Consider the following 144,179-nt stretch of genomic DNA (forward strand, 5'->3'; position numbering starts at 1 on the left):
GCTGTGTGTGCATCTTTGGAGGGGTCCCAGCTCTGCCCTTAAATCATCTCCTGGATATGAGTGTTGTGTTGGGAATGGGCCATCAGCTGGTGATGGATCCCCACCGTCCATCATGCCCCCGCAGCACTCTGACACGCAGCGCTGGAGTGTAATCAGAGTGATGGTGTCCTGATCTATGGGGGGCGTTCATCATCCCAGGGCTGGTACCTTGACATAGTACCTTAGCTTGCTGTCAGCGGGACGGCTCCTTAATGTATTTCTGTAATATATCACCCACTGAAGGTGACTAAGGAGGAGCACTGATGCCAGTCGGCTGGATCCCTTTCTATGAGTGTCCCTGAGATCCTGGTCTCTTAAAAATTCATGTGTACTTGGTACTTGTGAGTTTGAGTGAGCATAGGGAGAGAGAGAGAGAGCATACAAGAGAAAGGCAGAGACAGAGAGATGGAGAAAGGGTGAGAAAAGAGAAGCAGAAAGAGATGAAACGGAAAAGAAGCAGGAGAGAGTTGGAAAGCAACCTGGGCACGCCAGCTTTGGGGTTAGCACAGATAGCATGGGGAACCTCTTTATCTAGCCTTAGTGAGGGACTTGTTCCCCGGGGAGGGGGGGATAGAGGGGTTGGGTGAGGAGGTGTGGTTGCTGGAAGGACATGTGTCCAGGACTAGCAAATGGGGAATCTGTGGTCTGCCAGGAGTTTTGGCCGTCTGCTCCAGACATCACCTTGCTTGGTAGGAAAGATTTTTAAGGCTGCTACTTCCCCCAGCACCCCATGTCCATCTTCCCACTGGACAGATTTACTCAGGCAACCCAATAGCATCACAGCTCAGAGGACACCAAATTGTGGTCACCTGTCCACTCTGATCACCCCCTGGCTTCTTTATTACAATGAAAAGTCTCGCCAGCCTCCAGTGCCCCAAATCTCATGGTCATCTTGTCCCATCATTCTTTTCAAGGGTCCCAAGCTCTGCCAATTCTTCTGTTTTTGTTGCTTTAATTCTAACCCCCATCAGTAATGTGATTAATTAGGTCAGAAAGTGAAACTGTTAGTCACGCAATCATGTCTGATTCTTTGTGACCTCATGGACTATAGCCCATCAGGCTTCTCTGTCCATGGAATTCTCAGGCAAGAATACTGGAGTGGATTGCTATTTCCTTCTCCAGGGGATCTTCCCCACCCAGAGGTCAAACCTGGGTCTCCCACGTTGGAGGCAGACTCTTTACCAACTGAGCCACCAGGGAAGTCATCAGTCAAATATTTACTGGAATTACACTCTGCACCAGACACTGTGCTAAGTGACAATTTGTACCCAGTGGTAGATCTCTCTAGTCAGCACATCACTATCCAGAATTGGCCTTCCTGAGACACCCTTTTGTCATCTTACTTTTCAGTCCCTAAAATCTGTGCCACCTTGTGGACTGTAGAGGTCTAAATGGGAGCGTGATTTGCAGGTAGATGGTTCTGAGGGTCTAGGCCAATTCTGGAGGGGTGTTGTCCACGCTGTTGATGGCTCCTTGACTCAGCTGTAGCACAGAGCAGTAGGAGGAGGTGTCAAGGATGTGTAGCCCTTTTTTTAAGGTGGGGTCCCACAGTGCCCAGTATCACCATGGTATTAATTCAAAGAAAATAGTCCAGAAAAACAAAAATAAAAGCAATTCCAATCCAGAGTGCGTTTCTCATAGGGCATTCAAGGATATCTACATGATGACCCTTCTTAAAATCTCATTGCCACTCTTCCAGTCTTCTGAGCCCTGTAATATTCCCAGCTCCTCAATATCCCACCAACACTCTTTTCAATACCTAGCTTTTCTGTTTCTCTTCTTCCTCCTCTCAATCCCTTTAATTCTGTAGAGCAATTTATACACTTGGGCTTCTTATCATGTTCTGTTTATTTCACCCATTATCTAGATTCTCTAAAAACACAGGAAAGTCTGGAAGCTGACCCAGCAAGCCTGCTGATGCTGCTAAGTCGCTTCAATCATGTCCGACTCTGTGCGACCCCATAGATGGCAGCCTACCAGGCTCCCCCGTCCCTGGGATTCTCCAGGCAAGAACACTGGAGTGGGTTGCCATTGCCTTCTCCCTCAGTAAGCCTCAGTTCAGTTCAGGTCAGTCGCTCAGTCGTGTCCGACTCTCTGCGACCACATGGATCACAGCACGCCAGGCCTCCCTATCCATCACTAACTCCTGGAGTTCACTCAAACTCATGTCCACAGAGTCGGTGATGCCATCCAGCCATCTCATTCTCTGTCGTCCCCTTCTCCTCCCCCCCCCAACCTTTCCCAGCATCAGAGTCTTTTCCAGTGAGTCAACTCATCGCATGAGGTGGCCAAAGTATTGCAGTTTCAGCTTTAGCATCAGTCCTTCCAATGAACACCCAGGATCGATCTCCCTTAGAATGGACTGGTTGGATCTCCTTGCCGTACAAGGGACTCTCAAGAGTCTTCTCCAACACCACAGTTCAAAAGCATCAATTCTTCGGCGATCAGCTTTCTTCACAGTCCAACTCTCACATCCATACATGACCACGGGAAAAACCATAGCCTTGACTAGACGGACCTTTGTTGGCAAAGTAATGTCTCTGCTTTTTAATATATTATCAAGGTTGGTCATAACTTTCCTTCCAAGGAGTAAGCGTCTTTTAATTTCATGGCTGCAATCAGCATCCGCAGTGATTTTGGAGCCCCCAAAAATAAAGTCTGACACTGTTTCCACTGTTTTTCCATCTATTTCCCATGAAGTGATGGGACCAGATGCCATGATCTTTGTTTTCTGAATGTTGAGCTTCAAGCCAACCTTTTCACTCTCCTCTTTCACTTTCATCAAGAGGCTTTTGAGTTCCTCTTCACTTTCTGCCATAAGGGTAGTGTCATCTGCATATCTGAGGTTATTGATATTTCTCCCAGCAATCTTGATTCCAGCTTGTGCTTCTTGCAGCCCAGCGTTCCTCATGATGCACTCTGCATATAAGTTAAATAAGCAAGGTGACAATATACAGCCTTGACGCACTCCTTTTCCTATTTGGAACCAGTCTGTTGTTCCATGTACAGTTCTGACTGTTGCTTCCTGACCTGCATACAGGTTTCTCAAGAGGCAGGTCAGGTGGTCTGGTATTCCCATCTCTTTCAGAATTTTCCACAGTTTACGGATATCCAATTGCTCCAGCACCATTTGTTGAAAAGGCGGTCTTTATTTAATCAAATTTGCTTTTTCATCTTTGTCAAAATCACTTTGGCATATTTGCGTGGATCTGTTTCTTGGTTCTCTGTTTTGTTCTATTGATACAAGATGCCTATCCTTCTGCCCTTATTATATAGCCTTGATTACAGTGACTATATAAGTCTGAAATCTGGTAGATCGATTACTCCCACTTTATTCTTCTTTCTCAAAACTGTTTTAGCTATATTAGTTCCTTGCCTTTCCATATAAATTTTAGACTAATCTTGTCTACAAAAAAATCTTTCTGAGATTTTTTTTCACTAAGTCATGTCTGACTCTTGCGACCCCATGGACTGTAGCCTACCAAGCTCCTCTGTCCATGGGATTCTCCAGGCAAGAATTCTGGAGTGCCATTTCCTTCTCCAGAGATTTTGATAGGAAGTGCACTAAATGTATATACCAGTTTGGAAGAATTGAAAGTTTGTTGAATCTTCCTCTTTCTGGAAGAGATTGTGTAGAATTGGTGTTAATTCTTCTTTAACCATTTGGTAGAATTCTCTTGTGAATCCATTTGAGTCTGGAGATTTTTTTCCTTGGGAATTAAAAATAAATTATGTATTCATTTTCCTTGAATAGTTTTAGGTTCACTATTCAAATGATTTATTTAATATTAGGTGGATTTTGGTTGTTTGTATTTTTTAAGGAGTTGGTCCATTTCATCTAAGTTATCAAATTTATTTATGTAGATTCATTGTAGTTTTCTCTCTATGCTTTTGATATCTGTAGGTCTGTAGTGATACCTCTTTGTTTCATTTCTGATTTTGTAATTGGTGTTTTCTCTTTTTTTCTTTGTGAGTTTTTCTAGAAATAGTAAATTCTATTGATCTTTTCACAGAACCAGCTCTTTGTTCGTTCATTTTCTCAATTTTTTTCTGTTGTCAGTTTCATCAAATTTACTCTTACATTTATGATTTCCTTCCTTCTACTTGCTTTGGGTTTACTTTACTCTTCTTTTTTGAGGTTCTTGAGGTGGGAGCTTAGATTATTGATTTGAGACTTTTCCTCATTTTGAATGAAAGCACTTAGTGCTACAGATTGACATTTTGGTATGGCTTTAGCTGTGTCCCCCCAATTTTGATATGTTATATTTTCATTGAGTCCCATGTATCTTTAAATCTCCTTTGAGACTTCCTCTTTGACTTATGGGCTATTTAAAAGGGGCTTCCTTAGTTTCTAGATGTTTGGAGATTTTCTGGTTATTTTTCTGTTACTGATATCTAGTTTGGTTTCATAATAGTTGGGGAAGACACTGTGTATGGTCTCAGTTGTTTTACTTTTGAGGTTTATTTTTTTAGCCCAGGATATAGTCTATCTTGGTATATGTTCTGTGGGCAACATGAAAATAATACATAGTCTGCTGTTGTTGAGTGGAGTGTTCTATAAAGGTTGCTGAGAACCTGTTGGCTGACAGTGTTGAGTTCTCTATTCTTGCTTGTTTTCTGTATATAATTAATATATATTATTGAGAGGAGGTATTTAAGTCTTTTATTACAATTGTGGGTTTGACTATTTTACCTTTCAGTTCTATCAGCTTTTGTTTCACATAGTTTGCATCACTGGTTTTTGGTGAATTCTGTTTTGGTTTATCTATAGTATCTTGATCAGATCTCTTATAGCATTTTAGTGGTTGCTTTCAGTATTACATTATATATACATAACATATCACAATCTATTGGTGTCATCATTTTTCTCATCCAGTGAAGTGGAAAGTTTACCTCCTTTTACGTCTTTTTACTCTCCCCTATTTTAAATTGTTTTGTTTCCTCTCCTGTCATTTAAAACCACATCAAATAGTGTTATGATTGTTTCTCTGACAAATGTTATTTAGAAGATTTGGTAACAGAAGGAAAGCCATTTTTTTGTTTTTTTTACCCACACTTATGCTCAGTGTTCTTTATTCCTTCCCAATGATCCAAGTTTCCTTCTTTTATTGTCTCCTTTGGACTTAGAGAAATTTCTTCCTTCCTTCCTTCTTTTCTTCCTTTCTTTTGAGTAGGTGTGTTGCAAAGAAATTCCCTTTATTTTCCTTGATCACTATACATCTTCATTTTCTAAGGATATTTCTGCTGAATATAGGATTCTGCGTTGGTCTTTTTTTTTTTTTTCCTTCAGCACTTGAAGAACATTGTGCCACTTTTTCTGGCTCCTGTGATTTCTGATGAGAAATATGTTGTTTAAATAGTTTTTCCTATGTAGCTGAAGTGTCATTTTTCTCTAACTGCTTTCGAGATTTTGTTTTTACTTTCCAGAGTCTTGGCATAGGCTTCTTTGACTTTGTCCCATTTAAGGCTCACTAAGATTTGGGAAGTTTTCAGGCGTCATTTCTTCTAAGCTTTTCAATCCTGCCCTCTATCTCTTCCTTCCGAGACTCCAGGGCCATGAAATTAGATATTCTGTTATAGTCCCACAAATCTGCAAGGCTGTGTTTATTCATTTAGTCTTTATTCTCGTTCCTTTTCAGGTTGTGTGTATTATTCTATCTTCCAGTTCACCAATTCTTTTGCTCCATTCCCTCTACCCTGCTGTAGAACCCATTCACTGAATTTTAAATTTTGGTTATTGTATTTTTTAGTTCTGAAATGTACTTTTATTTCTCCTTTATATCTTCTATTTCTTTACTGAGGCTATTTTTAAAAAATAATTTTATTTATTTTTGTCTCCGCTAGGTCTTCGTTGCTGCACAGGCTTTTTTCTAGTTGCAATGAGTAGGGGTACTCTCCAGTCACCAAACTTCTCATTGTAGCTTCTCCTGTTGCAGAGTACTGGCTCTAGGGTGCATAGGATTCAGTAGTCATGGCACGTGGGCTTAGCTGCTCTGCAGCACGTGGGATCTTTCCAGATCGTGGGTCAAACCTGTGTTTCCTGCATTGGCAGGCTGACTCGTTAGTGCTGAGCCTCAGGGGAAGCCCAAGGACATTTTTTCATGTGTCTCAGGCATGTTCATAACCTCTCACTGAAGCGTTTATCATAACTGCCTTCAAATCTTTGTCTCAGAGAACGCTCACATCTCTGTCGTCTTGATGTTGGCATCTATTGATTGTTTTTTCCATGAAACTTGAGCTCTTTTTCGGGATGATGAGTACGTTTTTATTAAAATCTGGACATTTGTGTACTATGTTATGAGACTCTGGATCCTACTTTAAGTCCTCTGGTTTGGCTGAATGTTTTGGACACCACTTCAGCCAGGGCGGAGCTTCCCTGGTGGCTTAGAGGTTAAAGCGTCTGCCTGGGTCGGGAAGATCCCCTGGAAAAGGAAATGCAACCCACTCCAGTATTCTTGCCTGGAGAATCCCATGGACGGGGGAGCCTGGTGGGCTACAGTCCACGGGGTCGCAAAGAAGCAGACAGGACTGAGCGACTTCACTTTCACTTTCCAGCCAGGGCAGGGTGGGAAGACACCTGTCCTGAATAGTGGGGTAGAAGTCCTGATTCTGCACTCAGCTTCCATTGATATGTGAGGGGGATCCCCATCACCCATGGGTGGGGTTGGGATTTCTGGCAGCCTTCACTGCTCCTGAGTTGTGGGTGGCCGTGTTATCCGAACTCTGGCTTTCCACTAGACCGTCTCTAAAACCACATCCCAGTGGGGAGATAGAGGGAATGCCTTGTTACTATCAAGTAGGGTGGAAGTCTAAGTTCCCAACTGGACCTTTGCTGGCATGGGTAGGGAGGGGGCCACAGTTTTTTTATTCTGTGGTATTTGGCTAGAGTAGAATAGCTATTGTTTAACTATTTTCTGTCTTTCTAGGCTGCGTCTTTGGGGCTTCCCTGGTGGCTCAGAAGATAAAGAATCCACCTATAATGCGGGAGACCTGGGTTCGATCCCTGGGTTGGAAAGATCCCCTGGAGAAGGGAATGACAACCCACTCCAGTATTCTTGCTTAGAAAATCCCATGGACAGAGGAGGCTGTCAGACTGCAGTCTAAGGGGTCTCAGAGTTGGACACAACTAAAGGACTAGCACTTTTAGGCTGCCCTTTTACTTGTCCTTTGACAAGAGAACAAGATTTTGTAGAACTTTTTTTAATCTGTGGTCATTGGAGTTTCTGGGTTGTTGGTTTCTTCAGCTCCAAGTCTCGGATGTACGAAACACAACAAAAATCCGAGGAAATCATCCGTGCGTAGTTCCTGGGGTCATGATATCCCTAGTTGGTCTGCTTTGGTCTGTCCACCTCTCAGAGTCTGCCTGTGATTGTTCCACGTGTAACATCCCGGGATGCAGCTCAACTTAGCACGAGGAATAGGGGAAAGCACATCTGGTTCATCCTCTGGAGCTAGAAGTAGACCTGATCTTTCCTTTTAAGCTGCTGAATCCTTCCAAAACTATTGTAAGTGGAAGCCTAATACTTCAAGGAGAAAAATGGAGGTGTTTCAGTTGAAGTGAGGGTGGAGATTGCTGCCTGGCCACTCGTTCCTGGGCCTTAGTAGCCATTGAAGTATCTCCTAGAGTCCTGGATGTCCACGGGAATGCAGCTTGAAAACCAGAATCCTAAATGACCCTTCCTTTTCCTACATTCTGGGACATCCATGGGGAGAAATTCCACACAGGAGGGAAAGCTTGAGGACTTCGGGGTATAGGTAGATTTTGGACAAGTAGGAGTTGACTAACTACCTCCCAAATGAGCCACTGCCTACTCACAGCAGCCACTTGCCCATAGCACAGCTTGCACTGGTCACCTTCCCTTCCCCACCCACTTCCTACACCACCTTCTTGGTGCTTCCTGCGGTTATATCACTCAGTCGTGTCTGACTCTTTGTGACCCCTTGGACTGTAGCCCACCAGGCTCCTCTGTTCATGGAATTTTCCAGGCAAGAATACTGGAGCGGATTGCCATGAACTTCTCCAGGGGAGCTTCCTGACCCAGGGATTGAACCCGAGTTGCTCACATTGCAGACAGATTCTTTACTGTCTGAGCCACCAGGGAAGCCCCCTCAAATGAACTACTTTTCCTCAAATCCTTGTCTCAGGGTCTTCTTCTGGGAGGAGTCACACTAAGACAGAACACACACACACACACACTTTTGATTAATGTAATCAGTACTGTGTGTGTGAGTGATGGACTGACCCAGAAATGACAAGTAAGAGTGATCTGTCCCTCTTGCATCATCCTCTTCAAAGGGAAAATTGATCAGAGGATGTTTTACCCTGAAGCCAGCCTGTTCTTTAGAGGGGCTGTTAAAGAGGGGTTGTTCTCCAGCTCAGGCTGAAGGTGGCTTCAAGTACAGGAGCCTGGATGAAGGAGAGAAACTTAACTCATTTGGTTAACAAGCATCTTGTTCCATTTGATTAGTGGGGACAAAACAGTTCACCTATCTTTATAAGAAAGGGATTGGAATTTGGAGAGTCTGTGTCTGCTCTGTAATGAATAAACCGGAGGACAATATAAGTCCTATCTGAGTCACACGGGGAAGGATGGTGATGAACTATCTTTTCCAAAACACAAAGAGATTGGGGGAGGGGGCAGATTTCTTTTACCTTGCTGTTTTCCAGGATCACGGGTTTAGGACAAGTACAACGTTTTCAGTCCTGTCCTAAAAATTGAGTTGAGCCTTGCAGGAAATGTAAAATAGACCCAGCATTTCTCTATGAGGACAATTAGGGATCTTAGCAAAGTGGATTCCCCACGTGAGCTACTCTCAGCTAAGCAGGAGCTCCCTCCAAGCTCCGTGGGGGTGGGCCGGGGTGGGGTGCTTCCCTTCCCAGGCGGCTGCTCCTAGCTCAGAGCTTAACTTCCCTCCTCCCATTCCCCCACCCTCCCAGCTCCCCGCCACCCCCTTCCCTGTCTGCCACACAGCTGTTTTGCCAACATCACTGCCTGATTATCTTTCAAGTGGCTTCTTGGAGCAGATGTTCCTGGCTCCTTGCTGCATCAAAAACAAACAGGCGCTGTGTTGTCATTCGCTCTCCTGGGGAAAATCCCTCTGTTGCCACAGATTCTTCTGGAGAGGTTCGGGGAGGGCTGTGAAGTCTCTCCATGCTGCTCCTTGCCAGGAATTTGCCTCCAGATGGATGGCAGGGGCTTTTTGGGTGTGTGTGGCCCCTCAGGGGCGTAAGCTGGGGAGGCATACTTGTAACAGAAAGAAATTCCCATGTGGGGGAAGCAAGGGTGGGCTTTGCTCCTGCCACTACCTCCTAATATTATTTAACCTTTTGAAAAACATAAACGCCCCCTTCCCAAATTTGGATTTGAAGGATCCCCCAGGGGTTGATCCTCAGTTGAAAATCTCTTTTGTTTCTGGTAGCTCCATCAACAAGAAAATGCTGTTGACTTGCTTTTTTTTTTCTTTTTGAGGTTTGTGTTATAAAAGCAATGGGTTTTTGGTTTCTGTTTTGTGAACATGAAACTCTAATATGCAGTTGAACGTATCTTTTAAAAGGTGCCTGTTTCATCATTTATTGAGCATCAGGGTTCTAGGTGGACTGGGCAGCTGCTTAGGGGGTGGTCAAGAAGATCTGTGTGATGCCAGGAAGGCTCTCTTGCCAAACAGTGGCTGCCTGGCCAACCTGCTGTGTGCAGCCTCAGCCGTTCACTCGTCGGAGGTGGGGCCCAAGAAAACAGATCACAGTGGGCCCTTAGCATCTATACAATTGGCTGCAGCCTGTCGAGGGCTCTAAAGAGGAGGGGAGAGGCACCTGAGGGAGCATGCTTAGGGAGAGAGATGGGCCCTAAGGGAAGTTCTCCACTGTGTGGTCTCTCAGGAGGAGAGGGGCATCCGGGAATGCTGAGCCCAGTGGGAGAGAGGTGGGAAAGAAGCCCTCCTGGTATGTGTTAGCGTATCTACTCCCCTAAGCCAGAGGACTCCAGAAGCTGTGACCAGAGAGGACAAAATCACGTGTGTGAAACGAACTTCAGGGTCTGTCCTCAAATGTCCCATTGACTTGGATAATAGATCTTGCTTGGTATCCATTCCATGCTCCCACTTTTTTACTGGAGTGTCCTCTTTGTGTCCAGCCCACTCTGGTGTGGCCCAGTACCCCTCCCAGCACCGGAGATGTGTGCATTACCGTGTCCCAGGGTCACTCCCCTGGGCTCATCCTACTCAGCAGTGCCTGCTCAGGCTCGGTTGATCACCAGGTCCTGACACCCCCTCCTCTCTTGGCCTCTGAGACGCCACCCTCTCCTGACTTTTCTCCTGTTTCTCTGGCTATCCTCTGTCTCCTTTGCTGGCTTCTCCTTCTTGATGTGCAAATATACTCCTTTCTCAGTAATGGGGCTCTGCTCTCCACTCCTCTCCCAGATCAGTGTTCCACCTGTGTTAGATGCAGTCCAAACACTCTGGGGTGATTGCTAACCATGCAGACTCCTGAGCCCCATCCTTGGAGATCCATTTTAGTGGCCTGGAGGCCTAGAAATATGCATGTTCAACTGGTACCGCAAGGGATTACGATGCAAGTAGTCCATGGAACACGCTTTGCTGAAGTTCTGCATTGCACGACTGCATATATGATTCATCCAGTCCCAAAGCACGCACAGTATTTTTATGCTGACAACGCCTCAATTTAGACCTCCAGCTCAGAGCTCCAGGCTTCTATCTCCGAATCTGCTTAACATCTCTATTTGGACCCAACCTAAGCATCTGAGCCTTAGGATTTAAAAGAGAACTTGGTTTTCCTCCGTAAACCACCTCTCCTTAGCATCCTCTCAGGTGATAGAACCACCGCCCCCCGGAAGCACCTTCAGAGTGTCCTTTCTGCCAGTCCCTCATCCAAAGCATTGGCCAATCCCTTGGCTGTGTTTACAAATATTTCTCCAGCTGGCTGCATCACTTCCGGCATCTCTTCCCTTCTGGTGCCACTGCCACTCTCCTAGCCACTGACATCACCACCTGTCCAACTGCAGTAGATGGCTAAATGGCCTCCCTGCCCTAATTCATTCCTTTACCACAGCCGAGGAGGCCTTACTGTGCTTCAGTTGCTTCTCATCGCACTTAGATGGAACTCCAAACTCGCACCAGGCCCTCTGACGTGGGGCCCCTGCCTGCCTCTCTTGTTCCTCCCCTGTCACTCTAGGACTTGCTCCAGGAGCTTTGTTCACACTGCTATTCTTTAAGCTTTCCGAACAGGCAAAACACTTTCTCACCTCAGGGCTTTTGTACATGCTGTTCCCTTTGCCTGGAATGCCCTTCCCTGCTCCTTCAGTTGTCTTCTGACTCCTCCTCACATTTTAGGTCTTAGCTTTCCTGACCTCCTTATTACGAATATTATGACGCCCATCCTGTTATTCTTTTTCTTCGATCCTATTCTTCTTTTTTTTTTAATTAAAAAATTAATTTATTTTTGGCTGTGCTCGGTCTTCATTGTAGTGGGCAGGCTTCTCATTGCAGTGGCTTCTCTTGTTGCAGAGCACAGGCTCTCCAGTGCACAAGCTTAGTTGACCCATGGCATATAGAATCTTTCTGGACAAGGGATTGAACCCATGACCCATGACAGGCAGATTCTTAACCACTGGACCACCAGGGAAGTCCTATCCTGTTACTGTTAATCATGGCCACCTGTCCATTCTTTCATGGTAGTTCACAGACACTTGTATTTTGTAATTGTGTATTTATTAGTGCTTACTTATATCTTTTTTGGGGTCTCTTTCACCAGACACTATATTCTATGAGGGATGGGACTATGTCTGTTTTCTTCTCACCTAGCAAGGATTCAGTTCAGTTCAGTCGCTTAGTCATGACCAACTCTTTGCGATCCCATGAATCACAGCACGCCAGGCCTCCCTGATTAGCACCCCATAAATATTTATTGAGTGAATAGAGTGAATTTTATTTTATCCAGTTATATAACATTTAGTTAGCCACAGTCCAGTTATTCTGTGGTACTCTTCTCTGTTCAGACTTGTTCCAGTGTCTTTCATACTATTGTTGAATTCTATTCTATATTATTCTCTGCTATCCTGGACTGGCCTGGTCTAATCTGTTCCATCTGCTTCTATTCTGTTCCCTTCTGGTCTGTTCCGTTCCATCTGCTTCTATTCTGTTCCATGCTGGCCTGTTCTGTTCCAGCCTGTCATAATCTAGTTCCACCTCCTTCCATTCTCTCCCATACTGTTCTCGTCCATAGTTTTGTTTCTTCTCCTTGTTTTCACCTGTGCCATCCTATTCTTTTTGGTTGTATTCCATTACGTTCTGTTCCAATTCATTCTGTTTGCTCTAGTCTGAGAGTTTCAACCTCATTTTGACCTATTCCATTTCATTTTACCCCAGTGCCCCCTCGAGATTTTTGGAATACCTGCTTTGTGCTCAGTATTTTGATAGGGATCTATGAGATTATAAGAGAAAAAAATATCATCCCAGGCATGAACCAGTCCCTCTCAGGGGTGAGTGAATGGAAAAGAGGGGAGAGATGGCCATAGGGATATAAGCTGACCCATGATGGAGAGGGTTCGGAGGATGCTAACACAAGAGAAAGCAGGGAACGGTCCTGGGGGGCAGTGACACACCAAGGACACTGGCCTGGGAAACTTAAGAGGGAGCCTAGGGTTAGGGCAAGCGGAGGGTGCTGAGTAATGTGAGACAAAGGGGCTAACCCAAAGGCCGGTTAGTCTCCTCCCGTGACTTGATCTGATACTTAGATACTTAGATGTTTTCCAACAAGAGAACTCCCATAGTTTGGCAATGGTTACTGGGACACCATCTATCCCACGGACACCAGGAGAGGCAGTGTGGGTCCTGTGGGTAAATTGACTAGCCTTTCTGATTCTCAGTTCCCATTTCTGTGACATCGGGGTAATCACCCTCACCTTGAGTTTTGTGAGGGTGAATAGCCTCCACTCCTGTGCAGAGGGATGGGCAAGCATTCAGCACGGCACCTGACCCATCGTAGACACTCAGTAAATGCTTGCTCTCTTCCACCAGTCCATCCCAACTCTACTAGGTTAGTGCTGAGCCTCAGTTTCCCCAGCAGTGAAATGAGGACCATGTGAAATAAACAGGGGGTATCAGGCACTGTAGAGTTACTATTACTTGGAGTTTGACGGGACTAGATACATAACCAGTGTTTGTTGATCAAAGGATTGATTGTGTTGATATCAAAAGCCTTACACCCACCATGATGACATTTAGCATAGGGCTGGGAAGACGTAGGTGCTTAATAAACACCTTTGACTTGAAGCCAATGCTGAAAGAACCTGGAAGAGTGGCAGATGGGTAATACCCTTTCCAATGCAGCCCAGACAGGGGATGCTGGGGATGAGCTGATGAAATTCACACCAGACCTCCAAATATATTCAGAATCAGGGAATTAGGAGACAACAGAGGAGGCTGCCAAAAAGAATTTATCTCTGAAGTGGAGCTTGGGGAATAGCACTAATATTTTCGGAAATTGAAACTCCAACCATGAAATTGCCTATCATTTATCATACATGGTCTCTCAAAGGGGAAACGGAAACGTGTTTAGTCTTATTGCTTTTTAAACACATGATTGCTGAGCACAGTCATCCGGGCTGTGGTTTTAAGAGATGATGTGTCTGAAAACGTCCAGCAAGGAAGCCCGTCCAACCTACCGCGGGGCTCCTCTCTGCAGACTCTCCTGTGTCAAGAGGCCTGAGCCATGCACACCGAGGATCCCACTCACATGGGCTTGAGCAGCTGGGTGTGCTCAAATTCTGACATGCGTGGAGGCCCCCAGTCTTCTCAGCTCTTCCCCAGCTCCTTTCTAATGCCCAGTCATCACATCGCTGTTAAAGTTATTAGTGCTTGAATACCTTGAAAGGGACCCGTGTTTGTTGCCTCCTCTACCTATCTGCTGAATTTGATGACCAAATTGCTCTCTTTGCCCTAGACCCATCACAGGTTTTGGACCCCTACGTGTAGCTGACCCCTGGGCCTCTCCGTCCGAAGCATCCACACTCTCATCAGATGCAGCATGCTTGACTGTCAATACCATCTTCCCAGGTAAGCTGTCCAAGGCCATAAGGCTGGAAGTGAGAGCCTGAGCTTCTTACCCAGGGCCTCTGGTGACCAGCACCAGGTTCTGTCTTCCGAACAGAGAAGGGGCCTGGGACGATGGCGTCCACTGGCCGAGAGTCAGAGGACGTGATCTCTTGCTCTTGTTCTGCACCACACTGCTGCCTTCTGCTCTGGGGAAATGGGGGCGCTTGTGAGGTGATGTTTCCTGGGACTCTGCCCCCATCCTGCCCACTGCAGTCTTGCCCAGGACTTTGAACACCATCTCTGTGTTAGTGACATGTAGACTCCCACCACTCACCAGACCTCTCCCTGGAGCTTGGGAGCAAATTGCCAGCTGCCTCCTGGATGCCTCTGGAAATTCTAGGGGCACTGAGTGAACATGCTTTTTGGGGAATTCTAAATCCCACACTGGAGATCATCTAGACCTTATTAACTTCACTCCCTCCAGAAAGGCTTTCCGGAGTTAGGTTTTATTGATTTTTCTCTTAGATTTCTTCAAGAATCACTGCCGCAAGTGGTTATGTAATGAACATGTCCGTGTACAGTGTTAGTCTTCTACCTCTGTAGAATAAATTGTCCTTTATTCTGTGACTGCCTCTGGTAAGAATTTTCAAGGCACATGTCTTTTATAACCAGCCCTGGCCAGAGATGGGAGTGGGTGGACTTGATATCTCCTGAAATATTTTTCAGTAAAAAATCTGTAATATTTTTTCATTCATTAAACATCAAGATGTAAACGTTTCCCTTTAAGTCTTGGTTACTAGGAAGCTCAGAACTTAAAGAAATATTCAGTTCTAGTAATTTTATTAGCCCACACTGTAATACCTATTTTCTGTCTTTCTGTACATTTAAAAAATTATGGTAAAATAGACACAACATAAAATTTACCATTTAAACCATTTTAAAGCACACAGTTCAGTAGCATTAAGTACATTTATACTCGGTACGACCATCACCACCATCCATCTCCTGAATTCTGTTCATGTTCTTAAACTGAAACCCATACTCATTAAACCATAACTCCCCATTCCCCATTCTCCCCTGACCTTGGCCACCAGGACTCCTCTTCCTGTCTCTATGAATTTGACTACTCTAGGTACCCCGTATCAATGGAATCATACAATATTTGCCCTTTGGGGACCAACTGATTTCACTTAGTATAATATCTATGCGGTCAAGGGTCAGAATTTCCTTCCGTATTAATGCTGAGTAATATTCCATTGTGTGGATATATCACATTTCCTTTATTCATCCATCCATCCACTGATGGACACTTCCATCTTTTGGCTACTTTGAGTAATGATACTATGGACCTGGGTGTACGAGTATCTGTTCAAGTTCTTGCTTTTATTTCTTTTTTGTCTGCATCTCACATGATTCTCCATTTTCTATTTCAATAGCTGCATTGACTCTACTCCTACTGAGAGAAGAAACAAATGCACCTAACCTGTATTGAGCAGCACAGCACACTTGGCACAGTTCTGAATTCTTTATGTTTTATCTTCTGATCCATTGTCATCTCTGTTTTACAGTTGAGACGTTGCCTCTTTTAGGAAGAAGGCAGAGTGACAATGATAGCAAAGCCATTGACTAATTAATCAAGCTGCTTCTACATCCTTATTCCTGACTCACGCCTCAGCCCAGAGTTGTGTAACTCCCTCCACACCATCACTCGATAGAAAGTGCTTCGGCAAAGGTCATCAGAAAAGGCAGAGGAACCAGAGATCAAATTGCCAACATCCGCTGGATCATGAAAAAAGCAAGAGAGTTCCAGAAAAGCATCTATTTCTGCTTCATTGACTATGGCAAAGCCTTTGACTATGTGGATCATAATAAACTGTGGAAAATTCTGAAAGAGATGGGGATACCAGACCACCTGACCTGCCTCTTGAGAAACCTGTATGCAGGTCAGGAAGCAACAGTTAGAACTGGACATGGAACAACAGACTGGTTCCAAATAGGAAAAGGATTACGTCAAGCTTGTATATTGTCACCCTGTTTATTTAATTTATATGCAGAGTGCATCATGAGGAATGCTGGGCTGGAGGAAGCACAAGCTGGAATCAAGATTGCCGGGAGAACTATCAATAACCTCAGATATGCAGATGACACCAACCTTATGGCAGAAAGTGAAGAGGAACTCAAAAGCCTCTTGATGAAAGTGAAAGAGGAGAGTGAAAAGGTTGGCTTGAAGCTCAACATTCAGAAAACTAAGATCATGGCATCCGGTCCCGTCACTTCATGGGAAACAGATGGGGAAACAGTGGAAACCGTGTCAGACTTTATTTTTTTGGGCTCCAAAATCACTGTGGATGCTGATTGCAGCCATGAAATTAAAAGACGCTTACTCCTTGGAAGGAAAGTTATGACCAACCTAGATAGTATATTAAAAAGCAGAGACATTACTTTGCCAACCTAGGTCTGTCTAGTCAAGGCTATGGTTTTTCCAGTGGTCACGTATGGATGTGAGAGTTGGACTGTGGAGAAAGTTGATTGCCAAAGAATTGATGCTTTTGAACTGTGGTGCTGGAGAAGACTCTTGAGAGTGGGACTGCAAGGAGATCCCACCAGTCCATTCTAAAGGAGATCAGTCCTGGGTGTTCACTGGAAGGACTGATGCTAAAGCTGAAGCTCCAATACTTTGGCCACCTCATGTGACGAGTTGACTCACTGGAAAAGGCTCTGATGCTGGGAGGGATTGGGGGCAGGAAGAGAAGGGGAAGACAGAGAATGAGATGGCTGGATGGCATCTCCGACTCGATGGACATGAGTTTGAGTGAACTCCGGGAGTTGGTGATGGACAGGGAGGCCTGGCGTGCTGTGATTCATGGGGTCGCAAAGAGTCGGACACGACTGAGCGACTGAACTGAACTGAACCGCCATACTGCCAAATCCAGTGGAGGCTTCTGGTCCTTCTTTATTTAACATTGATATATATAAAAATTCATTTATTTTTTGTTGGGTCTTTGTTGCTGTGCATGGGCTTTCTCTAGTTGAGATGGGCAGGGGCTACTGTTTATTGCAGAGTGCAAACTTCGCATTGCAATGGCTTCTTTGTTGCAGAGCGTGGGCTGTAGATCACGTGGACTCAGAGTTGTGGTGCATGGGCTTAGTTGCTACGCAATATGTGGAATCTTTCCAGACCAGGGATCAAACCTGTGTCCCTGGGATTGGCAGGCAAATTCTTAACCACTGGACCACCAGGGAAGTCCTTGCCATTGATGTTGACCCCACTGACCACCCACTGTTCCTTCCTGAACCCTCTTTCTGGTACCTGGGATACCACTCTGTCCCCATTTCCTCCCTGGTTTCCTTTTCTCCTCTGCTTCTTTGTAGGCTCCTTTCCCCCTGCCAGTCCTCAAAGATGGGCACTCCCCATGGCTCTGTCCTGGAGCTGCTGCTCCTTTCACTGGACGGGACCTACCTAGGTGATTCCCTGATTATCCTGTCATTGTGGTCACCATCCTTCCTTGCTCATGGCTCCCAAACCTCTCTCTCTTTAGTCCTGGGTCCCACCCTGGGTGTCTTACTCATGTCTCCACCCTCCAGTCTAGTTTATTTCTCCCCAAATGGTCCACAGTTAACCTTCAACTCAACATGTCCAAAGTGAGGTTCATTACAGCACCCCCTGCCATTGCCCCATCCTAGCAAGTGACACCATCTACCCAGCTGCTTAAGCCACCAACCAATGAACCATATTCCAGTTTATCCCTCTGCCTTACCAATCTGACATCCTTGGTATTTATAAAGCCAAGCCTTCTTCTCTATTCTGTCTCCTTTCCCAAGATCAGGCCTCATCCTCCCTTGCCTGGGATGACAGCACTGACTTCAGCCTCTAGTCTCCCTCTTTCTCTGGTCTTGACAATGAATTTGGATTCATTGACCACAGCTGTCAGATGGGTTTATCTCCCACACAGCGCTGGCCCTGTCACTTCTGTACTGAAAACCCTCTGTGTCTCCCTGGTACCTATTTGGGATGGAATTCTGGCTCTGAGGCAGGCATTTACGCCTCCACCACCCTCTGTTCCTCCCCAGCCCATTCTTTCTTCCGTGTCATCCGCTGTTTCCCTGACTGTGTGTTGAGTGCCCACCTCATGCTCGCTGTGAAGGGCACGGTGGAGGAGCTTGAAGGGCAACGGTGAGAAGCCACTGGCAGTGCGGTGATCACAGCTAGTGCAGGAGAAAGAAGGAGTTAGTGCTAAGTTGCGTCCGACTCTTGTGATCCCACAAACTGCAGCCCGCCAGGCTCCTCTGTCCATGGGATCCTCCAGGCAAGAGCACTGCAGTGGGTTGCCATTTCCTTCTCCAGGGCATCTTCCCGGCCAAGGAGTTGAACCCAGGTCTCCCGCACTGCGGGCAGACGCTTTACTGATTTCTCACCTGGATCACTTCAATGTCTTCCTAATTGTCACCTCTCTTGATCTCCAGCCCACCCCACCCAGCGCAACCAGAGTATCCTTTCTACAACACAAATCTGAAGACTGCTGCAGGAAACAGCTCACTTCTTTCTGTGACCTCTGGGGCCCTTCTCTCTTAGGGTCTTTTCCTCTCCGTCAGAGTTGCCCTCCCCTCTTCCTATTAAGCACTGGCCACGCTCCACTGCCCACCAGCTCCAAGCTGGGGTTGTGTGTGCACATCTCTAGCTGTAGGGACAGGATACCCGGTGAGAAAGAGGAGACAGGGACTGCAGACCATCCTTTCCACACGTTCCGCAGTGAAGGGGAGCAGGAAAATGGGCTGGGAGCTGGGGACAGGCATGGAGATGGATGGAGTTGGATGTTTGTTACAGGAGACCCTGGAGCAGGTACACCTTCTGCCATGGATGACATGTGGGGAGGGGGAAGACGGTGAGGCAGAAAGAGGGGGCCCCTGGATACTTGAACAGGTGAGAGATCCAGGCCCTGCTTGGGGGGGGCAGTGGGGAGCCCTGGGCAGAGCAGTGACCTTCCTCCATGCATTGAGCGGGAGGGAGGCGGAGTGTGGGTGCAGATACGGGAGGTTTGCCAAGCATCCTCATGGGAAGATGAGGGAGTGCTTTCTGATGGGGATCTTGTTCTGAACAAAGCATGAGGCCAGTGTGGGTGAGGATGGTGTGGGGTGTGTGGAGAGGAGAAAGGATGAGACACTTGTTTGGGAGAACAGAGAACACGCACAAGGGCAGTTAGACAGCTAGCATAGTGCTGCTGAGTGGTGACAGGGCTCTTTTGAGATTTGAGGTTAGGCATTTAGAGGAAAGTCAGCTCTCTTTCTCCAGCCGTGTTTTGCTGTGTGGGTGAGTGCAGGCACTGAGAAGGGTGTGTGGATTTACCAAGTTTGGGCGTGGCTTCTAAGAATAAAGAAGGGAGAGAGAGGAAAGAAAGTGACAGCAGAGGGGCAGTGATCCTGAGCCAGTGGTGCTCAGTGTCTGGAGGGCTCAGCAAGACTGTGGGAGTGCAGCCTGGAAGGATAACAGGTGATGGGTGATCAGCTGGCAGGATGCTTGAGGTGGAGATGGTCTAAACGGTGCCATTTCCATGATGGTAAGGTCAAGGCTGGGACACCCATGGGAGTAGGTGGACGGGGGCTTCCAAGTGGAGAACAGAGAGGCCCTGATGTTGATGGATGCTCAAAGTGGATGTTGAGTCACCCCAAATGATGCCATTATGGGGGTGGAGAAGAAGACAGAGAGTGAGGGTGTTGCTTAAGTCTGTAATGAATGAGGGGTGCGATGCGGGGTGGGGGTTTTTCACCTTTCAATGGGATGAAACAGGGACAGTGATGAGAGGTAAAGTCTCTTGTCCAGGATTCAGAGCTGCTGGAGTTTTGAATTGGGAGGGAGGATCAATGTTTTGGGACGGCAGTGGGGAGGTAGGACACCCACCTCACCTCCCGGTCCCAGGTGCTGTGGGATATGGAAGAGAGAACAGTACCCGTTCTCTGGGAGGCGGCAGGAAGTGGCATGTCAGCGGGCAGCCAGGTGTCAAAGTTCAGGAAAGATATTGGGGAAGTGGGGTGTTTGGGGTGATAGACCCTGAGTCCAGGAGCTGGATGTCTCAGGGTCTGTGGGAGGCTTAGCTTCTGCTCTGTGAAGAAGGCACCAGCCTTCTGGTCCTCAGTAGTCGTGGCTAGCTATGGTCACTTGCTGATGAAATGATAAGGATGCTATGAGACAAGGGTCTGGGCCTGGCTTCACGCTGGCCAGTCAGGAGCTCTCTGATCTTGTTTGGAACTGATGGGTGTGGAGTGTCCAGCCAAGCAAGCCCACCAGTTGGTGGCGGGAGGTTGACGGTCCTACTTGCAGTGGAAGGCCCCACCCTCCACGCTGTCTGAGTTTTGCAGGTAAGAGCTGAAATGCATTTCAAGGGCGACTGAGCACTGGATGTGCTGTGGCTTGGCAGGCGCTGGCGACACAGGTGTCTGCGTAATTGTGATCCATGAGTTGTACAGAGATGCAGTCATGGGCTGGCCTGGGGCAGGGGCGGTATGGGACCACCAGGGTGGGTGGTTTCACCCTGTAGTGGGAAGAAGCCTCAGGGCACAAGCCCAGGCAGGTGAAAACGTTTGCATTTCTTTAAATTAATTTGGCCTCCAAGTCTCTATCCTATTAGAATGGGGGAAATTTAACCTAGTGGCACTAGTTTCCATGGAGACGCCCACTGCCTAACCTTTTAGTCCCTCTAGACCCCAAATTTTCCTAACAGCTTTGACTAGGAATGTGATGCCTGGGGCCCCGAGAGCATGGCATGCCTCCCCTGCCTGCCCATTTTACTGATGAGCTGGTAGAGACCCAGAGAGGCCACAGGCTGCTTAGCTCTTAGACAGTGGCTTCTCTACCCAGTGCTTCTAACCTGGGGCCAGATCACTAGTGGGCAGAGAGGGAACCCACGTGCAGTCAGGGAGCGTGTGGGACTGCGGGCAGGGGAAGGCATTTCTGATGCTGACGGGGAAGAAGGGCTTTTTGGAAGCAGCAGCAGCTAACTCGGACCTGGGAGGATGGGCTGGACCTGGAGAGGTGAGAAGAGAAGGGCATTCCTGGGGGAGGGAACAGCAGGGACAAAGGTGTGGTGGGAGGATGGGCTGCCAGGTCAGAGAATTAATTAGTTAAATCGGCTCTTTGTGTGTAGCCGGACTGAGGTGGAGGCTGGTGTCCTCCCAGCCACCTCTCTTTAGACTCTAAACTTAACTGGAGGGAAAAGGACTGTCCATTTGTTCTTCCCTGGTGCCCTGAGCTTCACACACGGGTGGGTTCACTTAATCTTCTCCTCGGCACTGAGGGGCAGATGTTTTTGGCTCTGTGGTGCAAATAAGGGAAGTGAGGATGGCCAAGGGCCTCAGGATGCAACCTCATGCCTCCCACCACTCACGTGGCCATGACAAAACTGAGAACACGTGGTGTGTACCCCTGACAAAGCGCCAGGAAGAGGGGAGAGCGTGCCTGGTAATCCCAAGGGAAGCCCCCCGGAGACTGATGGGCATTGGTCTCTCCCTGAGGCTGTCCTGTGGGGAACTGTGAGGGGAACTGTGAAGACAGAAGCCGGGGGACCTCAGCTCCTTCTCTCACTGCAGGCCATCTTGGGCCAGGGGTTCCCTCTCCCTATCTCTAGCAGAAAGGGTTTGGCTGAACCAACTCCGAATCCTCTCACCGCAATCAACTCAGCTACTTGTGCTTCATCTGTTGCCTCCCACCTGCTTGAGGCTGAGAACTTGCTTCATCCTTGCCTCCCTGGCCCTCCCCAGCCATCCGTTCCATCGCTCAGTCGTGTCCGACTCTTTGCGACACCGTGGACTGTAGCCTACCAGGCTTCTCTGTCCATGGGATTTTCCAGGCAAGAATACTGGAGTGGGTTACCGTTTCCTTCTCCAGGGGATCTTCCCGACCCAGGGATCGAACCCGGGTCTCCAGCATTGGAGGCAGATGCTTTAACCTCTGAGCCACCAGGGAAGCCAATGGATTAGCTTAAATATCTCAGAAACTGAGATCTGTCCCAACACAGCCCCAACTGAGTGTTGTTGGTCTTAAAATGGGCTCACAGGGACAACTCTCGTGGTCCAGTGGTTAAGAATCTACCTTCCATTGCAGGGAGCTTGGGTTCAATCCCTGACTGGGGAACTAAGATCCCATATGCCTTGGGGCAACTGAGCCCACGAGCCGCCAACTACAGAGCCCATGCATTCTGGAGCCCTCTGGCCACAGCTGGAGAGAAGCCTGCACGCCACAATGAAGATCCTACGAGCTGCATCTAAGACTTGACTCAGACAAAAAAAAAAAAAAAGAACTAAAATAAAGGAAATAAACATTTAAAAAAAAAAGCCTATTAAAAAAAATGGGCTCACCTATGGGTTCCTGCCCCTTAGGAGCCTTCTGGTTCTGAATTCCCCACTGAAAGCAGACTTTCACCCAAAATACATGTGATGGACCCACTGGGGCTCTGATAACAGGACTGCCTTTGATGGACTGCCTCCAGGGTGCACACACAGGGAACTGTATCCATATATCAGTTCCCATCCTGACACTCTCCCTGCCTTGTTTATCCACTTTATAGGTAAAGAATCTGCAGCGCAGAGAGAGGTTAAGTGACCTAACAAAGCTCTCACAGCTTGCAAGAGGCAGAGCTGGGATCAGAACCCAGAACTCTGTGACTTCAGGCTGTATAACGTATCACTAAGATGCCCATCTCTGGCTGGGCTCAAGGATGCAGAGACATTACATGAGTGCCCCTGCCCGAGGGATGCACCCAACAGCTTCTCCTCCAGGCTAGGGGCTCTGAGCCACACATCACCAGGGGCCACTGCCCAGAAAGGACAATCAGCCCTCCCTCCTACGCCCCCACCCCACGGTGGTCTCGCCATGGTGCTGGTGGGCGGGGCCCCCTCTCTGGCTGGAGTCTCCAGGCAGCAGTAGGATGCATAACTGATGGTGATTAGCTAAATCATAACATGCATAAGTGATGAACCAACTGGTGCCAGGCCGCGCTGAGAGGCAGCGGGCACCCCCGCCCCCGCTACGCCCGGCCCAGAGAAGCCACCACAGGCTGCCTCCCTGTGTTATCTGGCACATCAAGTGCCGCGACAATGAATATAGATTGACCTTATTATAGCAGCCGGCTGCTGGTGCCAGGCGCAGCCAGGCATCCTTTGCACAAATTAAAGGTGTCAGCATGTAATTTACGCTTCATGGCGAGAAGGGGTGCAGGGGGTGGGGGGAGGCACCGAGGCAGGTAGAAAGCAAGGTGGGCCCCCGTCAGGCTTGCAACCGGAGCCCACGCGCCCTGACGGGAGGTGCAGCCCACGTGCCATTTCCTCTGTCTCTGCACCATTTTTTTTTTTTTTTTAGCTATTCCTTACTCAAGGGGAGCAGCCCCCTCTCCTAAGCTCCCCCTTCCCACGCTCTGTGTGCGTGTGTGTGTATTTTTCAGCTAAATTACCGGTTTTACCTGAAGAGCGTGAAGTAGGTTGCTAATTTACGGCTTGGCAGCGCGAAGCTGCGGTGCGGGGCGCTGTCTGGGAGGGCTGTAATACCGACATCATTTTACTAGCGCACCCCAGAGCAGCTTGACATCTCGAGTTGGGCCTGTGATTAAAGTTGTAGTCTTCTTCCCCCCTCCCTCTCCCTTCTCCAACACGGAGAACAGATTAAACTCTAAGTAATAGATCTCGGTTTTCTTGCCATCCCACTGATATTCACAGTACACAGTTTGACACAAAGAGTAAGTTATACATCACAAACAACAGCCTCTGCTCTTTACCGCCCAGAATTAATTTTCCATTTGCTAAGCTCCCTTCTTCTCCCAGCCCGTTTTCCTGTCGAGAGGGCCTCTCTCTCCCTCCTAGAAAAGGCAGAAGAGGAAAAATCTTAGGTCGGAATTGGGAGAGGTAGTCCAGGACAGCTGGTTTAGCCGCGACGGCTTAGAGAGGAGGAGACTGAGGCCTGGAGAGGGAAGGTGACTTGCTGATGTCGCCCTGTGGCTTTGTGGCAGGGAGGGGGCTGTGTTGGGCACCATCCCACACCTCTGCCCACCACCCCCTCGCCTGTAGAGTGGAGCAAGTACGTGACTGCCAGGCTGCCCTTTGATTGTCCCCCTGCGCTCCCCCTTGCCTGCAAGGCTCTCTCTGCCCTCTCTGCCCTGCTATGTGTCCCAGGAGGGGACTGCTAGGGGCTGCTGCCGCTGCCTGGGCTTGGCCTATAGAAGGTACTAGAATGAGAAGGCAGGGTGGGAGGCTACTTCTTTTCTGCTTCTCCCTACCAGGATTCTGTGTCTGGGGAACGGCTGCCTCCCGCTGGCCTGCTGCTCTTGAGGGGTGGACCCTCTTCCACGGCTCCAGCTCCTGGCAGGCTCTGGTGATACCACCGGCTCCTAGCTCTTTAGGTTTGGGATGCTAACAGCCATCTGTCATCGCTGGTCTCTAGGAGCCTCACCACGCTTTCAGATTCCCTTCACCCTGCCCTCCCCTGTCAGTGGTCCCTCCATTGGTGTCTCTTTAGTGGAACCACCTGGGGGATTCTGTTTTCTGTGGGAACTCTGAGTGACCCTGTTCTTCTCTGAGCACCTAGTGCAGTCCTGCAGGCGCACAGGGTGGCTGGTTTCCTCGGGAGTCAGGCCACTCTGGGAGCATTCTGCCATTAACCCAGCTGTCCTGCCCCCTCCCCTGCCCACCAGGACCCACGGTGAATGCCGGCACATCTCCCCTCAGGGCAGCTCAGGGCGGCCCAGTGAGGTAATGTCTCTTTAGGCCCATCTCAGAGCTGTGGACCTTGAGGCTTGGAGAGGTTAAGTCTTTTCTCCAGGGTGTCCCAACCTTTGGCAACAGAGTACAGCTGGGAACCTGGGGCTAGCCAGCTCCAGGGCTGAGCGCCTTCCTCTGTGCTGTCGGGAAGCTAAATTTGCTGAACTCACATAGGAAACACAGGCACACACCTTCACACACATGCATGGGGGACAAAATTCCTTTGGGGAGCAGTGGATGAACATGAGTAAAGAGCCAGGCCAGGAGTGATGAGGACTGGAGATGACAGATGGGGTGTGTAAATCCGGGAGGGCTTTCTGGAGGAGGTGAGCAGGTACTGAAGAGGAATTAGAATCTGAATAAAACTGCGTAGCTGAGCACCCCTCAGTAGACTGGGTTAAAGGGGGTGCTGGGGAGATGCTTTAAAAATGCAGATTCCCAGTCTCATGTCTGTCTTTATGAATCAGAATCTCTAGGGGAGTCACCTAAGAATCTGGTTTGTTTTGTTTTAAGGTGATCCTGAGATGCAGCCAGGCTTGGGAACTACGGGCCCTCCCCATCTTAAGAGGAATGTACAGTCAGCTTCAGGACCCACAGCCACCAGTCCAGAGCCAGGGCTAGAACCCAGGTCTCCTGGCTCCCAGGACAGTGCTCACCCCACCACTGATTCGAGGGGCAGGGCAGAAATGCAGCCCTGAACCACGGTCTCACAGCCCTCCCCCCACCAGCCGCTCTGCAGCCGGTCCTCAAGATGGCAAGCGGGGGGTGGATGAAGGTGGTGGCAAAGCGAGAACGCGCCTGGAATAACATGACATTTAGAAATCTGAATCAGCTGGCACTTTCCATTTTCCCTCCTCCCCTCTGCACTACACTGCCCGCCTCTCCCAGCCCTCTCTCTAAGCTGTAGGAGCAACAGGCCTGGACATCCAGTGGGGAATGGAATCTGCAGAGGGGCACCCGCTTGGAAGGGTGGATGGCGTCTGAGATGAGAGCAGAGACCTGGGCTGCAAACCAAGGGCTGCCCCTTCTTGCTGTGTGACTTTGGGCAAAGTGCTGTGCCTCTCCGGGCCTCGCCATGCTATGCTCACTCTAGTTCTGTAAGCACCCTTGGACATCGTGCGAGGGATGACCCTGGCAGACTCACTCTATCCAGAACACTTCCTTCTGCCGTGCTGTCCTGGAATTCCATTGTACCGTTCCACTCCTTTGGTCCTGAATAACTGGAGCCTGGGATGGCGGAGATGTGAGGGTGTTGAGGGCTGGGGAGGAGGCTAGAGGTGGGAGGGAGCCAGGTGGGGGCAGAGGGTAGACAGGTGAAAGGCTGGCAGCTTAGACAAGTCTCAGCCCGCTCCTCTTTCACTCTCAACTCCGGAGCAGAAGTGGAGGCATCCCCCACACCATCAGCTCTGGGATCCACGGCAACAAGCAGGTGGGATGGTGGAGGTGAACAAATGGCACCCCGGTCCTCAGGTGGCTTGTGCCCTCCGCAGTGTGAAAGATGGCTGGGCATTCCTCAAGTCTGGCTGGGGCGGCCCCTTGGACAAGGGTGTCTGGCTTCTGTCTCCACGCCCTCCCCAGCTCCCTGCACCAGGCAGCAGAGTCAATCAGCTGCATGTGTGTGTGTTGCATCCCCCACCCCCAGATGGAGCCTGACTCACCACACGGCCCCGCAGTCTGACACAGTGCCCGATGCCCAGCAGGCATCCTGGGGACATCCACTGGATGGAGTCCATGTGCCCCGCCAGGGCCCTCTTAGCCCTTCAAGGCTGGATGCATGGTCCTAAGAAGGGCACCCTCGAGCAAGGCTCTTTCCTGGGTGGGAAGTGATCACATCTGGGAAATGGGAGCAGGGGTGGTCACGCTCATAGGTGGAGGAGGCCTTTCTGCCCTTGCCCTCCATAGATCCCACCACCTCTCCTGCCAGCAAGAGAGCAGGCGGAGTGTGGAGTTAGAGCACGAGGTAGCCGTGCCTGTTTCCTTTACGGCCGTGTATGCAGTGACTCAGTGGAGAAGGAAAGGGCAACCCATTCCGGTCTTCCTGCCTGGGAAATCCCATGGATGGTGGAGCCTGACGGGCTGCAGTCCATGGGGTTGCAAAAGAGTCAGACACGACTTAATGACTAAACAACAACAACAGCACCGTGACTCAGGCAGGCTGACATGTAGTCGGTGCTCTTTTGATGTCTGTGGGGAGAGACTAGGAAAGAAGGAAGGAAGAGGAGGGAGCGAGGCGGTCGGGTCAGGCTGGGATGTGCAGCCCCACTATCTGGCTCTGCCCCTGGAGTCTGTCCTCCTGACCCAGTTGGCTCCTGCCCAGCCTCGACCCTCACTTTCCTTCTCTGGCCATGGCCCTGCCTCCTGATGGAGGTCCTCCTGGAAGGGATGGTGGGGAGGAGTGCTGGAGGAAACTCCCGGCAAAACAGAGCTGCGTTCTGGAGACTAGGGAAATTTTGCCTCGATTCTCCAGACCTCCTCCTCCAGGGAGCCCTCCAGGTAGCAGGAGGTATCCCAAGCCCCGAACCTTGGCAAACCACCCCATCCCAAAACCCCGCTGAAGGTGTGTGAGCTGCAGACCGCTGTCTAGGAAGGATGGGATTTAACTGGTGCCTGACTGAGGGTGTGGGTGTGGGAGGGTTGTAGAGAGTAACGCACTCCAGAAAGTAAGAAAACAAGAGTGAGGAGGCTCTCCATGCCCAGGGCTCATCTGTGGCTCCCTACCTGGTTTTTGCCCTTATATCATCTGCTTCTAACCACAGGTCAGAAATCGACCTCTGCTCACCCTGACGTGTGACCAGCTGAGTGGTCAGAGCACCCTGTCTGGACTGGGGCTGGTCTCCACCAACATCCTGGCCTGCCCCGCCCCCAGCCCAGGCAGGAAGTGTGCTGAGCTGCCTCTGTAGGGGACAGGGCTGCCCTGCCATCAGCCAGCTGGGAGACCTTGATTTCTGTCTTAGGTTTTTTTTTCAAGGCAAATTCCTCTTTGTTCTCTGTCCCTCTTGTTTCTCACAAAGGCCATCTGGGAAGGGGACATGGCCCAAAGCATTCGCTGCCCATCCTGGACATGAACACTGTTCCCTGTGTGGGCGGAGTCTTGGCTGGCATGTAGTGTGGGGAGGACATTGGGACAGGCTGGGCCCAAGCTTAGGACCCAAGCATCAGGGGACTTTAGACTCAAGAGGAAACTTTGGAGAGCTGTAACCAGGCCATTTAAGTCTGGAGGAATTAGGGATCCCACAGAGGCTGTGTGACTTACCCAGTGACTTTCACCCAGTCCCATTTCAAAAGCAAAATCTTAGAGATGGAGCATGCTCTGCTCAGGGTCACACCACAACAGCAGAGCTCTGCCTGGAGCCCAAATCTCTGGGCTTTTAGCTCCTAATTCTCTTCCATGACAGTGACAGTCTGCTGGTCACCTTTAGGTGCATCAGTTCAGTTCAGTTCAGTCGCTCAGTCGTAGGTGCATGGTTATTTATATAAAGCAGTTATGATTATTCCTATTTTACACATGAGGAAACTGAAGCTTAGAGCAATTATACCTTCACCTCAGCTGAGATCAGATGCCACAGGTCCAGTGGAGGCCCAGGTCCCGGCCCCCCCAGGAAGCCTACCTGGCGTGCTTTCTTCTCCAAAGTCTTAATACACCTATTTTGAGGGCTGGAAAAATAAGGAGGAAGCAAGGAAACCTTCATGACCAAGGAAACCTTCATGAAGTGAAGTGAAGTGAAAGTCGCTCAGTTGTGTTCGGGTCTTTGCGACCCCATGGATTATACAGTCCATGGAATTCTCCAGGCCAGAATACTGGAGTGGGTAGCCGTTTCCTTCTCCAGGGGATCTTCCCAACCCAGGCATTGAACCCAGGTCCCGTGCGTTATAGGTGGATTCTTTACCAGATGAGCTGTCCTTGCCAAATACTGTGCAGGTGCTCTCAGGATCCTAATGGACCACCTTGTGAAGGGCTCATTTTACAGATGAGGAGACTGAGATTCAGAGAGCTCAGGTCCAAACCATGTTTGTCTGATTCCCAAGATCAGTGCACTGTTCTCCCTTATTCAACCCCATAAAGACCCTGATGCTGGGAAAGATTGAGGACAGGAGAAGGGGGCGACAGAGGATGAGATAGTTGGATGGCACCATTGGCTCAAATGGTTTAGCAAACTCCAAGAAACAGTGAAGGACAGGGAAGACTGGCTGCTGCAGCCCGTGGGGTCAGAAAGAGTTGGGCGTGACTGAGCGAGTGAGCAGCAACAGACTCTTTTATTCTAGAATGTCTCCTGGCGCCGTCTTGTCTCTGTGATTCAGCACTAAGCTCACCGACTCTGAAGAGCCTGCCCTTGTCTACGCCCTGCAGGTGACCCAGGCCTTGGTCCCAAAGGACGGTCCGCAAACCCTTGAGGCCTTGAGAAGGCAGCACTGTGACGGGGGCAGCATGGGCCATGGAGCAGGCGTGGCTTCCAAATCCCCTGTCTGCCACTTCCTGGACCTTGGACTCTTGAGTCACCTCTTTGGGCCGTGGCGTCCACATCTGTAAAGTGGGGGTGGTCATAACCCCGAACCTCAGACTCACTGAGTGAAGTTTGGGGCAGGGGCTGAGTTCTGAGCATCAAGCACCCGGCAGGAGACCTGGCCCGTGGGTGTGCGCAGATGAGGCTGTGGCTGCTCTCATCAGCTCGCTCCTGTCAGGGGTGTCTCCGGGGGGCCTCCACCCCCACCCCAGCTACCAGCTGGCCCTCCCCTCCTGGAGGACGCCTGCCTCCCCTGGGTCCCATATGTGCGGGGGCCTGGCTCTAGCGGATGGCACACGAGGGCCTGTTTGCCTTTGTGTCGCTAGCCGTGGGTGGTAGCTGTGAAAACTCCACTCCCAGTGTGCCCCCGCCCCGCCTCCAGGCTGTTCATCCTGAGTGCTGAGCCAGGTTCCTTGGCGCTTCCAGAAGCAGGAACTCAGAGAATGCACTGGCCTCCCCCTGCCCGCCCGTTCTGAGCAGCAAGGGGCACTGCGAGGTGAACTCTGGGCTTCATGGCCGAGGGGGTGGGGACGGTGGAGCAGAGTACTGGCCAGACACTTGCTGCAGACACACTGCTTGCTGGTCAGGTCTCAGTCACCAAGAGTACTGCAAGACCTTGGTTCTGATGGAGGAGGAAGCTGCTCAAGTCACCATCAGGAGGTGGGATGGGGAGGCCCTGTTGCAATCTAAGCTTCTAGCTAGCTCCCCAATCCTCAGTCTTCAGTGGCAACATCTTCCTTGGGTTCTCAAACCAAGCAGACCTCTCAAAGGGGAGTGTGGGCCTGTCGGAGGCTGGAGTGCTCATAGCTCCAAATTTTCTTCTTGGCACCACATTATCACCTGGGGGAGGTTAGGAGAGGGTCAGAGATTCCTCCCTGTAGCAGCACAGCTAGATCCATGGCTCTATTTGCTCCTACCCACTTACCTGGCCTCTCCTGCCAGCAGCTGAGTTCTTCCCTTTGCTTCAACTACTCCAGCCTTTTTTCCGTCCCATTGAATAAGTCAAGCCTGTCTTCTCCCCTGGAGATGCTCAGAACCTGATCTTTACACAGGGGACTCTTTCTTATCAAGACCACCCAGCTCTTGTGGACCCCGTGCACTCGGGCAGGTGGCCCCCTTTTATAATCTTCAGAGCACATAGGTACAGCAGGAGTTATGTGGGTTTTCTAAATTTTAATTAAGTATAGTTGATAAAGAAGGCTGAGTGCCAAAGAATTGATGCTTTTGAACTGTGGTGTTGGAGAGTCCTTGGACTGCAAGGAGATCAAACCAGTCAATCCTAAAGGAAATCAATCCTGAATATTCATTGGAAGGATTGGGGCTGAAGTCCCAATACTTTGGCTACCTGATGTGAAGAGCCAACTCATTGGAAAGGACCCTGATGGTGGGAAAGATTGAAGGCAGGAGGAGAAGGGGACGACAGAGGACAAGATGGTTGGATGGCATCACTGACATGAGTTTGAGCAAATCTGGGAAGATGGTGAAGGACAGGGAAAACTGGTGTGCTGCAGTCCATGGGGTTGGAAAGAGTCGGACACAACTGAGCGACTGAACAATAGTTGATTTACAATGTTGTGTTAATTTCTGCTGTATAGCAGAGTGACTCAGTTATACATATATATGTGTATATATATATTCTTTTTCATATTCTTTTCCATTATGACTTATCTCAGGATGTTGAATATAGTTCCCTGTGCTATACAGTAGGACCTTGTTGGTTAGCCATCCTATATATAGTAGTTTGCGTCTGCTAATCCCAAACTCCCGGGGGTTATTTTTATCAGATTATTTATTGCTGCTTTTCTGTCTCCTCCATGACAGTGGAAACTTTCCCACTTAGACTGTGGATGTTTGATCTGTGCTGTGACTGCAGTGCCTCGCACTGAAGGTGCTCAGGACATACCTTCTAAATGAATGCGAGCCCTCATCATCCTGTCATGCTGTGTAAATGATGACAGGACTATAAGGAGGAACAGGAGGCTCATTTAGAAAGCTCTTCTGACTTTCCTAGGGTGTTCTGTCATCTAGCTCATTAGGTCCCCTGCAGAGTCAATAGTGGGATCATGGCCTCTGCCTGCACAGCCTGTCTTCTCCCCTGGAGATGCTCAGAACCTGATCTTTACACAGGCGACTCTTTCTTATCAAGACCACCCAGCTCTTGTGGGCCCTGTGCCCTGGGACAGGTGGCCCTCTTTTATAACCTTCAGAGCACAAATGTACTGGTATGAGACCTAGGGAAGGGAAGCGTCACAGTCAAGATGACACAGGACAGCAGCGCAGGCGTGTCTGTCTGTCCTGTAGTTGGGCCAGCTTCAGGAAACCCCACACAAGGAGGCACATTTCCACCTGGGAATGGAGCCTTAGGCTTCCAACTCAGGACTGCCCCTCCTGAGGGTGCTAGATCCCTCGAAAAAGCCCCTCGTGCCCACAGAAGAGGGGCTGCAACACAGTCAGGTGCTGTGGCCAGAGGTCAAAATGCAAATAACAAGTGGTCTTCAATTTTAAGTCCATCTGTTTCTTCACTCCTGCCTGGGAGGGCAGGCTGGAGACGTTATGTTTGCAGCTAAAGGGGTCTCAGGTGAGGGTCTCCATTTTGGATCGCCTGGGCAGGGAGGGGTCAGGACAGGAAGGAGCCAAGAGCAGCGGTCTCTAAACTTGTCAACTTCTGCCTCAGTATCAAGAAAAAGACAGATCCCACCTCTACCAATATACGTCCGTGTATTGTTTATTCGTTATGCACATTCAAATATATTATGTATACAATGAACATGTACAGATATGGATGATTTGAAATGCAATTTTAAAATATAAATAACATTCCTATACTTTTCTTCCCATCCTACTCTTTCTTCCCATTTGCCAATGTCCGACCTGGGGATTATGCACCCCATTTGGTGACCACTGACTGAAAACATGGGCTTTGGAGCCCAACAGACCTCTGTTTGAATCCAGGCTTTTTTTGAATATCTATATAGCATTAGACCAGCCTCTGAGCCACAATTTCTTCTTCTGTAAAGTAAGATGATAATTTCTACTTTGCTGTGTGGCTCAGATGAGGTGGTGGGTCCAGGGTCTTGCAGGCTGGAAGATCCCAAATATGGTAACTATGGTGCTGATGGCCATGGTTGGGTTTCCCTTTCTTGTTTAAATTATTTAAACTCAACCGCAGATGCCACGGGCTGCAGGCTTGTTTTCTGAGCTGCCACATAGTCATCAGAGATGGTGAGTCATGCCCAGCGTGGGGTGGTCCTAAGTCTTCTGTCCCCCTAATCTGATGACCCCAGATTCCATGCAGATGGATGGACCTGGGACCTGGATGAAGCAAGGTGAACTTGGTGACCCTGCAGGTTGGATGGAACTGAGAGATGGGTCAAGTTTCAGTTTCCTCTGTGTTCCTCTTAAAATAATGGAAGTGTCAGCTTGGGTTCATGGGCCGGTCACAGTTTCAATCCCTCCCTAACTTCATAAGGCAAGTCCATGAATTATACAGTGCCGGAGCAGACGGCACAAAGTACGGATGCATCACAAGCCGGGCTTAATAAGGACACTCCAGCTATTCTTGGAGGCATTTGCAAGTCAAAAATATGGCGCATGAGGATTTGATGCAGACTTCAAATTCTGCAGATTTCAGCTGGGTCAGCAGTATTTTATGTTAAATTCCATCAATGAATAATACAGAAATGGCAATGAGGTGGTCACCATATTTTGTCTTTTTTAAAGTTTAATTCTTTGGTGATAGCACATATGGTCAAATGGGCCTACCATCCTCTCCTACCAAATAATGTCAACATACATCTGTCCACCTTCCCAAGGACTCATGGTGAGCATGGGACACTCCCTTGCTGAGGAATTAGAAAGTGTTCCACCCATTATAGTTTTGTGCTAAAAAGAGAGAAGATGAAAGCTTTTCTATTTTCTTTCTTCTTTTTCACCAAGATTTTGTATGACTGATTCCTGCTATTCTCTATAGTATGTGTACCAGCTGTTAGAGACTCAGGGAAGAAGGAAGAGAAGAGAAACCAGTATTTTACCATTTATTGAAAAATGGGGACTGTTTAAAAGATGATTAAATTGCCCTGGAGGAGAAGAACCATAGTGAAAGGGGGAAGTTGGTCTCCTCTGATCCAGGAAGGTGGTGCTTCACAGAAACAGAGCTCCAGCCATGATGGGTTCGTGCATAGGTTTCTTTACAAACACAATATTTAAGGGGCAAGGCAAGCAGGCATCATGTACCAGAGATGATAGAGGAATGAAAGTTATACCAGCCAAGGGGCCTTTGTGAACCTCCTTCTCTAAGTATTGATGACATCAGAGGACCAGGACTTCCCTAACTCGCCTTCTTGGACACTGAAGTGCCAATAGCATCTTCAGGTACACGAGGGCCAGCTGCATTTTAGGAAATCCCAAGTGTAAACTCACTAGGGCAGCAATGAAGGTATTTAAGGCAGCAGCAAAGTATAGGAACGGCTTGTAGATTAGAAGATTTTGAGGCTGAAAAAAGTTCCAGTACTTGAAAGGTAGATAGACCAGCTCTTCTCAAACTTAAATATGCACAAGAATCCCCTGGCAGTCTCGTCAAATTAAAAACCCTGATTCTGGGAGGTACCTGAGTTGTTGCATTTCTTAAAGGGCCCAGGTGTTGCTAAGGCTGCTGGTCCATGACCACACTTTGGGTACTGAGGGTAGAGACCAGGGTCATTTCTCCAAGAAGATGTGCACTCAGACCTCTGTGTGTGGGCCCTTGAGCTCAGGTGCTGGGATGGGGACATAGAAATGCTGACACTCGGCTCATGGCTTCAAGTCTGCTTCCAGCCAGGACCCTAGTTGGTTGGTCCACTTAGGATGCAAAGCCAGGAGTGCTGGACAAACGCAGGCAGAGCACAGAGCACAGAGCAAGGGACTAAGAGTCAGGGGAAGCTCTGGGTTCTCCGAAGACCTCCCCACTTAGCTGAGTGACATGGGCAGCCTGCATAGCTTCCTTTTGCTCATCTGCATGTGCCTGCTATGCAGTAAGGGGGCACCTCTACCATGTTCCATAAAATTGAGAGTGGGATTGAGAGTCGGGGTCTGGACGACACTCCTAGCAATAGCAGCCATGGAAAGAGCACTGCTTAAGTATGGGTGCAAATCCTGGCTGTGGTACCAGTGGTTGGTCCTTGGGCAATTTTGCTCACCTGCTTAAGGCTCAGTGATTAGGACACTGGCATGAACCCAGACCATCTCGACAGAGGGATGTGGAGTCTGCTCTTTGGCTTCCTGGGGCCACAGAGCTGGCTTCCTAAAGATCAGATCATGGCATCATCAGCACTGATCAAAGCAGGCCTCAAGCATAGGACTCCCAACCAAAGCCTTCCAGCATGAAGGCCAGATGAAAGCGAAAGTGGTTCAGTCATGTCCAGCTCTTTGCAACCCCATGGATTGGACCCTGCCAGGTTCTTCTGTCCATGGACTTCTCCAGGCAAGAATACTGGAGTGGGTAGTGGTTCCCTTCTCCAAAGGATCGTCCAACCCAGGGACTGAACCCAGGTCTCCTGCGTTACAGGCACATTCTTCACTGTCTGAGCCACCAGGGAAGCCCAAGAATACTGGAGTGGGTAGCCTATCCCTTCTCCAGGAGATCTTTATGACCCAGGAATTGAACCAGGGTCTCCTGCATTTCAGGAGACCAGCTGAGCTACTAGGGAAGCCCAAAGACCAGGTAGGTTGTCATCAAATTCCACGTCCACAGGAGATGAATCCTATGGCTGGCTCGTCCTACAGTTTTACATAGAAGGTAACTTCTCATCTGGGCAAACCTGACAGACATTTTTCTCCACTCTGTCTCTCAGAGTTAAAGTGGGGTATGGAGTGAAGCTGTTGCTTCCATTCTGGTCAGGGATCATGTGAGCCTAAAAATGAGGATGCAGACTTGTTAAGCAAACATAGTATTTGCATTCCCTCTGAGACTTCTTCAAATACCTTCTTTCATGGACATTTGTCCATCTCCCTATGAATTTATTTCTTCTTCTAACAAAAGCCCCAATTTTATGTAGGGTTCTATCCTTCCTCACTTTGGTTCACAAAGCCTGGTTGAAACAGCCTCAGCTCTGGGAGTGGACCCTACAACTCAAGCCCCATCCAATCAGAATGAGCACTCTTCTGGCCGCAGTGATTGGTTCAATGGGGTTGGGCATGTAACATGGGCTGGTCCAATCAGAACGAGTCCCTGGATATTTGCTGGACATGTTATTTTCTACCCCCACTGTCATCCATCAGTCCTTACTTCAGGGAGGCACATTTGTCAGCCTCCATTCCCACTGGTGTCTGCTGAGATTTGCCATCCAGTCTGGTCTTTGGACAGTTGTCTCCCACATGAGCTGGGACATGACTGTGTCCTCATCTGATGCCACGGGGCATCCATTCCTGTTGGTGAGAGTTCCCTAGGAGGAAACACCTGTCTGTTTTCTGCACCAGGCTGGGCAGAGTGGGACTTTTGGGTCCATATGCTTGTGTTCCTCCACTGGACAGGTGTCCTTCTCCAAGGTTTGCTGCATCTCAAGGCCCTTCCCTTCTCATCTCTCAAACATTTTAGAGACTGATTTTGTTACTTCTTCTCCCACCAAGATTTGAAACTCAAGAGACTCAGGAATGTGGCTCCTTCTCCCAGCCTGGAACATTAGCAGTGCCCTTTTGGGTTTGATCCCTGGGTTGGGACGATCCCCTGGAGAAGGGAAAGGCTACTCACTCCAGCATTCTGGCCTGGAGAATTCCAGGGACTGTATAATCCATGGGGTCGCAAAGAGTCGGACATGACTGAGCAACTTTTACTTTCATTTTTCCTCCTCTCATAGCTGCCTCCCAGCCATCCCCACCCACTTTGCTGATTCATAGTTAATCTCTGGCAGCTGGGAGTTTAGCTTCCACCTATCCTTTTCCCAGTCTACACTCTATGGCTGAATTCCTTCAGAGCTTTGCTGCTAAGCTAAAAATTAGGTATTTAGAACTTAAAAAACAGTTCTGAAAATCAAAAGCATTAACTTTCAAGAACTCATTTCTGCTATGAGCATTAAAAATCTACTTGAATCTATCTTTTCTCTTTGCATTTTGCCTTCTTGATCTCTCTTGAAGCAAAGCTTCCTTTGATGAACTGTACAGACTGTGAGGGGCTTCCTAGGTAATGCTGCTGCTGCTGCTAAGTCGCTTCAGTCGTGTCCAACTCTGTGCGACCCCATAGACAGCAGCCCACCAGGCTCCCCCATCCCTGGGATTCTCCAGGCAAGAACACTGGAGTGGGTTGCCATTTTCTTCTCCACCTAGGTAGTGCTAGTGGTAAAGAAATTGGCTGCCAATGCAGGAGACATATGATATGTGGGTTCTATCCCTGGGTAAGAAAGATCCCCTGGAGCGGGGCAGGCTAACCCACTCCAGCCTTTTACCTGGAGAATCCCATGGACAGAGGAGCCTGGTGGGCTATAGTCCATGGGTCACAAAGAATCAGACATAACTGAAATGGCTTGGCATGCACGCATAGGTTGTGGGGGCTTCCCAGGTGATGCTAGTGGTAAAGAACCCACCTGCCAATTCAGGAGACATAAGAGATGCCAGTTCGATCTCTGTAGACGTGCATACACAGGCTGGCAGTCATGCTCATCCTGCTGTCACGTCAGTGATATTCTGAGCTCTCTGGAGCTAAGGTTCTTGCAGCAGACCAGGAAGAAACACTTTTGGAGTCAAGGTACCCAACTTCCAGTTCCAGTTAGGTCACTGAATTGTTGTGCAGTTTAGAGAAATCACAATCTTTGTTCTCACTTTCCTCATTTATAAAATGATATTTGCCCCTCACCACAGCCTTTGCTCCTGACTAATAGACTGCATTTGGACTAACTTAGAAAGTACTCTTGCATAACTGGGGATATACGAGACCTCAACATGTCTTCTTTACCCCTTTAAACTGGTTTTCAGAGGGCTCTCTGGGATGTCATGGCTGCAGAGAGACACATGTAGACAGTACTCAATACTGGATTTGTCCATCTGGGTTCTCTGAGTTCAAGGAGTCAGGAGTCATGGTAGGAAGGACCGTGGGAAATTAAGGATCCAAGAGTTCCCTTCTCACTGCTGGTTAAGGTGAATACAACTTTACAGAAAGATATCAGATGATTATATTTATTTAATTACTACAAATGTCACTATTATCCCAGATGACATTAATTTTTAAGAGAAAAGGAGGAAAACATGTCACATTTCTGGTTTGTGCATATGCTGATTGAAAAGTTTATACCAGATGCCAACTTAAAATAAGGACATATAAATATTTAATTGTTTGCATGTGTATATACATTTCTGTATACACAATATGTGTCTATGTAGACACAGATTCTCAACCCGGGCCAATTTTGCTTTCCAAAGGACGTTTGATAATGTCTGGAGACATTTCTGGTTGTCCCAAATTGGGGGTGAAGGTGCTGTTGGTATCAAGTGTTTAGAGGTTAGGGATGCCTCTAAATATCACCTAATAGAGAGAACAGCCCAAATTATCTGGCCCAGGTGTCCGTGTTGCTGAGGTTTGGAGATCCTGGCATATATGTTCATCTGAGGCCAGGAGTGTTGGAGAGGTGTGTATGAGGGCATGGAATGCTGGCATTTTTCTTTAGAGCAGTGTTGACACACATCTGCTTGATTCATTTCACATCCCCTTCCTCACTGACTCCTCTAGCAGAAACCGCAGGTCATACTTAGCCAGGGGGAGGCTGGCCCCCATGGCCCAAATGAGATACAGGCTCTGTGTGTCCTGAGAACATGCGCAGAGTCAGGCACAGCTGTCCTGCTAGCTTCACACAGTGACAGCTGCTGATTGACACCTCATGTGCTGTGTGGTACCCCCTGGACTGGGAGTTGCAACTGTGGAAAGAAACGGGGTGAGGGAGATGGGAAACTGGAGAGGGGCAGGCAAGGCATTTAACAGTTTTATGAAGATATTAGCACATCATTTAAACCACTGCCTCCAAAAGAACCACTTAAGTCTGTTTTGTCTGTGTATAAAGGCACAAAGATAGACATGATTTTATACCTGTATGTAAAATATTTATATATACATATAAATTTGTATACAGGCTTCCCTGGTGGCTCAGTGATAAAGAATCAGCCTACCAGTGCAGAAGACTCAGGTTCAATCCCTGGGTTGGGAAGATCCCCTGGAGAAGGAAATGGCAACCCACTCCAGTATTCTTGCCTGGGAAATCCCATGGACAGAGGGGTCTTACAGGCTACTGTCCATGGGGTCACAAGAGTCAGACATGATTTAGCTGCCAAATAACAACATAAATTTATACACACACGTGTAATGAGGTGAAATATTTCTTGTCCTAATGCTGACACCAAAATATCACACTTGGTGGGCACTGTCTGGGAAATTTCCTTGATAAGTCACTGGACTGGAGAAAGAGGCTCTGAAAGCAAAGCTGTCGGCTGAACTCCCAAATAATAAGCTAGCCTGCAGGTGAAAATGAAAAAAATTTAACTCTTGCTCCTGAGATGGGGGAGTATGGAAAAAAAAAAAACAAAACACATAGGAAAACCAAAAAAAAAAAAAAATTGGTGAAAGACCAAAACTAGTGAAAAGGGAGGAAGATAGAGTTAATGGTAAGATGGTGCTTTGTGCAGTGGCAGAACCCAAAAGGACTGTGTGCAGTGGGGCTGAAGTTGAAGTGTCTTTGAGGACTCAAAGTGGGGCTCTATACTACTTTATATCATTTTTCTAAGTTAAAAAAAAAAAGAACAACAGTGTGACTCTGGAATGTTTGTGACTCTGGGATATTAGGACATCTGTCTGCTGCTTTGGTGAGCTGGTTTGTGCAGCTGGGGAGGAAGCTGGGCTTCATGGTGGCATCTATAACTGTGTGGATCAAAGGGACAGTGGGGAGGGAGGGTTGGAGGCCTTGGAGATCCATTAGACAAGGATCCATGGTTGCAGCCACACTGATCAGGATTTCAAAGGGGCTAGGGGAGCTCCAGGAGACAGCCAGGACACCATAACCTCTCTACTGAATGATGAGACCAGATGCCAACTTCTTTCTTGATCTTGGTGCCAGAGATTCTAAGCACTTAGAGAAAATGAAGCAAAGAATCTGAGACAGACACAAATTCACCAAGTGGAGATTCCAAACACAGTTGTAAGGGTAAAAATTCAAGGGAGACAAATTCCTGAGCTGGATCACATATTTACAGTTTCAGTCTCTTGAGATTTCAGAGTCTGGGGGTCTGGGAAGGGAAGTGAGACTTAGTCGCACTCTGCCCTGGGCTGCCTAATTCTCTTGAGGGTGTTAAATGGATTGGCAACAAGTGTCACCCCAGCCTCACTTGGCCCTGTGGGCAACCTGGTGAAGGCAGAGCTCTGTGGTGTGGGGCCCTGCCCAGGTCAGCCCAGGCTGAACCCCAGACTCTTCACTCTAACAATTAGGTCTTGTGCCCCTCATTTCTCTTGGCCTGTCTCCGCAGGGCCTTTTATTAATATACTGGGACATCATTCACTGGCCCTCAGCATCCATTCTCACCTCCTTCAAAGATACCTTCCTGTGCTCCAAAGTGCAGAAAGATAAAAACAACAGCCCTCAGACTCTCTTGCAGCTAGAATCCTGCTAGTGAATTTAGTTCTGCTAATTAGATGCCACAAAGCTGAGATCTGGAAGCAGAAGCGAGACAAAAGCCACCATCCTGTTGCTTTTAGCTGGTTTCTGTGGGTAAACAAGATCAGGCGGTCTTGGACTGGCTCACTTGCCACACTGTTTCAGCATTCAAGCTCCAGCCCTGTCAGAGTTGAGAAAAGCAGTGGTGATGGCTTTGTGGCTTTTGGCTCCTTATCCTTGAACTGTGCATTAAGACTGTGTTCCTGAACACACTGAGTCCCCGACTCTCCACTTTCCTAGCTGGGTCAGAGGCAGCAGCTCCCTGGAGGATCAGTTTTGTGGTATCAGGATGGCATTCCTGGGGGGCTCTGACAGGAGCCTGTTGCTCCTCCAGCCCTTTCTAATTTTTTTTTTTTTAATTCCAGTATCAATCCCTTTCTGTTTAAAATAGCTACACCAGTTTCTGTTTCCTGCAGACTGACGTAGGACTTTACAGAGACATGAAGGGGCTTGTTGAGAATGACTGGACTGACACACTGGACAGAAAGCCCTAAAGGAGGGAGAGTGGGCTCCAGTCTCAGGTAGCACTTCCTCCTCGCCCAGATTCTTCTAGACAACAGGATGGTCGTTTCTGCTTGGGACCCGACCCTGTGCCTGTCTTTCAGGCTGGCCTGGGGCTACATGAGGCGGATAAAGTTGCCTAGGGCAGAATTTCAGGAGGCGCTGTCCCCCAGTGCAAGTGCAAGGTGGCCCTGGAAGGCAAGTGCCTCCTTAAACCTTGCATCCTGTGTGCCTCACTTGCCTCTCCCTTGTCCTGGCTCTGCCCATGGGTCTGACCTGGGTGGACCTGGTTGATCTCAATGCAGGGTGCAGAGAATCCTTAGCCTATGTGTGTGTTCTGGCTCAGAGCACAGTCTGTGAACACCTTCTCCGAGGGTCCTCAAGTCTGTACTGCATGGTGCGCTGTGCGTGTGCCCCCGCTCAAAGGTCCTCTGCATTCCCTCTGCAGAGTCATCTGACCAAGAGGCGGGATGAAGAGAAACATGGAGTGCAAAATGATGGAAGGAGAATTCTCTTCTACTCCAGCTGGATAGGTACGCCCAGAGGGGCTGCACTTCCACAGGGAAACTAAGAGGCTGGGTCCTGGGAAAGCAACTGGCAAATGGCTGATCAACAGACATTCATGGAAAGGATGCTGAACTGGGATAGAGAACCGGAAAGTGAAAATCAAGTAGCAGGGCAGGCAGGTACTTTTTCTACGTATCAGATGGCCAGAAACTAAAATGACGGATAATTTCACTAACCGGGACTCGAGTGAGTGTTCTCTCTTCTCCCAGAACCATTGGTACCACTGACTGATACCTGGGAAAGCGGGGAGGGCGACATCAGGAGCATCACATCAGGACTGTGTTTTAGGAGGAAAAAGAAAGTGAGTTCCCGTCTCTCTGGTTCATGATGGCCACGGACCTAGTTGGAGGCAGACACAGAGCCAGTGACTTCCCGTCTGTCCTGCTTACAGTCATCTCTCATCTGCCTCTGAGGTTCCCTGGAGGAGCTCAAGGGAGCAGTTGCCGAGGCTGGCCTTTCAGAGCGGCAGAGATGGGGCTACCAGCCTTTGAACCTATTCAAATGAGCACTCTGTTCTCCTTGATCCTCTGTAAGGGATCCCAAACCGGGTTTCGAGGAAGCCCTGGGAACCTCTGGAAACACATCTGGGGTGGAGATGGAGGAAGTCAGCCTGAAACAGCCTGCTGCTGGCTTAACCTATTATTAACTGATAGAGACGTAGCCCTGGGTGCTACATGGGGCTTCACTTCACTCCATTATCTGACAGCCTGCAGTGTTTCCGTCCCCGCTCCTTATCCCCTATTCCCAAAATCCAAACACTCTTAGAACCAAAAGATTTTTATAATTCACTTGGTGGCAAGTCCTGGACTAAGGTGATGTGAAGTTATTTATGATCTTGATTATCCCATTTACTGGGCTTTCCAGGTGGCTCAGTGGTAAAGAATCAGCCTGCCAATGCAGGAGATGCAGGAGACCCAGGTTGATTCTCTGGGTTGGGAAGATACCACGGAGGAGGACATGGAGCCTTCTCTAGGATTCTTGCCTGGAGAATCCCATGGACAGAGAAGCCTGGCAGGCTATAGTCCATGGGGTTGCAAAAAATCAGACATGACTGAGTGACTGAGCATGCATCCCATTTACAGTAGATGTTTATACGTTTCCCTATAGGTACATTCAAGTGTTTGATTAGGGGGTGTTCCCCAGAACCCATTGGATATTATATAATATATTGTTATGGACCCCATAACTTTTCTAAAGTCTAAACATTTTTGAATATTGAAACATCTGGCCCTAAGATAAACTATAGTGAGCCTGTTGGTTTTTTCCCCCCATTTTACGCATAATGAAAACTGAGGTTCTGGGAAGACTAAGTTATCTTGCCTGATGCCACGAAACCACTAAGGGATGGGTCAACTTGAACCCAGGGCTCTCTGACAGCCCATCCTTCATACTCCACCAGTAGGAACAGGCCTTGAACTTCTTAAATGTATGTGAATGCAGAGGTTGGAATGACTGTGTTTACTAATTGCAGTGTGGACAGCCTTTTGAATCCTTGTTCTGAGGGGAATTAGGGTGCAGTACTGGGCTTCTGAGCCCTGCACCAGCCCAGTCCTTTATTGGATTTGGCGCTTGAAATCTTTGTAGAGCCCTCTCAGTTATTTTTATAATAAACTTCAAAAAGCTTTCTGTGCTTTGGATATTTATTGTTTCTGGACAGAGTGGCAAGTGGAGATTTATCCCCAGAAAGCCTGGAGTTTAATAAAGCCTTTTGTACTGCAAATGTGTCTATGTGACTGAAATAGAATAAACTCTTGGGGGTTTCTCCACATTGTCCCCCTTCACGTCATTCCTTCCTCCCTCCAAATCCTTGCTTTATTCTGAGCCCTTGCCAGCACCCCCTCTGATCCCATTCACAGCCAGTATTTAATTCATTCAACAAACATTTATTGAGTCCCTGTTGCTGCTGACAGTGTGGTCGAAGAGGTTTTATGGCTTATTAGAAGCACACTGTTCTGACAAACAAAGACTGAGGTCCTGGTGCTATAAGAGTTTGGAGGAAGCCCTTGCCTGCTCTGGATCTCAACTTAACTGTGTGTGAAGTAAGGAAGCAGAAGAGAGGATGCGAAAACCAACCAACCAACCAAACAAAAAGTCATCCATCACAAGGCATCAAAACATCATATGAATAGGATTAAACAATAAAGGACTATGGATCTTGGCATGGTCTGACCAAGTGCTCTTAATTCAGCCCTCCTCTGAGTATTCTTCCAATCTTCAGGGTGTCTTGCCTCGTGATCACAAAAGGGTTGCCAGCAGCAGCTGCAACCACACACTTCACAGCCAGGGAGAAAGAGGTGGGGATATTGAAGACATTAAGCATGACTAACAGACTGATTGCTTAAATCCAGGTTTGTTAGGATTGAGCCTCCACTGGTTCCAGTGGGTCAGAGCCTTACCTAGAGAAGTTATCCAAAATGTTGAGCATCACATCTGCAAAGAGGGCGCCACTTCCAAAAGTCTAGGATTTCCAGTTGATTGGCTCAAGTCTAAGTTCCCCAAACCAATCCCCATGGCGAGGGGCTTAGAATTACCTCGGAAGTCAGACCCTCACTAGAGCTGGGGTTGAGGTCAGCTGTGCTCCACAACACGGTTCCAACATGAGGAGAAGAAATGACGAGGCTTCCCGTTTGCGTGCAGGGGCACAACTGCAGTGTCTTCTGCTGGGTTCCTTCCTATTTGAACTCTTTGCTTCTAGGTTTCTGCCCATGCACACGGCATTGCAAAGGATAACTCCCATTTTTACCGATCCCTTGCATGACTCTTTCAGCGTAATCTGAGGGCTGCTACCACTATTGAGGATTTTACCCTCAGCTTCTAATCTTATGAGAAGGTCCCTCTGAATCTGTAGACGAGGGGAAGGGAGATCTAGATATGGGGATTGTCGGTTTATGGTGTCAACCTGGGCTGAGCTGGGAGACCATGGCTGAGGACAAAAACATCTGTGCATCTGAAGATATCCCCTCTGCCTGGCACGCAGACAGCACTGAAGGCATGCGTGTTAATCAGTTTTTTTCAAAATATAAGGGTAATAAGTGGCTTGCTTTTAAAAACCTCAGAAAGTTATGTACAAAATACTCCTTCCCATCTAACACCTTGAATTCCCAACTCCCAGGGTGAATTGCAGTCATCTACTTTTTCTGTGTATTCTCCCAGTCATGTTCTATACATATCCCCAAAGGTATAAACAGTGTGCCTCTATCATTTCAGGTCTGTTCAGTTCATCGCTCAGTTGTGACCGACTCTTGGCGACCCCATGAATCACAGGCCAGGCCTCCCTGTCCATCACCAACTCCCAGAGTTCACTCAAATTCACCTCCATCGAGTCATGATGCCATCCAGCCATCTCATTCTCTGTCGTCCCTTTCTCCTCCTGCCCCCAATCCCTCCCAACATCAGAGTCTTTTCCAGTGAGTCAACTCTTCGCATGAGGTGGCCAAAGTATTGGAGTTTCAGCTTTAGCATCAGTCCTTCCAATGAACACCCAGGACCGATCTCCTTTAGAATGGACTGGTTGGATCTCCTTGCAGTCCAATAAATATATAAAATAAAATTCTTCATCCTATATGCACAAGAGGGAGATGATAGTCCAAAAACATCTTTGTTGAATGAATAAGAGAATGCTTAAAACCAAAAGGGGAGCTCTGACTGTGAGAATCTCAAAAGGGATGGCGTTTACTTTTGCCTACACCATGCACAATGATCAGGCAGAAAATAGAGCCCACACCAGTTATTTTTAACAGAGTTGTTTCTTTCAATGTTGGTGTCTAGTTGATTTACAGATTTGTATCACTTTCAGGCGTACAGCAAAGTTATCCCATTATACGTATATCTCTCCTTTTCCAGATTCTTTCCCCATGTATGTTATTACAGCGTATTGGGCAGAGTCCCCAGTGTTCTACAGTAGGTGCTTGTCGATTATCTATTTTATGTATGTAGTGTGCATTTGTTAATCCCAACCTCCTAATTTATTCCTCCTCTTCCATCTTTCCCCTTTGGTAGCCACAGATCTGTTCTCTGAGTTCCTGAGTCTGTTTTGTAAATAAGCTCATTTGTATCATTTTTTAGATATCACATATGTGGTATTTGTCTTTCTCTGATTTACTTCTCTTAATACGATAATCTCTAGGTTCATCTGTATTGCTGCAAATGGCACTATTTCATTCCTTTTTACAGCTAAGAAACATTCCATTGTGTATATGTACCACATCTTCTTTACTCATCAGTCAACAGACATTTCGGTTATTTCCATAGGAATAGTGCTGCTATGAAAATTTGGGTGCATGTATCTTCTTGAACCATAGTTTTCTCCCAAATATACATCCAGGAGTGGGATTGCAGCATCATATCGTAGTTCTATTTTTAGTTTAAGGAACCTCCATACTGTTTCCATAGTGGCTGTACCAATTTACAGAGTTACACAGTAGGTTCTTGTTGATTATCTATTTTATATGTACTTTGTAGTGTGCATAACCTCATAATTTATCTGTCCCCCCTCCCCACCTTTCCCTTTTGGTAACCATAAAATCACTGCGGTTGCTGATTGCAGCCATGAAATTAAAAGACGCTTGCTCCTTGGAAGGAAAGTTATGACCAGCCTAGATAGCATATTAAAAAGCAGAGACATTACTTTGCCAACCAAGGTCCGTCTAGTCAAGGCTATGGTTTTTCCCGTGGTCATGTATGGATGTGAGAGTTGGACTGTGAAGAAAGCTGATCACTGAAGAATTGATGCTTTTGAACTGTGGTGCTGGAGAAGACTCTTGAGAGTCCCTTGGACTGCAAGGAGATCCAACCAGTCCATTCTAGAGGAGATCAATCCTGGGTGTTCATTGGAAGGACTTATGCTAAAGCTGAAACTCCAATACTTTGGCCACCTCATGCGACGAGTTGACTCACTGGAAAAGACTCTGATGCTGGGAGTGATTGGGGGTAGGAGGAGACGGGGACGACAGAGAATGAGATGGCTGGATGGCATCACCGACTCGATGGACATGAGTTTGAGTGAACTCCGGGAGTTGGTGATGGACAGGGAGGCCTGGCGTGCTGTGGTTCATGGGGTCGCTAAGAGTCGGACACAACTGAGCGACTGAACTGAACTGAACTGAAGTTTGTTTTCAAAGTCTAACAGAGATATTTTAGTGTCAGTTTAGTTCAGTTCAGTCGCTCAGTCGTGACTGGCTCTTTGCGACCCCATGAACCACAGCACGCCAGGCCTCCCTGTCCATCACCAACTCCCGAAGTTCACTCAAACTCATGTCCTATTTTAGCGTAGGGAACTGATCAAAAAGAGCTGGAGGTCCTGAAAGGCAGAAAGCGGTCACTGGGAATGTCCACAGATAACTGCGGAAGAGATGCCGCTTCCCTTGGGTGTGTGGGGGGGAATAAAGAAAGAGATTGGGTTGTTAGCACCTAGAAGCTTGGAGAAGAAACTCTGCAGAGCTGGGACCTCACTCTCAAAGGATGGGGTGCTGGTTGACTGGTCTAATGTGTCTGAGGGGGTCATGCAGTGGCTGGTTCTGAGAAAGACAAAATGAGATGAGAAGAAATCAATGGTGGCTGCTGGTTTAAAATGAATGGCAACCAGGAATAGGAGAGGTCCAGCCCCTCTTCCCTCCTCCTACCTCCCACTGTCCTCCCAGTAACAATGAGAGGAAGCCCATCAAGGAGCAAAGGTGAGCTGTGGTTTGCAGAGTTCCTTCTGCTGCTTCCTAAGGGAGAGACGGCTGGATGTGGAGCTGAGAGACAAGAGTGTAATGACCAGGGTGCCTCGCTTGTGTTCACTGGGAGCCTGTAAACAAATTAGAGAAAAGGACCTGCTCTGGGTGGAATTGGCCCTGTGTCAGGGCGCATGGTTTGGTGAGCAAAATTAGAATGAAACCTCTAAGCAGATGCAGGGCCCAAAAATATGGGCTGGGTTTTGGCCCCAGTTGTCCTCTGGGCCAGGTACACCTGTATAGGACTCAGCCTGTGCAGTCGTGTCCAGTGGCCGCACAGCCATCGCGTTATACACACGATGCGCTGTGTCACCCATAGGCAGCACACACATGTACATAGGTGCAGGCGCAGATGAGAGCACATTTTTCACAAACAGTCACACGTGTGGCTCCAGCAGTACACGTGGAGACAATCTGCTCTCACCACAGAAGATGCTGTCAGCGCTGCTTTCTTCATATTCCCCACCCTCCTCGGGGTCCAGGGGTTTTGGATGGTTAATCATGAGGCCTCAGTGATCCCTGATGTGTCTTATAGCTCACTGGGTACCTGTCCCTTCTCAACATAGGAACCATTGACTCAATTATTACAAGAGTGCTTCTCTAGATGCTGCTGCTACTGCTAAGTCACTTCAGTCGTGTCCGACTCTGTGTGGCCCCATAGACGGAAGCCCACCAGGCTCCCCCGTCCCTGGGATTCTCCAGGCAAGAACACTGGAGTGGCTTGCCATTTCCTTCTCCAATGTGTGAAAGTGAAAAGTGAAAGTGCTGTCGCTCAGTCGTGTCCGACCCTTAGCGACCCCACGGACTGCAGCCAACCAGGCTCCTCCATCCATGGGATTTTCTAGGCAAGAGTACTGGAGTGGCTTGCCATTGCCTTCTCCGGCTTCTCTAGATAAAGTCATAGAAAATAGGACCATTTTCACAGCAAACCTGGACAGGAAGCTGCTTCTGAGGGCCTGTGTTTTGGGAGTGGACCAAGCCAAGAGAGCTGGGAGTCTTCAGCTAGTAGGAATTAGACAAGGTTGAGAGGCTATTCCAGAATTCTTCACAGCAGAGTTTTCAAGTGCATAGAATCCTAGAAATAGGAGTGATAATGATGATAACGATAGCAGTCCTAGATGAGATTTCCTGGAACCAGACTCTGGGGCAGGTTGTAGAGCCTGGAAGGTTATTCATGGGAGACACATAAAGAGATGGGGAGGTCGATAGGGCAGCAGGGGAAGCTGACAGCAATGCAGCTGCTGTGCCGGAGGCCCCTGTTGATCATCCAGGAGGCTCCAGTCGAGGTAAGAAAGCTGGGCCTTGTATCCAGACATCAGCCAGTCACTGGCCGTGGGCTCCCTCCGGAGGCTATGTAACCTTGGGAGGGCAGTTTGCTGTGGTCTAAGGCAGGAAGCACAAGTTGGAATCGAGATTGCAGGGAGAAATATCAATAACCTCAGATATGCAGATGACACCACCTTTATGGCAGAAAGTGAAGAGGAGCTCAAAGGCCTCTTGATGAAAGTGAAAGAGGAGAGTGAAAAGTTTGGCTTGAAGCTCAACATTCAGAAAACGAAGATCATGGCATCTGGTCCCATCACTTCATGGGAAATAGATGGGGAAACAGCGGAAACAGTGTCAGACTTAATTTTTTTTGGGCTCCAAAATCACTGCGGATGCTGATTGCAGCCAGGAAATTAAAAGATGCTTGCTCCTTGGAAGGAAAGTTATGACCAGCCTAGATAGCATATTAAAAAGCAGAGACATTACTTTGCCAATCAAGGTCCGTCTAGTCAAGGCTATGGTTTTTCCCGTGGTCATGTATGGATGTGAGAGTTGGACTGTGAAGAAAGCTGATCACTGAAGAATTGACGCTTTTGAACTGTGGTGCTGGAGAAGACTCTTGAGAGTCCCTTGTACTGCAAGGAGATCCAACCAGTCCATTCTAAAGGAGATCAGTCCTGGGTGTTTATTGGAAGGACTGATACTAAAGCTGAAACTCCAATACTTTGGCCACCTCATGCGACGAGTTGACTCACTGGAAAAGAGTCTGATGCTAGGAGGGATTGGGGGTGGGAGGAGAAGGGGACGACAGAGAATGAGATGGCTGGATGGCATCACCGACTCGATGGACATGAGTTTGAGTGAACTCCAGGAGTTGGTGATGGACAGGGAGGCCTGGCGTGCTGTGATTCATGGGGTCGCGGAGAGTCAGACACGACTGAGCGACTGAACTGAACTGAACTGAAGGCAGGTTCTAATGAGGGATGAGCTATGTGCTTCTGGTCGGCTGGAGGACTGGTGCACTGGCTCTGAAGAGGGGATCTGTGCAGAGCTCCACGGCGACCATCACAACAGGGATGAGCTGACAATAGCCAGCCTGTTGATCACCTACAGCAAGTCTCTAAACCTCCCTGCATCTTTCCATCCCAGTACGGAGCACTGACTTCCAGCCTCATTGTTCAAGACAGAATCATAGGAGTCCTTGATCTTCTGCCTCCCCCCTCACAGCCTCCCCATCGGCAGAAAGATTTATTGGCTACGCTCCCAACACACATCCTGAATCGAGTGCCTTCCCTTCTCTCCCATCACAATGCCTTAAGCCATCACATCTTCCCTGGTCAACTGTCGTCACTTCCCATCAGACCTTTCTGTTCCCACCCTGGTAGCCCTGCCATCCGTTCTCCACATCACAGCCAGAATGATCTCAAAATACCACTCTGCTAAGTAAAGCTCTTCAATTGCTTCTTATTGAACTTAAGTCTAAACTCTTTTCCGTGGGATGCAAGAGTCCACACAGTTGGTCCCTGTCTCCTTCCCAACCTCTGTTTTTCCCTCTGATGTATTACTATTAATACAACCTCCATGCTCCAGCTGCACTGGCCTTCTCTTGGTTTCTTGAATATGTCAAGCTTGTTCTTGCCCCAGAGCCTTTGCAATAGCTGTACCATCTGCCTTGAATGATCCTCCCCAGAACCTGCCATGGCATGGTCTTATCATTCAAGCCTCAGGTCATATGTCACCTCCTCATTAGGCCTCCCCTGGCCATTGTAGTGAAGTTCTTCCTGGAGACATCAGACCAGCTGAGTTTGAAGGGCAAGCTCTAAGGGCTATCTGCACCGATCAACGCTCCCTTTGTACCACACGACCTGGCGACCTGGTGGTGGGGTGTCTCCTCTGAAGGGACATTCTCATATGGTCTGTCTTCAGGATCCCACAGCTGAGCTGTCTGGTTGCAACCCAGCTAAACTGAGTGTTGAGTAGGAGGAACTCATGTAGGTATGTGACTTAGCCCTACTCTTCCAAGAGAGGCAGCTAGGAAGTGGAAAAGAGAAACCTCTTCACCACTGAATGTTTAATTGCACCGGAAGCTGCCCAGTTTTTTGGTCCAATGCTGAAGGGAAATTTGGTTACTTGGTTTACAGGCAAAGGGCATGTAGGAACAGAGATGAGGTTGGAAACATTCTTAACATGTGTGTTTTCTTCTGTCATTAAAGGAAACAAAACAAGCTCTTGCGATGTCTGAAGGAAACCATCATCCAATTTACAAGTAGTTATTGGGTTCTGACTGTGCTTAAGGCGTCAGGCTTGGGTGAGGTGCTGGGGCCTCTGGGGCCTGATACGGTCCCTTTCATTGTGGCGTTTACCTCTCGGAGCAGGGACGGGGCAAGACTCACTGGGACGCATGCTCCATCCCAGCTAGGGTGGGGTTCTCACACGTGCAGAACTCCTCTCAAGTAGACAGCAGGTTGGTGACCTGAAGCCAAGAGGCTGGGAAGGCAGTGAAACTAAAGTCCAGGGAGGGGAGTTGGTGGGCTCCATGGGGCAAAGACCATGAGAAAAGACTTCCCCTAAGAGGTAGACTTGGAACCAGCTCCAGAAGGACCTTGGGCTCTACACGAAATTCGCTGAAATAATGGGCCACTGAATCCATCTTCCCAGCACAATTCTGCTTCTCTGCCTCCTCTCCTCTCTCATCACTTCTCTTCTGGGGAGCACTCAGGAATAACTTGCTGTGCCCCGGAGGCCACCCTACCTGGCTAGCATGTTACAGTCTCCAGCAACCACACACCAAGGGTGTTGGAAGCACGCTGGCACCTTGGAACCTCTTCTTAGAAAAAGCAAACGCTTGGGGTCTGAGTCTCCGCGTGGATTGCTTTGGAAGGGGGCGGAACCACCGCCCAGAGGGATGAAGGGGAAAAGCAAGGGCTGGCTTCAAAGCAGAGCAGAGGGAGGCTGGGAACAGCTCTGTTTTGTGAACAAAGTCAGGCTAAAAGCACAGAGAGAGAAGGAGAGAGTGAAGGAGCTTGAGAGCAAGGCGGGGAGGGAGTCAGCTCTTGGTAAACTGAAGTTAATTTGGAATTGCCTTGAAAGTCACCACGCAGCATCCAGTTCTGCCTTTGATGGTCGAACGAAACCAGCTGCTTTTATTCCTCTTCAGGACTTGTTTTCCCCCCAGCAGTGAAGCAAATTAGGCAAAGCAGCAGTAGAAGTTGCAGTTGGTGTAATTTCAGAGGAAAAGGTCAGGCTAATTGTTGGTTAGGCGCTAAGAGGGATGAGGCGTGTTTCTCCTGCTTGCTCTGCCCTGCTCCCGACAATGTCTCATTGGCATCTTCAAAGACAGGCTCCCGTGGAGGCCTTCATGACTCGCTGAGGCCCCTTGTCCTAACGCTGGTATGCTTGCACTCTGCTAGGCATCTGGGGGGCCAGGAGGCGGATGGGATGTGGTCTGTTGGCCCGAGCAGGGTCTCCAGGAGCAGCAGAGCTTAATGCCCGCACCAGACTGCCCTGTAATACTGTTCTCAGTTCACAACGTCATCAGTGTGGGGATCGCCGGGGAACGGAGCCTGGTTTTCTCCTGTTGCCTCAAGTCTCATCATCAGCTCAGCAGTAAAAATTAATATCACGGAGGCTCCCTTGAAGGATGCACAATGCATGCTTGTCTCTGGGCAGTCGAAAATGTACTTCTGTACCACATTTAAGCAGCCATCTGGGAAGCTCACCTGTGCTGTTTGGGGCCCTTGTAGGGCTGTTTCCTATGAGCCGCAGGCTGGCGGGCTGCCAGCTGCCCGTGAGAAGGACTGGGGAGGGGCTTGACCCAGTGATGGATAGAAGATGGAAAAACTGTCATCGCAAAACAGCAAGTGGTTTCTCTCTTGACAGAGGTGCAGACGTGAATCTTTAGGGCTGACTTTTCCTTTGTGCTGATGAAATGAGCAGAACAGACCTTTGGGTCCATAAAGTGCTTTTTCTCCTGCTCTTTGTGGGGAAAACTGAGAAGCACTCTGAACATAGGTGTTGTCAATGGGATTATGGGAGATGAATTTGTTGCCTAGGTCTATGCCAGAGCTAGGGCTCTCCTTTTTTCTCTCTCCCCTTTCCTCCTTCCTTTCCTTGCTGTCCCCCCTCCCTCTCCCCTCCTCCTGGGCCACACACTGTAGTCCAGCAGTTTGACCACTGAATGCTGCTGACCCAGAAAGCAATTGTGTCCCCTTGGCTGCTTCCTGAGTAACCATTAGGGGGTAAAGGGTGGGTGTTCTTCAGATCTCTTTGGGAAATTCAGGATCCCATCCCTGACCAATTCCTGGGCACGGTGTGTCTTTCTTTCCCAACAGCAGCCCCAGGGCAGCCAGAAGGGGACTTAATGTCTGTTCAAACTTAATGTCTGTTCGGCCACCTGGATTCTCTTGTTGGATTGCCATGATCTCAGAGCATTAGGATAGTGACCTACACTGCGCCACAGGGGCCAAAGTGAGAACCATAGTGGGTCTCTGTATGCTTTCTGAAAATGCTCTTGTCACTCTTGCCTCTGAACCTTCTACACTAAAGGTATGAGTGTGAGCAGGAGATTATTGGGGAAGGGTGGTGGTCTCCAGGGATGGCATTGGAGGATGGCTAGCAACCCAACCCCTGGGAAGGGAAGGTTTAGATTTGTACTCAGAGGTATGGGGGAGGGAGGGACCAACGAGATTAGCCTTTCAGAGCCACCCTGGAGATTCCCTCCCAAGAGAATGTCCACATGCAGCCCTCCCACCTGTCACCCGTTCTGCCTTTCCCGACCAGCCACCTCTGACCATGATTCGGCCCCCACTCCCCTCAGGCTCACTGAAGAGTCTACAGGTACAGCAGGTAAGACCCCCACCCCTCCCCTACAGCACCCGTCTGCTCCTCTGACATCTTCTCTCCCCCCATTCTCATGGCTGCTGCACGGTCATTCCGTGGGGCAGGTGACTGGCACCCAGCTAGGGTGTACACAATCAGAACAGGCTTCATGGGCTGTCCTCAGGCAGTCTCCCGCAGATCGAGGATGAGACTAGACTCACTCACTCCAGCTGAACTGGGAATGCTCCGGCTTACCACCCACTGAGGGGCTGGTGGAGGCACCATCAATCTGTACCCCCAATAGATGCGGGCTTCACTTGGGGCACCTCAACACTTGCAAAGAAGACCTTCTTTCTAGGGCCTCCATATGCACCATGGGGTTGTACTCGTATGTGGAAACCAGAAATTAAATAGTCTCCCTGCTGACCTGCCCTGCAGGAGTCACCACAGGAGACTGTCTAATGTCTCAGTAAACAGCGCTAGTAGATCCCTCACCCCTAGATGACTGCAGTGACCTGGGGTAGCTTCCCGGACAAACAACTGACTCAGCACTGTGTGTACCCTGTGGCTAGTTATCCCTGTAATGAAGGTCCTCCACTTAGAAAAGGGGGCACAAAATTTGTCCCTGATTTCAGCTGACCTCACCTCGCCCTGGAAGCATGCATGTCAGCCTCAGCTCACCAACGTGTATTGTTCTAGATCATAGCTTTGCCCTGCACTGTTTCCTGGCAGGCCCAGGTGGAGCCTATGCAGTCCCTAAGACATCCTGCACTTGGATCCTGGCTTTGAATCAAGGATAAAGGTCAGTACAGAAACACAGGGAGACATCTATGGCTTTCCCTGATTTCTTATGCCTCTGCTCATATGACTGGTCCGGGGCCCTGGAGGGGCAGTGCAGGATTGAAGTTAATACTGTAGGTTTCTCTCATCTCACTGCTTGAGGTTCTGTTGGTAGTGGCCTTAATTAAATGCTGCATGAGACTCTCTGAACAGATTTGGTCCTATTCTGTCAGTCAAATTAATCAGAGTAGCTGGTGGAGTGGTATACTCCAGGGGGAATTTGCCAGAAACTGAGACTTCAAAGAAGGGGTGCCTATTGTTGGGAGACAATTCTCCATGGGTTTTTAGCGTTTCTGCATGTTTGGTGAGCAGAGGTACCACCTGCCTTTATTCCAGATCATCTTTCCAAGAGTGCTCTTTCACAGGGGTCCCCAACCTCCGAGATCTAATGCCTGATGATCTGAGGTGGAGCTGATGCAAAAATAACAGAAATAAAGAGCCCGATAAATGTAAAGTTCTTGAATCATCCCCAAACCACCCCCCACCCCTGCCAGTCTGTGGAAGAACTGTCTTCCATGAAACTGGTCCCTGGTGCCAAAAAAGTTGGGGACTGCTGCTATAGCAGTCTTGGAGGACAATGTTCCCTTCCGGAGCAGATAGCAGACAGCCTCACTGTTCCTGATAAAAGATTCTCCTTCCTTAAGATGGGGGTTTCTCTCTTGTAATGCCACCCACTGTGGGTGGGTGCAGGCATCCTCTGGTCCCTTTCATGTTGCCTTATGGGATTTGGGACTTGGAGAAAACCGAGGCAAGAGAATGCTGCCATTTTGACTCTAGCTATTTCTCTGAGGAATGAAGTCCTCTGTCTCTGACCCAGGAGCCTCTGCTTCTCTGCCAACTGCCTTGATAGGAGGGCGAGGTGACCCATTAGCTTGTAAGCATGGACAGTCTTGGACACCTCCCAGTTCTCAACTGCTATGTTTGGCCCGGACCACTTTTGAGCATCACGGGAGGATGAGAGTTGGAGAGGGTTGCTGTTCTAGTCCGTGGCAGGCTGTGCTGCCTGCTGTGTGTATGAGTCACGTCCAGCGTTCTCCTTTGTCCAGCCCACGGAGGCGGCTCTCCACCCAGACCAGGAAAGCTGCCTGGAGAAGTCTGGGAGGGGCTTCTGCAGCCAAACCACGTGGGTCTCTCCCATGATGCTCCACACAGCACCGCCTCTGCTTCCCGTCTGCCCAGCAGGGATAATGGCGGCACCTCCTTCAGAGGCATGGTGGGGACTCACCAGGCAGGCTCAGCCCCCGGAAGCCCTAATGAAGGTACCGCTCATTTCTGCTGTTACTGTTGCTCTCACAGATAAGGTTTATTGCATCGACCTCCACTCATTCTTTGTAAAGCTTGCCTCTCACTTAACAGCCCGTCTGTCATCTGAGTTTCTCGTTTCTACACCGAAATTGGCCAATTTACATGGCGCCCCTCACCACAGTCACTGGATGTGCCTCTGATCTAATTAGACTAATTTCAACTTCCTGGACTTAATTACTTTTAATTTAATTAATGTAGAATGCAGTACACAGGGTGATTAATTAGGAAATGCTACTGAGGGACTGGGAAGGTGTATTGCAGCATGGAAGTGCTTAAATATTATTGTGCTCATGTCCACCCTTTGCGGCTTCACACCAGAGGCTGCTGTGGCCCTGGGAGGGTTGGAGCCGAGAGAGCCCAGGGAGGGGGCAAGCGGAGCTGGGATTCAAATGGAAGTCAGTTGGCACCAAGCAGTGCCCTGTCATTTCATGGCTTTCAGCGACAACTTGTGACTTTTACAAAATTTCTTTATCTTTGGCTGCCCTGGGTTCTCATGGCTGTGTGCAGGCTTCCTCTAGTTTTGGGGAGTGGTGGCTTCTGTAGTTGTGGCGCGTGGCCTCCAGAGCGCAGGCTCAGTAGTTGTGGCACCCAGCCTCAGCTGCCCTGCAGCATGTGGAATCTTCCCAGACCAGGGATCGAACCTGTGTCCCCTGCATTGGCAGGTGGATTTTTAACCACTGGACCACCAGGGAAGTCCCAAACTAGAGACTCTTAGGGGAAGCAAAGGAAAGACAGTTGATTCCAGTGAATGAAGTTTGAGCTGAGGTAGGAATCCTATGAGGTGAGGACAAACTTTGTTCCTCCATAGAACACAGTTCACTGTTTTTCATGTACTCAATAAATAAACAAATCATAGGCTCCCTCTGAGCTGTCACACACTGCAAAATTTTTCCGCACTTGTGTATTGAATATCTGGAATAATATTAATGTTAACAAACGCTACATGCCAGGAACTCTTTTAAGCGTGTTTATATTGATTAGCTCATCATGGTCCTGGGAATTAAGTACCAAGCATGTGTGCACGCTCAGTCGCTGAGTTGTCAGATTCTGCGACCCCACCAGGCTCCTCTGTCCATGGAATTTTCCAGGAAAGGATACTGGAGTTGGTTGCCACTTTCTCCTCCAGGGGATCTTCCCCACCCAGAGATCAAACCCGAATCTCCTGCATGAGCAAGTGGATTCTTTGCATGGCAGGGCCCTGAGATATACCAAATATGGACTCAGAACCAGGCAAGGCAAAATGAGTTGTCAAAGGAAACCCAGAAGAATGCCTCATAAAGGTTGATTCAAACTACCATGAAATGCAACTCTCTCTCTGCGGCTACCGGTGTGTTTATCCAGCCATACTCTTTTCATCCTAAATACTTTACTTGTTTCCCTACGTTCCATCTCTATGTGGAAATTTACTTCTACAGAGCTGAGGGGCCAGGGCCTTGTCGCTGACCCCTGGCTTAGTGGCTCGGATTTAGGGTACTCACTGCTGTTGTCCAACCTCAATCTCTTGCCCGGAATTGAAGTCCGCACTTCAAGCTGATGCAGACCAAGTCCACCTGAGATTAATGAGACTCTGTTGCTCTCCTAGCCGGGTCCCAGCTTCTGTGGTCCAGGAGGGCGTGGGCTTGTGTGCCAGCTGTGTAACCAAGGTGGCGGGGCAATGCCTCCCAGAGGCGGCACCTGGGCCATCTGTGGAGCTACATCAGCATGCCGATGTTTGTGTGTAGGTAAATAAGCACACCACCCCACCACATCTGCACACACCCCTGCTCTGAGCCCTTCAGAGGTCACAGAAAGCTCAGGAAGAAATGCGAACCAGGGCAGCCAGAGACCAGGTCTCTCTTGGACTTGGAGGGCTTGTTTGAGACTGAGCCAAAGCCCCCCTTAGCGCCCTCCTTCCTTGACTTAACAAAGGTGAGGAGAGTCCTGCCCTGCGGTTTTGAGGGGGGATTCCATTTCTATTAAGATCACTGCTGGCCCCATAATATTAACTCGCAGTCATCTCCGTGAAAGCTGATCTGAGTGGAAAATCAAGTTAGAAAATTCCGCCTTCCCTTTCACTCACACCTCAGCAGATTAAGGGAAGGCCTGATGCTGAGTTATGGGGATTTATGGGAATGTGCAGTTGCTGGCTGTTAAGCGCTCACTCTTCGGGATGTTGGCACCCTTGCTTCCTATAAATCGTTGCTGGTATTTCTTAGCCTTTCTTTGCCAGCAACGCGGAGGCCTGCAACACCTTTTCCGTGCAGTAGCCTGTGAAAATATTGAAGTCGGGCCCAGAAAAACACCAGCCTAGAAAGGGGAAACTTTGATGTTTGCTAGTTATTTTCAGACAACCCTTGCCAAATCTTAATTTTTCTAGTTTACAAGTAAGGGATTCTGACCATCTGTCTGCTGTCAACCGATGTTTGTTTGGAAGAAGATTTTATTTTTTTTCCTCCCAATGTAGCACTCCTGTTCTTACAAGTAGTTTATTGGACTTCATAAATGTCAGCTTTTTGCAGGCATTTTGTAAGCAGCTTATGAGTTAGTGTTTAATCAAAATTGAGCAGTCAGTGTCTGTAATCAATCGGAAGCGAAAGTAACAATGAGATTGAAGCTTAAAATCCACCAACACCGTGACTGATGCCTCTCAGACTATCTCTGGGATATCTAGGCTTTCATCTGAAGGTATGGGGTGAGTAGGGTGATTGATGGAGGAAATACACACATTTTGGGTACCTATCGTGTGTTATTTTTTGACTGTGTCAGTTACTGGTTGCCAAAATAAGACTGCTGCTGCTGCTGCTGTTAAGTCACTTCAGTCGTGTCCGACTCGGTGCGACCCCACAGACGGCAGCCCACCAGGTTCCCCCGTCCCTGGGATTCTCCAGGCAAGAACACTGGAGTGGGTTGCCATTCCTTTCTCCACAAAATAAGACAAACCACCCTGAACTCAGAGTCTTAAAACAAAAATTTTTTAGCTCCTTAACTTAAGTTAGCTGGGAGCTCCTTCCAACCTTGGCTGAACTCTCTAAAGGTCTAGGAATGGGTCCTGTTGGTTGATCTTGACCCCATCTGGGATGACTGGGCCAACTCCGGCAATAACTGGCCCGTGTTTCTCATCCTCCACCGGGTTGGCTCAGGCATATTCTCGTGGTGGTAGCAGAGTGCAGAATCATGCAAACGCTTGATTTCAAGTGCGTTCCCAAACTTCTGCTTGCTTGCCATTGCAAACACCCCATTAGCCAAAGCAAGTGACATGGCCTAACTCCGTCAAAGAGGGGAATAGACTCCACCTCTTAATGGTGAAGGAATTATAAACTCACAGGCATAGACCATGGGCACAGGGACAGGTAAAGAATTAGAGCCCATGATGGTAATCAACCTACCGCAGTGATGCTGGGAATCCCACAAGGAGGTAATTGTGATAACGCCCACATCCAGCTGGAGAAAGAGAAATTCAGAGATGAAGTCGTTTGCCTAAGGTGTCTCTGCAGTTAGCAGTTAAGTTGGGAGTCTTTATTAGCTTAGCTTCTGATTTACTTTTGGCTCCCTGACTCTGTTTTTTTCCCTGGGAATAGGTAAAGCAAGCATAGTGGGAGATTCTTAGAAATTATTGATCCACCTCCTCATTTTGCAGATGGCATAATTGAAACCCAGTTTGGGGAGAGGTCTCAAGCAGAGCAGTGAGACATGAAAAGGCTGGGGCTCTCAGGAAGTGCTCTTTCAGTAACCCAGCGACACCCATGCCTCTCCAGTCCCTTGTGGGACCTTATTCTGCAGGAAGCCTGCTGAGAATTTCAGGCCCTCTCCACCAGCCATGAAAACAGTACCTTCCCAGCAGGCTCTGCAGCATGGCTTTGTCATGGATGGCAGCCTCAAGAGAATACTACCACTCTTTAAGGGATTCCCAGGTGCAGCAAGAAAGCTGAAACTTTTGCTAGGTTTGCTAGAGAGGACTGTTAAATGCTGAAGGCCTTTGATGACATCATTACTAAATGCCTTCCTTGATCAGCGGTATGGACTGAATTGTATCCCTTCGAATGTGTATTTTAAAACTCTAACCCCTAGTTGACTCCATCTGGAAACAGGGTCTTTAGGAGGTAATTTAAGTTTACATGAGGTCTTAAGGCTGGGGCCCTAATCCAACAGGACTGTGGCCCCATAGAAAGATAAAGCTCTGTCCCTTCCCATATACACACCGAGGAAAGGCCATATGACATACAGTGAGAAGGCAGTCATCTGCAAACATGACCATACCAGCACCTCCAGGACTGTGAGAAGATACTTTTTTGTTGTCTGAAAAATTTGGTCTATGATATTTTGCTATGGCAGCCTGACCTGCTTATTCAGTTGGGGAGTCAGATTATTAGATGGTTATTCATGTTGTTCATGCATTGGCTTAGATGTTTAACCAGTATTTATTGAACTCATACTATGGGTAACCTTTCCATATTCCACTGGGTAGGAGCCTGGGACTCCTCCTGGAGGGGTGTTCTGGAGTCAGGGACAGCCTTTCATGCTGCCCACATTGGTTCCCTGTCCATTATGTAGGCAGCCAGCCTTCCATGTGTAGGTTTTCCCTCCAGGGTAACAGGATGAAGGCCCCAGAGGAGGAGGAGGCAGAATTGCCTGGTTGATTGTCCCAGCAGCTCTCCATCTGGCTCCCAGAGTGGTCAGGGGCTGTTGGAGGGTGTTTGCTCTGCTACTTGTAACTGCCCTGCAAAGTGTCCCAAGAAGTCACATGGACAGTGAAATTTTTGGATGAATTAAATCTGAGACATCCTGAAGACTTCAGAATCCTGAAATCCAATGTCTGGTTAAACGATCCTAACATCTTAGCTCTATTTTCCCTTGTTCTTCTATTCCCACAAGAGCATCATGAAAATGTTCTCCAGCATCTGGAAGGGCATTTTTGGCCAAGATCTGTGAGCACTGATTGGCTGGACCAGGTGGGAAGGGTGGCAACGGGAACAGATACAGGAAAGGGAGAGGTTGTTCTGTTTCTCCTCTGCTACCAACTTCCCTGCCTCTAACAGACCAGCGTCATGTTACGAGGGTTGGTAAAAACTGTCAGGAGGAGGTACATCCCTGGTGGTCCAGTGATCAAGAATCTGCCTGCTGATGCAGAGGCCATGGGTTCGATCCCTGGTCTGGCAAGATTCCATATGCCACCGGGCAACTAAGTACACACACTGTAACTACTGAGCCTGCCTGTTGTAACTACTGAAGCCCATGTGTCCAGAGTCTGTGCTCTGCAACAAGAGAAGCCATCACAATGAGAAGCCTCTGCACTGCAACGAGGGAGAAGACCCTGCTCGCAGCAACGGGGACGCAACACAGCCATAAATAAATCAATACAAACTATTCTTAGGAAACCATCAGGAGGAAAGCGAAGGTCAAGAGAGAGACTGAGGTACTCCTAAGAATTGATTTCCTGGCTTCTCCCCTCCCTCTTCCCTCTTGCTGATCCCCCTTAGCTCCCCTGAGTTGCCCTCCATCCCCTCGTCTCCTCTATCCTGACTTCTCTGGGCAGCATCGTGCCAAGGAAAGAGCCAGCCTACCTTCAGTTAAACTCTACTCAATGTCTGTTTATCCTTGACAGTCAATAAACACCCCCCTGAACCTCAGTTTCCTAAGCTGTAACAGGAAAGACCTGGATTTTTTTGAGGTTGCTATAAAACCCATACAGTCACACCCAAGAGAGTGTCTTACTCACGGACATTCAATTAATATCCTTTCATCATCCTCCTGCTCCCTACTCCTGTTGACCTGAACCTTCATGGTACTTTCCTCTCCCTTCAATAATTTAACGTTCATGGTTTATTAAACAGAGGCTTCCTAATGGGCTGTTATTGACCTGGCCAAGAACAGATCTTCCCCTGTGGGGTTTTCAGGCCCCCGAAGGAAGAGTAGCTGATGGGGGGGAGGTGCTGATGGTGATGGCATCCTCTTTCCAGGAGGGAGAGTTGGATCCTTCATGCCTGGGAAAACTCCTAGCATCCTGAAATCTCAGTTTTTGCAAAATAAGGCTCATATTTCCTTTCCTATAAGGTTTATACGGAAATTGAAACAAATTATGTGAAACTTTCAGCTCCTCACCCCTTCCTGCTCTGCACCTAGGACTCAGGCCAGCTTCTAATTTGGGGGAGGGGGTGAGTTACCCACCTGGTCTCTTTGTAGAACCTAGGGGTTCCCCCAGAATTGGTTGTATTGCTTGAAGCATCACCATCAAAAAATTCATTCCTTTGGATCCTTATGGGCAATTTCACCTCCGAGAAATCTTGTGCTAAAAAGGCAGACCCTTGGGATTCCAGCTGCTGTTTCCTGGCTCTGATACTGCCAAGTGTCACTATGTGACTTCGGATAAGTCACTTCCCATCTCTGGGCTTCTGTGTTCTCCAATGTAAAATTAAGGGCTTGGGTTGTATGGAATCTAGGATTTTGATTAGCTCAAAAATTTAACTGTGAGTTTTCTAGCAGAGTTCCAGGAGATGGAACTCCAGATAGGTAGGTTTGGTGAGGATATGTTGAGAGGGCAGGAGCAAGGGATATGGGGTGGATCAGGCAGAGGTGGTTTGCTTGGTATGGAGCCTGTACCCACTCAAGTCTATTAAAGCTGATGGTTCAAATTGAGGCCCACTCGTGGACTGACTGATTATTCATTCATTCATTCCCTTCGTAGGATCCTCTTTGAGCCTCCTAGCCCAAATGCCCTCTCCCTCCCGTGATCTTCAGCAGCCCTTACAGCCTGACTGCTGCCTCTTTTTGACATCTCCTCCACTATCCCCTACTGGCCCTGGGTGTCCCCAGATGGCCTTATATGTACTGTTCCATGCCCTCTGTGCCCTCACATTGGAAGGCCTTCCTTTCCATCTCTACCTCCCAAAGTCCTGGCCATCACTTAAGGGCCTGCTCAGAAGCCACCTCCTCCAGGAAGTCTTCCCAGGCATCTAATTAAAAACTTTCCCTGTGCTTGCTCTATACTCATTTAATGTCCTTCAGTGTCTACCCATTGACATAAGACAAGGCCAAGCCCTTGTCTTATCTCCCCAGCCTCAACTCTCACCGTTGCCCTCTCCACCCACCAGCCAGCTGTAGGTCGGCCCAGGGTCTCTTACTCCCATGCATGTCTGAAGCTGCTTCTCTCCTAGGAAACCTGATCCCCACCCTGTGCCCACAGTGAGGGCACTTAGGGACTCTAAAACTCTGCTCATATCCCCTGTACTGATGAAAATTTCTTGAACTCATTTTTTGGTCTGCATTCTCTGCTTTGTGAAGTAAGTGAAATGAAAGTCGCTCAGTCATATCCAACTCTTTGTGACCCCATGGACTATAGCCCACCAGGCTCCTCTGTCCGTGGAATTCTCCAGGCAAGAATACTGGAGTGGGTGGCCATTCCCTTCTCCAGGGGATCTTCCCTACCCAGGGATCAAACCCAGGTCTCCTGCATTGCCATGAGCCAGACTTGTGCATGAGTCTGATGACCCTGGGTTGTTTGTCTCTGAGTGTACAGTGCCTTACATAGAGCCTGGCACTTAGCAGGTGCTCAATAAATGTGACATTGAAGAGAATTTTCCCATGTGTCCTTCACAGAATCTGGCAGCAGCTGGGGCCCCAGGTAGGTGTGTTGATAGGATCCTTGATTCAAAGCTCTGTTTGCAGCAGCTCTGGGGTTTGGATGGGGCCTTGGAGCTGGCAGAACTGACAATATGACTCCAGTGGTGAGGGTATGCATATGTGTGAGACGGGGGTGGATGTGAGCATGCCTGCTGGGGTCTTGGTGTCCTGCCACACATGAGGGAAGCTTTAGCTCCCAGGATCTCAAGCCTCTCCCCTGACATCCTTTCCTCCTGGGCACCTGGCTGTCAGCCTACCACTCTAGTCAAGGCCAGAGCTGCTCGCGGGGGGCTCTCTCAAGTCATGTAGGGAGACGGTGTTCTGTAGGAGACTGGGCACAACCTTGGGGCTGCACAGACCTGAGCTGGGTAGCCTTGAGAAGGCCCCTGATGTGAGCATCCTCTGGGGTAATTACTCACGCAGGGCTGCCCCTGAAGACCCCATGTGAAGATCTGATTTAATCTTTGCAACCACCTTTGTTTGCAGAGGGGAAGCTGAGGAATGGGGAGGTTAAGTTACTTATCTTAGATCAAAATGTAGCTGCCTGAAGAGTAGGGGTGATAAAGCTGGACAACCTTAGTTCACAGCCCACGCCTGGGGCACGGCGCCTTCTCCCTGGGACACCGTGATGTCTCCTTGAGGGTATTGAATTTGTGTAAATAAATGACATTTCTGACCTGCCTGGAACAGAGCAGGCTGCAACCAGTGGAAGCTGATGCTATTGACATCTAATTTGACCCTCTCACTTTAAAGGTGAGGAAACTGGGTTACAGTGTGTATGAGTGACTTGATAGCCAGGCTGTGAACTGGGGGGACTCAAAATCAGGTCTCCTGATGGCCAATGGCACTTTTCATTACGCTGTGCCCTTAGAAGGTAGGGTAAAAATTAGAAGGAAAGAGAATCTAACGTTTTGGAGAAATAAGGCAGAGAGGGAGGTGGGCCAGGAGGGTGGTTGAAGATATAGGAAGATCTGTGTGTGTGTGCCTGCTCAGTCACTTCAGTTGTGTCTGACTCTTTGTGACCCTGTGGACTGTAGCCGGCCAGGCTCCTCTGTCCATGGGATTCTCCAGGCAAGATACTGGAGTGGGTATTCATCCCCTTCTCTAAGAGATCTTCCTGATCCAGGGATCAAACCCATCTCTTACATCTCCTGCATGGGCAGCTGGATTCTTTACCACTAGTGCCACCTGGGAAGCTCTGGAGGCTCTTATGCTAGTGATAGGAAATATCTCAGAGATCTTAGATATCATTTCAAGAACTCATGCAGACTTTGCCTTCTTTCCCACAGTGTATCCACTTGTGGAAGTGGAATGAATGAATACAGCTACATCATGAATACCTGGCTGACCAGCCTAGATGGGACTGTGTCAAAGGGCTCCATCTTTGATCACATCTTGTTCAACACTTTTACCAGTGACTATGCTGGAATTACAGCTGTAGGGAGAGCGTGAACATTTATTGAGAATCTTTTAAGTATCAACAACCTCTGTAAGTATTTTACATAAATTATTTACTCCCCATAACATTCCTGTAAGAAAGGTTGAATTCCTGCTTTACAGACCAGGAGAGGGTGAGTCCTGTATCCACTGATGTACTAAGACCTTGGTCCCAGATAGGTCTGACTCCAAAGGCTGGGGCACTGAGTCACCCACAGGGCTGAACTACCTTGTGACTAGGGGCTTGTGAGAAGGTGGAAGGGATGGACAATACAGGGAAGGTGAGAGGCAGGACCCAAAACAGCCTCAATAGGGCTGAAATTAACATTGGGCTACAGTGAGTGCCTACCAAGCTGAACGGCCTCAGAGACCTCTGTTCACACTGGGGTTCAGAATACCCACTGGACACATACAGGATGTGGGATACCTGGGCCAACAGCACAAGTGAAAGATGTTGGGTTTTTAGTTGACAGGAAGTCTTTCTGAGTCAATAGTGGAAGGTGGCAGCCAGCAAAGCTAGTGTCACTGCAGCTGTGGCAAGTGGAGGGCAATGAACAGGGGAGGGAGGAGAGACTCTTAAATCAGGGTGCAAGCAGGAAATGCAGTCCTGGAAACCTCAGTGGGAAAGGGGCACCGACTATTGGCTGGGATCTCAGATGTGGGGGTTGGGGTGGGAGGGGGCTTTTGGCTATTGCTGCATCTCCATCATCCTTTGTCCAAAGCATGGTAATAATGTATTTCTGAGCAAGTATAACCCCTTCTGCATTTTTCTGCATTTGCCTTACCTGCCTTGGGAATATGCTACTTCCTATGTTTTTATTCTTAAATTAATGTAACCTGAGTAAATGTAGGGATTCCTTGTGACCCAGTCTCTACACCGTTACATTCAAAGAAGCACAGTCCAGCAAGGAAATGAAAGGAAGAGGTTTCAGCCTTAACACACATCTCTCAAAGACATGAAAAAAGGATGAGGCCTCCTTTTGCTTCTCTGTCTAATTACCTTGGGCTTCAAATCTCTAGAACCTTTCACTTTACCAAAGCATCCCAAATCCTCCTGACATCAATCCACCCAACAGGCCACCTTTCCTTTGTCCTTCCACATCTCCCTTATATATACTAGATGGACTTAACCTCTGTGTCTCTGTTTGCTAGTCCCTCCGTCTCCCTTCCTCTTCATTCTTTCCATTCTGTTGCTGACCCCAATTTCTCAGCACAGACAAGGGCTCCAGAACTGATTCAAAAATTTCTCTAAGTCTCAGAGGTGGCTTCATCTGGAAAGATGACAAGAACCAAAGGTGCATTCAGACTTAAGGTGAGATCTCAGATGAATCAGACTGAATCTCTGGGATCCTCCTTCTGTACTTTCCAGTAATATTGTCACTGGATCTCTGTAGCAGGTAGCGCCCAACCTGAGCACTTTTGACATGTGCTTCAGATCAGTGAAAGGGCTTACATGATTTAGACTTGTCTGAGAGGATTGGAGTAGGGTCTCAAAGTAAAACGCCTCCACAGTACCCAAAGACAGCATCAGAATGACTAAACCTCGTAAGAGTCTAAAAACAAGCAAATCATAACACGAATCAAGCTACCCCCCCATCCCCAGCATAGTCTCTCCATGCTGTCTGTCCATCCCTATTCTCCCAGGATCTGGGATGGCCAAGTTTGAACTCTTCTTAGGGAGCTGGATGAGAAGCAGCACAGGCAAGAACTACATTCTTAATGGGGGAAGTAGCAATGGGGGATGGTGGTGGAGAGGCTGGGTACACTCTACGTCTGAAACTTGTCCTCATTGCGTTAGCATATGGTCACCGTGGGTGGAAAAGCCTGGCCACCCATGCACACGAACCCACCGCAGATTGCCATGTGATAGCTAGTTGCCTGAACAACAGTCAGCAGAGGCCCTTCTTCACCCATCACCTTGTGTATTTCATTCCCATTACGCCTCATTGGGCTCCTTTTTTTTTTTTTAGAGCTGACTCTCGTTACTTTGATGGCATAGCCTTCGATGTGCTGGCCGAGACAGCATTCACCCACACTACAGGGTTCTGCTGCCCTCCCCAGCCCTCTCTGCAGCCAGGTGGGGGCCCTGTGGCTCCTGTTGACTGAGAGCCTGAGACCCAGGCAGTTAAGAGCTGGTATGCCTTCTCCTTGTTCCCCCTTGGCTGTGCTGACTTTGGAAGCCCTGTGTTCCAGATGGCATGCAAAATGGGGACAATTCTCCCAACTCACGTTGCACTTTACAAAAGCAAGAAATAAACTTGCATTGTATTAAGCCCCTGAGAACTCAATGCTGTTACTGCAGCATGGTCCAGCCTAGCCCCGTGAATGCCCAGAACATCAGAATGAACAGAGTGATTGCCATTCTTGAGGTCTGTCATGTAGCTGAAACAAGAAGCTGTCTCTGAAGCCCCCCAGGGCAGCTGATTGACGCTTTTTCTTACTGTCATCACCCAGCACAGATGGCGCTTCCTGTTTGGTAACACCTCACGTGGGCTCCTCGTCCCCCACCAACTCTGCCAGTCACCATCCCACATAGTCAAGCATGCACAGGATTACAGGTTTGCCAAGAACACATCCTCGTGTCTGCCAAGGAGTGCCTGTTGGAGGAGGAATTCAAACAGAGGATGTTCGGAGGTGAAATGGACTGCCTTGGGGGTGGTAAACTTGTATCTGATGTGAGCAAGTGGAAGTTCTGTGTCCATTGGGTTTGCTGAGGGGGGAGCAGGAAGGGGGGTGTCAGCCCTGAATGGGGAGGGGTTGGGTTTGGAGACACAGGATAGACCAGATGACTTTCAAGTCCCATCCAACTCTGAGAGTCCCCAACATAGAGTCTAATACTTTTTAAATTTTTTCTAAAGGGGATGCATAGATATGTTTTGGACACTAAGAAAGTAAAAACTTATGAAATCAAACAGAAATAGCCTGGCTTAACAAGCAAGTAAGTATCAGAACTCTGACATTATCCATTCTTAAAGATGGAGCCTCATGAGATCAGCATTCTCAGCCCTCCTAAGAGTGGTCCCGAAGGCCGGTGAAGCATATCTGTAATCTACACGTCAGCTGCGAGGAAGGCCAAGCTGTGGGTGGAGTGGGAGCCTTGAGACAGACCAAAGCCATCGTGATAACAGCCCCATAATGGGGACACTGGTGTCTTATCATGCGCAAAGCATTTTCCCTGACATCCTGAGTGCTCACAGATGACTATCTCCGAGCTGATTATCCTATACCATACGTGATCATATATCTCCGAATGTATTAGTATACCCTCAGGAGAAGAAGTTCTGCCATTTTAATTGTACAGATGGTCAGGGAGATTTTCAGAGATTTATCCCCCCAAGATCATGAAGCAAGTGAGGATGAGATGTCAGACTTGAAGTCAGATCCTTTGACTCCAAGTGATGGATTTTAAAGCAAAAGAGCACATCTATTCTGGGCACTAGAAGCTAGGGCTGAAATCAGTTCACACGCTCCTTGGTCCCTAAGGAACTTTCACTTTCAGCCTGCACGCTTGTGGAGGGGGAGGTGTTACAGGGAGGGAAAGCTCTGAACGGCTTCTAGGTGAGAGGGGTTTTCTTGGGAAAAGTCATGGACTGGAGGATAGAATGCTGGAGTGCAGGCCTCAACTCTTTGACCCACTTTATGTCTGTGAAACTTCAGGTTCCTCATCTGAGAATGGGAGGAAAGACATTGATATCCACCTTAAAAAGGACGTCTGTGAGGACCCAGTAGAGGATGGGATCAAAGTGTTTGGAAAACCCTATGAAAATTGAGGCTCTCATTTCAAGTAACAGTGCTTCAGCTGCAAGTAACAGAACGACAGCTCCAGGGGTTTTACCAGCCAAAGCTTTCTTTTTCTCATGAAATAAGAAGTCCTTGGTGAGTTGTATAGGGCAGGGCACAAGGATAATAATGCCATGGAGGGCCTGGCTTTTTTCTGTTCTTCTGCTCTAACTTCATCCTCACACAGTTACCTCACAAACACAAGGTGGCTGCTGTACCTCCAGGCCTCATGTTCAAGTTCCAAGCAGGAAAAAGAAGAGAGAAGGAGAAAGAGTTGGTGCCTATAGTAGGAGTGCAAACATTTTCTTAGAAATGCCATAACTCACTGGCCAGAACTGTAATCAGAAGGCCAGCTTCTATACACAGGAGCCTGGGGATGTGAGGATTTGTGGCAAGGTACACCATCACTCTGATCAAATCCAGGGTTTGAATGGAAAAGGAGAAGCCAGAATCCATGATGGATGAAGCTGGCGGTAGTGCCTGTTATAGCTCTGCTACTGCCATGGGTGCTGAATTCATGGGGATCCTTCACATTCAGTCGCTGGGTTGGGGTGAAGGCAAGTCAGTAAATCCTTTGAGGAAATAATGAAATGCAGTATCCTATTGTTGGAATGGGAAACAGAGTCAGGCTGGATGAATGCTGAACAAGCAGAAGGGTGAATGCTGCTGCAGGTCCGGGAGGCCGAGAGATAGAGGTTCAGGGCCCCCTCCCTCCACCCCGTCCTCTTTCTCATTTGTTCAGTTTCATGAGTCCTGTTGACTGGGGCTGGGAGAATTGAATCCGGGGAGCTCATTTCTAGCCACTGTGTTTGTATATGTCTCCACCCGAAGATGTCTAACCACAGACTTCCTCTTGACTCCTGGCAACAGAGAGAAAACAAAACCACAGCAGCTTTCATTGCTGAAAACACAAAACTGACTCGTTTGCCTAATAAGCCCAGATGGAAGGGCTTTATTTCTGGGAGGAAATGCTGAAGTCTCCAGTCCAAGGAGCCTCTGGTGGGCAGTCAGATCGCCACAGACTGAAATGTGATGTCCAGGCGGAAGGCAGCCACTAGCCCAGGGGTCAGGAGCCCAGGGGCAGGGGCCACATCACTGACCAGTGGGGCCTGGCCTGACAGACATGCTTGCAGAACGGGCCCTTTACCCAGCCCTGCAATCCTATTAGTCTCTTCAGCCAATTTTGATTTTATGGAATCTGTGTATTTTCTTTTCTCTTATTTTCCATGCTATTAATTTCAGCTATTGATTAACTCCCATTTCATCCTTGCTTTTTCTGTTTGCTTTTCTCATTTCTTATGATATGTCTTCAGGTCTGTACATATTCCCCTGGAGCTGAGCTTTTTTTTTTTTATAGATCTCATAGGTTTTGGAAATAAAATGTTCCACTTTTCATCGCTTTTTAGATGATTTTTAATTTCAGTTTTAATGTTTCTTGATCCATGGGTTATCTAGAAGGATGTTTATTAATTTCCAAGTAGTTAAGAATATTTTCAGCCACATTATGTTTTGTATTTAAAATTTTTAGATTATAGTAATTGACTGTGGCCTGTTAAAACCTCCAATTTTAAATTTAAAAAAATTCTTTTTCTTGTGTCCAAGTATGTGATCACAGTTTTTAAATGTTCCATGGAGAAGAGAAAGCTGAGCTGGTCAGAGAAAAAAGTTGAGTTTCAAAATGTCCTGTTTCTGCAGACACATGGCCCAGTTTGAAATCTCTGTCCCTTATCAGCTGTGTGTCTGTCCATGAAGACGGAATTTTTCTGCACTTACTTTCCATCTTTAAAATGGGGACATTCCACCTCCTCACCTTGCTGTGACGGTTGTATGAGATTGTGTTTGTAAACATGCCTGGCACAGAGTAGGCTCTCACTAAGTAGAAACATTGCTGTTTTTGTTGTTTTGTTATTTTTGTAGAAAGGGAGGAACATTTTATGTCTGTGCCCTGAGCTTTATTCCTAACCCAGGTCTGTGGTTCATGCTTATTGTGGGGACGAAGGAAAGAGGAAACGGATGACTCAAGGCAGCCATCACCCTCCCTGTGAGGGGAGGCACCTGCAGCCCAGAAGAATGGGGCCACTTGATCCAGGAAGCACAGCCCTTTGTGGGCAAAGCCAGACTTCAAACCCAGGCCTCAGCGGTCCCTCCCCCTCTGCTGGCAGCTGCTCTGGTTTCTCTCTCGAAAGAAGAGACAGTTGACCGAAGGTTGGCCTCTAAAATGCAGGGAGGACTGGAGGCAGTGGTGGGGTGACAACTTCTGGGCTGGTCATTTTACACCGTCATCGTCTGGAAGAGTAACTCCGAGGTCAGGAAGTTCCAAGGGAAGACGCAGAAAAAGTCTACATGGTTGGGTGCTTTGGTCATCACTGTTTCTTTGCTCAGTGAGGGTGGGGGGAAAGCTAGGCTTGAGCTACGGGAGGGCACCCCAGGAGGTGTTTGCACTCCTCTGGGTCTCAGTCCTTCATGCCAGTCTGCCCTGCTGTCCTAGCCCAGATACTGACCCCAACAAAGGCTGGTCCTCCCCGGGACCCAATCTTCTCTGCAGGAGCTACTAGGGGCAGGAGTCTGATGTTATTGACCAGGGTGGTTCGGCTGCATGGATATGCTTATGGAAAGTGCAGGGACTGGGGTAGAGCTTGAGCTGCACTGTGGAGGCTTAATTAAGAAGTAAGGCAAAATGGGATATGGGGCTGGCTATGCCCGCCTGCTGACATCTGAGACAGGCTGGCACTGTGCCCTGGGGCACACAGAAGGCATGGGACCTTCTTTATGGTGGGAGGTTGGGGAGGGGAGGAAATTGCAGGACAGGATTACAAGGTAGAGGGTGGCTGGGTTTTCTTACTGGGGCCAGGGCATTGAGCTTACAAGAAAAGGACCACTTCTTGGTCAAGGATTCCCTGTATCTGGAAGCATCATGTAACTATGCTGTGCATGGACCATGAACAGACAAGGATACAGACACAGCAGCGCATGGCTAAAGCACCTGTGTGGACATATCTGGGCAGCCAGTCTCTGACCTTAGACATGGTACATATTGTGGGTAAGGCTTGGGATTACAGGCTGATTCTAGTGGCTCTTCCATATGCAAATTAAAATATATGGCTCCCTCATGATGATTATAAAAATTAAGTCAGTATGTGCAAAAGTACTTTCAAAATATCACAAATACAGAAGAAATTTATGGTGTATAGAATTTGGTTAGAAATGCATGCTGATTCTCTAATCTGCCCACAGCCCTTTGTCAGAAGCTGTAGAGGAGTCAAGTGCAGTTAGGTCTTAGGCTTTCTCAATTGAAATGCTTTACAAACTTCATCTTCCCTCCTTCTTCCTTCAACACACTTGAATTATGCACCTAGTACATACCAGGTTTTGACGAGCAGCTGAATAATCTAGCGATCACTGTCTACTAGGGAGAGACATGAGCAAGTGGGTGGGTCTGAGGCCCAGTGTGGTAGCCAGGGACTGTCATAGACAGACAGGCGTCTGTGGGCACGAGGTAGGAGGCCACAGGCAACAAGCCCAGGAAGGCCTGGAAAGCTTCAGGTGAAGGGGGACATGGAGGTGGATCTTGATGAAGCAGCCAGAATGGGGGACTGAGTCCTCACGGGGAACCAGGGCAGAAGACACAGCATGCACGGAGGCACAGGGTGTGAGACTCAGTGCACCAGGGCCTCAGTGAACGTCGCCCCTCTGAGCCTCGGGCTATCGTCTCTAAAATAGGGATAGGTGACGAGCATTCTCTTGGGAATCTATGTCCTTGGTCAGAAGGAATAGCCAGAAGGTGGCATGGGTGTGTGGACAGAGGCCAGTTTACACTGAATCTGGCACTGGAGAGACCCAGAGAATAAGTTGTGACCCTAGCCACTGCAGAGCCCACAGTATCTTTTCTTAGAAGTCAAGGAAGGAAAATCTGGTCCGAGTTTTGATAAATTAAGCAAGGCCAGGAAATATGGGAGCGCAGGGGAGGAGCCCTCAGCCCAGCCTGTGAAGTTAGAGTTTTCCTGGAAGCAGTGTGTGCAGAACTAGTGTCCTTCCTGAAAGTCAGGAGGAAATGAGCACAGCAAAGAAGGAAGCACAGGAAAGTCCAGGCAGAGGGAACAGAATAGGCAAAGGTGTGGAGGTGAAAACCAAGACATGACATAGGAAATGGGGGGTGGGTGATGGGGCTGCAGGAAGTGGAACTTGGACTTTATCCCATATGCAGCAGGGAGCATTTGAGAATGAGCGGCACAAGGGAAAGGATTTCTTAGACTCTGCCACCAGTACGGCAGTTGTGAGTGGGCCAAGGGGAGACAGGTTGCAGAAGCCCTAGACGCCAGCATGTCTAGATGGGGCCTAGCATGAGCACTGTGCAGGTTCTGCTCTTCCCCACATAACTCTCCCTTAGTCCACAGAGGGTGGGGCCCAGGGCCCTGAGAACTCCCTTGCAGGGCGGGGTCTTCAGAGCAGCCCTCTGAGAGGATTCTTGTTGTTGTTCAGTCACTAAATTATGTCTTTTTGTGACCCCTATGGACTGCAGCATGCCAGGCTTCCCTGTCCTTCACTGTCTCCCAGAGTTTGCTCAAACTCATGTCCGTTGAGTCAGTGATGCCATCCAACCATCTCATCCACTCTGAGGAAACCCTCCTCGAATCCTGATGGTCTAGCCGGGGCCCCTTGGCTGCAAAGGACTACTGGTTGCTCAAGCAAAATGATGACCTCGTGGGAAGGATATGGCCGTATTTAAAAAACAACCCAAGGGTGAAACATTCATCCCTGCCACCGAGGAACTAGAACCAGGAACTGCAAAGTCGTGCCTGTGTCTTTCCCGCCTCACGCCCCCAAGCGTCTCTTCCTCTTTTCTTTCCATTTCCAGCCAGCTTCCTCTGTTAGCAGCACATAGCTGCCCAGCTCCTGTGTCCCACTGCCCAGTGTCCCATGGAGGTGGAGGGGAGGGTCTGGGTTCTAAACTCCCAGGGGAGTGTCTGATTGGCTGAGATCAGGCAGCAGTCTGGGGACCTCGGGGTAATACCCCCAGAGGGGAGATCTCCTGGCAGCATGGCCCCAGAGCCCTGCCCCCGATGGGGGTGTTGGGGGTGGTTCTTAGGAGAGGGGTACTGGCCCTGGATTAGCTCCTAAAGGTTGTCTATTCTCTGTAGACCCTTACCTGGGGGACTGGTGGTGGTTTGTAGCTAAGTCATTCTTGTGACCCAATGGACTGTGGCCCGCCAAGTTCCTCTGTTCATGGGATTGATTTCCCAGGCAAGGATACTGGAGTGGGTTGCCATTTCCTTCTCCAGGGAATCTTCCTGACCCAGAAATCAAACCCAGGTCTCCTGCATTTCAGGCAGACTCCTACACTGCAGGTGGATTCTTTATCAACTGAGGTACGGGGGAAGCCCCACATTCCGTAATGTCAGTCAGAGGGCATTTGGGGGAGGTGCCCTCAAGATACACAGTGTCTGGAATCCACAGAGACTTCAATTTACCTCTTCAGAAAGAGACAGACACAGGGAAAGTAAAACTCAGAAATATCGTCATGTTTGCTAGGGGATCAACTTAGAAAGATTCTGGGGGCAGCTGGTCTTTGGGGTGGGGGCTGAACTCCTCTGCTGCAGGCCTGGAGAGCACGTTCAGAGCCCAGGGATGCCATGGGAAGGGCAGCTCTTAGAGGAAACTGAGTAGCTTGGACTGGAGGCTAACCAGTGAGTGGCCAGCAGCCTGGGGCTGAGGAGGGCCCGGGACTTCTGCGGGAGTGGGGACTAGAGAGTTCCTTTGCTTCAGATGCCTCTAGGCTTCACCACACACTTGAGGGACCAGAAACCATTTGATTGTTTTCCCCAAATATGAGGATGCTTTCCCCTTTCCCCTTCTTACCTGTTGCCAGAAGCTGGCTTCCTGTGAGTTCTCATAAATCGAGAGGATCTACAATCATTTTTGTAGAGAAGGGTTTACTCTGAAAAGCCAGGGAGGGCAGCTGTAGCCGATGGAACAGAAAACAGCAGTGGCTGCCGGGGGGTGAACTTGGGTTCCCATTCCGGCACTGGCCACTCACCTCCCAGGAGAGGATGTCGCAAAGCAGTTACGCCAGTGGCCTCTGGCCTCTGCATCACCAGGTTCTGCTCCAGTCACTGTTACCTACCATTTAAGATCTCAGGCAATTTACTTAAGCTTGCCAAGTCTCTGTTTTCTCATCTGTGAAATGGGAACAATGAAAGCCCAAAGAGAGGTTGTAGCTTGAGGATTTAATGGGCTTCTAGAGGAAAGCTCTCAGCATGGTGTCTGGATGGACTCAAGGCTGTTCATCATTTCAGTGACTATTGACTCTGCTTTGACACCCAGAATAGGACCTCAGCCCACTCGCTTGTAGTTTCTTTGTTGATTTTCAGTGGACAATTACAATGCATTTGATGTGCTAGCCATCCCTGCCTCCCCAGGATTTTCTCAACTGCCCCCAAGTCTTGCCACCTCAGGGATTTCACTCATTCCCTTTGAGGGCAGCCTGGCCAAGAGGTCATCATTTCCCAGGCAGCTCCCATCTGCCTTCTTCATGATAGTTTGCTGTGGACCTGGGAAAGAATATACCTCTCCCTCTCCTACTCCCTGGACTTCCCAGGTGGCCCTAGTGGTTAAGAACCTGCCTGCCAATGCAGGAGACCTGAGAGATATGGGTTCGATCCCTGGGTCGGGAAGATCCCCTGGAGGAAGACATGGCAACCCACTCCAGTATTCTTGCCTGGAGAATCCCAAGGACAGAGAGGCCTGGGGGGGGGGGGTGCTACAGCCCATAGGGTCGCAAACAGTTGGACAAGACTGAAGCGATTTAGCACGCACACACATCTCCTCCTCCCCAGGTTCAGAATCTCAATGAACCTCTGCCAGAGAGAGGCAGCATCCTGCCATGTGTGAGTGACCGTGCATCTCAGAGGCGCCAGTTCAGTGCCATCTCTACCTGTGTGACCTGGGCTTGTCTGTGCCTCAGTTTCCTTGGGCATCAAATGGGGGAAATTACAAAGATTGCTTTTGGCATAGGGCTGTGAGAAGTTGAAACATACAATACCCTTTGGTATTGGGTACACACCTAGGAAGGGCTTGCTAAAGGTTGGCTGTTTCTATAACACAATCTTCAAAAATGAATTTTAATGGCTGTGGCACCTTCCATTGTGTAGGTAGATCATGATTTATCTAACGACCCCCTTGTTGCTGGGCATTTAGACTGTTTCCAATCTTTCACTCTTATAAATAATGCTGCAGTGAACATCTTGCATATAAATCTTTCTGTTTATCTCTGATTGCTTCCTTAGAAGAACTTCCCAAGTCTTGCTTGTCTTAGAACAAAGTCCTGTCCCCCCTTGACTTTTCAATGATGCCCTTTGAAATAAAAGTAAGCCTATTTTCCTTCAGAGAAAGAAACATATGGAACACATTAACCAAGAGGTGGTTCAGGAGGAAGGTAAAAATCGGTTCAAGATGGGTTTGGATCCATTCAGAATGTCTGACACACAGTCAGTTTTAAAGCGCCCCTCGAGCCCCCTTCCCAGAGGAGAGGCAGCGTCTTGATCCTCAGGGACCACTGCTTTCTTTCTTTGAGGTGATTCCAAGGGGCTTTGATGTTTTCGGCATTGGAAAAGCAGCAATGACAGATCAATAAATGAAGCCAGAGTTTGTGGGCAGTACAGGACTCCTCCAGCCAGTAGGGGGCGATTATCATCTATCTGCCAGCCAGTTGGGCTTTAGTGGATTGCTTGCTAAGGAAAACTTGCTTTGTTGTTCTCAAAACTTTGGCGTACATTTTATGTTTTGCCTGCTTTTCTTCCCTTCTTCCCTGCTTTGCACTTTTCAGATTCACTTTGGGTTCCCATCTATTTCTATTCGCCCACTCATTTGGGAGAAATCCCTTGCATGCTTCCCCTTGGCCAGACATCAAGATGGTTTTCAGACACTTAAGCCCTAAGCACATGTTTTGGAAGTATGTTTGATAAGTTCCTGCACATATCAAACTTACTGAAGTTCCCATATTCTGCATTAAGTATATTTTTTTCTGTTAAAAAAATTATTTTTCTAATGTTGCTTTTGAAATTATTTGGCCACAGTAATTCATTCAGTTTATACTTGGCTTTGATTTCTCAGCAATGATCGGGGTACTCAAGAATTCTTGCAAAGTGAGAAAATCTAACCTATACATCATTGTCAAATATAACAAAATTTTTATGAATACTCAATGAAACCTTTAATGAGGTTGATGTAATGTTTTGTTTGGTAGATGTTTTGTTAAATTTTTATTCATTTCTATTGCAAAGTTTTCCCTTCAAGTCTTGGAGCCAATCATTTTGTTTTGGGTATCAAATTCTTTCAGAGATCTCTCAGAAGTTCTCAGGCCCTATGGTGCCTGGTGGCTAGCAGAGCCCTGTCAGGTTTGGAGATGGGACAAAGAAAGAAAGACTCAGTGCAATTTTCACAGAGTTCCCAGGCCTTTGAGTGACAGATAAACAATTGTCACAAAAGAGTTAAATATTTATGTATAGAAAGTATCATCTCCCCTGAGTCTACTTGAAGCAGGAGGGGGAGGTCACTGAAGATTTTAGGGGTCAGACATGGCCCAAGCCAGAATGTCAATAGCAAACAGGAGTTTTCTAAGCAGAAAGGAGGAATTGTAGGCAGAAGAAACAGCACATTCAAAGAGACTGGCCTGGGAAAGGACCAAGCAGTGAACACTTGGTGGTCAGGACTTAGCTGACCATCCAGCTCAGCCCATGCTCATCTCTAGGCCCTTCTTGTTCAAACCAGCAGCATCGGTATCATCTGGGAGCTTGTCAGGAAGTTCATAGTTTCAGCTTCCCTAGGACCCTCAAATCAGAGCCTTCATCTTGATGGTATTCCCCGTGATCCACGGCCATACCAAGATATGAGAAACTGGCTCTGGTATCAGCTGGATCAGAGACAGAACTCCTGCAGGGACTGGAGGTGTGGGAGATGGGAGGTCCTAGAGAGGTGGCTGGCCTGGGGAACTGCAGCCTGAATAGAGCTGCAGTGGTGCTTCAAGTTGTTTTCAAGTTTGGCCTGAAAGTTCATCTCTGAGAACCCAATTTCCTTGTTGGAGGGTTTTCCACTTAAGAGATTTCTACCCACTGGATCTGCACTGTCCCTTCCATTGGCTGTCACTCCAGACAGCCTGTCTTGCCTTCTGGCTGCTGGGCTAGCGTCCCACTGATTACCTAATAGACTGTACATTGTGTGCATAATTTATTTCTGGGAATAACTGATTACGTTAGGATGAGCAAGGGGAGGTATTAGCAAGAGAAGGGAGAATGGACATCGATCACCAGGGGAAGAAAACCTGCCACGAACAGTTAATTAGTTGTTTCTCTGATGTAGTTCTTTCAGCATAACTGTCTCTCTGGCTGTTGTTGGTTGACAGCCTCCCTCCTTGCCCCCATGCATGTCTGGGATTTCAGATAAGTGAGGGGTAGTGGAAAGGGCTCTAGACAGAGCTAGAAAACTCAACTTCTAGACCAGGTGGTCTTAGGCCAATCACTTCTCTTGGGGGACTGGATTTGAATTGACCATAAAATGAGAGGGACTGGATCCATGGTTTCCAAACATGGCTAATATCAGAATCACCAAAGATACTTACAAATATAGTTTCCAATGTTGCGTTTCCCCAGTGCTGATATAGTAGGTACAGGGGGAGGCCAGGAACCCGTGTTGTAACAAGCATCTCATATAACACTGACACGGCTGGTCCAATGGGCAACTGGGAACCACTGGGTTGGAAAGATAAGCTCAAAGCTCCTGTGCAGCTCTGACATTTTTAGGTCATTGGTAAGGATGGATTTCCCCATAGTTGTTCACAAAGCATCAGTATAGTCTTGTGGAGAAAGAGGTGAGAAAGGCAAGAGGCCCGTCTTCTCTCGACTCTGACACTAACTCACCACCTGATAACACTTCCTTCTTGAGCCTCACTTAGCCTACCCACACACCCACGGGCAATGTCACAGCGCTTTTATCTGAGCACCCGGGGTGATTTTAAAAGCACAGCTGCCAGGTCCTCATCCACCCAAAGGTTCAACATATCTGGGGTGTCTCAGGATGGTGTATGTTTAAAGGCTGCCAGGTGATTCTAAAGATCAGTCAGCTTGGTAAGTCAATGACTTGTCCAAAGGCATTTCTTAGTAGGGCAACCGGTACATCATGAGAGAGGGTTGCATCCAGTTCAAGGAGGCCACCGCCATGCTGGCAGGAAGCATGGGACTTACGAGACCCAGGCAGATCCTCACTCATCATTTGGCCTCCAAGTGAGCCTGGACAAATCCTGCTAGTGGAGCACTCCGCGGTGGTGCTCCAGAATGAACAGGGGACTTGTGTTCAACCCTGGGGCGGTCACTAACAGGGTAGCCCTCAGGCAAGTCACAGAAGCAACCTGTACAATGGAGTCAATGGTAACTCCATCCTCCCAGACCAATTGGAAAGATTAAACTGAACAACTTGGAGGCTGTGCCCTAGGAGTGGCCATGCTCTGTGCAGACTCTCACCCGCCTCCCAGCCGCCCTCTGGCCACTTGCACTGGGACCAGCCTAATGGAGTGTTAATCTCTCTCCCTGCCACTGAAAGCATGACCTGGAGAGGGTCTGCTGGTGCACTGGGCCAGGAGGCCAAGGTCCAGTGAGGAAGCAGACTCCAAGCTATTGGTCCAGGTGGTCATTTCTGGAATTAACCCTCACAGCCAGCTGCCTTGCCCAGTGCTTTTGCATTTTCTCCAACCTTTGGAGCCTTGTTCGGTGCCTCCAGTTGGTCAGCAGGGGCCTGAATGCTGGTTAGCCAGTGACACTGAAACCAGGTCCAATGGGAATGAAATTTCCATATCGGCCACTTTCTCTCCATCCTCTTCCCCATCAGCCGAATCCAGGACACCTCCAAGGACCATCTCCTCAGAGCAGCTGATATATCCTCTTAAGATATAATCAAATCAGATCAGATCATTAATGTCGACTGGCTTCCCCTTCTCACTCCATAAAATCCAAACTGGTGTGGATGGAATATCCTGGAACATCTGGTCCGTCATAGGTCAGGGCAGCACCCAATTCCCACTTCCTCCCCTGGCTTACGTGGCCCTGCGCAGCCTGGCCGTCTGCTTCTCAGCTCATGTCTCACTACCTACCCTTACTCACTTTGTGAGGCAAAGAAAGGTGTGTTCTAACCTTTATTATCTTCCTTGTCATGTAGCTGGACTCTATCCTCAGCCCCTCTGCAGTCGGGTAGCACCATGCATTTCAGTTCTGGCAAATGGAATATGAGTGGAGGTGACATGCACCACCTCCAGGCTTGGCCTCCAGAGTGTACCAGGAGCTTTTCCTCTCTGCTCTTTGCTGCAACTGGAAGATACGGTGGACAATTCCAAGGAGACCCGAGGGCAAGGATCTAATGCCTCTGGGATCTAATGCCTGATGATCTCAGGTGCATCTGATGTTAATAAAAATAGAAATAAAGTTCACAATAAATAAAGTGTGCTTGAATCATCGCCAAACCATCCACCTAACCCTCAGTTCATTGGGAAAATTTATCTTCCACAAAACTGGTCCGTGGTGCCCCAAAGTTTGGGGACTGCTGTCCTAGGGTATGGCAGAACAGCTAACTAGTTTAGGTTTTGAAAAACTAGAAGACTACCCACATGAAGGGCTCTGACAAGAAGGAGGAATAAACTTTTTCTGGCTGAAATCACTAAGATTTGGGCTCACTAGAGCTACTCTAGCAACTAGCATCACTCACCCTGACTAATGACCTGTGCTCGGTGCCTGGAATGTGTTCAGATTCATTCTGCTTCTCCCATACTGTTCCCCTTGCTCAGAATGCTTTTCTCTATTCCTCCTCACGTGATTTCTGGTTAGCCTCTCAGTTCAGTTCAGTCGCTCAGTCATGTCCAACTCTTTGCGACCCCATGAATCATAGCACGCCAGGCCTCCCTGTCCATCACCAACTCCCGGAGTTCACTCAAACTCTTGTCCATCGAGTCGGTGATGCCATCCAGCCATCTCATTCTCTGTCGTCCCCTTCTCCTCCCGCCCCCAATCCCTCCCAGCATCAGAGTCTTTTCCAGTGAGTCAAATTGTCGCATGAGGTGGCCAAAGTATTGGAGTTTCAGCTTTAGCATCAGTCCTTCCAATAAACACCCAGGATTGATCTCCTTTAGAATGGACTGGTTGGATCTCCTTGCATTCCACGGGACTCTCAAGAGTCTTCTCCAGCACCACAGTTCAAAAGCATCAATTCTTCGACGATCAGCTTTCTTCACAGTCCAACTCTCACATCCATACATGACCACTGGAAAAACCATAGCCTTGACTAGACGGACCTTTGTTGACAAAGTAATGTCTCTGCTTTTTAATATACTATCTAGGTTGGCCATAACTTTCCTTCCAAGGAGTAAACGTCTTTTAATTTCATGGCTGCAATCTGCAGTGATTTTGGAGTCCCCCAAAATAAAGTCTGACACTGCTTCCACTGTTTCCCCATAGATTTTCATTTAAAAGTCACCATCCAACTCTTTATCCTGAATCTGAGTTCTTGTCTATTTTTTTTAAGTAGAAATTTTACAACCTGTGTTTTGTTAAAAATTTTGTCTATCTTGAGTGTATTCCCCCCTAGAATGTAAGCCCCCAAGGGCATGAATCAAGTCTGTCTCATTCCCCTTTGTATACCCTATGCCAAATAATGTGTCTGACAGAAAACAGTCACTTAACAACTATTAGCTGATGGATTAAATGAATGAATGAACCAATTATGCACGATTCACTGCAGTTCAATTCAAATATTTACTGGATACTAACTTTGTGCAAGGAACATATAATGCAGTCTCTACTCAACTGTCATTAAATCCTAGTGGGTAGGTAAGATTATTATCCCAACTTCATATAGAAGGATCAAGAGGCGGTGCTAGCAACCATACACAGATCCTCCAGTCACCATCACATTCTGGAAAGGTAGGCACCATTAGATGCATTTTATAAAAGGAAAAACTCATGCTCAGACAGACCAAGTCTCTTCCCCAGGGTCATGCATCTAATGAGATCATGGAGCTGGGCTTGAAACCCTGGCCCAGGGGGAGGGGATGGAGGAGAATGGGGACGCTCCTTCTTTTATATTCTTCCTGAAGTCTGACAGCCTCATTAGAAATCCCCAGAGAGTATCCCAAGAGTGGGAAGAAACAGAGACATGGAATATCTCTAGAGTCCTATGAGTTTAGTTTGCAATGGGGTTTCATTTTAAAGGCAGGACCATTTCTCCCGCTGAGATGCCTTGGATTAGGGGGGGTGCCATTTTGCATCCGGGGAATGCAGTTTCTGTGCCACGTCCGAGCCTGGCTGGGCTGACCACCACGGAGAAGCTGGAGCCAGGAGCGCCCAGGTTCATGTGGGGAGAGCAGCCGGAGAAGCTGATAGGCAGAGAAAAATCTGTGATTAATTATGGCAGATGAAAGTATGAAGCAATGGATCCTTTCTGAGGGCTGTATGAGCTGAAGCGTCTCACCCTCTGAAACCATTTGGAGACGGCACAACCCCTTCTGAAACCAGCAGTAAACTTGAAGGACCACAAGTTCTGTGACTTGGCAGGCTGGGGATTGGATGGCACCTAGAACTCATGAATTTTCTGGGGTGGGAGCTAATTAGGGTACAATTTTTCAATTACGGAACACTGAGTGAGCATCTCCCTGGTCCCCCCACACCATCCCTCAGTGGCTACACTCTATTTGTCCATTTTCCTTTATTTCTTAATCATTTGATAATATGACAGCAATTATTTGTCATTTGGAAGAGAAAAATGCCACGGAATTATCGTTTGCCTCTTGAAACCCCAGCTCTTCTGCTGAGACGGTGGCGTTTGATAAATGTTGGGCATGCCTGCCGCCCCTCCCCCACCCCCCACCCAGGGTTGGTGTGGCAACAGGAGAACATTAGCCTGTGACGCGGGCCTGCTCTGATTCAAATGCCATTTGCACAAAAGCTTGGACAAGAGCAGGATCGAATTTAAAAGCTCCGCAGCCTGGAGCGCTGGGCCCACCCACGTCACCTAGGTTGAGATTACGGCACTTTTGCTTTGAGAAATTGGGTGATTTCTCTGAGCTAACAAACCAGCCTCAGGGTCAGAAATGCGAAACAGGAATGGAGAGAAAAGGAAAAAAAGGCAAAGAAAAGAGCAGCACCGCCCCCCCCACCGGAAATAGGCAAACTCAAATGACTTTGTTTAAATGTCATGGTACTATCAACACCCTGTTCTCATATGTATGCAAGTTAATTAAATGGAAAAATGTCAAATTAGTTGCTTAAAATACTAATAGCAGGAATCATCCCAGATTTGAGAGTAGGCAGAATCAAGGAATGGAAGCTTTCCGGCCTTAACCCTTTTCTTGGTCATCCTCTCATGAAATAAGGCTGTTGATCATTCACGAAGAGATTGGTGACTCTAAAAGGTTTGGTGGGCTTCCAGACTGGAACGTTCCAGTGGGTTTGTAACCTACCATTGCCTCTGTTCCTCAGGACTCCCCAGGGGGCTTTTATTTATCTGCTTTGCATAGGGGATTTGAGGTCCCTGGAAACCCAATGATTATGAATATGTCCTAATGATCCGGTCTGGAGTTTGGGTAATTTGCCATTTTTTCTTTAGGTTTCTGAAGGTATTTTGGTTTGCTGCTGCTGCTGCTAAGTCACTTCAGTCGTGTCCGACTCTGTGTGACCCCATAGACGGAAGCCCACCAGGCTCCCCCGTCCCTGGGATTCTCCAGGCAAGAACACTGGAGTCGGTTGCCATTTCTTTAAGGAGCCCATTAAAATGCAAAATAGGAACTGATTGCACAAAAAGGGGTGCCAATGTTCTCCTTGCCAAATGTTGTTTCAGTTCCAATGGGGTCCAGAGTCTGGGCTGAGCAAAATGGTGGGATAGGGAGAGTCACAGATGTGAGGGTTTTGTATGTGGTAAGGAGAGGCCACGGGGCCCTTGATCCAGTCTTGTTTTAGCACACAGGGAAGACAAAACCCCAGGAAAACAAGGACTACTCCTAAAGCCACACAGCTACTGAGTGGTGAGTCAGGCTCGTTCACTCCTGCTCACCTCCCCCTGGGTCTTCCATACGTTTAGGAGAGGACAGGACACAGAGACCCAGGACAGTGCATGCTGCGTCCCTAACACTGCAGAAAGAAGAGCAGAGGGTACAAAGCGGGTGTCAGGGAGCTTTTACCCCCATCAGCCGAAGAGCATTTTCTGTCCACCATGGCAGCCTGCTGCCAGTTTCCCTCTGCTTCAGCCAAGGCAGGCAAGGAAGGCAAATGCCATTCATTAAGAAGTCATGGCTAGTCCTTATATAACACACTCAAAATTATTTTCTATAATTTGGTCAGTTCAGCTCTGATGGATGATATCATTGCTATTTTACAGACTAGGAGAGTAGACTACCAAGCAAAGAAAGCAGCTGAACTGAACCTGTAGGAATTTGTAATCCTACAGTAGGTACTGGGGTATCCATTTACCAATAACTACAGATCAGCAACAGAACTGGTAAATAATAGGGGAAGGCCCAATTTCCAAAAGTGGCATCCTCAGGAGAAGGGAGGAGATATTCTGAGATGTGGAAAAAAATTCAATTAATTTAGGGAAAACTTACATATTCTTATGTAGGGTCTGCCCCAGTGGCTCAGACAGTAAAGAATCTGCCTACAATGAAGGAAACCCAGGTTTGATCCCTGGGTCGGGAAGATTACCTGAGGAAGGAAATGGCAACCCACTCCTGTATTCTTGCCTGGAGAATCCCATGGACAGAGGAGCCTGGCAGGCTACAGTCTGTGGGATTGCAAAGAGCTGGACGTAACTGAGGGACTAACACTTCACTTTCATATATTCTTAGCCTTTTTTGTATCATTCAGGGTGATGAACTGAATAACATCCCCAAATGATCCACATCCTACTCTTCAGAATTTGCAAAAAGGACTTTGCAGATGTGATTAAGAATCTTGAGATGGGAAGGTGATTCTGAATTATTCAGGTGGCCCCAATGAGTAGCAAGGGTCCCTATAAGAGGGAGGAAAGAAGATCAACATGAGGAGATGTCATGACAGAAGCAGAAACTGGAGTGATGGACTTTGAAGGTGGAAGGAGGGGCCATGAGCCAAGGAATATAGGTGACCGCTAGCAAGGAGATCCAACCAGTCCATTCTAAAGGAGATCAGTCCTGGGTGTTCATTGGAAGGACTGATGCTGAAGCTGAAACTCCAATACTTTGGCCACCTCATGCGACGAGTTGACTCACTAGAAAAGAGTCTGATGCTGGGAGGGATTGAGGGTGGGAGGAGACGGGGACGACAGAGAATGAAATGGCTGGATGGCATCACCGACTCGATGGATATGAGTTTGAGTGAACTTTGGGAGTTGGTGATGGAACGGAGGCCTGGTGTGCTGTGATTCATGGGGTCGCAAAGAGTCGGACACGACTGAGTGACTGAACTGAACTGAACTGAACTGAGAAGCTGAAAAAGGCAAGCAAAATGTTCTCTTCTGGGGGTCTCCAGAAGCAACCAGTCCAGATAACACCTTGACTTGACCAGTAAGACTGATGGATTTCTGACCTCCAGAGCTATAAGAGAGTAAATGTGTGCTGCTTTTAGCTACACAGTTTGTGATGATTTGTTACAGTAACAGTAGGAAACTCATACAGTCAGTTACAGATAAGTAACCAACCGTCTCAATTCTGCTTTCTTGTCCCTAGGCCTAAGGGCTGCCTGGAGCTGTTCTGGTTCTGATCAGAGCTGGTTTTTATTTTTTTGTTTTTTAATTAAAGTATAGTTGATTTACAGCGTTGTGTTAGTTTCTGGTGTATAGCAAAGTTTTATCTCTCTATATTCTTTTTCATATTCTCTTCCATTATGGTTTATTATAGAATATTGAGGAGCTTCCTTGGTAGCTCAGATGGTAAAGAATCTGCCTGCAATGTGGGAGACCCAGGTTTGATCCCTGGATTGGGAAGATCTCATAGAATATTGAATACAGTTCCATGCACTATACAGTGGGACCCTGTTACTTACCTGTTTTATACATAGTAGCTTGCATCTGTTAATACATACTCCTAATTTATCCTTCTCCACTCTCCTTCCTTTCTGGTAAACGTAAGTTTGTTTTCTACGTCTGTGAGTCTGTTTCTGTTTTGTATGTAAGCTCGTTTGTGTCATATTTTAGATTCCACATGTAAGGGAAACTATTAATACATGGTATTTGTCCTTCTGACTTGCTTTACTTTGTATGATAATCTCTACGTCCATCAGTGTTGCTGTGAATGGCATTATTTCATTCTTTTTTATGGCTGAGTAGCGTTTGATTGTATATATGTACCATAGCTTCTCTTATCTGTTGATGGACATTTAGGTTGCTTCCATGTCTGGCTGTTGTAATTAGTGCTGCACAGCTTGGTTTTAAGTCTCTCCACCAGCTACCTTCTGGGATAGCAGGTGCCAGGGCTGTGCTCTTTTCATGGCCGTGGTGAAAACTGGAGAGAAAGCTAGCAGACACTTGCCGTGCCTGTTTCCATTTCAGGTCTGAGACACCCCACTTCCACCACCCTCTGGCCAAAGTCACTCATGTGACCAAGCTGAACATCAATGAGAACTAGAAATATATATGGCCTAGTCTAGTGGGAGGTGCCTCAAGGTCATAGGACAAAGGGCATAGCCATATGATTCCAAGACTGGGGAGGTATAGTAAAAAGTTGGGACCTGCCACGCTTGGAAACTCTACATGAACCTGGTACGAGCTCTGAGAAGCTCCAAGTAAACCAGCCTGTCCAGCTTTGTTAATACAGTGTCCCACAAACTTCTTCGAGCACAGACCCCTCCTCCTCCATCTTACAGGAGTAATGCTTTGTCACAGACTCATGGAGACAGTTCATCTTCGGAAGTTCAAGGGAGGGTAAGGCAATGGACTTCACTGGGTCCAGAAGAACAGATTGAGCAGTCAATGAGGTGTTCCCCACGGCAGAGCAAAATTAAAAAGTTTTCATATGAGTTAAAGTCCTTTTCCTTAAGGAATTCTTTCTCATGAGAATCTCATCAAATCCTCCATTTCCCCATGGACCAGAAGAACCCAGCATGATATCTATGTGTCTGATGGAAAGAACACAAGTGTCTTGGGGTCTGTTCTTCACTAGCCCAAGGGTTTACCGGAAGTGCCTCAAAAGCATTTCCAGGCAGCCTCCAAGGCCTGGGGCATCTCCTGCCAGCTTGGCTTCCTGCAAACATGCATGGATTGAAAACAGACAGATAGAGGTGAGTGGGACAGGTTTCCTACCGGAGTCTGATCATCTCAGGCCTGCCACCAGAGGTTCTCCTGGAATGGAGATGTGCACTCGGCCCCCCTCCCTGTGAGGGGTGTAGGCATCTGAGCTAGGCACAAGCTGAGGAGCGGACGTGTGGCCCCCAGCGTGGATGATTCAACTCCGACTCGTGCGGTTGAACAGAGGCACTCAGCGGGGCATCTCACCCCTACTCCGGGAGGCACCCATAGCAATAGAGTGAGGCCTCAGACACAAGTGGGGGCAGGGGGACTCCCTTACTCTGAGAAACAAGGGTGAGGAGGACACGCTCTCCCTGCGCCCTGCCTGTCTCTGCGGAGAGGTACCGTGGCCCTGCCCAGGCAGGGCTGGGCCCCCTGTGGGATGGTGACTTATTTGACACACTTAATTAGCCTATTTCCATGTAACATGTTTTAATGGAGGCCATTACAGCCTAATAAAAGGAAACAATAGTACCATAAATCCCAAGATCAATAGAAGGGAAAGTAGCGAGGCTGGAAGCGGCTTCCTCTGAAAGACCCAGAGGGACTTCAAAAATGAAATTCCCCTTCAAATTGAAGGACAAGCAGACCGAATGTTTGCTGGCTCACTCACTGACTTGGCAAATATTTAGAGGGCCCAGACCATGGGCTGGGACACCGACAAAAGGCTTGGGCTGAAGGGTAAAAAGACAGAAGAACGGAAATGTCACAATTCGGCATGGCCAACGTTATGAACAGGAGCTAGAGGGACAGACTTCCCAGAGGCAGAATATTTCAATGGATTTTGAAGGATGAACAGGAGTTTTCTGGCTGGAGGTGGCAGTGGGGCTGGACAATGCGAAGGAGAAAGGCTCAGGGGCAGGAGAGGGGTGAGGTGAATTTGGGGACCAAGAAACGAGAGAGGAGCAGAGAGTGTAGATGGGGGGAAGGGAAGGAGGTGTGGCTGGAGAGGTGTATGGAGGCTAGGTAGGGATGGGGAGGAGCTAAGTACCAAGCTCAGTATTGGATTCTTTTCAAATCCAGAGAAGCTGCAGGGGATTGGAAGGCACAGTAGTCAGACACAAGTTCTGCAGAGAAGACTCTTTGTCCTGGTTCATTTGGGACCCCAGGGGACTGTCCTGGTACCCTGTAGCTTTGCAGGAGTCATGTGTCCTGCTCTCCCAGGCAAACTTGGTAGGGGCACCGTAGCTGCTTCTGCTTGTAGCTGAGCAGAAGTTTGTCTCAGCACAGTGGTGAGCACAGCAGAGCTCACAGGACTGAAGGCAGGACTAGAGCCAGGACTGGAGGAAGACAGCGGAGGAGGGACCGATCCATTCACCTAGAACGAAGGCACTTGATTGGGAGATGTTTGCAAAGGTGTTTTGAGGGACACGTGAGATGTTAGCACTGCAGGTAGCTCCAGGAGACACCGCCACTCTCTGTGGGATACCATGCCAGTGTGGAGTGCACGCCTGTCCTGGTTAGCCTAGGGGTGGAAACCTCATATTGCAAGGTCAAGGCCACCAGTTCAGGCCACTTCCCTGTGAAAGGGGATCAGAAATCTCACAAGTCCATGAATTGTGTGTAAGAAGAGAGCTGGATTCTTAGCTTGATTTTGCCATCAGCCAGTGACTTCACCGCAGATGACTCACTCCATCTGAATCAGAATTTTTTTTTATGGTAAATGGATTTTCCTCAGAAATTCTTATACCCAAGATTCTGATCTGTTGCCAAGTGCAGCTGATTTGACCACCACAAATGTGTTTCCTTTTCCCTAGTTGAGGCCACTGTCATATCTCACTTGGGAACTGTCAGAGTCCCTGACCTGGGCTAGACTTCCAGTCCTGTTTTCTTGTTCTCTAGGCTCTGCATCTAGTGTGTGAAGAGCTGGACAGCAGCCATTTAGGTTTTGGGAACCATACGAATCTATATTGCATATTCTTCTCTGGTGGAAACAGCACAAATATCTGTCAACTGATTAGTAGATCAACAAAATACGGTATATCCATTCAGTGGACTATTATTTAGCCACAAAAAGCAATGAGATCCTGATTCATGCTATGACATTTTAGTTAGTGAAAAAAGCCCGGCATAAAAGGCCAGATATTATAGATTCCATTTACACGAAAGCCATAGAAACAGAAAGTAGGGCTGGGGGTGAGTTGGGGAATGAGGTGTGATAGCTTATTCAAAAGGAACAGGATTTCTTTTTGAAGAGATGAAAATGTTCTAAAATTGATAGTGGTCATGGTTGGACAACTCTGTGCGTATGCTAAAAGATATTGAATTGCATACTTGAAATGAATGAATTATGCCTCAAGTATGTGAATTATATCTCAATCAAGTTGTAGTAGAAAACTATGATAAAGAAAAAAAGTTTACAGGCCATAAAAAAAAATGCTGTGGATTGGATCTAATCTATGGGCAGGGATGTACTGATCTGGGAGGTTTATGGTGCTACCAACATGAATGATCTGAAAATTCAGAACTGGTTTTGTCCCTCCCCTTCCAGGAAATCTTCTATGGCTCCCCATCACCCACAGGGTAAAGAACAAATTCTCTGGCTCTCACTCATGGCCTCCACACTCTGTCCCCAGAAAGACGGAAGTGTGGCCTTCCGCCCCTCTCACGCTATAACCACATAGATGCATTTTCATACCCACCGAAACTACCCTTTGATTTGGTTTCTGCTGTGCCCTCTGCCTTCAGTAATTTGGAAAGTTCTTATTCATCTCTCAGATTCTCACCCAGGTATCCCTCTGTTCTGTGGATCTTTCCCCTGTCTCCCTGGGAGAATGGATTGCTACTGTGGGGTGTACTGTCTTGTATTATACATATTTGATTAAATATGTGCTTCCCTTTGTAAGACTGTGAGCTCCTTGGCAGCGGTGAAACAGGAGCCATGACTTTTCTTCTTGGTCCAACCAGTGCTCAGCACAAGTGCCTGGCATGCGATTAACATTCAGTTAACTGCTTTTTTGAACTGAAGCCCTTTAAGAAGCAGGCTAGCTCAACTCTATGAGAGAAATGTAGCAAAATCATACTGTGGAAAAGGCTCTTCAGCAGCCTAAGTCCTCAATTTTTCATGATAAAACAAAGGCCCAGAGAAGGGCAGTTACTGGCTTAGGGCCACATAGCAACTAGGGGCTGAAGCATAGCTACAGTCTGAGTCTCCACCCTACCTTGGGGCTCCAGTGAACACATCTTCATGTCTTTCTACAATCCCTTCCAACATCCATACTGAGGGAATCAGGGTGGTTTGCCACCGTCAGGTTTTCTCGCCATCTCCTTGGCTCAGCTGAGCCAAATATCCCATGGCCAGCAGCCCATTCTCTCTCCCTCTCACTCCAGCCACTCCCAAGCTCCCAAGAAGGGTCAAGCCACCTCCAGAGTGGCCCAGGGATTTGGCTAGCACCTGCTGGCGGCATCACTGGCTGTCAGAACAGAGAGCAGGGCCCAGCCTCTGATGCAGCTGGAGCTGGAGCTTGGACCCCGGCTTGGATTTGAATCCCACAGTTTGATTTATTGCATCAGGTACTTGTTCTGCACGTTTTTCCAATGCCCGGGGAAGCCCCAGGCCAAATGCTAGTTTCTCTTCCTTTCTCTGTGTGTGTGTGTCTGAGAGAGAGACAGAAAAAACAGAGAGGTGTATGTCTGAGCCACATGCAAGATTAAGGTCCTTCCAGGCAGCTAAAGAATGCAGGATTCCAGAATTTCACTAAGGCTTATTCCTCCCACACAGGTGCATGTATGGCCAACTTCGGCCTCCATAGCTGGCCGCTGAGCCCCTGCTGTGTGCCAGGCACTCAGTTCTTTTCAGCCTCACAATAGCTCCAGGCAGTAGCAGGGATTGCTCTTGTGTTAAGGAGGAGGCTTGGAGAGGTTACACAGTGTGCCTAAGGCTCCTGTTTAACAGTGATGGCCCTGGACCTAGACTCTAGCCTTTGTTTCTACCACACTAACACTCACACTCTCTCTTCTTTAGGGATGGCCTCCTTTGCCTGGGCACTGGGCTTCAGCGAAAATAAACTCGTGGTCCCCACCTTCCTAAAGCTTCATTCATATCTGTCTGGTGCCATGTGACTATCATTCTGTGGACAGCTTTACTAAAACTGAGCAAACTCCAAGCTTGTTTCTTGGCCCATTTTTATGTTCCCTATTTATTCTCTGACTTTTGAGCTTAGAGATAAGCTGTCTCAATGTCTCTCATTTAGCAGAGGAAGAAATCAAGGATCTGGAGGTCAAGCAACATCTCAAGATCAGCTAGCTAGTTGATGACTGAGCTGGGGGGAGTCCTTGTCTCAGCTCAAGCTCTTTCTGTCCTCCTGATTTGCCTTCTTGTGACAGGCTCTCTTCCTCCATGGAAACTTATTGGACCACATCCAATCCTATCCCCTTGGCTGTGGGGAGTTCTATGTGTTAAGTCGCTTCAGTCGTGTTCAACTCTTTGTGACACTATGGACTGTAGCCCACCAGGCTCCTCTGTCTATGGCGTTTCCAGGCAAGAATACTGGAGTGGGTTGCCATCCCCTTCTTCAGGGGATGTTCCCAACCCAGGGATTGAATCCACATCTTCCTTGCCTTCTGCATTGCAGGCGGGTTCTTTACCACTACACCACCTGGGAAGCCCTTTGACTTTCCCCTTTGACTGTGAGAGTGGTCTTCCTCATCATAGGCTGTGTTTATATGTTTGTGATGCTCTCATGTCTCCATGGGTGGAGATCACACACCAGATCAGTAACCAGGAAATGCAGATTCTGTTCCTGGTTTCCAAGCTGCTGGCTTTCAGAAACCTCGAGTTCTTGCCTGAGTCTTCCCTGGCATGGACGTAAGGACAGATTTGGAAGGGGCCTTAGACTCGCTCTGTCCAGCCTTCCTCATCTTACAAACAAGACTTTTCTGGTAGATGTAATGAACGCAAGCATATACAGAGTCCCATCTTAGACTAGAAATGGTCTGCTGCAGGTTGTGCTTGCAGTTTTGAGGAACTGTTTGCTTCATCCTGTGTGTCCCATGTGGAAGAGTGAGAACCATGGGTCCTTGTGAACAGGCAGGCAGATGCCAGCTCGTGTGAGGAAGCACATCTCAATGCCTAAGGTTTTCTGAATTGTGAGATTGTTGGAGAAATAGTGAGCTCCCTGTGGCAAGGGATGGTCAAGCAGAGGTTATATAAGCCCCTTAAGGGAATGTGGAGCTGAGACCCACATTGAAGGGGGCTCAATGACTTCAGTGCCTGACCCAAAGAGCCCATGACTCCCCGGGCCCCAAGACTCCTGTCTTTCTATCTGGGAGAGTGGAGGAGTGGGAAGGGGTAGGGCTTCCATGATAGAAAAAGCCTTCTGCCTAAAGAGGTCTCACTGTTGGCTGACAACCCAAGATTTTGTGGGATGTTTTCTGAAATGTAGGTCTGGGCCTTATAATTTAATTTTAGCTCCCAAGGGGGTGTCTAACTAGATGAAAGGCCATCACACTTAAGAGGATGTTCCAGAACCTCCTTCTGGGGAAATGAGCCCAGGAAATGGTCGGGGAGTGTCCCAGACACTCAGCTGGAACTGATGGGGAAGATGAAAGCACAGGAAATAGTCTGTTGTCCAATTCTGGGCAGATGCCTGGACATCTCCAAGGACCAGAGTCTATGGACCTCAGGACTCAGGAGCTTGTGAAGGGTGGGGTCCACAGAAGTCTCTTCCAGTGGGTGAAGCAGATATGATTGCGTCTCTCAGCCCTGCCTCTCACTAGCTGTTTCCCTGGGTAGGTCACGTGGCATCTGAATGGGTTTTTGTGTCAGCATCATGTGAGGATGACTCCTCCCTCTCGGGCTGTGAGCACCACCCCAAAGTAGGTAGATGATGTTCCTAACACAAAGCTGGGGGAGGAAGTGGTTTGAATCCCACATCTTGATTTACTGAGTGGGGTAGTCACTCTTCGAAGTTTCTTCCTCAGCTTGGGGCCAGCCCAGACTGACTGTGGTTTCCTCTCTGAGTGTACGCACATGCGCATGTGCGGGCAAGTGTGTGTGTGTCTTAGCTGCTCGCCTTTCACGGGCCTGGGCTTCACGGCCACCTAAGGAGCCCAGGGCTCCCTCTCAGACCTGCCCAACATGCCAAGAGGTTTTGGGGCCCAGAAAGACACTCACAGACCTGGACAAGAACCTGGTGAGCGTTAATGTGGTGCGCCTCTTGTAAGGGTGGGAGTGGGATGGGGGATTTACCCTTGGAAAAATCATATAGTGATGTAAGTCACAGAACATAAAACAAAATTCAGTGAGCAACAGAGTTCTCTTCATTTTGATTTTGTCTCCTATGGATTCTTTTTTGTTTGTTTGTTTTATTTTTTAATTGGCGGATAAGTGCTTTACAATATTGTGTTAGTTTCTGCTGTACATCAACATGAATCAGCCATGGGTATACATATGTCCCTCTCTCCTTCCTCCCTCCAGGTTTGAGCTCCCTGAGTCATACAGCAAATTCCCACTGGCTATTTTATAATGGTTATGTGTTTGTCTCAATGTTACTCTTTCAATTCATTCTTCCCTCTCTTTCCCCCATTTGTCCCACAGATTCATAAATCTTCGATGCCTGGCCTTACCTCTATGTTAGAATCTGATGTAAGTTTGGCTTTGGTTTAACACCAAATCAGCTAGTTAGTTACTTTCTTTAACTCTCTCTCCGTCTCTCCGAGAGCACTTTCACTTCCAGACCATCTGCCCCCAGAAAGCTTTGAGAATCCCAGAGATCCACAGCTCCAAAAGGATGATTCCTCTTCAGAAGTGGGGAGGCTTGAGATCTAGCTGTGGTTCTCTGTGCAACCTGCCATTAACAACCCTCTTCAACTTGCTGGGTCTCAGTTTCCCACTTCTGCTTGGAGAACAGCCATGCCTACCTCATCCTACTTCAAAGGGTTGGTATGAGGCTCAAGGGGATGGAAGGGTTGTGAAATGCAATGTCAACCCATTCCAACTGATTCTTACATGAGTAAATTCCGTGATGACTTGGGTGCAGAATCTGTGCAAGTGTCATGGTAGGCTCTGGGGCCCAGAGGTAGCAGGACCTACCCTCTGCCACCATGAGCTCACAGGCTATTCTTATTTCCAGAAGTGGACTTCAAGACTGTGAGCCTTTTGTGCCCACATGGTGTAGTGTCTGCTCGCTTGTGAATTTTTGGTAAGAGAGTTCTTAACATGCTTGCCTCTTCCCCTATCCCACACAATCGCTCCGCAGGAGAGAAGGAGGGGGCCAGCTAACACCCCCTGTCCAGATGGCAGCTGGAGTCAATGAAGCTCAGAGAAGTGAGTGACTCACCAGCACTGAGTAGCAAGATGGCAGCTGATGGGAGATCAGGGCTCCTGCCTGCACCACCCCCCCTATTTTTTAATCATTGTATCAAGATTTAATGTACATATACTCTTTTTTAAAAAAATATACATATGTTCCTAACACGTGGGACATACAGTATAAGGATTTCATACTGGATACATGATGCTCATTAAGCCAAAGCGAGAAAAAGGAGGACTTTGCCTTGCTTCAGCTACATTGTTTGAAATACAAATATGCAGATTTTGTTACTGAGAAAAATCTGAACTATTTATCAGAAACTTCAGCTGAACCTAGACTTTTCTACACCTCAATTATAAAGAAAACACAACAATAACAAAACTCAGAAAAACTGGACTGAAACTTCTTAGCTCCTGAGACAGGACTGTTTCACATCATGTCAAGAGAGATGACATCCAGCAGGAGATTGAATGGCTCTGTCTCACTTTCACAGGTCACCCACTTGCCAAGTTGTGATACTATACAAGAGTGACTGGGAGGTGACCAAACTGTGGAGACTCAGCGGATGTGTGCAGCAGGAACGTCACATGCAGATCGCAGAGTTCATCACTTTCCCAGGAATGAGTTGCAAAGCAGAAAGACCAGGGATGCTTAGAGCTTGAGTGCCCCGGGCAGTCACGGTGTCACTGGCGTGACTGGGCTGCCACTGGAATCTCATCACCTGCCAGGACTCAGGAGGAGTTAGGGAGGACATCTTCGGTGGGGTTGGGTGGGGTCAGGGGGGCCTTTCAAGCCTCTGTGGACAAAGCCTGGAGGGGCCAGGCTAGGGAGGACCTCTGTGTGGTCTGAGGCCTGTGCAAGGCCCTGCCTTGCATAGGAAGAGGTGATCCTCATTCCTGGCTTTCCCCAAAGACTGTCTCCTTGAGTTCTTCCACAGAGGTCATCAACTGGAGACCTGGGGGCCTTGTGTAGGCTGCAGACAGGTCTTATTTGATTGAATTGTTTTCAATAATCGCAATAGCGGTCAGCATTGGAACACTGCTTTCAAATAAAAAATCTGGGCCTTTTCTGAGAACTTGGGACATCTGGCCACACAGGAGCCCAGCCCCATGTGGCCACTATTGCTGGGGCCTGCTGCCCCAGCAGTTGAGTCCCTGCTGCCCTTTAGCACATGTCCCTGGGTTCCCACCCCACCAGCCTCCCTCATTTTCATCACCTGCCTGGCATGGCTCCTGGGACCCATCCCTAAGTCTGTATTTTATTAAGCCAGAGACCTGGCTTAAAAGATGTAGAAATGGAAACTCTGAGAGTCCTCCCCATCTCAGCCCTTTTGAGAAGCTTTAGGTTTCTGTGGGCCAGAAACAGCTGGGCCAAGAGAAGAGGAGGAGGAGGGGATGGTGGCCCTCACGCCGCCTCCACCATGGAATGTGCCCCCTCCCCTCCCCCAAACACCATTGCATTTTCCCGATTAACGATTCCAGGCAGGCTGGGGCTTATTTCCCACTCAGTGTCTGGGACGTATTTTCTCCTTCAAGTCTTTACAGGTTCGAGATCTCCAGCAACCCCGGGTCTTGAAGGCGGGGCCGTCTTCTCTGACAGCCCCGGGGTGCTCAGACACCAGGCTTCCTCTATTCCCTTTCCATACACTCTGCTCTAGCCTTTGGTCTGGGTGCAGCCTGTCAACATTAAATAAGCACTTCTTGTGGTTCGCTCATAACAATTCTTTAGATCTTGGGAGCCGGGCTGTGGAGCTGTGCATATGTATAGATCTCATTTTCACACAACAGGCTGCTTAGCAGATGGGGACCCAGACCAGCCTCCAACATTTAGCTCTGAGTTAAGACGTGGGAAACTAGGTGGCTTTTAACCAGCCCATATTGCTGCCAGTGCTCAACCTTAGGGAATTTTCACAGGGAAAAGAAAAAAAAAAAAGACACAAAAAACCAACAACAACAACACACACACACACACATAAAATCAACAAAACCACAGTTTTCCTTGCTCCCCCAAACCAGATGGCAGATGGTATGGAACCAATAAAACACAGATTCAAGCGTTTGTTTATTTAAGTTTGAAAGTAATATGGCTTTGTGGTCCCTTGCAAGGAAACACCAACCTTCCAACCAAAGAAATGACGGATTACAGTCCAACCTCAGGGTGGCAGTTGGAGGAGAGGTTTCTGGGGAGGCTATGGAAGGAGGGGCCAGGGACAACTAATGGCAGGACCCCAAGCCTCATGGCCCATTTGCCTTGTTGGGTGAAGGTCTAGGAAGTCTTCCTGAGCCCTGAGATGCTTGGTTTTTGTGGTTGGTCTTTGGTTGAGATTCAGTCCAAAAGGCAGCTAGCCATATGAGGAATGTTTCTGCGTCATTTCTGAAACAGCTGTGGGAGATGTCATTCTGGGCCACCAATGCAAAAGACCATGAGAAAAAGGCTCGAGTTCTTGAGTGAAGGCTCACTTTCTTGACACTTTGGGTTTGTGATATCAGCGGAGGGGAGCTTTGTGAGGCAATGTGGTTCCCCTTTCACTTTGGCTTCCAAGAGACCCAGAGCTCAATTACATGCTCAGTTGAAATAACCTCATTCATTATTAGAAATAACATCTACATTCATTGAAGATACTTTTGGTTATGAGTGGCAGAAATCCAACCTCAATTACTTTAAATAAAAAGATAATTTATCAGGTCAAGTAAGTTGAGATGACTTCAGAGAGGGCTGGATTCAGGAGCTGGATTCAAGGATCCCTTTCAGATAGGCTTCTTCTACAAGGCAACCCCAAACTATCCCAAACTTATGTTCTATGAACTTAGCAACCCCGGAAGAAAGAGAATCTTTTCCACCAGCTCTGCCAGCAAAGTCCTATTGGAGATTTTGATTGGTCCTGCTTGGTGTGTATGCCCATTTTTGAACCATTCACAGTGGCCAGAGGCTTGAGGTACTCTGATTGGCCAAATCTGGACCAAATGACACTCCTATAGATAGGAAAAGGAGCCCCATCCTAAGCACATGGAATGTATTCTATAAGGAGATGTGGGGAACAGCTATGCAAGCAGATGTCTACTTCAGCCTGGGATTCTGGCATAGCTTGCTTTCCCTCTCCCCTAACTCATTGTATGTCGCTCTTTTAATGGTGTTAGTAAATGTATGTTTTACGTGGTTAGCAGTCCTAAAAGTTATTGAAAGGGGAATGAATGAACAAGTAAAAGACTGAGCATACTCTAAGCTATAGAGCTCCTTGGCAAACTTAAATTGCCATTCACTCAGAAAGCCAGAGGGAGCTGTGGAGCTCAGATTGTTTATACCACTTGGCCTGCAGATGAGATCACAGAGACCCAGACAGAGGCTGCTTTGCCCAAAGCCTACTAGCAAACCATCTGCAAAGTCTGGAGCCCAGAACCTGACTTCAGGCCCAGGGCTCTACCTGTTCCCTGTCTGACTGTGTCCTCTCATTTTTCTAATCCTCTTTCTCACTCTCCCGGGGCTAGCCCCACTTTCACTCTCCAAGCCCTTGTTCTGAAGTCTTGCTATGAGTTGGCTGGCAAAAATTTCTTGCCAATGCATTGACTGATTAGAGGGAAACTGAATTTCCCCCAGATTACTTGGGACTTCCAGATCCCAAAGCATGCAGATTTAAGAGCCATCTATCAGTTTGTTAACTGCTGAATAGCAGAGTAGATCAAAGGTAGTAAATTAAAACAACACAAACATTTATCATCTCACAGTTTTCATGGGTCAGGAGACCAGGCATAGCTTAGCTGGGTCCTCTGCGTCAGATCCCACAGGTTCACAGTCAAGGTCTTGGCTGGATTGCATTCTCACTGGGAGGCTCAGCTGGGATGGATCCAATTCTAATCTCACTCAGGTTGTGGCTGAATTCATTTCCTTGAGGCTGTATGACCAAGGATCTTGCTTTTTGCTGGGTGGGAGCTGGAGACTGTCGTAGAGCTGCCCACCCTCGGTTCCTTGCTATGTGTCTTCCAAAACATGGCTGCTAGCTTCATCAAGCAGGCAAGGAGGATATCTCTCATTCTAGGATGCCAGCATGGAGTTTTCTACAAAGCAACTTCATTGCAAAATTAGCAGCCGTTCACGCATGCTGGATAATGTAACCAAATCAAGGGGGTAACACCACATCACCTTTATCCTGGCCTGTTGGTTCTCAGCAAGTCACGGGTTCTGCCAGGGATAGGGGTTATTAGGGTGACATTAGGGACTTCCTCCACAATTTCTCACACCTAGGTGAATTATCCAGCATGTACCTATCTCTATGTAACAGGAAGCCCCTGTTCCATGTCGGGCAGCATGCTAGTCTCTGTAAACAGCCAAGTGGGGATGACGAGCCTAAGAGCACAAATGGCCTTATAATAAGATAAATGCCCAAGGCTGTGTGTCTGAAGGATCCAGGAGTCACAGAGATTTAGAATATCTCCTTTGTCTGGGAGGGCAGGGCAGGGCAGGGCAGGGGGCTCAGACGGGCTTTCCAAAAGAGTTGGCACTGGTACTGCTTTGATGTATGTATAGGAAATTGACAGGAAGAAGAAACAGTTGGCAGAAAAGGCCAAGACGTGGAGGCAGAGAGCAAGGGGCATTTGGGGAGCTACAAGTAATCTGGTAGGACTGATATAAACACACTGGGGTATTGAGGGCGAGGCCAAATCACCAAGGGACTTAGAAGACAACTTTAGAAGTGTGTCTTCCTTCTGTGGTCCATGGAGAGCTACCATGAGGCCACTAGAGGGGTCTGGGGGCAGTGGCATGATGAGCTTGGGGCTGCAGGGAGAGCAGGAGCCCAAGTAGAGAAGGGGCTGTGGACAGGAGACAGCCTGGCTATTCTCTACTAAAAAGGAACCCCCTGCTCCCTGCCCTTCCCCACAAAAGCTCTGGGAAAGGCAAACCTTCTTCGAGCTGTTTCAGGCAGGCAGGCTGTCAGAATGATGAGTTCTGCAACCTAGAAGCTGAACGAAGAAAGAAAAAAGTCCCAACAAGCCCCGTTTCTGTGCCCTTGACCTTGCAGTAGAGCTCTAAGTGCAAAATCTGTCATCTATTAATCTGTTAGAAGTTGACAAAAGGGACTTTGATCAGAGGTTGTTTTTCCCCCCTTCTCAAGTTTCCTGATGACACATAATAGCCCATTTCAGCCGGGGGGCCGGAAGCACGGCCATCATTCTTTTGCTCCCTTCAACCCCAGCAGCCTCCCCGCCCTGTGGTTTTCTCCCCGCCCCTATATTAATTGGCCTGTAAGTGGTTACATGTGTTCCTTTTTATGTGTCAGTTGGAGTCTGTTATTTGAACTTCACAGCTATTTGGGAGCACAGGAGTGATGCTCTGGGCCCCAGTCTGGGCCAAGTCACACTCGCTCCCACCTTGGATCTTTGTCTTCTATCCCTGAGGCCTGGGGGCCTTCCACCCTCACCCCCACTCCCACCCCATCTCGCTCCTCCAAGTTAGGTCCCCTAACTTTGCAGTCCTGCTCTTGGAGCCATGGAAGCTCACAGGCAGGAGAAACCTTCAGAGCCCCGCACCATAGCTTCTGGTTTTAAAGGAGTTGAAGAATGGGTGGGGTGGGGAGAGGGGCAGAAGATGTTTTTTTAATGAAAATAACATTTGATGAGGCTCTATTATGTACAACTTTCTTATGTATTCTCTCATTTCATTCTCAAAAAATAACTCAGGAGGGTAGGATCACATGGCCATTCTTTCCATATGGGGAATCTAAGGAGAGAGGGCTCTAGAGACCACTTGCCCTGGGCTGTGTCCTGCCTCTGACACCAGCTGTGTGGTCTTTGGCCAGTGGCTTCTCTTCTCGGTGTCTCCGATCAACATCAACAATAGGTCTAGTAATAGTACTTACTTCCAAGTGTTGTTGTGAGGGTTAAATAGACTTCATGTTTTTAAGGGTTTACAACGATGCCTAGTAGACGAAAAGCACCTAATAAATGCCAGCTGCTGTTGCTGCTGTTCTGTGAGGCAGGGTAGCACAGTGGTTTGAAACACTGATTCTGGAGTGAGACTTTCTTGGTTTGAATCTCAGCTACCCCAGCTCATTGTGTGAACTTGGGTGAGCTGCTTATTTACTTAGTGACTGCTCCCCCATCTACAAGTGAGGGTATTCCTAATGGTTGGGGTTCCCTCAATGAAATGGTTAGTTCCCCATGTGATTACCTTGGAGTGAATTTCACCAACTGATAAGCCCTATTCAACCCCACAAGAGGTTTCCATCTGATCTTTAATGATCTATTTTGAATACATTTTTTGGGCTTCAAAAAATTATTTAATATCAGAGAGATAAGAAGATACTGCATATCCAAAGCCAAAATCAGAATGTAAGAAGAAACAGTGGAAGATCGAAATAGAATGAAACAGACCTCTTGAAAATTAAAATTAACAGACCAAAAAAAAGTTTTAAATAACACAATATTTGGAACATGAGGTGAACAGTGAGAAAGTAAAGCAAAAGAATAAATCGACTGAAAATAGGAAAGAGAAGAAAATTGCAGGATGCATCCAGGATAGTAAGGATCTAAATAGTAGGAGTCCCAAAAAGAGGAAAAAAAATAAAAAGGATAAAACACAAAGGAGGCAATATTCAAGGAAATAATACAAAAATAAAATTCCCAGAACTGAAATCATGGGTCTCCTTGTCTGAATCCTCCTCATGCTCAATAGAGCAACTGACGAAAATACCCACATCAAAGCATATTATTGTGAAATTTTAGAAAACCAGGGCGAAAGGGAATATTGAAAACTTCCAGAAAGGAAAAAAATGAAAACCAAAACAAGATATATATAAAGGATCAGGATATGGGATGACATTGGATTTCTCAACAACTGTCTTTGAAGGTGATTTACACCCTAGGATTCTATACCCAGCCAAACTGTTAATCAAGTGTGGGCTTTCCAGTAGAAGCACTGAAAACCAGAAGCAAAAAAGCAATGTCTTCAAAAATTTGAAACGTGATTTGCAATGCAGAGTTTGTACTCAACCAAACCACACTCCAGCAGAGGCTGTTAAGGCGTTGCTAAAAATGCAAATTCCCCCCAAATTTGCCATCCATTTCCCTGTCTCACAATGCTACTGGAGGGGGTGTTTTGCTAAAATGAAGGAGTCCACTGAGAAAGAGGCAGAGGTTGGTACCATGAAATAGATGATCCAATGGAGGAGCAAGAGAAGGGATTCCTAAGATGACGTGGAGAGATGCCAGGATTGCCACCGTGGCCCAGACATAGGGCTCCATCTCTTCCCCTTCACCTTACTGTGACTGGTGCTGTGCATCCTGACAGCTGACTGACCCTCATTCAAGGCCCATCTGGCTTCCCCAGTTGACCCTTCCCCGCCATTGCAGCTCCTGGGCCAGCCTCCTCCCTTTCCTCCAACAGGGCAATTGAGACTTGGAGCCCTCTGTGCTCCACAGGATTGAGGAAGACTCTGGTTCTGCCATCTGTGGTCTCAGTTTGAATGCCCCACCCCAGTTGTCTCATCTTCTAAACATAATAACAATAGCACCAATGTCACAAGATCATTGTGAGGATGAAATGAGTGAATGTTTGCCCCGCACTTAGAATGGCATTTGACCTGTAGTCACACAGTATTGGAACTTGATGAACACATTATGTAGTGATGTGAAGGTAAACTTCTAGCAGGTTGAAAACGCATCAGTTTAAACTTCAATCACAGCAGAGGTGAACTCACCAGCTCCCTCTTCTCCTATAAAGCCAGATACTCCCAAACATATTATTCCAGAGGCATCTCAACTTGTGATGCTAACACAAGTCTGACCACATCAGTTCCTGCTGAACATGCTTTAGTGGCTCCTCATTGCTCTGAGGAAGGAACTGGTGTCCTCTCCCCAGTCAGCTGGGCTTGCTTTGCTGTCCTCTCCAGCATCACCTTGATCCAACCCTCCCTTCCTGCGCATCCTCCACACCAATGACTTCCTCCATTCAGCCCTTCAGGAACTATGTCCTCTTGTGTCTGGACCTTCAACCATGCTGCTCCTTCTGCCCAGACTTCTCTTCCTGCCACCATGCTTCCTTCCCTTAACCTGTTTCTACTTGCTCCTTAAATCTCAGCTGGGTCATCATTTCTGCAAAGAAGCCTTACCTGGACCTAAAGGTGACCAGTGACACATTCTCATGGCCCTGGATAGGCTCACTTCTTGCACTCAGCATGACCTCTGCAATTGTTTTTGTCATTCACTCATTCAACACATGCTCATGAAGTGCTTACTATATGCCAGGCACTGTTCCTGGCCTTGATGATACAGCAAGAGGCAAAGAGACAGAAACCCCTGCCTTTGGTGGGGCAAGTGTGTTATCTAGTGATTATTGGATGTCTTCACCTTACTAACCACCAGCTCCGTGGTTAATGCATACCTGCCAAAAAACAGGCCTTAAATAAATATTTGCTGATAAAGAAGCCACAGGAACAATGCCACCTTCCCTGAGAGAGTGAAGATGGGACTGGGGCTACCACCCTCCCCTTATTAAGCCTGTAAAGCCTCCTAGTAGGCAGGAAGGAAGCGGAGGTGCTGACAAGCAGTTTCTCGAACAGTTTAGCGAGAAGATAAAAGAAGAAATGAGAAGCCCCACCCAGATGGAAGGTCACTGCGGTTTCCTAGGCCACGTCCCTCCCCCAGCTTCCCCTCTTCACCCGCTGTTCATCTGGTCTTGCTGGTGGCCAGGCCAGCCCTCCAGATGAGCTGGAGCTGAAGGGGTAGCCTGCTGATGGGGGTGGGGGGCTGGGGAGACGTTGGTGAATGGGTAACTGTGACTAATCCAGAGAAACAGTTTTGGCCCAGCGGTTCACCCCAGGCTTGTTTGTGTCTAATTTCCTGGGGGCAAATGGGCCCCTTATTTTCACTTTGAGGTTTAGGGTTTCCCCTAGAGCTGGTGGAGGGGGGTGTGTGGAGACAGTCCAGGATGTTTTGCATAAGTGCGGAAAGTCTTGGAGCTGGAAGTTAAAGATGAGGTCGAAGTGAAGGGGTGAAGGTGAGCCAGATACGGGGCCCTCAGCTGAGCCTTCCTCTGAGGAGCTTGGCGTAAGCCTCATACTCTCGAATGTTTCTTCCCAAGTCATCCTGTAGTAGAAATTTAACAGTAACACCAAAGGAGGCAGCAGGATTTGGCTTCCCCCGCTACCCCGCCACGGGAAAGTTGGGGAGGAGAATAATAATTAGGATGCGCAGAGCCCTAAACAGGAGAGATTATTAGGCTCCTTCTTTTGTACCCAGGCCAGGCATGGAGCGCAGCATAGAGTGTGCTGTCACAAATGCTTTATCAGTGAGCTAGGGGAACTGGGCATCTCAGGCACGTCTCCCAGGTTTTGCTCCCAGCTTTCCCACTTCTGCCCCATAAACAATGGACTGTGTTTCTTCAGGTGTCCACTCTGTGCTGGGCTCCAGCACTACAGACATAAAGGAGATCACTTCTGTGCCTTTGTCTTTGAGAAAGTCCCTCCCTGTCTCTGACCCTCTTTTTGCCTAGATGTAAGTTTTCTGCCCATCTCAGAGGGTCATGAGGCTCACACGGGACAGTGCTCTGCCCATGACAAAGGGCTGCATGTGTGGTTAAATAGCAGAATCTTCTTAAACAATTAACTACTACCTTGTCAGGTTGCTGGAGGCTCTCCATGCCCCCTCAGCAAGCACTGTGCCCCTACCCAGAATACACCAAACCCTTGAAGCTAGAAGGTTCTCTCCGATTTTCCCGGGCACATCTGTTCCCATCAGTGGATTTGCGTGCGCTTATCAGCTGTTATTTGTGTTTGTTCTCTACCTGTTCCTATCACTTTAACAGCTCAATTATTATTCTATAATAAAATGAAATATGAAGTGCATAAAAGTAGAATTGTTCCTTCATAAGCTAAGTTGAGTGCTTGAAAGAGAATCAATGCATGTGATAGCTCAACAGCTTTCTGGTGAATTAGTTGTAAGTGATATAACTTCAAAGGTTAGAGTGGGGAGAAAACCCTATAAAACTGAATTTTTGACATTCATTTTTATGTTCTCACTCCACTTGAAGCAAAAGAGACTATAAAACGTCAATGATACCTTGTGGGTGTGGTTTATTTGGGAAAGATAACAAAGGGTTTAAATCAGAGAACCCAAAGAATTTCCCACTTTCTAGGGCCGTTTAGGCCAAGTGACCCTCATCAAGCCAGCTTTCATCAGGTTCAAGACAGCTTGTCCTGTACATTTAATGGCTCTCCGTGAGCTGAAAGGGGAGCGTGTCGGGGCTGACTCAAGCCACATCATTAGCCACTCAGAGCTGAGAGAGACTTCATGGCCATTGGGCCCAGGTTCTTCCTGCGGTGGGCATGTCCACCACAGCCTCACTGCCAAGTGGCTAGCCGTGCTCCCTATGAATGTTCTCAGGGGTTCACCACCACTTAGACCAGAGCCTGGCTCATTTTTGAATTGTGTTCTGGTAAGCATGCTTGACATCTTTTTATCTCTTCTTTTGGCACTCCTTGAAGAGCTCTCCTTTGCCTACAAGTGAAAAAGCTCCTTTACTCACATTTAGTTAGCAGCAGCAGCAGTTAAAGAAAGCAGGTCCAGAAAGCAGCTAACACTCTAGTATGAATTAGTGTCAGAAAATCTCCAGAAATCGTTTTCCCATCAGAAGCAGGGTCTTCTTATCCCTTCTGATTATTCTTTATTCCTTTCTTGGGTCTTTCCACCTCTCCAGCCCCTGTTTCTGAAAGACTGACCCTTTGTGCCATTTATGCAGTTTTCTGGCAAGATTCTGCCTGACTCCTGCTTCAAGTACATAGGGGAAAATATTGTACTCTGGATCAAGACAGAGTCTAATCCTGGCCCTTTCTACCTCTGAGAACTTTAACTATATACTCAATCTTTTCTGAAAGCTGTGGTTTTCTCATTTGTATAATGGGAAGTAAAACAGCTTATTAGGATGGTTCTCTTATTTAACAGTTTTTTTTCTGGTACCTACACTATGCCTGCACTGTGCTGCTAGGTGCTGGGAATGCAGGACTGGGGGAACCAGAGATCTACTGGAACAGCTATAGGAATGAAGCTTTGCTGGGTGATTGATGTGCTGAGATAGGAATTGGAAACGTTTTCTGTATAGGGCCAGATAGTAAATATTTTAGGCTTTACTCTGCCATTTTAGCACAAAAGCCAAGCAACCATAAACAATACATAAACAAATGGAGGTGGATACCTTCCAACAAAACTTCACAGAAACTGGCTGTGGGCCAAATTTGACCTGCAGGCAGTAGTTTGCCTACTTCTGGGCTAACAAGTCAATGCTTTTGGATGGGAGGCCAGTTTCAGATCACTCCAAAGACAGCGCCTTCCAACTTGTCTGCTTGTGGATTCAGCTTTGAATGTAGGGAGTTCTTCTGGAGGGCCTCCAAAGGCCTTTCTTTCCTTCCACAAAAGTTTCTTGTCTTTTGCTTATATGGAGTTGGGTGGATTAGATCACAAGCTGGCTCAGTTAGTTTAGCAACATGCTTCCCTAATGGGGAAGTATGAATTCAATAGGATTCGGTAGTCCCTTTCAAGAGATTCAACGGGCATGCCAGAGGTCACCAACCCTATGCTTCTGGGCCGGGAGGGCAAAGGCCCTTCTTTCTACACTTCAGTTTGTCTCTCTGAAAGTGAGAGTTGGACTAGTGGTCTCCCAAACTTGAACACTCACTGAAAGATGCAGGATGCTTATTAAAATACAGATTCAGAGGGCCCTACTTGGCTGCACTGTCTCAAATTCCAGAGAGGGCTTGGGGCTCTGGGCTACTCACATGTGTCCCAGACGACTGTTGAGGGGACACCCTGAGGAGCAGAGAACTTGGCCTCTGCTAGCTCTGACATTCAGTGGATGTCAACAGAGTTGAGGGAGGCTGTTTGCCTTCTCTGGGCTGGGCTGGGCTGTGGTGGGACAGAGAATGGTGGTGGTGAGGATCGTTATCTTGTCTGCAAGGACGTGGCAGGATGTGGTTGACCTGAACTTCCTGCGAATGGGGGAACCAGAGAACACGGGGAGAGATTCACACCCGGGCAGGAGGCTCAGCCCACAGGCCTCGAGTGTGCTCAGCAGGTATTGGGAAATGAGAGCTTGGCCCTCTCTCCTCTGTCCGACCTTGGCAGGTCATCCCGCCTCTCAGAGCCTCAGTCTTCTCATATGTAAAATGGGGATGGCGAAGGGTCCTTGCAAGAACACCTTGAGGAACAGTAACATTTATAAAACCTCTCTCTCAATTAGAGGTAGAAAATGCTCTCTCAGTGGAATGAGTGTCCCCTGAAGTTACTCAAAGCCAAGGCGAGGAGCCTGCTTCAGGGGCTGAGTTTTATCGATGACCTCCTAATGGGCCTCACCTTGTTTGACTGTAGAATGGGATGCTGATGCACTGATGCTTCTCCACCCCCCTCCTCAGGACTCTCGAAGGCTGGATGAGATTAAGAGATTATCCCAGGATACTGCACTGGAAGTGTCGTGGTGCAGTCAGGGACTGTGGCAAAAATGTTCGTGAGCTTCCTTTTTAGGCAGGGATGTGTCTGACTGAAAATGTCTTTCCTTTCCATTTGTTGTCTTTTAGACAGAGGAAGTAAAACAACAGGATCTCTGAAAGGCATCCTTGTCAAAATGCAACCTTCCCCCTTTCATCTGTTTCCCTCTGAGTTTATCAGTTGCTTGAGAAAGTCACTGGATACCAACCGTGTGCCTAGCCTTGTACTAGGTATGGGAAGAGAGGGGTCTCTAACCATGAGAGAGTCACCATCCAGTTTGGAAGATAACACTTTCATGATAATCCTGATGCTGGAAATGATGGGCAGAATGAAGACGATGATGGTGCTGATCATCCCTCACACATGTGAGCCATGGTACAGTCACAAAGCTTATTTACTTCCATTATCTTATTTCATATTCAAAACTATCCCCAAAAACCCAACTTCAGGGTTGAACAAACTGAAGTAATACCTTCTCTGAGATCAGATAAGAAGAAGGTAACTGAGCTGGATTCCACTTTCTTTTGGCTCCAAGAGTGCCATTGTTCCCAAGATACCATGACTTTCTTCAAGTTGCAACATAACATTGCAAAATGCACATCATTAGATGAAACTTGAGTAACTGCCACATGGGATGTGAATATGACAAGAACTCAGAGAACAAGCGGTTCATGAGATGGTGGGACTCTAGTGATCAGAAGAGGCTTAGAAGAGAAAGAAACAATTGAGTGGAACCCAGGAGGATGCCCAGTATTTGGATAAGTGAGCAGTAGAGATGGGAGATGGGGTGGCATTCTTAGCAAGAGGAAATGTGTAGGCAAGGAAAGAAAGAAGAAAGTTCAAGGTGTGTCAAGAAACAACAGACCAACGTCTGACCAGAAGCGGGGTACATACAATAAATCCGCTGGAGTAGAGAAGTTAGGGATGGTTTCTTCCAAAGTTCTGGGGCATTTTCCTTTATTTTCCGTAGGTGAGAGGTCCACTCATTGTCTCTCTGACATCATTGTCCCCTTCAACCCCAAGTCCATTTATAATCAAATCAAGGAGTAATCAAATCAAAGGACTGTCTGCAGTTTTAGCCTAAAGACAGGGCCTGCCACTTCTGACTTTTTTCTTTTAAGATGTCAGAGTGCTGCTGAAACAGGAACAGCATTGAGGCAACAGGAGCTCTGACTCACAAACAGCACATCAAAGGAGCAGCAGTGATAAGGGGCTGGCAGTAATTGTGCGTGTGAGCAGAGTTCTCCTGACACTCTGAGGCCTGGGGGCCCTTCTGGGCAGCCTCGTTGTGGAAAGAAGCATGTGGTTTTCAGAAACAGGGTGACTCACCACAGAGGCAGGGTTTGGGGACAGAGATAGAGTCTTGGTCTTCTGGGAGTGTCAGCCAGGAGCCCAGGCCTAGGGCTCTGGGTCGCTGCATGTTTCACGTCTCCAGCAAGCTGAGATTCATCTGTTCCTCCAAGTGTTCAAGCACCCATGCATCAGTGTTTGCATCTGTCCACCCGTCTAACAAATACTATGAGCACACACTGTGCAGGCCCTGTGCTAGGTGCAAAGTGATATAGTGGTGATCAAGATACACACAGTCCCTACCTTTCTGAGGCTTAGAGGATAGTGAGGGAGAGAAGAAAGAGTTTCCTGGGTAAGTGAATCACTACTGCGATGAATGTTAGGAAGGGACATACAGAGTGTACTGAGAGGGCCCGTCATAGGAGGGCTGACCTGTTCTGGGGAAGCCAGTCAATGAAAGCAGGGGCAGATGCTAGAAGAGAGGTTAGACTAATACTGTACAGACAGCCTGTTAGTATCAGCTCTCCCACCAATAGGGACCTTAAGAGTGTAGAACTCACTCTTGATTTGTCAAACTCTTTCTTTCTTCCCTTTCCTCTTCCATCCCTCTCCCTGCCCCCCCCCAACCAAACAAAAAGAACCGATGATCAGTTAATGGAACAGTCATATACTTTTGATTCTACTAGACTTGGGTTCAAATCCCATATTCTCAACTTCCTATCTCTGCGGTTTTGAATAAATTGCTTGCTTTCTGATCCCCAGTGTCTTCCGCTATAAAGTAGGGAAAATAATGGCCTTCAAGAGCTAGTTTAGAGTACATAGGTTGAAGGAATTTCCATCAACTTTCTAGTCTAGAGTAGACCCTCAGCAAGTAAGCTTAGTCAGATTTGTAACCTGCTATCACCGTTGTGTGTACGTGTGTGCTAAGTCACTTCAGTTCAGTTGCTCAGTTGTGTCTGACTCTTTGCGACCCTATAGCCTATAGCCTACCAGGCTCCTCTGTCCATGGGATTCTCCGGGCAAGAATACTGGAGTCGGTTGCCATGCCCTCCTCCAGGGGATCTTCCAAACTCAAGGACTGAACCAGCGTCTCCTGCAGCAATTGTATGCAAATCTCACTGTAGGTTTTTCCTCCAGAGATGGCCAGAGCTCCAGTCCTTTTGTCTGAACTGGCTGGTGGAGTTCTAGAACATACGTATCTTTGAAGAAAGTCTGAATTTGATGATCTCTGAAGTTCCCTGTTTCCCCAGGCTTTTAAGATTTTAGAAAACCTTCATAAAAAAGCAAAACCCCAGGCCAGGAGCAATACACCGGGGTTCCAGTCCTGATTCTGCCACTGATAGCCAAGGTATCTCTCTTTCCTATGGGAATTCTCAGTTTCCCCATCTGTCCAGTGATGGTATTGGACTCAAGAATCCTTCCTGGTTGACAGTCTAAGATTTTGTGGTTCTCCAGGAGGCAAGGTCCTGGCAGAGCTGGTGCCTGATCCAATCGTGGCATCAGTAGAGTTTTACTTCCCCCCTTTTTCTTCCCCAACTGTGCTCTTTCTGCTGTCTGGCTCCAGGGGCCAGAGCTCTCACCTGCCCAGCTTCCTCCAGAAGAGTAGGGAGCAGGACCAGCCAATATCACAACACTGTGATCCATGGGCATTAATGTGCTTTCCTTCCCGTGAGGAATGTGTCTTTGGAGAGATAAACATGGGGAGGGTAATGCTTGCCTCCATTCGTTCCGTTCCGTTCAGTCGCTCAGTCGTGTCCGACTCTTTGCGACCCCGTGGACTGTAGCCTACCAGGCTTCTCCATCCATGGGATTCTCCAGGCAAGAATACTGGAGTGCCTCCATTAAGTCCATCAATAATAGGGAACACCAGGGCTTGAGATGGGGAAACGTATGGCTTCATTTCATATCACACCCAAGAGGGGGCTACTTACTCTATGCAGAGGTAGGGTACCAATACTTAGGCTAGGCAGAGACAAGAGAGACCTGGGAGTCAGAGAGGGCAGAGCTCTAAGAGGTATCCTGCCTTGTGGAGTTTTTCCCAGTGGAGAGGAGGAGTAGCGTCAGCTGAGGCTGAGGCCTTTCTCTTTTATGGTCTGGCTTCCAGGAACAAGCAGTGTAGACCAAGTCTAGCTGCATCTTATCCTAGATGCCCTGTCAGCATGAGTCAGTTTCCTTAATATTATATCTAAGTCTATTCAGATTTTCTATCTCCTTGTTATTCAGTCTTGGTAGATCATGTCAATTTTGTTGATCATTTTGAAGAACCAACTTCTGATTTTGTTAATTTTATCTATTGTTTTTCTCTTCTCTATTTTATCTCTGCTCTAGTGGTCATGTATGGATGTGAGAGTTGGACTGTGAAGAAAGCTGAGCGCCGAAGAATTGATGCTTTAAACTGTGGTGCTGGAGAAGACTCTTGAGAGTCCCTTGGACTGCAAGGAGATTCAACCAGTCCATTCTAGAGGAGACCAGTCCTGGGTGTTCATTGGAAGGACTGATGCTAAAGCTGAAACTCCAATACTTTGACTACCTCATGAGAAGAGTTGACTCACTGGAAAAGACTCTGATGCTGGGAGGGATTGGGGGCAGGAGGAGAAGGGGACAATAGAGGATGAGATGGCTGGATGGCATCACTGACTCGATGCACATGAGTTTGAGTGAACTCCAGGAGTTGGTGATGGACAGAGAGGCCTGGCGTGCTGCGATTCATGGGTCGCAAAGAGTCGGACATGACTGAGTGACTGAACTGAACTGAAGTCTTCATTATTTCTTTTCTTCTGCTAGCTTTGGGTTTAATTCTTCCTTTTCTAGTTCCTTAAGTTGTAAAGTTAGGATATTGATATCTTCTTTTGTTTTTAATGTAAATGTTTCTAGTTATAAATTTCTTCCCTAACACTTCTTTTGCTATGTCCCACAAGTTTTGGCATGCTGTATTTTTAAAATTTAATTTGTCTCTAAATAGTTTCTAATTTCCCTTGTGATTTTTCCTTTGATCTATTGGCTGTTTAGGAGGATGTCATTTAATTTCCACAAACTTGTGAATTTTCTAGTTTTCCTTCTGTTATTTATTTTTAACTTCACCTCATTTTAATGATACTTTGTATAATGTCTATATTTATGTCTATTGAGAAATCTGTGGCCTAACATATGATCTATCCTGGAAAATGTCCCATGTGCACTTGAGAAGAATATGTATTCTATTGTTGGCTAAAGCGCACGTAAGATCTGGTGGGCTTATTATGTTGTTCAGGTTCTATTTCCTTACTTTTCTTCTGTCTGGTAGTTTTACCCATTCTTGAGAGTGAAGCATTGATTGCTCTAATTATTATCATGGGACTATTTATTTCTCCCTTCAATTTTGTCAATTTTTCTTCACATATTTTGATGGCCTATTATTTGATGCATAAATGTTTATAATTGTTATATCTTCTTGATATATTGAAACTTTTATTAATATAGCCACTCCCATTTTCTTCTGGTTTCTATTTGCATGATATATTTTTCTATACTTTTGACTTTTAATCCATTTGTATCTTTGGATATAAAGTAGCTTTTGTATATTGTTGGGTCATGTTTTTTAAATCCATTCTGCCAGTTTCTGCATTTTTGTTGTTGAGTTTAATCCATTTAATGATTTAATAATGAGGCCTACTTCTGTCTTTTTGCTATTTTTTTTTCTATATGTTTTATAGCTTTTTTGGTCCCCTATTTCCTTCATTACTATCTTGCTTTCTATTTAGTGGTTTTTTTTTTATAGTGAAATGTTTTAATTCCCTTCTCATTTCCTTTTGCATATACATATTTTTTTGGTGTGGTCACTGTAGGGATTACATTAACATCCTCAATTTATAATATTCCAAATTGAAATGATACCAGTGTAACTTCAGTAACATACAAGAACTCTGACCCTTTATAACTCCATCACCACTCTTTTGGTTACTGATATTACAAAATTATATGCTTATACATTGTGTATCTAAAACCAAAGTAATAGTTGCTTTTTAGTGTATCGTGTGTGTGTGTGTGTTAGTCACTTAGTCGTGTCTGACTCTTTGGGACCCCATGGACTGTAGCCTGCCAGACTCCTCTGTCCATGGGATTCTCCAGGCAAGAATACTGGAGTGGGTAGCCATTTCCCCCCTCCAGGGGATCTTCCTGACCCAGGGATTGATCCCAGGTCTCCTGCATTGCAGAGCTTTACTGTCTGAGTCACTGGGGAAGCCCCCCTCTTTGTTAAGCACATTGGTCTCAAATTATATAGAAAGCATAATATGGAACTATGAACCAAAAGTTACAATAATATTAGCCTTTAGATTAATAATTTTAAAAGTTTAAATCCCTTAAGTCGTAGAAAAAACAAAGAGTGGTGTCAGAAACTTGTTACAATAATACTAGGTTTTAAAATTTTCCACATGTTCACCTTTAGTGAGATCTTTATTTCTTCATACAACTTAGAGATATTATCTAGTGCTCTTTTACTTCAACTTGTAGGACTCCCTTGAACGTTTCTTGCAGGGAAGTTCTAGTAGTAACAGAATCTCTCAATTTTTGTTGATCTGGGAATGTTTTAATTTCTCCCTCAGTTTTGAGGGACAGTTTTGCTGGATATAGAATTCTTGGTTGATAGGGCTTTGTTTTGTTTTCTTTTAGCACCTTGAATATATCAGCCCAATATCTCTGGTCTCCAAAGTGATGAACTTTGTAAGGAATCACTTCCATCTCACTGCTTTAAAATTCTCTTTGTCTTGCAATAGTTTGATTACAATATGTCTTTGTATGGGTCTCTTTGAGTTCATCTTGCTTGGAATTTATTAAGCGTCTTGAAATTACATTGATGTCTTTCATGTAACTTAAGATGTTTTGGACCACTTTGTCTTCAAATAATCCCTGCCCCTTCTCTCTTCTCTTTTTGGGACTCTATAATGCATATGTTGGTGTGCTCGATGATGTCCCATAGACCTCTTGGGCTCTGCTCACTTTTATTTCTGTTCCATAGACTCAATAGTTTCAATCACCCTCCTTTCAGGTTCACTGATTCTTTCATCTGCTCAAATATGTCTTTAAAAACTTCCAGTGAATTTTTCAATTCGGTTAATGTCTTTTCAGCTCTAGAATTTGTCTCTGGTCTCTTTACTGATATATCCATCTTGTTCATGCATTGTCTTCTGGACTTTCTCCATGTCTTCCTTTGGTTCTTTGAGCATCTTTGATACGGTTGTTTTAAAGTCTTTGTCTAGTAAGCCTCTCTTTTGGTCTCAGTGACATTTTCTGTTGGCTTATTTTTTCCTTTCAATTTTTTCCTTTCTTCTGTTTCTTTGCATGTCTTGTGATTTTTTGGGGTTGAAAACTGGACATTTAATCTAACAGTGTAGTAACTGAGAATCAGATCCCCCCATTAAGGTCTCCTGTTTATTTTTTGTTATTTTTTTATTGTTATAGGCTATCTCTGTACTAAGTATTAGTCTGAGAATTTAAGGTCTTCTCAGGTCTTTTATCGGAGAAGGCAATGGCAAGCCACTCCAGTACTATTGCCTAGAAAATCCCATAGATGGAGGAGCCTGGTAGGCTGCAGTCAGTGGGGTTGCTAAGGGTTGGACATGACTGAGCGATTTCACTTTCGCTTTTCACTTTCACACACTGGAGAAGGAAATGGCAACCCACTCCAGTGTTCTTGCCTGGAGAATCCCAGGGACGGGGGAGCCTGGTGGGCTTCCATCTATGGGGTCACACAGAGTCGGACACGACTGAAGTGACACAGCAGCAGCAGCAGGTCTTTTATGAGCCTGTGCCTTTCTCTGAGTCTGTGCAGTGACTTTCTACTTTCCCCTGTAAATACAACGCTTTCAAATATCCTAGTCTTTAATGTCTGGTTACCAAAAAAAAAAAAAAAAAAGAGAGAGAGAGAGAGTAGAAGGCATTGGTCCCTGTAAATCCCCTAGATGTTGCTTCAGCTGGAGGTAGAGAGACTGGCAGCAATTGCAGGGGGTACAACAATGGTAGCACACCTCTGTGTTTGTACCTCTGTGAGCAGATGCAGCAATCAGTTCAGACCCACGACATATGAATCTTTTGTTTGTCTGAGACTGTCTTAAATTCTCCCTCATTTTTGAAGGATAGTTTGGCAGAATAGGACTCTTGATTGAGAACGGGGTCCTTACTGTCCTCTCACAAACTGTGTGCAAGCTACTCCTGGTACCTGTGTATAGCTGCTTGCCATGGGGGTTTGGGTGGGGATAGGTAGCCACTGCTGAGCTAAGAGCTGAAATTGCTCAAGGTTAACTGCATTTTACCATCAGACCCTTCTCCTGGAACTTGCAAGCTTTCAAAAACCTCCAGAGCTCCAAAATAGTTACATTATACACTTTCTGCAATTGTTGTCTAAATGGGAAGATAGATTCCTGATACTTCCTACTCTGCCATTTCCCTGAATCCTTTTTGTAGGATATATTTTTAAAATATCAGATCATATATGCTGTTTTTAATTTTATTCATCTAATCAATAGTCAGCCATGTCTTCAGTTTTTGATGAGTGAGTGATTTTTCATTGTATGACTATACTATTTCCACTTTTTCATCACTGTAAACCACATTGCAATATATGTATTTCATTGTTTATAGGCATATATATATATACACACACATTTCACCACACATACATACTTTCTTAGATTAATACATATATTTGCTCACTTGCCAAGTATTTCATTAGGAAAGAAGAATGAGTGATATGGATGCACTCTTGGAAGATTAAGGGGGGCAGTAAGTACTATTGGGTTTCCCTGGTAGCTCAGCTGGTAAAGAATCTGCTTGTAATGCAGGAGACCCTGGATCGATTCCTGGGTCGGGAAGATCTGCTGGAGAAGGGTTAGGCTACCCACTGCAGTATTCTTGGGCTTCCCTGGTGGCTCAGCTGGTAAAGAATCTGCCTGCAACTGGGGAGACCTGGGTTCGATAGATCCCCTGGAGAAAGGAACACCTACCCACTCCAGTATTCTGGCCTGGAGAATTCCATGGAGAATTCCCGTATAGTCCACGGGGTTGCAAAGAGTCGGACACAACCGAGTGCTTTTCACTTTCACTTTAAGTACACAAAGGAGATAGGGCTTTCCAGGTAGAGAGAAAAGCTTGAGCAAAGATCCTGAGGGTTGAAAGTGTATCTCATGTTCAGAGACTGTTGAGAACTATAAAAATGTCTGTGCTCTTCTTTCTCTCAAAGCCCTCCCTGACCACTCCAGTCCAAAGGTGCGATACCCATTCTCTTGGGTGTCCTGGGTCATGATGATCAGGGCTCCTCATTGAGCAACTACCGACTCTCTCAGAATCCTGGGCTCCAGCCTTGGTGAGTGCAATTCCTGTGTGACAGCCAGTTCCTCTAAAAACGCAGGCAGCCATAAAGGGCTGGGAAATATTTTAAGGACCTTCTCCTAAATCTTAAAATAGCACCCAGCTAGAAGGAAACATATTCCATATGCGTCTAATTCACTTGTGTAACAAAACGCAAAGGTTGGAGGTCTCCCCTTCTCTTTTTTTTTTGATGTCCCGGAAACCCTTTGAGGCTTTTTATTGCCCTTGTAGACTTAACAATAAAAGAGTCTAAGAAGCAGAGTGTTGGTAGTTCAGGGTGAAAAACCAAAGAACCTAAGGAATGTAGTTAGATGTGGGTTGGGAATCTCAGAGTTTTGGAAGTGGTTCAGGCCAGGCTTCCAGGTTAGTGTTCAGAGAGGGGGCAAGTGGTAAAGCTGAGGTCGTCTCTGAGCTGCAATTTATAGGGCGCTTTGCCAACCGCTGTCTGCCTTCCCCACAATGCCGGAAAATCCCCCCATTATGACTTCAGGTGAAGACCAATAAAGGGAGACTGTGCCCTCCCCCTATCAGCCTGCGTTTCTGTACTTGGCAACACATGAAAACTATAAGTGGTGGTTCTCACTAGGGCCATTTTGCCTCCAGGGCACATTTGTCAAAACATGGAGGCGTTTTTGTCCCAGCTGGAGCGGGTGGTGCTGCTGGCGTCTACTAGGTAGGGGCCAGGGACACTGATTTACTTCCTGCAATGCACAGGACAACCCCTACAACAAAGAACAATCATCCCAAAATATCCATAGTGCCAAGTTTGAGAAACCCTGGACTATGGGATAAATGTATCAGTTTGGAGCATCTCTAAAAACATTCATTTTACTCATTGGTAAATAATTTAAAACATTTAATATTAAAATAAGTACACCTATTAAGGTATAGTAAAGCAGGACAGGGGTTTTTTCTTCCCCTAAAACCCTGGCTTCCCTCTACCCTCTCCACCCTCTTCCTGAGGCTTAAGATACATCACAACCCCTTGGAAGCCTAGAGGAGCTGGGATAAAGGAGAAGGTCACGTGTAATCTATCTCACAGCAGGCCTAAGAGCTCACTGGAGGACCGAGTCAGGCAAGAGGATAGCTCTGTGTGTGTGATGGAGAGCAGTGTGGGCTCAGCGGTGAGACTCGGGTGAGAGGGCTGCACGCGGGACAAGAGCAAGCAGGGTCCTGACGGGAGCACAGGGAGTGTCAGGAGGGAGAGGATGATGGAATCTATCCCAGAAGGTGAAAGCAGAGTGGTACTTGAGACCACGGTTAAAAAGTAAATATCTGCACTGCTGAAAAGCTGAGAATTACTCCATAAATCAACTGGAAAGTTGTGAGTATAATGGGGGCAGGAGAACAGAGAGAAAACATCCAGATTGAATAGGATGAGACGGGCTACTCAAGGAGTAACCCTTCCTGCATCCCTGAAACCAGATGCCCTGAGTCCAGCCTGCCTGCTTGGGGACTTTGATGCCTTGGGCTGGTCTGGCTGCTCAGGCTCCTATCCCACTCTTAGCCTCTCCCTGCCACTCTGCCTTTCTTCTGGGTCCCCCTTGTTCAATACCATGCTAATGCTCTACTCTCCTGCTCAAGAGCCACCAGTGCCTCCCTATGGCTCCTGTTGTCACATCGAAATGCCTTGCTGTGGCTTCTTAATCCAATTACTAATTCAATAAGTCTTTATTTCCAAATTATATATTGAAATTGAAACTATAACATGTGAACACAATCCAAAAACCCAATAGTAAGGTGGTGCAGTTGGTAAAGAATCTGCCTGCCAATGTAGGAGATGCAGAGATGCAGGTTCGATCTCTGGGTCAGGAAGATCCCCTGGAGGAGGGCATGGCAACCCACTCCAGTATTCTTGCCCGGAAAATCCCATGGACAGAGGACCTACAATACACGGGGTTGCAAAGTTGGACATGACATGGGCACACACACATGCACCTACATGAAAGTGTAAATAATGAATATTAACTCCCATTTATGTCCTCAAATACCCTACGTACCCCAAGGACACCAGAAATGTGCTATGAATATCAGATGATAAATGTACATGCTTTTTCTTACAAAAATAGAACATTGTAAACTTTGTTCTTCACCTTGACTTTATCACTTATAACTCTGTCTTTGAGATGCATGTATTTTAGCAGAGTCTTCCAGCAGACGAAGGCACCAGGGTTTATTTAATTAGACCCCTACCGAAAATGTGGCTTCTAATCTTTTTGTAAGGTAAGCAACACCACAATAAACACCCTTGCACACCCCTTTTTGCAGATGAGCAATGCCCAATTACTTCTGAGAACTAATTCCTAGAAGCAGAGTGGCCGTATCAAAGGGCACGTGTGTTTGCAGTTCTGATAGATACTGCAAACCACTCTGCAGGGTGGGCAGGACCCGCTTCCCTTCAGGCTAGTCATCCTGTGTTCTCATCACACGTTGTGATCTTTGCCAACCTGCTAAGTGAAAAATAGCGCTTGTTTTATTTTGCATTTCTTTGATTATGATTGAAGCTGTGTATCTTTTCATCTGTTTAAAAGTCATCTGTGTTCCTTTTTCTGCAAACTGGCTTCTTTCAAGCTCTCTGAGAATACCTCTCTAAGAGTCTGGAGCAAATATTTATAGACATCCACTTATGTGGCAGAGAAGTCAGAGATGGCCCCTGCCCAACCCTCCATAATTAGCCTACATCCTCCCTAACCCACTTAATCCCCCCCTCCCCAAACCCTGGCTTCCATCCCATACTTTTGCCACCTCCCATACACGACCTGTCCTCACCATAGCCTCCCCTGCTAAGGCAAAAAGATGTATGTTCCCAGGAGGGATGAGTACCTCTGATTTTGTTTATAGAAGTTAGGAAAGTGGAAGAGTCAGTTGCTCAGTGGTGTCTGACTCTTTGCGACCCCATGGACTGAAGTCCACCAGGCTCCTCCATCCATGGAATTCTTCAGGCAAGCATTCCCTTCTCCCAGAGATCTTCCCGACCCAAGGATTGAACCAGGGTCTCTTGTATTGCAGTCAGATTCTTTATCGTCTGAGTCACCAGGGAAGCCCCATTGTGTTCATATTATCCTTCAATTTCTAAAACAGCTAATTATAAGAAATAACACATATCCCTGTAAAACACATAAATAGTATAGGAAAGTATGAACATTAAAAATTTTAAATCCCATGTGATTCCAGTTATACTGAGGTAAACGTCTTTGGGTTACTTCCGTCAATATTGTGCTCTGCATGTATGTGTCCCTATAAAACTGAGATCACACTGTATCAATAGCTTGGTTTTTGTCTTGTCCCACTTAATATTATGTTACTGGAAAATTTTTAGTTATTCAAAAACTTCATTTTTATTGGTCAAAAAACTTTCATATGAATGTTCTGAACTGTATTTAACCAAGCCCCTGTTCATGGACTTGCTTTTCTTCACTCTTTCTCCCTCCTTCTCCTCCTCTTCCCATCTTCCTCTACCAAGGTCAAGAAAGACATGGAACCATGCAGGAACTATTCCAGCCTAAGGAGACCCAACAAGCAAATGCAAGGCCTGATCCTAGATTGGATCCTGGACCAGGAAAAAAAAATTGCTCTAGAGGACATTAGAGGTACAACTGGCAAAATTTGGATGCAGGCTGCATACTAGATAAGAGCATTACACCTCTGTTGCATCGTGAGTTTGTTGATGTGGATGTATAAGAAAATACCGTTGTTTCTAGAAAACACTAAAGTAGTTAAGGGGGAAGAGAATAGTCACAGCGATAGACAGTGGTGTGTATAAATAGAGATAAAGCAAAAGTGGCGAAATGCTAAATTAGTCAGTCTAGGTGAAAAGTACACATGGCTTTGCGGACCTATTCTTAAAATATGCACTTAGGTTTGAAAAATTAGGAAAAAAATAGCACTTCTTCCTGGAATCAATGCTTTAAGCTATGGACGGGAAGGATACACAGGCGATTCCCACTTGTAGGGGTCCTGTCAGGTGCTGGGCACTGACTTCCACGTTTAGATTTCCAGAGCCCCTGGGAAAAGGTGCTGCTTATGTCCATTTTACAGATGAGGAAACTGAGGCTGAGAGCCCCTAAGGAACTGGCCTAGGGCACGTGGCAGTTAGTGGCCAGGCAGGCTTTCAAGCCCACAGTCACCTGACCACTAAACATAGAAGCTTTCTACCCACCACTGGGCAGAAGGGCAGTGGAGGAAGGGAATGGGTGGTCCCAGGCTGGCTCCCATGGCCCAGAGGGCAGAGACCCTGGCCACTGGAGGCCACTTTGGGAGCATGACCAGTGAGGGTAAAGAATGTTGGGAGGGGACCCAGGCTTCCCATGCCTGCAGCCAGAGGCACAGCCCCATTGCCACCCAGGCTTTTTCTGAATGGGGCCACCAGAAGGAAATAAGAGGGCCAAGGTCTGAGCTGGCAGGAGCTCAGAGCTGCTCTTTGGGAATGGGGCAAAGGCTGGCAGCAGCTGAGTCTGAATCCAAGTCCCAGCTGCCTTTAATGGGTGGAGCCTATCTTCTCTTACTGAGGTGTTAACTAGTAAAATGACATGATGGATAAGTGATGTCACACACCCTGCTGATGTGAAGTAATTTCGTATAACACCATCTTAATTCTTGGATCTAGTATTGCTGTTCCCATTTTTCAGAGGTAGGGACTGAGGCACAGTAAAGCCTAGGTAGCTTGCTTAATGTTGCACCACTAAGGAAAAGCAGAGTTGGGTTTTCCTAGGTTTGGGTGGCCCCAAAGCCAGCCCTGGTGCCTTGGCCCTGGCCCCAGACCCCATCACGGGGAAAGCACCTTTGGAAACCAGTATGTGCCTCCTCTTATTTGGCATTGGTGGGAGCTGGGCTCTGCAGGGAGAAGCAGAGACATTTCTAAGGCCCACTGCCAGGGAGCAGCCAGCCCGCCAGCCCCACTGGCCAAGTCTCCGGACTCCTGGGTCTTCCTCTGAGAAGAGTAAGGTGCCATACAGAAGCTGGGCTGTTGGAACAGGTGGGGTCACTGTGGGTCAAGCTGTGCATTGGATGAAAGTGTTTCTGATGGTGTACTCAGCCACTTCTGCTTTCTCAGATCCTCCTGTACCCTCTGCTCTCTCATCACAACCAAACCCAAGCATACTCTTCCTGCACAGTGCCTTCTGAATGATAAGGGCCCCATGCTGTGGTGACTAGTGGTTTGGTAACCACTGCTCCTAGTCATCTGGGAGAAGGATCTGCTAAAGAAGTTCCCAGAATCAGCAAGTATAACACTATGTTACATCCCTTTATTTAACAAGCATCTTCAGGAAATTGTGATGTCTTACTTCCAGTGAATAAAGCTCTAATGGTGGAACTTCAGGCACTATGGTAAGTTCCCAGGGAGAAATATTGAGATGAAGTCACTTGAGAGGAGACTTACATTGTAGTTTGAAAAGTCACAGTATCATAAAGCCTCACGTTATCCAGTGTAATCCCCTTCCCGAACCTGAGGCCAGAATCTCCTTAAAGTATCCCCACCAGGGGTCATCTGGCTTGATTATCCCTAGTTCCATGGAGCTCTCTACCTGATGAGGCAGACTATTCCATCCCGGGCAGCTGCTCAATAGCTTCGTTGTGTAACAGCTAACATGATCCATTTTTTCCCCAGGGCTGCAGCTGGTCTATCTGAGGGCGGCTGGTCAGGGTTGACTGTGTTCCAGCGGGAACAGGTGTGCATTTCTCTCTGTGACAGCATGGAATCAGTCATCCTCACACCCGAGGTCAAACATTTGTCACCTCTTCGTGGTGGCGGCAGTCAGCCTGCCTTATTTTTCCATGTCGGAAGAATCCAATTATAGTAGGACCTTTCTTGGGTTACATGTCACAGAGTTCTCTGACATCAGGTCATATTTAAGGGCTCGACACCGGGACTGTCCCCGCCACACCCCACCTTGGCTGGCCTTGTTTCCCATTGGTTTCTTTTGGTAACATGGAAATACAGCCCCTGGATCTCAGTTGAGTGTCATATGTTGTGAATGGTGGCAACAGAGGTCTGTGACCTGACCCCCCCCATCCCCAGTGGCATATGGAACTATCTGGAAGGTATTATGCCAATGAAAGAGATGGCAAACCAACTGTGAATCAGGTAAGGTCATATAACCCAAATCAATAGCTATCTTTCCACGCTTCCTGATGTGTGCCATGCTCTAAAATATACTGGAACAAATAACACTAAATAAAATTGAATTCAGTGCATCAAGATTTGGTTTAGGCAATGCATTCTCGGATGGATGACGCAGTGTGTGAAGCAAGATGTCAGTGGTATATAATCAGGGGATACTTCCTGGGGGAAGTGGCCTTTGGGCAGGTTTTGAAGAATAATGAGAAGTAGTTACACAAATTTAATGAGTTCAGCTGCTATAAAGGCCCAAGTAACAAGGGCAATTTATTTCTCTCCCATGTATTAGTAATAACTTGAGAGGCCAGGTTAATATAGCAGTTTCATGGTTTTGAAGACCCAGGATCCATCTGTCTTATTGCTCTGCCCTTCTCTATCAGCAACTTTCATCATATGGTCCATGATAGTTGCAATAGCACCTGCCATCATATCATGAGCTCAGTTTATAGAAAGAGGAAAAACGGAAGTTGAGGAAATGCCATCTCCATTAAGGGCAGGCATGATCTAGAACTCATATACACCACTTCCCTTCATATCTCATTGATAGAATTTCTTCCATTGCCACACCCACCTCCAACCTGTAGAACAGTCTTTAATTATGTTCCCAAGGCCATGGGGAGAACAGATCCCACAGTCTTTGCCACAAGGAAGAGCCAAATTCAGGCAGCAGGAGATTGGTTATGAACTTGGCCTGGGAGTGAGGGGAAGAGTCTATGAGGAGCAACATTTCTGCAAATGTGGAATGGTGGAACACTGGACCCTCATATTGACCTATGAGAAAAAAAAAAACCCTGTACTCCAGTAAGTCTGGAAATTGATGTACATTTTATCTATCTCTATTTGGAGATCCACCATGCACAGCAACATATTGGTGGTTCTGATAAGTCCTGCTGAATAGAATTTGATAGGTTTTTAAGTCATTATGGTCTCCCAAACTTTCATGATCAGAGAACAATCTTCTGTCTCTGGCCCACCAGGCCACTTCCCCCACTCCTCCCATCCCTCTTTGATAGGGTTCTTCCTGCTGGAAAGAGGGCGAAGGTACCTCCAGGGTACCTTATCTAAGTTGCTTAACATTTCTTCTGAGGTTTTGGAGAAACAACAAAAAACACCCCTTTCTTTTGCCGCACTTGAGTTCAGGAAATATTGAGAGGTGACTGCAGGGTCGCTCAGAGGGAGATCAAAATTTCAGCTTTGTTCTGATAAGTGCTATGTATGAGTATGACGCTCAGGCCCGTGGGCAGAGGGGCTGCTCACAACCCTTCTGAATCAACCACTTTTCCACCCACGTACAGACCCAGTGGGCTGACTGCAGACCCCATTCTCAGTAGTGGGATGAAGGGATGCTCGCTGCAGGCACACAGCCCCCTAAGAGAGCGAGCCCAGAACAGCAGAGTTACAGGGCTCAGTTCCTTCCCAAATTCACCCTTCAGATAAGTCACTGACCCCTCCCAACACACTGCATGCCTTGGTTTCCTTCCTTGTCAAATGGGATTAATGAAACCCATGCTATCTCCCTCTCTGGTTGTTGTGGAGAAGCCACAAAGGGTGATGGGGAAATGTCTTGAAACACTGTAAATCCAAAATTTTCTTATTTAGTATCTGTTCCTATACATTTTTCACTGGGTTGATGTTTATGTTAAATCATTGGATGACTCATTCATTCATTCCAAGAGTGCATAGATCAGGTGTAAGCTGAGTTTTGGAGAATTAAACACAGATTTTCTGCTCAAGAATAAAGAACATGTTGGGCTCATCTGGCCCAAGCCTCCATCTGTGGATGAGGAAGCAGAGCTTAGAACCATGAAGGATTTCATCCAAGAGCTGCGGCAGCTGGGGCCTCTGAGCCCCCAGGTTCTTCCAACCCACCACATTTCACCCGCCTCTGTGCCTGCCTGACACCTGGAATGTCCCCTCCTTTCCATTTACACAAATTCTATCTATTCTTCGAGATAGCTCCAGACCCATCTGTCGGCTGTGCCATTGTTTATTTTAGCCATCGCTGTCTTGGAGCTCAGCAGACCCTTCTTATCTGCAATGCTCATCTTAGCACTCGACTTTCTCCTCCAGTTTTATGGGGCTGTGTGTCATCTCCTCTCGTAACTGCGCCATGCCCTGGTCTCAGGTGCAGGACTGGACACACAGGAGGGGTCAGTGAAGACTTGGTGACTGACGGCCTGCTGACAGATTTAGCCAGCCGGGGAAGGTGGCAGGGTGGCCATGATCTCATTTTCCCCTTTCGCTGACATGTTCCTAATTTGGCTTTATGAGATTTTTTTCTGGAGTGTCAGCTGTGCTGTTCTGAGCTGGGCCGCGGAGGGCAGAATGTCCAGAGGCAGGGGATGGCATGTGGGAAGGGCTTGGCAGAGGGCAAGGGTGTCTGCAGCCTTTCCAAGCCTCTATGGGTCTCGGAATGTTCTGGCCCACTCTGGAGTCTTAAAGGGACGTGTTGAGGGAAAAAATACTCAGAGATTTGGGAATGTGGGCCGCAGGGAAAACATAACAGAGGGCCAAGGGTAAAGTCGCTCTGGGGCAAATCATTTAAGACCTGAGAAGTCAGGGTTGGGGGCCAGGTAATTGCGATGCCGTGGCAAGATTAGTGGTGAGAGGACAAGTGACCCGGAAGTGGGATTCCCAGAAATGACTTAGCCATCTGGACCTGGGTCTGTGTGTGGTCTCTTTGTGACTCAGTTTCCTCAACTATTAAATGGAGATGGAGTTGGACTCCATCACCAGTTGCAAGTTAGTCTCGGGTGTTTCATTTTAAACTTGAATTGTTTCTCTATTTAAAAGTGGGAATATTTCACATTAAAAGTTGAATTTTATAGATGTCCTTAAAAAAAGCCAGAATGTCCAGAAATCCTGAGCCTGCAGAACAGCAGCCTGTGTGGCTGTCAACCCTCCCCCACTCGTCCTGGCTCTCCTGTTCCTTTGACATGACCTTGTGGCTCCGATGGCATGCGGGTTTGTCCCCAGCTTGTGCCTGAACCCCTTGCTTCCTGTGGATTGTTCCAGTGACAGCATCGTGTGGTGTGGAGTGGGAAGTGGGAATGGTGGTGCCCAGGAGACTTGGGTTCCCGGTTCTGGCTCAGACTCTGCTGGACCCAATGACTGACCCTGGTGACCCCCTTTCCCCCTCTCTGCCTTCATCTTCCTCAGCTATTAAAAGTTGGAGTCCGTCAAATCCATCAATAAGGTCCTTTCAAGTTCTCACAATCTGTGACTCTTTGAAAATGCCAATTACCAGAGTGAAATGGAACTATGATTTAAACCTTGTGGAATTTGGCCTCCCTGCTCCCTTGGAAACTTCAGGATGGCGCATGAGGGGGAGCAGGGAGGGAAAGAAGGAATGGGGGACAAGGCTTGGGACAAACCACCCTAGTGAGATGGAGCAAGTCTTTGACTAAGGCAGACCTTCTTGGCTGTGGGTAGAGTTGAAAGAGGCAATCCTGTCTTCTGAAATTCCTTCCAGGTCAATCAATGTCTTGGAATTCCCTCAACCCCACCCTTTCCAGAAGTCTGAGTCTCTGAGTTAAAACTGATGGTGTACAAATCAAGCGTTCACAAGGGTGGATGCAGAGCCAAATTCTCTGTCTAGCCTGTGCCAGGGAGACTTCCAGATAAGGCCTGGGTCGAAGGACAAATGTGAGCCACAGCACTCAGCAGGAGGGGTCCCTCTGGACTTGGCAGCCATCTGTATTCACTCCAGCTCTTTTCTAACTGGCTATTTATTACTTCATTTATTTATTTCTGGCTTCTCTGGGTCTCTGTTGCTGTGAGAGGGCTTGCTCTGACTGCAGTGAGCTCTAGTTGCTTCTCATTGCAATGGCTTCTCTTGTTGGGGAGCAGGGCTCTAAGCACACAGGCTTCAGTAGTTGCAGCTCTCAGGCCCTGTTGCCTCATGGCATATTAGATCTACCCAAGACCAGGGACTGGACCCACATCCCCTGCATTGGCAGGCAGATTCTTAACCACTGAAACATCAGGGAAGCTTGCTATTTATCTGAGCCTCGGTTCCCTCATTTGTCAAATGGGATTGAAACAAATCCCGAGTGAACCTGTGCTGTCTCCTAAGGGGAGAAACATTAGACAACAGAAACCAAACTCTTGAAGAAGAGATGGATGCTCCAGCCACAGGCCTTTGTGGTTTCCTGGGAATCCTTCCTGTGGCTTCGGTACCACAGCTCTCTGGAACCATGGGGGCCTGCCTGGTGTAGTGCTGGTGGACAGCTGTCTTCCCCTTGAACCCTTCTATCAGAGAGGCCCTCCTGAGCAGCAGGAGCCCTGAAGAAGGACTTGCCACCCAGGGGGCCATACACACCCACTGCCAACTCCATGGTCTGCTTTGCAGCATCTTCACTGCCTCGGGACACCTCAGGAAGAGAGTCCCTGCTCAGTAACTGGGCAAGATGCCTCCTGGCTGGGGGACGACCACAGACAGACCTGCAGAATCCTGGCAGGTCTTGGCACCAGAGCCCTGATGTAGGCACTCCTTGTAAGTTGGCCATTGTGAGCTACAGAAACTTGAAGATCTGCAGAGGTATAAACATATCTGAGTTGACAGGTGTGCCGTGAGGTGTCCCAGAGGGACACTGGATTTAGAGGTCTGGGTCTGTCCCATCCTTTCCCAGATGATGGGTTGTTGATATTTAACTATTTTGTTTTCCCTGAGCCTCAGTTTCTTGACAGTAAAATGGGATAACAGGCCTGCCTGATCTCACAGCATGGTTGTGAGAGCAGATGAATAAGGCGTCATTCAGGCTTGCAGGGTGGCTGCTGCCAACAGGGGCATGGAGCTGAGCAGGCTGACCTTTGAACAAGAGCAAGAGTATAGTGGAAATGCCTCGGTAGTAGGTGGTGAGAACAGGGAAGGAAAAGAGGGTCTGCCTGATGGAAGGGTGCCCCATCTCCTTCCCACAGAGGCTGCCTGCTGAGAGGCTGTGAGTTTGGTCTATGTGATCTGCTGCCTAGAAGCTGAGCGGCCCTGGGTGAGCCATTGCCCCTCTTTCAGCTCTCATTGCCTCTCTATAAAATGGCACTAGTTATTCAGACCTCTCAGGGTGGTTTGGAAGATTAAAAGTGAAAAGGATGAACCTTTATAAAATGTCTAGTGCTGAGCCTGGTACACAAGTTGCCTGATAAATGTCACTACTAATACTTTCTACAACTTTTTGCCATGGCTCACTTCCTTCCGCGAGACAGTTCTGGACAGGCTTCAGCCTGAGCCCAGCTTCTGATCCAGCAGAGAAGACGTGAGATGCTTCCTGGCTGGGGCAAGAGTCACTGAGGCTAGTGCTGTGTGTTGCTGCCTTGCCTTCTCACTTGGTGGTGGGTGTCTGTCTTGCCTTGACCATCAGCATCTGACACCCCCACTCCTGACTTGACCTATTCCTTCTCCATTCCTGGACCTGTGGTGGCCATTTCCCTTGCAGCCTGCTTCAATTCTGAGCAACAGGGCTTAGGATCCAAAGGCCTCGGTCCTCTAGCCTTGAAGGAATCCGAGGTGGCTTATGAGGCCAGTCCAAGCTCTTGGAGGTGGCTCCAGCCCCTATGGAAATGAGCTCATAGCTGCCCGGGCAGCTGGTTGCTATCCACCTGAAACTTGCAGGAGGAAGCCCAACAGACTACTTTGAATTCTTGTGAGTTTCTCCTGTAGCATCATGACCAAAGGCACAGGTAAGCTCTGGAGCCAGACTGACTATGTTCAAGATCCCGAAACCACAGCTATTTAGCTACACGACCTTAGGTAAGTTCTGTAACCTTTGTGCATCTTTTTCACCAGGTATATATATATTTTTCCTCACAGAATCCTCATGTGAATTCAACGAGATAATGCAGTTCTTGGCATATAACAAATATATTCATCATTCATCTTGCCCCATCCTTCTGGGAATATCCACCTTAGATTTGTGTCCAACTCTTCTCCCACCAACCAATTTGGTGCTTCTTGGAGGAATTCTCCCATGAACTAAGTCAAACCTTGGATCTGGACTGGAAATGGCTGAGGACTGAGCTGGACAGAAAATGAGGGGTGGGGAGTTGAATGGGTGGGATCAGCCATGCAGGGGAGCGAGCCTGAGCAGCTTATTTGCCTTCATCTGGGTGTGGAAAGCAGAGAGGTCATCCATTTGCACAGATTTAGATATCTTGAGTTCCCTCCCTTCTGAAGCACCCTTCTTTCTTCCTGCAATGAAATGGTAAACTAAGCTCAGTGGTAAAGAATCTTCCTGCCAGTGCAAGAGACATCAGAGACACAGGTTTGATCCCTGGGTCAGGAAGGCACCCTGGAGAAAGAAACGGCAACCCACTCCAGTATCCTTGCCTAGAGAATTCCATTGACAGAGGAGCCTGGAGGGTTACAGCCCATGGGGTCACAGAGAACTGGACATGAGCGGAGCAGGCACTCAGCAACACCACCACATATACCTTTGTATCACTTTGATTCTGAAAAAATTCCACAGATGTACTGTGATTAGTCCAACCAACTGCCTCTTGATGGACAAGTAGGTTCTTTCTAACTTCAATGAGTATTCCTGAATTCAGATATTTGAATCCATTCTTTATTATTCAGTTGAGAGGGACCCTCCCACCTCAGTGGAACTGCTGGGTCCAGAGGTGAGTGCCTGCTGCGAGCTTGCCTTGCACCCATCCTAAGCCCAGGCCTCCCCACACAGAGGGTCTGCTGCTCTCGATGGGCACCCACTGCCCTTGGTTCCCACGGAGTTGTACCTCTTCCTTTTTCATATGTGCCAAGGGCACCACTGTTTCATTTTGGTTTCCTTGCTTTTTACCAAGATTTAAAATATGTTCACATGTTCCTGGTCACTCTTTCTTTTGTGAATGGGGGGCGGGGAGGTTTGCTTACTTTGTTTCTCTTGCCTGGTAGGAGTATAGCTCCTGGCTGTACTGATGGCTAAGAGCTGAGGAGAGATGTGGGCATCCTAGCTTCCAGGGAGTTCTAAGGTGGAAAGAAACAAGCCAGTTGGCTTGAAAAACCTGGGCATGCACCCACCTCCACTCCCTACAGGAAGCTGGGTGGGACAAGCTTTCCACAGGTGGCTGTTTTCCAGGGAGGCTGGACTACTTGCCTTGATAGAGAGGGCTGGGCCAAATGATTCCTGTGGTTTCTCTGGTCCCCAGCTTCCATGAAAGACAGGGAATTCAGAGGTCAAACTCAGATATGACCCAGCTTTCAGATCTGAGTTCTGACCTGCTTTGGAATTAAGCATGGGGGTGATGGTCAGAGTGGTGGGGGGGAGGCTAGACAGGCAGAGGAAAGGCAAACTCATTACGTTCCCAGTGGAGCGGGAAACACCCCACGTGGAGCCTGACTCACTGCTTATCACCACAGTATCTGTGGCCCCATGGCACTGTTTTTCCTTTCCTTGGAATTTTTCTGGCTTCAGAAATAAGATCACCAGAACAAAAAGGTCCTAAAAGATCTTTCAGAGTTAGGACAGGAGCCAAGCAAAACAAAGAAGAGTGAAAAAGATGAGCACACAAGCATATGACCACATTTATGCTCTTATAAAATATTAAATATATTTGTGCAGGATACCTAAAAAGAAAACAACTGAAACAGTTTTGACAAAAGATTTCCTTCCTCTAATTATTCCACTGAAGCTCTGTTATTTCATTTTTATTTTTAAAACTTTTTATTTTATACTGGAGTATGTTGTCAGTTTCAGATGTACAGCAAAATAATTCAGTTATACATATATATGCCTCAATTTTTTTCATGGAGAAGGAAATGGGAACCCACTCTAGTATTCTTGCCAGGAAAATCCCATAGACAGAGGAGCCTGGCAGGCTACAGTCCAGGGGGTCTCAAAGAGTCAGACACAGCTGAATGACTAATACACACACATTCTTTTTCAGAGTCTTTTCCCATTTAGGTTATTACATAATATTTAGCAGAGTTCCCTGTACTGTCCAGTAGGTCCTTGCTGGTTATCTGTTTTAAATATAGCAGTGAGCACACGTCAAAGCTCTGTTTTTGAAGAAGGGTGATGGGAGGGATGAGAATGTTTTGATTCACCCTGCCTATCTTACAAAAGGGTGAACTGAGGCCCAGGGCAGGCACACTATTGCCACACACAGCAAGAGACATTTGATCCTGAATCTTCTGCCTCCAGGGCTGGGCTCCTTTCTTGTGAGATCTGGCTCTGCTGTGTGTCCCTTGAAGGGTTGCTTCTGACCTAGAGAAATAGTCCTTGGGGTTGAAAAAGAAATCAGAGCACAGGCTGTGTCCACAGGTGTACAGCCAAAGGGGAGGGATTCCCTTTTTATTCTCACCTCCTTCGACAGGCTACGTTTTCAAACTGATGGAAAACTGTCCTTTTTCCTTCATTATATATATATATATATATATATATATATATAAACTTTGGGATTTTCTTTCTGCGCCTCATGTGCAATCACTTCAAAGCTGACGACACACATCACACAGATCAGGACAGACATGGTTTGGGGGTGGTCCCAGGGCTAGTGTCAGAGTCAGGACTTGCTGGAATCTTTCCTGCTCACTAAGAAGCCTTTGAGACTTAACTTTTCTTTTCTTCTCATAAGTAAGATGCTGGCTTTCTGACATTACTCCCTCCTCCTCTATCCCTGTTCTAAAGTAATCTCTTCCTTTCTTTTCACTTGCTATGTCCTTAGAATCCTCCTAACCACCATCACTTTATTTTTTGGGGCTCCAAAATCACTGCAGATGGTGACTGCAGCCATGAAATTAAAAGACACTTTTTCCTTGGAAGAAGACAGCGCATTAAAAAGCAGAGACATTACTTTGCTGACAAAGGTCCATCTAGTCAAAGCTATGGTTTTTTACAGTAGTCATGTATGAATGTGAGAGCTGGACCATAAAGAAGGCTGAGCACCAAAGAATTGATGTTTTTGAACAGTGGTGTTGGAGAAGACTCGAGAGGCCCTTGGACTGCAAGGAGATCAAACCAGTCAATCCTAAAGGAAACCAACCCTGAATATTCATTAGAAGGACTGATGTTGAAACTCTAATACTTTGGCCACCTGATGCGAAGAGCCGACTCATCAGAAAAGACCTTGATGCTGGGAAAGATTGAGGGCAGGAGAAGGGGACGACAGAGGATGCGATGGTTGGATGGCATCACCGACTCAATGGACACGAGTTTGAGCAAGCTCCAGGAGGATGGTGAAGGACAGAGAAGCCTGGCATGCTTCAGTCCACGGGGTCGCAGAGTCAGACATGACTGAGTGACTGAACAAGAACAACAAACCCCCATCACTGGGTCACTTTCTTCTTTTCAGAGCACTTTACCACTGAGTGCCTCAGTCTGATGTCACAGAAGGAAATGGAGAGATGGGGCCAGGTTTGGAGGGAGACCTCCCCCATGGAGACCTTGCCCTGAGATCTTAAGGGACAGTCACCAAGCATGTCAAGGTCAGAACTTTAGATTTGTGACTGCAAAATCAGTATTTTCTCCCTTTCTCCAGCAGGGGCGTGGAGGTGTGTTTCCAGGGGTGGAGCTGAGCCTCAGAGGTCACTGCATCCAGGGCAAACTTTCTTGAATGATCCACCCTGGGGCTGAGCTCTGGGGAACACAAGGGATAGGCTGAGGTAGCAGCCACACGGCCTCTCCGGTGTCAGCCACATCTCCCAAACTCTGTGACTTACCTGCTTGCTGAATCCAGCCTCTTTAGAACTGCTGGGGTTTCTGAGCTGACAGATCTTTATTTTCAAGAAAAGTCCTGAATGTGTAACTCCACTGAGCAAAGCTCTTTCTTCACGGGCCACCACTCTTCCTTGCCTGGTGCTACTACTCTCCCCTTTCGCAGAATGAGAAAGTTGCCTTTGCTGCCTGCTCATTTCCCTTTTCGGAGAAGCAATGGCAAGCCACTCCAGTACTCTTGCCTAGCAAATCCCAAGGATGGAGGAGCCTGGTAGGCTGCAGTCCGTGGGGTCGCTAAGGGTCGGACACGACTGAGCGACTTCACTTTCACTTTTCACTTTCACACATTGGAGAAGGAAATGGCAACCCACTCCAGTGTTCTTGCCTGGAGAATCCCAGGGACGGGGGAGCCTGGTGGGCTTCCGTCTATGGGGTCACACAGAGTCGGACACGACTGAGGTGACTTAGCAGCAGCAGCAGCAACATTTCCCTTTTGGCCCCATGAGCCTGCTCCGGGTCCTTACAGTGACCCAGTTTCCTCACACTCCTGATACCTTGCATCTGGCATAAGCATCCTCCAAGGCAGCCATGCCCTGTGCCTCAAAACTCCGTGATGCTGCAGATAGACATGAAATTCACAAGGCTGAAACCGAGCCTGCAGGCTCTGGTGTAGCCAGACTGCCAAAAATTCAGTTTGTGTAATTGCCAGCTCTCTGTATAACCTGGGCACCACCATACCAATGGTCAGATGCCCTGCCTCTTCTTAACATGGTACCTCCAACTTCCTTCTTGGTTCGCCCTGCCAAAAGTTTGCATGGGGTAGGGGGGAGTTTGTGTTTGGTTGTCTCCTCAAGAAATCAGCTCCAACGTTTGTACCCCAGCTCTCCTACATGTCTGCCTCTCATAACTGCCATCTCTTTATCCTTTTTTTTTTTTTTTGCATCCCAGGAGAGCTGGCCAAGTTCTTTCTCTGCTTTGCTGATTTGTTTTTCTGGGTCATCAAGTCTATTTTTCATTACCTTCTTCCAAAGTGGTTTTTAATTCACCTATTATGTTTTCAGTTATTTTATAATTCTTCTGCTTTTTGCCTGTCTCCCTTTTTCTATTACCTCATTATTTCATCTTAAAATGAAGCCTCTGTTCTCTCCCTAAGGCTTTCTGCTCCTCTTTTAGGCAGATCACATTTTCTGTTCTACCGAGCTCACTGAGAAGGGGAACACATGTTCCTCTCAGATCTACAGTTGGGGTAGACCAGTGTGAGGGCTCCCAGCTCAGTCCCTGACTCCTGGCATAACCGTGCTGTGCTGGGTTGGGATTCTTTCACTGCTGTCCAGCCTGTGGGCCCTCGAAGCTACTGTTGGGGCGCAGGGAATCCCAGCACACACTGGCTGTTCTGGCTTCTCCCCTCTGGCCCAGCTCTAGCTGTCAGTGAAGAGACCATGTCCCAGGATGCATTTTCCCACTTGCTCCCTACTTCCTGTTTCCTATCATTTGCTTGCCTGGTTGTGGACAGATGATGACAAAGAAAGAGAGGGCACTGCCGTGAGGAGAGGTTACAAAGCTCTTCTTCAAATAATAGCTCTTAAGATACGGAGAAGGGGAGCTGGCCCAGTTGTGATGGGTCCAACCCTGGGTCACTGAGACAGGACTCAGGAGAGGAAGGGTGTGAAGAGTCTTCCCACCTCTTCCCAGCGGGCCCTTCTCTGCTTGATGGAGGACATTCTAGGTAGGTTAAGAGATATTACTGGGAATTCTCCTAGACATGCTTGGTGGGAAGTTTTAAAGGCTGACTGGTGAGCCACTCACGACTTTGAGCTGCTGCTGCTGCTGCTAAGTCACTTCAGTCGTGTCCGACTCTGTGTGACCCCATAGACGGAAGCCCACCAGGCTCCCCCGTCCCTGGGATTCTCCAGGCAAGAACACTGGAGTGGGTTGCCATTTCCTTCTCCAATGTGTGAAAGTGAAAAGTGAAAGTGAAGTCGCTCAGTCGTGTCCGACCCTTAGCGACCCCACGGACTGCAGCCCACCAGGCTCCTCCATCCATGGGATTTTCCAGGCAAGAGTACTGGAGTGGCTTGCCGTTGCCTTCTCTGCGACTTTGAGCTAGATGCCTCATATTCAACTTTCAGTGCACACTTACTGCTTAATCCCCCCTCCTTCATTGATTTCTGCATCTTACAACAGCTGAGTTTTCACTCGGCACTAATCCTCTCTTAGTCCAGGTCTCCTGCGTAGGCCTCTGGAGGCAGAGCCCCTGACCTCAACCTCGGCTGATTGGTACTTCACATTCCACGGTCACGGGAACTGGCTTAGGGGTGGGCATTGACCAGAGGGTAGCACAATCAAAATGAGGTTGAGGACTTTTGTGAAAACTCCTGCAAAGGATGCTCAGGCTTCCCTTCTAGACTTGAACCTGAAGGCTTGTGAGCTAAGCCCTGGATGGCATCCTGCAGCCCGAGAATGCAACTGAGGGCTGGAGAGGGGCTGTAATCCTGAGAGCAGTGAGGAGCTCCTGATCCAGCCTAGATCTGCTCTTAGTTCTTTATCAATGAGAACCAATGAATTCTTTTATGTTTTAAACCATTTGAATCAGGTTATCTGTCACTTGAGGTAGAATGAGTCCTCATTTACACAAGTGTGACCACAGGGTTAGGAAAGAAAAGACCAAATATAAGGAGGCACATGTGTGACTGCTCAGTCTCTCAGTCATGCCCAACTCTTTGCGACCCTAAGGACAGTAGCCCACCAGGCTCCTCTGTCCACGGGATTCTCCAGGCAAGAATGCTGGAGTGGGTTGCCATTGCCTTCTCCAGGGGAGCTTCCTGGCCCAGGGATCAAACCTGCATCTCCCGTGTCGCCCTGCATTGGCAGGTGGATTCTTTACTACTGTGCCACCTGGATATGTTCCCAAATATTTACAGTATTATCTTTGGGTGGCAAGATCATGAATTATTCTTATTTATTTCTTCATATATTTTATTTCATTTCCCTACATTTTTGTAACAAGCATGTTTTGTGAATAAAGAACAAACAAACAAGGAAAACCTCCAGGAAATACTATATTAAATACTTCAGTTTGGAAAGGCAAGAGGTTGAAGGGGCCAGTTCTCAGGCTCTGCGGAAGCCATGGGACACTGTCAGGCACTCCTGGAGGGCTGGGTGGTGGAGGCAGACCTCCCACCCAGCCCCATAGCAGACCTTTGAGGAGTTCCCCTTAAAGTTGGATGAGGAAATTCTTCTTCGCAGAGCTAGAAGCAAACTTAAGGCAGCTGTTCTCTCCAGAGAAGGCTCAAGTTGAAAATAGAGATGACTTCAAGTGGTTTTGAACCCTTCTTGAATGGCAGTTCTGTCGCAGACTTGAGGGAGGTGTGGTACGTGTGGGGCTGTCTCTGGCCTTGGGATGGGAGTCAGGGAGGCCCCTAGGAGCCTTGGGGGCCAAGCCAGGACCATCTGCGAGGCTGGGTAGCCACACCAGACCTACCTGGTCTCTCATGTTAGGGTTTGGGCAAGGTGGGTGGAGGCACAGCGCCTGCAGCCCAGCTGAGCACCCAGAGCTCAAGAAAGCACACATATTTTTGCACTTGATGCATCCTGAGCAGCACAGAGGACAAACGAGCCACGGAGCATGGAAACCCCAAACCTCGAGTCACCACTGACTGTTGCCTCAGGCATAGAACTCCAGCTGCAGGCACTCACGGCTGCTTATGTCTGTGCATCCAGGAAGCAGAGCGATGGCAGTAAAAAAAAAGAGGTTCAGATGGAGTCAGGCTGAGCCGGGGAATTCCTGTGTGTGAGAGAGAGAGGTAGTTTTGGAAATCATGCAGTACTATAGTCTTTCCTTAAGTGACACCTGGCATTGAGTTTTCTCAATGTGGGTTCCCTTGTCATCTAGTTCTTGTAAAGGGCATCAAGGAAGCATGTTTGCAGCAATATTCCTTTGGGAGCTAATTTATGAGCACTCTAGTCCTGTGTTGGAGAATCATAATGTACACCAGTGCATTAAAGTCTCTGAGAGGTCGTTCAGTGAAGGAACCTGGTTGATTGAAGGATTCCAGGACTCATTTTGGGGGGTGGGGATCACCCACAGTCTGGATGGAATGACGTGTAAGGCCAACTGTGCAGAAGGTGACTACTCCCTGAAATGTGGACGGGGCCATCTAGAGCGTGGTGGAGTTTGGGGCATGGATGTGTGGACCAGCCAGATAGATGGGGTGATGCCCCAGAGCAGTAAAACCATAGGCTAGACGGTAAAGATCTTGGATTTCCTCTGATTTAGACACCTCACATTAGAGAGACAGCCACTGAGGTCCATAGAAAGGAGCTGAGAGACTCCTTGTCACCAGAGTTCTCCGCTGTACACCACTGATGCTCATGCTGGACAAGCCGGGAGGAGATTCAGTGGGTGTACTATCAGGGAGCCTGCACACCCACGGGAAGCTTGGAGAACCACGTTCACAAAATAGGCAGGAGCCCAAGGCAAGTGGGTTGCTGAGCCCGTGGCCAGATGTGACTTGAAGTTGGATTAGAAACTGACCCACAGCTCTTTGTGGCACCCTTGGTGGGAGCAGCCAGTTGACTAAGCACAGGCCGTGTGACCCTGCTCAGCCATAAGGTCTGGGAGAACACGTGTCTGGCTGGCTTGGCTTCTGCAGCTGAAGCCCGGAGCCTGTCTTTCCCCATGACTGGCAGAGGAAAGCAGCCCAGTTGTTTGGCTCAGGGCAGAGCGAGGTTACACACCCCATCTCCTAGTTTCCAGTTCACATGATTCAGTCACGTGTCCTGTAAATATTTCAAATCCTGATTTAATGAACAACATGGACCTTGAAGAACTTCTACCTACCACGGTAGGATAAAATTTTGAAATCACTTAAACATTCACCTGAATTGTTCTTCCTTGGTTGTCTCCTACCCTTTCCTTGGTCTTTATTCCCAACCTCATGATACAATCATCACAGCAGAAACAGAAGAACAACCAATCACATAGATTTTGATTTTCATGGCAGAGAAAATAGTTTGGGGGGCGGTCTCAAAGTCTTTCCTTTGGAGTATCTAAACCTAAGTGTGCACGACTCGGGAGGATGAGGGTGTGGTATGTTAACCATTTTTCCCCCCACTTACCCAGAAGGGGGTTTCAGAAAGAAAGACTTAGATGCTGACATGGAATTCTGACTGGGAATAGTCCTGCCACACATTTCATGTCCCCAGACCCTGGAGTTGAGGGGGAAATAGGATACTCAGTAGTTTGGGGGCTCTGAGAACAGAGGGGACAGGTGTCCCACTCCCTGAGACAAGTTGGGGGACTGGACGCTTCATGTAAAAGCATCAGCATTCAGCAAGGGACCAGCCTGAGGGCCCATGCTACATCACAAGCTTGTGTCTCATTGGGATGGGGCAGCAGGATACCTCTGCTGATGGTCCTGAGGGCCTGCAAACCTGGAGGGCCTCACGCTTGGAGAAGTGCAGATGTGACATCAGGAGCAGGCATGGACTGACAGCACCAGAGGGGCAGAAATGAGGACTCTGCACCAGCCCTCATGGGTGTCCACTAGGGACCAATGCCCTGCTCAGCAGAGGCTAATGTGGACAGGTGACCACAGAGAACCAGGCATGCTCCTTGGGTGGTCTGATACCTTTTTCCTGACCTCCGCCAGGCTCCACATCTAGAAAAATAGAGGGGAGCCCCTGAGACAACTCAAATGGAGATTCTGCCAAAAGTAGAATGGGGGGGTCAATGGGGGAAATAAGCTTTTCTTTATTTCCCATTTGAATTTGTGGTCTATGAAATGAATTCTAATATAATACAGTTAAAACTAATCCACAATATTTTAACAAATAAATGTTTCAAGTGTCTCTTTTTTTGAATTATTGCCACACACTACGTGATGCTGGTTTTGCCTTACTGATACTCTGGATGACATACTGGCACTTATTTTTTTATATAAAATAGGGCTGACCCTGGTGGCTACTTTTGGGCTCTGCTGGGGAGTCCCACCCACAGCCCACCAGCGGTTGAGTGTCCAGGAGTAAACTGGGCCCCTCATTTAGCCCAGCCTTCTGGACTGAACACTCCATGAGTCACTCTTCTTCCTGGTGGGGCAAACACTGGTGAGATGATGCTGATCAGCATCTGTTGGGGGTTGGCTGCAAGACCCCTGTGGGTACCAAAGTCCTCAGATGCTCAAGGCCCTCATAGTTTGCCCTCTGTATACACAGCTTTGCATCACAGGATAGGGAGGAACGACTAAGCGTTTATTGAAAAAAAAAAACTTGAGTCTAAGTGGAGCAGTGCAGTTGAAACCCATGTTGTTCAAGGGTCAACTGTACTGTGAAAACCCCAAATATCTGCCTGTGGCTGGGCCTCCGCTTGGGGCTCAGTTTCCTCATCTGTAAACGTGGCTCTGCTGCTCACTGCCGTACAGCTCTCAGGCCTCCTGTGACTGCCACAGGCAGGTGTCTTTCCACAAGCCTCTTGTCTCATCTTCACAACAGCCCTGCCAGTTCACAGAGGCTGAAATTCGATGGACAGAGAAGGGGCGTGCCAAAGGCCAGACACTTAATTCATCGAATCTAGGGCTTCACTGATGGTAAGACACACCATGATTTTATAGAAGAAAGAAAAAGAACTGACAATTATAACTGCAAGGGGTCGCAGATCCTCAGACCATTCTAATGTCAGGGATGTTAAAATGTGTGAAAAGTGAGCCTTACAGCTGACAGACTGCTGAGATGAGCAGACAAGGGTGCAATCCTGAGTCTGAGGGATGCAAAGCTCAAGGTCTTTACATTCAGTCCAGCTGCCAAAGGCTGATGTGAGTGAGACTTGAAAGAGCCACAGGATGAAAGGGCTTGTAACGTGCGGTACAGACACAGGAATCATCACCGGGGGGATGGGCCAACAGCTGGAGTGGACTAAACCCCTGGCTCTTACAGAAGGCACCTCGTTTAGACAGATTTTCAGTGAATTGGAATTGGGGTGGGATTTGGGTGGAATCTGGTTACAAGGCCAAAAGCTGATTCCTGCCTAGGCGTCTGATACAGTGTTATGAGTCAACACATCCAAGAACGGCTTGGCTTACCCCAGACCCAATTCCCTACAGGGGCTAGACTCCAGATTTGTTGGAAATCTAAGAAGTCTTTTGGTTGACGCGACAGACCAGAATGAAGTCCAGAAGACCAAGAGCGCCTGGACTCCCCCAGGCTCTGCCCTGGCCCTGAGTCTGTGGCTGCAGGAGGTACTGGGGTCTGCATCTCACCAGCCCTCTCCTTGGGTAGGGCAAGTCCCACTTCCCTGGGGCTCACTTTATTAAGCATTTCTAATTTATTTATTTTTGGCTGCCCTGGGTCTTTTTGTTGTGCACTGGCTTTCTCCAGTTGCAGTGAGCTGGGGCTGCTCTCCAGTTGTCCTATGGGCAGTGGGTTCTCCTTTTGCAGATCACAGGCTCTAGCGTGTGCAGGCTTTTTTAGTGGTTGCAGCACTTGGGCACAGTAGTTGTGGTGCACGGGCTTAGTTGCTCTGCGGCACGTGAAATCTTCCTGGACCAGGGATCAAACTTGTGTCCCCTGCATTGGCAGGCAGATTTTTAACCACTGAACCTCCAGGGAAGTCCTGGGGCCCACTCTTGAGTGGGGATGTGTTTGGGTCAAATGGAAGGTCAAGCATTCATGGACCCTGGAAACTGCTTTTGCCGTGAAACCCTCCCCCAAATTAGATCTTTCCCCTAGACAAAGCCTGAGTTCCCATGGCTTGGGACACTGGGATCTAGACCTTGAATCGCTTCTTGGGGTGTAACGAAGTCTGCATCTGAGCCTGTCCTTTCCTGGTTCCCTTGCCTCCTCTGCCATTTTCCTAGGTAACCATTTGACACGAGTTATTGTTAACACACTTGGGCATAACCTGTGCCAGTTCTTTAGGGACCTAATTTTATCAGTTCTACTCAATACTCTCTAAAGTAGAAATTACCCTCTTATTTTAGTTTTTTTATTGGCCAGACCATGAATGATGTGGGATCTTAGTTCCTTGACCAGGGATTGAACCCTTGGCCTCTGCATCACTGCCCAGAATATTAAGCACTGGTCCAGCAGGAAAATCTCTCACACCCATTTTAAAGATAGCAAACTTGAGACTCAGCAAAGCCAAGAAATAAGACATCCAAGGCCACACAGCCCCTTAATAAGAGAGGTCCTAGCCACGTCTCTACAGTGTGCTGAGAACAATGCCTAAGTCAGCGGAAGAGCTCAGCTACTTGTTAGATACCAGAGTGAAAACTCCCTGATGATGATGATGCTAAAAATTTTGCTGTGAACTAATTGTTATTTAATTTTATTCATCTGAGCACCTGCTTGTGTGCCCAGCATGGATCTGCAGATGAAGTGGGTTCTGGGCAACCGAGGTTGTAACATACACACACACACACACCATCCTCCCTTAATGACCCGCCTGCAATTGATCTACTGCTAAGTAGCATTTCGTGTACTGGGGAGCTTCTATTTCCACACTAGCAGCAAATTTGACCTTTGTGTCAGCTGCCAGCTGCTTATAATTCTGACAGATGCAAGCACATTTCTGGGAAGCTGTAGCCTCTCAGGACCTCACAGATCAACAGGCAACGCTGGCGGCTTTGGTAAGATTGATCGGCCAGTGAGAATCCCATTTACAGCCCGAACGGAGCCTCGGTTTACCATGGCCTGGGCTCTGATGACTTCGACAGCTCCCTTCTAAATCTGTCAGCCGGGGCTGGTGGCGATATTAAAGAACACTCTATTTATACGAAGCAGCAATTAGAGGAATGCTCGCCAGTGGGGCACCGCTTCCAAGTAAATCCCCGGCCTTCCAAATGGTGTCATGCTTGTGGTTATTTTAATCCGCTTGGAATTTCAGGGATATTAATGTGACGGGCCATCGCGGAGGATTAGCCAGGTTTATTTCTGCTGACATTTCAGAGAGCACACTCAGGTTCCCAAGACGGCCGCGCCTCCCTCCAGGCACATAGACATCAGTGGGCCGGAGGAGGGGCGGTGCCGGGGGACGGAGGGGCAACTGCAGAGATGGGGAAGCTCCCCTACCCTGCTGCCCATCATTTTCTTCCTTCCCCTGCCTCCCTTCTCCTTTTCCTGGGGCACCACCATTTTCTGCCCACCTCCCTTTGGGCCTCTCCACTCTCATGTCCTTCTGTTCTGTCCTTTTCTTATTCTCTCTCAGAAATCAAGCTGTATCTGAGATGGTCTTTCAGACATGAGTGTCGGGGTCCCATCTGACAGTTAATGGGGCACTGGTTATAATAACTTTACCTAGGAATGGGGTTGCCAGATACTGGGTTGGCCAATAAGTTAATTGGGATTTTTTTCATAAGACATAATAGGGGGAAAAAAACTTTTTGGTCAACCCAACAAATTGTGGCATGCTCACTTAAATATAGAGTTCAGATAAGCACCTAAGATCATTTTTCAGTCATGCTTATAACACCAAAAAATTCATTTTATCATTTATCTGAAATCATTTCACAGAGTGCCCTGAATTTTTCTTTGCTAAATCTGGCAAGCCTATATGGAGAGGGTGGGTGTCAGGTAGAGAAACCACTGCTGGACCAAAAAGGGTCACACCTTAATGCAGGGGCCGGGCCTGTCCTTGGTCTCAATCACCTTGTTAGAAATATTTCCAAAACAGCTCGGAAAGCTTATCTCCCTGAGGGCCTCCCAGCACCCTCCCAGATGTTCCCCACAGGGCATCTGTTAGAGCCCCCAGGGCCCTGGGCCTCCCCTTACACAGCCTCTTAACTCTCTGATTTTTGTCCTGCTACACTGTAGGTCTCCTGAGGGCACAGACCAGCCCTTATTTCTCTTTCGATCCCCAGGTCCTGACAGGTGCGACACTTGGAGACAGTCAATAAATATTTATTGAATGAATGGATGGATGAGTAAAAGCAGGTTTTACTCCAATAACGATGACGTCACCTATCAAAGCATTTTAGGAACCCCTTTTTAATTTAGTGATGAACTAACTTAGAAGAGCAGGCTGCTGGTGCTGGTTATGAACTCATCAGTTGCAAGATTGTAGGGAAGGTCTGGGAGGGTCCTGGGAGGCCCTCAGGGAGATGAGTTGGTATGGAAATATTTCAATGTTTTAGCCATAAGCCTGGCTGCATTGCCAGGGAATGAAGGAAATGAATGGCAACCCACTCTAGTATTCATGCCTGGAGAATTCCATGGGCAGAGGAGCTTGGCTGGCTATATAGTCCATTGGGTTGCAAGGAGACAGACACGACTGAGAGGCTAACCCTTTCACACTTTCACAGGCTGCATTGTTGTATACAGCAGCTGAATATTATTGCTTACCTGTTCTGGAAACAAATATTTTCACACACACTCCCCCGGCCCCAACAGGTAAGCGAACGGAGACGCAGAGAGGTTAAGAAGATTTTCACTGGACTCACAGCTCAAGCTGCGGTGCTAGGTTTGAATACAGGCAGCCTGGTTACAGCCTTCGCGCCAGAAGCCCTTTCCCAGTGACTTCTGCCCCTTTATTATGTTAACATATCTATTGTTTAGTCTCTAAGTCTAAGTGACTCTGCCACTCCATGGACTATAGCTCGCTGAGCTCCTCTGTTTGTGAGATTTCCCAGGCAAGAATACTGGAGGAAATAGAGTTGCCATTTCCTTCTCCAGGGGACCTTCCCATCTGACAGATCAAATGCCTCCTGCATTGGCTGGTGGATTCTGTACCGCTGGGCCACCCAGGAAGCCGAACACACCTAAGCTTCCGGGCATAGTCGAAACACTTTATTTTTCACATGCAGTCTGCCTTGGTCTGCTCTGGTTGCTATAACAAAACACCATGGACTCTGTGTCCTAAATAGCAGAGAAGTTTTGCTCAGTTCTGGAGGATGGAAATCTAAGATTAACATGCCAGTTGATTCAGTTCCTGGTGAGAACTATCTTCCGGGGTAGGGGAATGACTTCCTGCCATGGCTTCCCTCACATGGCAGGAGAGAGGCGGAGAGAGGGCTCTCTGTGTGTCTTCTTGTAAGAGCACTAATCCCATCACAGGGGCTTTACCCTCCAGATCTCATCTAAACAATTATTCCCTGAAGGTCCCATCTCCAGACACCATCACAACGGGGGTTAGTGCTCCAACACATGAATTTGGGGAGGACATCAGCATTCTAGAACCCAGTCCACACAACAACTCTATGAAATAGATCCTCTTATTAGTCCCACTTTACAGATAAGAAGTCAAGCCAACCTGAGGCTAAGTTACTGAGCTAAGGTCATGTAACCAACCTGGGAGGTAGGAGCTATTGTTGAGAGGGTCTCCAGGTATCTGCATATTCAACTCTCTGGTCCCTCTCTACTCAGACATCACCTCCTCCAGGAAGCCTTCCAGGACACCCAGACTGACAGCTCTCCCTTCCTGTTTCTGCAGCATTGTCTATATCCCCGTTGAATTAGAACTGCCTGGTAACTTGTTGCCCATCCCCACTCCCCACTGGATTTCAACGTCGTTCCCTTTACTGTGTCTCCAGTCACCATTCTTGGCACAAGATAGATGCTTTGCCTGTATCTATATCCAGAGGATGTCTCCCAAACCCGCGTTCTCCTTTGCCATCAGGCTCCAGAGAGCCTGGCAGGCCAGCGAGGAGGAACCTATGGGCTGGGACATGGGCCACCTCCCTATCAAGCCAGGCCTTCCAGGGTGAGAATCGCTTGGCTTTCTGTGATTTGAACAACGGCTGGGATGCTAGGAACCCCGCAAAAGTCCACCTGAGCCTGTGGAAATGTAAAAGTCAGAGGGTTTTATTGCCCTTTTAGGAGTCTTTAGACAGTTCCTTCTGGAAATAATTTTAGACATCAACAAAAGCCTAGAGGTATCCAGAGCTCGGCAAGGGACCGAGAGGGAGGCAGGCCTGGCTTCCGCAACCAGCTGTTCCACCCAAGCGTCGGGCCAGGAGGAGGTTTATTAGGCGCTGGCTCTCCATCCCGGAGACCTGCTCATAACTGTCCTCAACTTTGTTCCTTGGGCTGAGAGCCCGTTCCTCCAGAGTGGGCCGTGGAGGGAGAGGTGGGTATGGAGTGTTCTATCTGAACTCACCCAGGGTGTGTGTGCTTGGACGGGCTGGAGGCTACTCACGGAGAAGACACTGATGTTCACCAGCAGCCCGGGTTTGAGACCCAGATCTGCCCCTTCCTTGTCTAGCACTCGTGAGCAAGTCTTGACTCTCCGTCTTTGTTCCCTCATCGCTTAAATGGGGGTCATAGTATCAGAGGGTAACGATGCAGGTTGTCAGAGAGTGGAACTTGGGAAGTGTCTGCATAACTCAGGCATACCATCGACAGAATTCCTCAGGCTATGATTGAGGGTCTAAACAAACTCAGACCCTGGCATCAAGAACAATAAAAATGTGAACTTCAGCCCTGCCTTCTAGAGTCTACACCCTAACGTGCCTTCCCCACCCCAGGAGCATTTTAGGCATCATGTGCTGAGCTGGGAGTGGGTGGGGTGGGGGCAGACAGGTGGGACAGAAGCCATCAGAGACTTCTCCTTCTGATGCAGGATAATGGGGGCCTGGAGCTATGCTGCAGGGAGAGGCCGGACTGGGGGAATGTTGAGGACTGAGGACTGATTCTGGGAGGTGGGACTGGACAGTACAGGGCCTCTTAGTTGTCGGCAGGAAATTATTTTCCATTTCCTAGAATTTTGTGGCACCCCACTCCAGTACTCTTGCCTGGAAAATCCTATGGACGGAGGAGCCTGGTAGGCTGCAGTCCATGGGGTCACGAAGAGTCAGACACGACTGAGTGCCTTCACTTTCACTTTTCACTCTCATGCATTGGAGAAGGAAATGGCAACCCGCTCCAGTGTTCTTGCCTGGAGAATCCCAGGGACGGGGGAGCCTGGTGGGCTTCCGTCTATGGGGTCGCATAGAGTCGGACACGACTGAAGCGACTTAGCAGCAGCAGCAGAATTTTGTAGAGGGTGGGGGATAGGGAGTTGAGAACTGGAGTTGAGGCCCCCAGTTCTCCACAGGCCCTGGGAAGAGCGCCCTCAGATGGAGGGATACTCTAGCAGCTCTGAAACCATTTCCTTCATGTCTGTCAACCCTTGCTTTCTTGCCCAGAAAGCTCCCTGCTTTGGTGTAATCACAGTGAGTCTGTTAAGTGTTGTCTTGGGTATCTCCATTAATACTGCTTTATTTCCATCCACTAAACAAGCATGGCTTCCCAGGTGGCTCAGTGGTGAAGAATCCACCGACCTATGCAGGAGATGTGAGTTCAATCCCTGGGTCGGGAAGATCCCCTGGAGAAGGAAATGGAAACCCACTCCGGTATTCTTGCCTGGAAAATCCCATTGAAAGAGGAACCTGGCGGGTTCCAATCTGTAGGGTCGCAAAGGAGTCAGACACTAAACAACAACAAACAACAACAAAAGCAAGCACATGTTTTAGAGGGCCGAGCATGCCACTCCTCTCTTAGATCTCATCATCTGGCTTAATGTCCTGGTGTGTGTATAAATATATATAATTTTAAAAAACTTTTCTCATGAGAGGGAAGGCCTAGTGACTTTTACTCTTGGAGTAGATGCTTCTATTCAGAAAGAGACGAGGTTGGTCTTCTTTCTCCCCATCCTCAACTCTACCAAAGGCTGTGGAGCAGGCTCCTTGTGGAGACACACCTGCCCTGCCCAGAGCCAGGTGATGTGCCTGGTGCCCTGTGCACAGGCCAAGGGCTACAAGCCCTGGTGCTGGGCCCCTCGACCTCTAGACAGAGAGCCGGCACCTCATGGAGATCATCCGGCTTCTGTCCTCAGAGGAGGAGGGGATGTGGTGGTCTTTCTCCCTCGCCCTCCCACTGCCCACCCCCCCTTGCTCCGCACCCCCAACTTCCGGGGCCAGCTTTGCTCTGAGCCACGACTGAAGGGAGGGCGCCAAGCCACACATTCAAGGGGTCCCAGGATATAACCGGCTTT

General features: G+C 47.8%; 2 long non-coding RNA genes across 6 annotated transcripts; both read left to right on the forward strand.

Annotated features, from left to right (window-relative positions):
- The first annotated feature begins 19,205 nt into the window (after positions 1-19,205).
- LOC129562691 (uncharacterized) lies at positions 19,206-79,284 on the forward strand. Of its 4 annotated transcripts, XR_016038285.1 has the most exons (6): positions 54,877-54,956; positions 63,888-64,087; positions 66,006-66,170; positions 66,490-66,669; positions 67,693-67,911; positions 79,018-79,284. It is a non-coding gene; the product is annotated as an uncharacterized LOC129562691 (long non-coding RNA). The 4 variants fall into 4 exon arrangements; XR_016038284.1 differs by lacking the exons at positions 54,877-54,956; positions 66,006-66,170 and adding an exon at positions 19,206-19,643; XR_008687247.2 differs by lacking the exon at positions 66,006-66,170.
- A 12,750-nt stretch (positions 79,285-92,034) lies between these two features.
- LOC129562712 (uncharacterized) lies at positions 92,035-95,417 on the forward strand. 2 transcript variants are annotated; one of them, XR_016038287.1, is made up of 3 exons: positions 92,035-92,234; positions 92,639-92,686; positions 93,300-95,417. It is a non-coding gene; the product is annotated as an uncharacterized LOC129562712 (long non-coding RNA). The 2 variants fall into 2 exon arrangements; XR_008687251.2 differs by having other exon boundaries at positions 93,847-95,417.
- Positions 95,418-144,179: the final 48,762 nt, after the last annotated feature.

The sequence above is a fragment of the Moschus berezovskii genome, chromosome 9 (genome assembly GCF_049115385.1).
Source record: "Moschus berezovskii isolate FMDL1 chromosome 9, NW_MosBer_1.0, whole genome shotgun sequence".
Lineage (NCBI taxonomy): Eukaryota > Metazoa > Chordata > Mammalia > Artiodactyla > Moschidae > Moschus > Moschus berezovskii.